The sequence below is a fragment of the Prosopis cineraria genome, unplaced genomic scaffold (genome assembly GCF_029017545.1).
Source record: "Prosopis cineraria cultivar Desert tree isolate PC_DT_omini unplaced genomic scaffold, ASM2901754v1 PC13, whole genome shotgun sequence".
Classification (NCBI taxonomy): domain Eukaryota; kingdom Viridiplantae; phylum Streptophyta; class Magnoliopsida; order Fabales; family Fabaceae; genus Prosopis; species Prosopis cineraria.
Window position 1 is genome coordinate 22,413,734 of NW_026555344.1, and position 144,179 is coordinate 22,557,912.

The 144,179-nt window shown below is 34.7% G+C and overlaps 2 protein-coding genes and 1 long non-coding RNA gene across 6 annotated transcripts; 2 read left to right on the plus strand and 1 right to left on the minus strand.

Moving 5' to 3' along the window:
- The first annotated feature begins 5,345 nt into the window (after window positions 1-5,345).
- LOC129289935 (uncharacterized) lies at window positions 5,346-7,839 on the plus strand. Its single transcript, XR_008588250.1, has 2 exons — window positions 5,346-5,784; window positions 7,431-7,839. It is a non-coding gene; the product is annotated as an uncharacterized LOC129289935 (long non-coding RNA).
- A 13,271-nt stretch (window positions 7,840-21,110) lies between these two features.
- On the plus strand, window positions 21,111-99,946 carry LOC129290321 (NAD-dependent malic enzyme 62 kDa isoform, mitochondrial). Of its 2 annotated transcripts, XM_054927060.1 has the most exons (20): window positions 21,111-21,515; window positions 22,453-22,549; window positions 26,375-26,493; window positions 28,644-28,811; window positions 29,397-29,525; window positions 30,121-30,181; window positions 34,783-34,887; window positions 45,502-45,605; window positions 45,780-45,863; window positions 46,407-46,513; window positions 57,914-58,025; window positions 71,424-71,537; window positions 72,693-72,758; window positions 86,148-86,220; window positions 86,761-86,847; window positions 97,959-98,013; window positions 98,113-98,184; window positions 99,166-99,228; window positions 99,316-99,430; window positions 99,672-99,946. In XM_054927060.1, the coding sequence occupies exons 1-20, from the start codon at window positions 21,333-21,335 to the stop codon at window positions 99,744-99,746; spliced, it is 1,989 nt and encodes a 662-aa protein (XP_054783035.1). In that variant the 5' UTR covers window positions 21,111-21,332; the 3' UTR covers window positions 99,747-99,946. The 2 variants fall into 2 exon arrangements, with proteins under 2 accessions (XP_054783035.1, XP_054783036.1); XM_054927061.1 differs by lacking the exon at window positions 34,783-34,887 and having other exon boundaries at window positions 21,114-21,515.
- A 2,079-nt stretch (window positions 99,947-102,025) lies between these two features.
- On the minus strand, window positions 102,026-106,081 carry LOC129290322 (putative pentatricopeptide repeat-containing protein At5g43820). 3 transcript variants are annotated; one of them, XM_054927064.1, is made up of 4 exons: window positions 105,624-106,080; window positions 104,820-104,864; window positions 104,338-104,587; window positions 102,026-104,252 (listed from the first exon to the last, which is right to left on the minus strand). In XM_054927064.1, the coding sequence occupies exon 4, from the start codon at window positions 104,085-104,087 to the stop codon at window positions 102,675-102,677; it is 1,413 nt and encodes a 470-aa protein (XP_054783039.1). In that variant the 5' UTR covers window positions 104,088-104,252; window positions 104,338-104,587; window positions 104,820-104,864; window positions 105,624-106,080; the 3' UTR covers window positions 102,026-102,674. The 3 variants fall into 3 exon arrangements, with proteins under 3 accessions (XP_054783039.1, XP_054783037.1, XP_054783038.1); XM_054927062.1 differs by having other exon boundaries at window positions 102,026-104,587; window positions 105,624-106,081; XM_054927063.1 differs by lacking the exon at window positions 104,820-104,864 and having other exon boundaries at window positions 102,026-104,587; window positions 105,624-106,081.
- Between the last annotated feature and the right edge of the window lie 38,098 nt (window positions 106,082-144,179).

Sequence of the window (144,179 nt, forward strand, 5' to 3'; positions counted from 1 at the left end):
GCAGGGTTTGACCGATACTGATCCGGGTCATAGCAGAACATGAAAGGTTCTCAGTCCTCTTTTATACTGAGATTAACAAGCCGACAATCTTAAAAGCCTGGCTATAAACCTTTCACAGAACCACTTCCCTCAGACCAGCACAACACAGCCTTCCTTCGTTTCCTACTGGAGGCGTAGTCATAACAACACATAACCAGTAATTTTCCTTACAGGATCATTACGAAAATTCAAAACTTTTGTTAAGTATTAGATAATAATCCCCCATTAACCCCTAAAAAAGAAATTACTCAGCCATACCTGTTAATCTTCAATACTTGCAAAGGAGGAAATAAATGAAGAGAATACTTTTATTGAAATTGAGAAGGTAAGGTTACAAGGAGGCAGAGAACTCAAGTGCTCAAAGAGGCTCTGAGGTTCTCAGCTCTTGTTGGATGTATCTTGCCTCAGAGATTACATGGCTTTATATAGAGTTGGCATTCCAACCCTGGTTACATAACCTTAGTTAATTTTAACTCTAATAATTACAACAAGACAAAACTACTTTTGACAAAATGGAAAAGCTAATCTTAGACCACCTAGACTTTTTGACAAAATGAAAGGCTAAAGTAATTATTACGAGAGACATAATTATTACAAGAGACATAATAGGCTTAGGCTTTTCTTTTTAGTTTTTAGTCTTTTTGACTTTCTCTTCTTCCATCTTCTTCTATCTTCTTCAGTCTTCTTTTTTCTTGTCGGCAGGCTAATCCAGAATATTCATATTGATAAAAGGGTCTTCATAGTCCTTGTCTGCTTCTCTTTTTTCATCACAATATTTGCATTTATGGATAGCATATTCTGATAATACTTGACATATTTTCTTCTTTGTCCCTTCATGATTATCCATTGAATTATTTCTTAGTCTTTGGTACCAATTATTGAAGCTCCTTGAATTCCTACTATTTTTTCCTACTGAGAAAATACATGTTGTTGGGCTAGTGAAGTATGTCCACTATTCTTCTGCTGCTGTAATTGTCCTATTGAGCTCCTGAAAAATTATATGTACTTCTTGGGCTCTGATAGTAGATATCTTATATCTCAGATCTTCATCATCCATATCTTCTTTTTCTTCTTGATCATATTCAAATGGTCTTCTTGTTGTCCCGAATTTAATTAAATTAATTGGAGGATAGAACTTGTCAAGAGTTATTTCTGCTATAGTAGAGTAACACCTGATAAATACTTGATATTGAGTTACTATTCCAAAATAATGTTTGGCAGCTTCCTTAATTGACTCTGGAAGTTTTGATATTTCTGACATATCATTAAATGAATATATAGAGTGGATAAGGCCATAACTATACAAGGTTTTTACAAGATCAGGGTTAGTGTTTGGATAAACAATGACTTTGTTGAAGGAATAATATGAAACATATTTAATATTACTGGTATTAGGAAGGGCAAAATGGTTGGTCTTATTAATGAGAAGTTTTAAATAATTATACTGATCTAAGGTCTTAAAGGATGGTGAAGTTACTGGGCTTGGACTTCTTCTCCTAGAAGAGGTAGAAGTGGATGCACTATTTTGAGGTGTTTTTGTCACCATTTGGGCTTTAGACTTTTGGGCTTCTTTCACTATTTCAGTAAAAGGAATTATTGGACCGGCTTTTTCTGGACTATGAGGCTGGAATAATGACTCAGGAGTTTGAGTAGATGACTCAATTACTTATTTTACTTGTCTTTCAGGGGATTGGAATAATGGACCCTTAGATTTCTCTAAGTCCTCCACTTTACATGTCAAAATATTCACCTCATCTCTGAGATAAGATACTGATTCAGATAATGATTGCATATTTGCATTTACTTGTCCAGCAAGAAGGGTCATATTCATCTCCAGAATATTTACCTTCATGATTACTTGGTTTAGTGGGGTCATTATTGGTCCTATAGGTGAACCACCACCACCACTACTTATCATCATATTTGTCTCCTTTCTATTTGGCTCCATCTGGATAGATAATCAGCAACAAGATTATTTTTTCCTTTAATATATTTAATCTCATAATCATAATAAGACATATCTGATTGCCATTTAATTAACATTTTATTACATAACTGAGTTGTCTTTATTCCTTTATTCAACCAATGCTTTACTTGAGTATTATCAGTTCTTATAATAAATCTGGTATTAACAATAAATAATTCAAACTTTTGTACAGCTTTTACTATTGCTAAAAATTCTTTCCAATTAGAATGATATTTAGTCTGAGAGTAATTAAATTTTCCACTTGCATATCTAGTAATTACTTCTTCTTCTTTTTCAATGATGTGATATAAAGCTGCTCCCCAATAATTTTCACTAGCATCTGTATATATTATCCATATTACATCATTATTTACTGGAATAGTTAATTTAGGTAGATTTTGACATAAAGCTTTTATCTGATTTACTATTTTTTCTTTTTCTTTATCCCATATCCATATTGTCTTTTCTCCAACTAATTTACTTACTTTTGCAGTTAGTTTTGATAAGTTTGGAATATAATTTCTAGCTTGATCTACTAATCCTAAAAATGATTGAAGTTCTTTTTTATTTTTAATTTCTCCAAATTCTAATATTTTCTTACTAATATGTTCTTGTAATTCTATTCCATTATTAGTTATGTATTGTCCTAAAAATCCTATTCTTTCTTTTCTTAATTCAGCTTTTTTAGGTGATATATTTAATCCTTTTTCTTCTATCAGAACTATAAATTGTTCTAAATGTTTTTCATGTTATTCTTTATCTTTTAAGAATATTAAAATATCATCTATATATATGATAGCAAAATCTTTTATTGGCAATAGTAATTTTGTTACATATTCTTGAAATATACCAGGACTATTATGGAATCCCATAGGTAATACATTCCATTCATATAATCCTTCAGATGTACTAAAAGCAATATATTTCTTACTTTCTTCTTCTAATTTTATTTGAAAAAATCCTGATTTACAATCAAATTTACTAAATATATTTTTTCCTCTTATTAATTTAAATAATAAATCTATTTTTGAAATTGGATATCTATTTCTTATTGCTAATTCATTTAATTTTTTATAGTTTATAACTAATCTTGATTTTCCTCTTTTTTCTTCAATAAGTTTTACTACAATCATTGCTGGTGATGAATATTTAGATCTATTTTGTCTTATTAAATCATATTGTTTCATCTCATTAATATGCATTATGAATTTCTTTTTATCATTTTCTATCCATTGATGAGGTTTATAGTTTATTTCTTTACTATAATCTCTTAATTCTATTTTTGCCAAAGGTTTAGATTTTTCCCAATGAATTAAAGGATTATCACTATAATTTTCTAATAATCATTGTTCAATTGTTTTAATTTCTTTTGCATTATTTAACATTTTTATTGAATTTATAACTTCATTATTATACAAAAGTTTTTTATTTGGCAGAAATTGTACTTCATAATCTTCTGTTTTCTTTTGAAATTTTTCATCTCTTCTACTGCAAGGTTTAGTTACTCTTACTCCCCATGCTTGATGTTTACAATGTGTTGTTAATATTATTGCTTTTTCAAATATATGTAAAGGATAATATTGTTCTATAAAATCTATTCTTAATATTACATCACATGAATTATCATTATATTGATTTAATTTTCTTATCTTCAATTCATATTCTCCTATTTGTATCATAATTTCTCTTGCTTCTAATTCAATACAATTAATTTCTTGTCCTACTCCTTGCATTCTTAATATTTTATTTTTCTTTTTCCATAATTCATCTCGTAATACATTTGCTTTTGCTACTGAAATATTTGCTCCTGTATCAACTAAAGCATGATATTTTCTAGATCTATATTTTTGATAATTAAATTTTACCAATATGTAATATAATTTTTCATATCAATTTTATCTTTTCAATAACTATTATTTGATGATTAATATTTATCATAATCCTATCTTGTATTCTCCATGGTTTTACTTGTTCTAAGAAATCTATTCCTAAAATTATTTGACATTGATTATTATTATCTTTTATTACCCAAAATTTTACAATTAACACATCTCTTCGATTTATTCTTATTATAGATATTGTTCTATCTCCTTCATTTGTTATTTCAAGATTATTATTTGTTAACCCTAATTGTATTGTACTTTTTGCTCTCTTGAATCTACTAAGGCCATTACATCTATCCAATTAGCATCTTGTTTTATTTGTATAGCTATAAAATTATTGTTTTGTATTGGTGTTGTAGGTCTTATTGATTCTAAATTTGAATTTATAGGTGTCTTAGTTCTAGATCTTAATAATAATCTCTCTTGTCTAGATATTCCTCTACTTGTACTGGGTCTTGGTTCTTCAAAACTAAAACTTCTTCTCATATTAGGTTGATTTATATTAATATTTAATGTTGGTGTACTTATTCTTAATGTTCTTTATCCTATATTGTCATTGGCTATCAATCTTCTTGAATTATTTTCATTTTCATAATATCTTATTTTATTATCTAATTCTAATCTTAATTGTTCAGGTATTGTTATTCTGGTTGGATCTAATTCTATCTCTTGTAATACAGGCATAAAATGTTTGTCAATTGTTAATTTACCTTTATTTCTTTTATAAATCTTATGTTCATTTGTAAATACTAATCCTATCATAGCAGTTATACTTACAGTTCTTGATCCTGGTAATAATTTTATTCCTCCTAGTTTATGATATATTCACAAGGTTTTATTCATATTTTCATCAGCTCTTGAAATACAAAAATTAGTATTTACTGTAAATTTTAATTTTTGATATATTAGATTTCCAGTTAATATTCCTAAAATACTATCTTCAACACTACTAATTATTCTTCCATCAGTTATTAATAATTCTATTGGTGAATTTCTTCTTTCTTGAAAATAAGCTTTTATTAATAATTGCACTTCAGTAATATATATTTCTGTTACTTCATCTTTAAATGATTATTTATTAATTTCAGTATCTATTAAGGCTTTACTTATTAATAAGGTTTAGCCTGCCGACAAGAAAAAAGAAGACTGAAGAAGATAGAAGAAGATGGAAGAAGAGAAAGTCAAAAAGACTAAAAGCTAAAAAGAAAAGCCTAAGCCTATTATGTCTCTTGTAATAATTATGTCTCTTGTAATAATTACTTTAACCTTTCATTTTGTCAAAAAGTCTAGGTGGTCTAAGATTAGCTTTTTCATTTTGTCAAAAGTAGTTTTGTCTTGTTATAATTATTAGAGTTAAAATTAACTAAGGTTATGTAATCAGGGTTGGAATGCCAACTCTATATAAAGCCATGTAATCTCTAAGGCAAGACACATCCAACAAGAGCTGAGAACCTCAGAGCCTCTTTGAGCACTTGAGTTCTCTGCCTCCTTGTAACCTTGCCTTCTCAATTTCAATAAAAGTATTCTGTTCATTTATTTCCTCCTTTGCAAGTATTGAAGATTAACAGGTATGGCTGAGTAATTTCTTGTTTAGGGGTTAAGGGGGGATTATTATCTAATACTTAACAAAAGTTTTGAATTTCCGTAATGATCCTGTAAGGGGAATTACTGGTTATGTGTTGTTATGACTACGCCTCCAGTAGGAAACGAAGGAAGGCTGTGTTGTGCTGGTCTGAAGGAAGTGGTTCTGTGAAAGGTTTATAGCCAGGCTTTTGAGACTGCCGGCTTGTTAATCTCAGCATGAAAGAGGACTGAGAACCTTTCATGTTCTGCTATGACCCGGATCAGTATCGATCAAACTCTGCAGCAACACATAGCCAGCTGGTTGTCGTTATGGTATATATATATATATATATATTGTTAACATGTTTAATTTTTCATCTTTCTTCTTCTTACTGAATCTAATCAATGTGTAGCTATATTTTTTAAATATAAGAATGGCACACAAAAAAGACATGAGAGATTCCGAAGGGGATGGAAGAGATAAGGAAAAATGGGATGATAAGAAAAATGAAATATTTTTAAAAATATGTGTCGAAGAGATACTTGCTGAAAATAAGCCAAATACATATTTTAATAAAGATGGATGGAAGAGCCTTATTGACAAATTTTATGGGAGAATAGGATGTGCTTATGATCGCACATAGTTAAAAAATAGATGGGATACTTTAAAAAAGGACTTTGGATCATTTATAAGGTTGGTTAGAAAGGAAACTAGTCTTGGATAGAATCATGAAAAACAAACCATAGAAGCTCTTGAAAAATGATGTGTTAATGAGAGCAAGGTATGATTTTGTTTTTATTTAATATATAATTTTTAACTTACATGGTTTATTTATTTATTATTTTAATTTTTATTACAAGAGAATCTAGAGATTTTGAAATGGAAGAACGAGCGGTCTAAATTGTTAGAGTTGCAAGATAAGGGTTTTGATGGCACGGTAGCTACTGAATTAACTCTTTTAATTCCATATCAAAATTCCCTATCATATGAAGGAACTAATATTCACAGTGAGGATTATCATGATGAGGGTGTTGAACATAATGAACAAAATTTGGCTAGTAAGGATGATGCAATAGTTGCGAAGCTAGTCATAAAGCTCAAGCAAATGCATTTCCAAATCTTTCAAACAAAAAAAGGAAGAGGACGAGCAAAGGAGACAAAAAATACTTCGAATAGCCAAGAAACTTCAAAATTCTTTAGATCATATTCTTGATGGAATGGATCAAGTGTCAAATGCTACTATTGGAAAATCAAAACTAAATGATCCATTTAGTTATGACAAGTGCTTATCAATGTTAAATGAGGTTCCAAACTTGGTAAAAGGAACAAATCAATATTTTTTGGCTGTGAGAATTCTAGCCAACAAAGAAAATAAGATAGCATTTTGTCACTTCATGGACAATGATCGAGAGATGACCATCAATTGGCTAAACACTTTCACACATGAGGACATCCTACATACTTGTTGAGTGGACCTATTTTATATGTCACTTTGCTCATATGTTGAATTTATAATAATGCACATGCTTTATATTTATTTGATTCATTTGACTTATGAAACATTTGGTACTATTTATTCAAAATTATATATATATTTGTTCAATTTGTATTGATTACATTTATATTTCCAAGATGACTTATAATTCAAATGTAAGTGATGATGATTTTATGATGGAAATTGAAGTCCAAAATATTTATAAATATGTACTTCAAAGAGCAACGAATTTGGCTACTTTTTTAGTTATAAATCATGTGTTGAAGTATGTTGTAAAAGAAAAGAAAACTACTTGAATACTTGTTGGTCACAGGTGGCTAGTAGAGTTGATAAGGGGAAATGGTAACAAGTTTTTTGAGCAATTTTGAATGAGAAAACATGTGTTTCAACGATTAGTTTAGGAGTTAACCAATAATTATGGACTAGCACCTACCAAACACATTAGAGTGGATGATAGTATTGCTTTATTCTTGTATATCATAGGTTGAGGAGCCACATAGAGACAAGTTCAAGAATAATTTAAGCACTCTGGCCAACCCATTCATAACCATTTCAAAAGAGTTTTAATAGTTATGTATAAGTTAGGCAATCGTGTAATTAGACCCATTGATCCAATGCACATTGCTAGTTCTCAACATATAAAAGATGATGATCAATATTGGCCTTATTTTAAGATTGCATAGGGGCAATAGATGGCACTCATATTGGTATACATGTCCTAGCAAAAAAGCATATACCTTTTTATAATAGGAAAGGATATACAAGCACAAATGTGATGGTTATATGTGATTTTAATGTGTTTTATATTTGTATTGTATGGCTGGAAAGGGTCTATTCATGATGCATGTATTTTTATAGACACCCTTCATAAATCACATTTACGATTCCCTTATCTTCCTAAAGGTTAGTATTATATAACTTAAGATATTTAAGTAATTTATAAATATTTATGTAATATTGTTTAATACATTTTCTATTTATGTATAAGTAAAAATTATCTCATTGACTCAAGATATCCATCATTCAAAAATTTTCTAGGACCATATAGGAATAAAAGGTATCATCATTCTAGTTTAAGAAGTGCTATTAAAAGAACTTTTGGTGTTTGCAAGGCCATGTAAAAAATATTGCAAAATATAACCACTTTCAAGCTTGCTACTCAAATTTCCATCATATGGGCATGCTTTGCTCTTCAAAGCTACATTAGAAGGATGGACTTATTTGACTTGGATATTTTTCAAAATTTGAAAAATCTAAATGAGATACTGGATAGAGAATGATATTTTAACGATGGGAATGATAATAATGCACTTGGTCATGATGAATGGTGAGATGCCACATAAGTAGATGTCAGATATATAATAGAAATAAGAAATTGTATTAGAGCTCGGTTGTTAAGATGAAAGTGCTGCCAGCTTTTTTTTTCTTTTTGTTTTTTGTTTTGTCTTTTCAATGTCCATAAAAACTTTGACGTTTACTTTGATGAATTAGAGTTTGGAATAATTTATTTTAAATAATATTATTAAAGTATCTATAAATTTATTAAAAGAACATTTTTATACAAATTAAAAGAACATTTTTATCCAAACATGTTTATAATTTAACCACAAAAAGTACTTTTACATTGTTTTATCCAAAGAATTAAAAATCACTTTTTAAGTAAAATGTGATTTTTTATGATTGTAATCAAACACAAAATATTTTTTAATTTTTTTAAATTTTTATAAAATAAATCACTTTTTATAAAATCTTTAAACTATTTAAAAATTATTTATTTTTTAATTTTACCAAAACGGGCTTCTAGTCATTAACGAGTCTAATTGATAATTTAACTGGTCTAACTATATGGATGAGTTTCAATAGTACACTCAAAACAATGCTTTTAGGTTTCATTGATCAACGTTAGTTTTGACTTTTGATCCCTCCAGCACGTCAGCATTTAATACAGGTCACTTGTACAATAAATGTTTCAGTCAAAAAAAATTTATGCAATAAAGGTTTGCGAAAATATTTAACTAAAAAACTTTTATTTTTAAAAATTTAAATTACATAATAATTATTATTCGCGATTTGAAAATAACATGGTTATTTTTTTGGATCTCCTTAATAGTTAGTGAAACTCTTTAACTTAAAAAATTGTAGTATTATTTTTTTAAGAAAACATATTTATTGAAAAATATTGTATTTTCTGGCAGAAAAAGAGAAAAATGTTGTATTTCTGATTATGAAAAGAAAACTCAGGCGCTGCTAAGAGCTTGTTTTGGTTTAGCAGTCAGCAATAAAAAAAAAAAATCATTTCGTTAAGAAAATATACGTTTTGGTTTTCATTCAACTTTTTTCTTCCAAAAATCACTTTTCACTAAAATAAAGATAAACTCTACTTTATTTATAAAAAAAAAAATCAGCCCTACTATTATGATGAAAAAAATCGTTGTAGATTCTCCATCAATTTACTTCTCTATTTTGCCAAAAAATTATTTACTCTATTTCATGAATGATTAAATGTTAAAAAGTGATTTGTGAAAATAAAAATGTAATCTTTAAATTTATTTTTCTTTTTTTATTAATATATTTTGGGCTAATATGCAATTTGGACATTAAATTATAGGTTTAAAAGTGATTTAAATCTTAAACTTGTATTTGATACATTATAAACCTTAAACAACTATACTTAGGACAATTTCACCTCATTATTAAATTAAAACAAATTTTCGTTGCTTTTGGAAAAAATTAGGACCTAATGTATAATGTTTCTTTAAGGAAGGTAGGAGGGAAAGGAAGAGTGGAAAAATTATACGTTAGTCTCCACTTTTTAAAAAGTAACGAACAGACGTTTTAATTTAACGATAAAGGTAAAATTGCTTTAAGTTTAATAATTTAGGATTCAAAATATATTAAATATAAATTGAAGGTTTAACTAGCCCTTTAACCTATAATTTAGGGTCTAAATTATATGTTAATCCCTTTATTTTTAAAAAAAAAGTTAGTTGATTATGTTTTTATTTAATACACACACTCTCTCCCCCTATTATCTATTGAATTAAAGTTTTTTGATAAAAAAAATATAAAATCGAACCAAATTATTCAGACTATGATGGCTATAACTCTGTAAGAACCCAGAGACTAAACGATAAAGTCTCTCTTACTAAATCACAATTGACTATAAATCATGACAACCTAAAGTTTAACCCTCAAGGATTATCAAATTATAGAGTTTTATAAAAGGAATTTCTCAAAATTCATTTAAAGGAATCCTAATTTCAATAATTCAAATCTCAAATATTATTTGATAAGTCCGTATCAAAGTTTTGAAAGTAAAGCAGAAGCTTAGAAATCAATTAGAATCCAAAATAATGAGTTTTAAAACTCAAAAAAAGTTTTTGTGTAGAAAATGACTCGTGTGCTGCAGCTTACAGCATATGCACCGCGACATGAGACGCTATGCACCGCGACGCATTGCACGAAATTTGACAGCATTAATGCTATCATTTGACAGCATAGGGAGCGAACTTTTGACGCATTCTAAATCTCCGTTCGACGTCTAATTGAGGTGGTTTTGGTGTCTACACAGAGCTTTCTCCTAACTTTAGCTAATGACACTGGTTTTACACTCAAGTTTATTTTCTATAAAAAGTTGAACATCAAAACCCATTTTGACCAGTTTTCACAAAATTTCACAAATGGAGTGTCCCAACTCAATCACATATGTCAATAGCTTACACCAACTATCCAACCACACTCAATGGACTCTTGCAGACTCGTGCAACGCACCACACACAATCAAAAACACTTATCCCATAAAATCACCACTCAACCCCGATTTTCACAAAAACATAAAGGGGGAGGAAATGTTGCACAAAATCAATAATTTCATTCTAAATTTCTCAAAATACATATGTTTCTACTTGCACAAGTATTTTGGCCCTATCCACAGGATCACAACCAAAACTCACTAATTTAGGGCACAAAGTACACTAGTATGCACAAAATCATGCAAATAGTGTATAAAGCATGTCAATTAATTCTAATTGGCAATTACATTAATAAATACACATGAAGGTAACAAAAGAGAGGCATATGGAGGATTACGCCATAATCTAGGCCTCTGTATATTTTTCCCAACTCGGATCGGATGAGTTAGGTCCTAAAAATATTGAGAATTGAGGGGTGAGTACAACCACTCAGTAACCAAATTTCACTTAGCCCATATAGTTGCATATCAATTGTAAATAGATGCAATTAGGTAAAAAAGCATAGATAACATATAGCATTCAGCCACGGTTCACAAAACTAACAACCATGTGACCGGGCTTGCCACAATACACTTATCATATTATTTTGTAAAACATGACACAGGGTTGCAAAAATAACAATCATGCACCCTCAATACATGCCGAATCACAAAACTAACAACCATGTGGCCAGACTTATATGTATGATTATATGTCAACCTTATATCCTCCTATTACCTATGACATGAAATTGGTGGCTATCACATGGTTACGTCCTTCATAGACTAACCCAGCCTTTTACTTGTAAAGAGCTACCAAGCCAGGGCGAACTCACTTACTTATGTAATTCGGTTTCCCCAGTACTAATAACCATAGGGTGTTTTACCCTTAATCTATCCTCCTCATGAACTGGTGGAGATTAGTTAGGTTCAAGTTCCTCTTAAAACAAGTGGGACAGTCCTAAATCAACAATAGGACAAGGGCTACCTCCCAATTCCAATAGTTAGTGCTAAGGCTAGTTCTCGATTCCAATGATTACTGCTAATACCACGTGGATTTAAATCAATATACTCCTTTCCCTAGGCGAACTCCCGCTAATGATCATGCTTTGCACATTTCTCACATATTATGCATTTTCAAGAATTAATTCAAGGCAAATATTCTTATATAACCATATTCAATTACTCCACAAAATCAACATAATACAACCCAATTCTCCACCCATAATAGCAAATTATAAACAATTTCACAAAACATAAGGGTGGCATAATAGAAGTTATCCTTTTAAAACCATTTCACAAATCACACACTTTGTTAATATGTATCATTAATCTAAAATATAATTCACATTTCACAGACACAATTAACATTTAACTATAAAGATTAAGTTTTCCCTGGTTATCTTAAATCTTTAAGAGGTCAAAGGTTTACTTCTCACTATACCAACTTCCCAAAGCTTCAACAAGCTCGAATGATGCTAAAAACGAACCTCACTACATCCATACCATAAAAATATCATCATTGTCCAAGCTTTATCAACATATAACTTTACACATACTATTTTTTTATTAACTCATAATCACACCCATTCATACCCAATAGGCTCATTAAATTCCATTAATGCACCTTATTATTAACAACACCTCAAACATCATTAATGCACATTAGCCTCTCCCAACTACCTTATTTATATCAATTTTTTTGGATATTAAATGCTTCCATGGACCAACCACTTCCAAAATCATCAATGTGGTATTCTAATACATTAAATAACTCCTATTACACTTATTTTAACTAATGAAATTAGACCCATACTCCTATGGACTAAAAATCCATCTCCCAAATACCATAAATCATCATAAATGAGGGAGAGAAAGGAAGAATGATGCTTAGGTTACCAACCTTAAGGGTTTGGGAGCTTTAAAACATCAATAATGGGAGCGAATGAACGTGCCCTAGCAAAGCTCCAATGTTCTCTTCATTTTCTTCCTCTTCTCTCTTTTGTTTTCTCACATAGACGCAATTTGATTTATCAAAAATTTTGCCCGTGCGCCGCGGTGCACGTTGCCCTTTGTTGCGGCGCATGGCACAAAGGAGCCCGTTGCAAGTGTGGCACAAAGAATAATTCTTCACTTTTTTCTTCCTCTTTACTTGCCCGAGTGGCTTGCCTTCGAATCGGGACCACTTTTGGGGCTAAAATTACAACAAATATACCAAGTTAAGTTCCTCTAGCCACACACCTTATTAACTCACTAATTACCCTCATTAAGTTAATAAATTAAGGTTAAATTTTCCTAGATGTTACAAACTCAACTTTAGTCTTTTAACTTTACACAATATTTGATTTTGATCCTTAAAATTAATAAAATGTCTTTTCAATTTGTTTGGACCAAAGGAAAGCACTGAGATGAGAAGTATATCCAATTGAGGCCTAACTCGAAGGAAACCATGTCGCCAAGCCCAATCCATGATGACATAAAAGCTTGACCTTAGATAATTAGTGAGATGTTGCATTTCGAGGAACAATGATCCGATCTTAAGGTCATAAACCTCACTTCCTATGAAACTCATAACACTCACCCTGCCACCCTCCCTCAACTAGGTGCACTAACAATTCTCAAGGTGGCACGACAAATTAAAAGGAGTGTGTTATTGCCTTTCTCTATAAAAGACAATAAGCGTGCAACTAAGAGCTCTATCTTCAACTCTTACAACACTCAACAAAAATCAAACTTGCCCTATGCAAACTCAACTGATTTAGCATTAACTTCAATCTCACACAGCATGACCCTAATTCTTCAACCTCACCTATTGTGATCCTAACTTCTTAGTCTAGACCTTCTAGGTTAGTTACTTATCTTAGCCCCAATCATCAGAGCATCTTCATTGTAATTACTACCTCGTAACACACCTCTACAGACACTAATTTTTGAATTTGTTTTGGCACTTTAAAGAAATTGTGGTAAAAGATTTTGGAAACTCACAATTTTTAGATAAACTACTCTTTTGAGGATTTTTTCCTCTAGCACACTTGGCAATTTCAAAAGGGTACAACGCTCTGTGCTCGAACCCTAAACCAATGCCAACACAATCTTTTAATCCTAATATCATTAGTTTTATTAACAAGAAATTCTTATATTAAATTTTTAAATATTAACAAACTCATTATAAAATATTAATATATTAATTTTAATTTTTTAAAATAACAATGATTTTCATAAAAAATCATTTAAAAATAATGGTATTAGGATTCATTGTTAGATGAATGAAAAAAATAATTTATAAAAGTAAGATATCAAACAGAAACTTTATACAAAGCTAGAAGATCAAAGGTATATTTTAGCCAAATATGATTAAAATCTAACTACTATAGTTTTTTGATATTTAAACATCCAAAAGTGATCATGATAAAGAATATTAAAAAATAAATTCTGTCAAAATCATAGAAAAATAACAGTTAATCAAACTCACTTTTAATCAAAATCAATTTTGAAAATCAAGCTCATTTGATATTGAGTTGGGTTATTCATGTTTTTTAAATTAAAAATCCTAGATCATCCTTTTTTAAATAAATAATTAGGTGAAGATGATTCATAAAAATTCATAGTTTAACATGTTATAAAAAATGATTATATTGAATGAGACACAGTCATTAAAAATAATGCTTAGTTGAAAAAAAAAAAATTCTTCACAAAAGTCAACCAGCATCATGCAAGACTAACTTTTAAGAAAAATAATGCAAGAAAAAACTATTCAAGAATAATTATTACATTGGATATTTTCTTAAAAGGAGGAAAAAAAAAGAAAGAAATAACTCCCTTTCCTAAAGGTTTCGAATTAAAAAACTTCTATAAAGCAGAAAGAGGCTTATAAAGTCAGCATCATATGATAAAACATGTTTCCAAAATAATGCAGTCCTAAAAGACCAAAACATGTTTTCGGAGACAAAAAGAACGCAATAATTCAGATACTTGGATCAACATAGATCTTGCATTATTTAAGTATAAAGAAAAAAGATTATGAACATTTTAAGGACATGTTTATTTTCTGTTTTTAAAAATTATTTTTTATTTTTAAAACTAAAAAAATTAAAAACTTGTTTGAATAAGTGTTTTTAATTTAATTGTTTTTAAAACTGTTTTCATTTTTTTTATAAGCTTCATTTTTTGTTTTTAAAAACAAAAAAAAAACAACTTCAAGTTATTGTTGTTTTATTTTTCTTATTTTTAAAATATACTATATTTAATTATTAAAAATTACAATTATCTTGATCAATTTTTATCATAAATCACCATCATTAATCGCCTATAACTATTACTATCCGTTTATTTTTTAATTCTAAAACTATTTTTAAAATTAATATAACCAAAAAGGATTTTCATTTTGATTGTTTTGAAAAACAATTTTAAAAACTGTATTGTAAAATAATTTTTAAAAATAAAAAATAGGAAAAGAAACCAACCATGTCCTAAATCACCAATATAGTGAGACTTTCTTTATTAAGCAATTTGTTTGACTCGAATTTAATTTAGCGAACTATTAAAATTCCATTATCTTTTTTGGTTCAACAAATAGATTGATATGAAATTCTAGCACTTATATTGTCCATTAGGTATTTAGATTTCTTAATAGCCATTCAAGGGATTTGCAGATTGCAAGGGAAAGCATTTGGGAGTTTCTTTGGAAATTACATATTCCATATAAAACTCTTCTTTTCCTTTGGAAATTAGTGTGTAAGGCAATTCCGACAGGTGATATCCATTCAGCCCTTCATGTTCCTGCCTCAATTATGTATCCTTTTGGTTGTGACTTTCAAGACTCTTTGCTTCATACTTTTTGTGAATGTCCTTTTGTTAAAGCTATTTGGTTTGGTTCTATGGGGATTTATTACAAAAGAAATTTCTCATCAGGGTTTGATTTTCTAGCTTCTAACAAAAGAAATTTCTCATCAGGGTTTGATTTTCTAGCTTCTAAGAGTTTTAGATAAATTATACAGGGCCGGTGATGTTTCTATGATTGATCAAATTTTGCTCTACTACACTTCATATGGATGACAAGCACTAAGCTTTATACAAGGGGAAACTTTTAATCCCGCATCAAGTAATTGGGGATTTTTAGGAACGGATGAAATTTCTCAGAAATACTTGTACATGGAATTCTTCCATAGATTTATCTAAGTGCAGGGAAAATAATAATTTGGATATTCCTTCTTCAAGGAAAATCATCAATGTTTGCTACTTATCAATTGGTATAGATTCTACAAATGGTTCTTCTTTTTGGATTATCAAAATTTCAAAATTCAAGAGAAGGAACCTCAATTGTTGTGCAGCAGCTCTCTATTTTGGAGGAGAAGAGCTGCAACAATTTTATATTACAAAATCCTTTGGTTCTTCTTCATGCCAATTTTTGCAAGCTTGCCTTTGTAGCATCTTGGAATCGGTGATGGGTATTGGCAATCAATATGTTATAGGAGAGGTTTGTGATTGGGAGGTTTGAAGATTATCATGTATAATGGAAAATTCTTGCTTTCACAGTCTTGCCATGAAGGGATCAGTATTCTACATGACATTCAACATATGCTATATGTTCTTTTAGATCAGTGTCAGTGGAACAATTTAATCAACATTGTACTCCTATGTTTTCTTCTTCTTTCCTTTATTTACCTTTACTAAATTATGAATTGTGACTTTACTAACTCCAATGAAATTGTAAAATGAGTTTTTCAATAAAGTAGTGGATTAGCAGAGTTACTACAAATGAAATTTTTTTAAGAGAGAAAAGCTTTACACAAGAGATTCATATTGATTCAGCCCAACTACTTGACCTACATTTAGTCCTCAAAATCATACTAGATTTTTTACTAAAGTCAAAAAGTTTAACTGGGTGTTAATAATCTCCGTATAGAATAAAAACTTACAACATTGAACTTTTACAAATTCCTAACAAAGCCTTTGTATGATAAAAACTCTCTTAAGGAAAACCTTTTATTGAGATAACTCGATAAGGATTGAGTAAAATAAGCTTAAAACTCTCAAAAGTATAGTTAGAATACAAATAAAAGCTTATAAACTAAAGCTAGAAGCTTTTCACAAATAATGAATGAAAAATAGGTAAATAATAGTTGATGAATAATAAATTCCTTACCCACTGACTTTATAAGTTTGTCTTATCAAACCACAATTAACTCTAAAATTCAAGATAATCATGAAAATAACCCAAAAATATCAAACTTTTAAAATTTATAGGAATGGGATCTCAAGATTTCAAAATTTTAATCCCAAATATAGTTTTATACTTTAAAAATTAGAATAAAAGATGTTCATGAAAGCATGGTATATTTATCTATAACAAAGCATATGCAATTAGAGAGAAAAATAATACTTCTCTACCAAAAGCATTGATGCGCCATGGCCTATTACAGTTGTGCCATGGCATAATTGCCTCTATGCCATACGTCGTGATGTATTGCACATTTGTGATAGCAAACCTATTATCAAATGACAACTCTTGAGACGAACTTTCAATGTGCCCTAATTCTCCATTCGATGTCCAATTGAGGTGATTTAGGTATCCACAGAAAACTTTTTCCAAGCTTTAGGTAATAGCACTGGCTTCATATTCAAATTATTTTTCATTCAAAAGTTAGATACATATTTCAAATCTCACTCCTTTATAACATTATCACACAACTTGTGTGTGTAATATTCAATTCAAAGGCCAAAAGCTCTTACAAACCTATAAATCACACTCAATCTATACAAGACTTGTGTAATACACCACAGCAAATCAATCATACATGCATAACATTTTCATCACTCAACCCCTTAGTTACAAAACATAAGGGAGATCCAAATTGTCATAAGTTATCGCAAAAATCATCATACCCATTCATTCTACATCTCCTTATCAGGGCACAAAATACATATTCAATTCAATCTCACAATTAGTGCAAGTGGTCAAAAATCACATGATATCCTAGTTGATAAATTATCAACAAATACACATAATTAAATTCTATGAGAGGCTTATAGTTAGGATTTCACAGAATCCTATGCCTTAGGTTGTTTTCTCCTATTATTAATTCAATGAGCTAGTCCTTGTAATATTGAAGAAAACATGTAATTAATTATAGAAGCAAACGTCAATTATACTGTTTTCACAAGATGATTTGCTTTTTAAGATGTTGCCATGTACACAATACTAACAACCAAGTGGTTGGGCGTAAACATAACTCAAATCTTATATCAATGTTGAACATTTAACACATATATGGTCATAATACTAGTAACCATGTGGCCCTATCAAATTATGCCAAACCATACCAATAACAATCATGTGGTTAGGATATGATGGGCATGATCAATGACCCTCATGATACCTCGACATGAAATTGATGACTATCTAGTAAGCCTTCTACTCATAAGGAGTTGCCTGGCCAATGCTACTACGCTCACTTGTAAGACGTAATTTTTCCCAATACTAATAACCATGGGGTGTTGTGCCCCTAAACTAACCTTCTCATAAATCGGTAGAGATTAGTTAGGATTAAATCTCTTAAAGAATAAGTGGGATAGTCCTTCAACAATAAGGGAACAATGACTATCTCCCTATTCCAACGGTTAGTAGTCTGGCTAGCTTTCGATTTTAATGATAAGCAGCTAATACCACGTGGATTGATAACATTTACTCCTCTCCTATAAGCGAACTCCCACCTCATTTAATCATACCATACACATATAATCAACATAGTATGTACATTCATACTCATCAATAATATGCAATTCACTAACATTATTTTAATTATAGCATGCTTAACACTTTTCCTCACACAATAATGTTCAACAATATCTTAATCTACAATTTCATCACTTTATGCTTAGTCAACAATGTAAATTGTTTATATATGTATATATATCTACCTTGATACACCATTTTTATCAATTCAACACATTCTTACATACGTTACATAAAATCATGACTTTGCCATGATTTGCATCAAAATTTGTTTACAAATCTTATATGATTAACAATCAAATCCTTTCAACAATAATCAATTGAACATGCAAATACACAAACTAAATTCCCCTCGATTATCTCAAACTTTTTTAAAGGTTAAAAGTTTACCTCTCAAAACAAACACTTCCAAAGATTTTCTCAAACTTGAATGGTACCAATGGTAATTAATTTACAGTTAACCACATTGATAGTCATTAATATCCTCATTAGGATAATTTTCAACACTTAAACTCAACACTTCACAATCACAACTCCCACTTTCAAAAATACCCATTAGGTTTACTAGCTTTCTTTAACTCACATTATTATTAATAAACTATTAAACCATCATTAATGACCATCAAGCAGCTCCAACAACCTCATTTAATACACATTTTTGAATAACTAATGCTCTCACCAACCTTTATTTAATACTATATTTACATAACCTAAATAAATCTCATTAACTCTATTTAAGTCAATGGGTTCAAACTCATAGCTTCTATGAACCAAAAATCTACTCCCAACTATAAACCCTAACTTAAACCTTCAAGAAAATGGAAGGGAAAGGAAGAGGAAAGCTTGATACACTTACCTTAGGTGTTATCTTGCTCCAATGTGCTTTCGAACCTTCTATGTAGTAAGCCATAGTAGAGAAAAATGTGTGTTCTTTATTTTCTCCCTCTCCCTCTTTTTGATTTTTAAATTGCCGCAGGTTTAGTTAAACTAAAAATTGACCATGTATGCGCTGTGGTGCATGCACCACATGCTATGACATATGGCATAGAGAGGCCCATTTTTCATAGCTTATCACGTATGAGTTGTGGCGAAGGTGGTACATGCTAAGATGTGTGGCACAAAACCTCTTTCATTTGAGTTTCTCACTTTTTGATGTTCAGGTAGCTTGATTTTGCTTTGAACCTGAATTTAAGGCTAAAATCATAATACAAACATTCCTTAGACCTCTTTGACCATACACCATATTAATTTATTTAATTATCCTAATTAGGCTTAAGTAATGAGGGTTAAATTTTTGGGATGTTATAGGCTTAAATAAGGTTCTATTTATAATGTTGAAAGTTTATGATCGTTAGAGTCCTCAAACTAGCTGTTTAGAGATGTTGCATTGCGTGTTAGAGGTAGCCACTGAGAAAAAGCATTTTATTTGTGAAGTTCGTTAAATGTACATTAGAACTCTACTTTACGCATGAAGGAGCTTGTTCTTGTATGAATGAGACTTATAAAAAGGCTTGTGTAAAGCTTAATCTACTTTTCATGTGCAAGTATTCTAGTTTTCATGTGTTTTAGCTAGGCATAAGCATAAGCTTCTCTGGACACTTACTTCATGCATGAGCTCTATTTGGTTGTCATGAGAATTGGATGACAAATTAAAGGTGAATGGCCTCTGAAAGTTTAATCTTGGGTAAGATCCTCTTTTGGTAAGGATGTTTAACTAGTTCTGAACGGAAGACATAGGATTTTTCATGAAGTGTTCAAGTCTTCTATGTAACATCCTAATTTTTATTTATAAATTTAATTGAAGAGATTGTGCATATATGAGGATTTAATTGAGAGAATTATGTATAATTGAGGTTTATATTAAATATTTATGCACATGATTATGATGAAAATTAGTTGATGGAATTGGGTGGCTATAGCTGATGAAGTGGTGTATAGGATTTTTTAGGCAAGGATATTCAAATATTTTCACATTATAGATGGACATATTAATTAAAATTTAAATCTCATTCTTATCGTCATACCAAATATATTTTTAAACTTAGTCATATTTTCAACTTTACTTTCAATTCCATTTCTTCTTTCTTTAAAAACTCTTCCACCATATTAAATGGGGTATAATTGTTATTTGTATATCTCATGAGTATTTTTCTATCAATTTTTCTAATTTTTAAATTATTATTATTATTATTATTATTATTATTAAATCTTCTTTTAAAAATTAATGTCCAACAAGTATTCAAGATTCATAGGTAAATGCCATTTTCACGGCAATTGAGTTGTAAATTAAAATAGTGCAATAAATTATAAATTTTCATCTAAATTTCATTTATAATTTAAGAGATTTAATTGATATTAATTTTTTCATAATATTCATTTATAATTTTTTTGGTTCATTTTCCATAATTTATGCGATATTTTTTGCAATTTTTTAAGTGTTTACGTAACTGTTAAAATTAACATTTATTAATGAAGAAAGAATATTGCACATTGAAGGGGAGATTCAAGATTGTACAAAAGAAATTTGAGATATGAGACACTCATGACAAAACCTTTAATTAACCCTACATTTTATTATTTACATCGATATCGTTCTGCAAAGGCGAAAATCTTTTGTTCGTTTTCAAGTTACTTTCCATTCTAGAGCCTCGAGATCAGTTTATTTTTCCAATACATGCTGGTCAACCAAATGCGTAGGCCACACAGGGAAATCATCGACCGTAAATTTCGGACGCTATCGGTCCCTTCTATAGCTTCTTCTTTCTATCATGAAATGATAAAACCAATCCCTTTCGGTTCCGTGTTGTTTCCTCAACTCTCCACATTTAATACGCTGCTTCAGTTGGATTGAGTCTTCTCTTCTCTTCTCTCCCACTTGTTCCTTCTGGCCGAGCAAGCTTCTCCTTCCATCCACTCTGCAATGGCGAACTTCTTCTCCAACAAGATCAGGCTCTCTTCCTCTCTACTCAAACGATTCCAACGGCACGCAACCAGTGCTACTCCCTCGCTGTTCATCGCCAGATCTTACACAACCGAAGGCAACCGTCCTACCATGATCCACAAGCGCAGCCTTGACATTCTCCATGACCCATTGTTCAATAAGGTATATCCCGCCATTTTTTTTTGAATCGTTAAATAGTTCTTTTTTTTTTTCTTTTCTCCCTTTTTGCGTCAATTAGTGAGTGTGTTGTCTTATATATGATTTGAAGGTCGCATTGCACTGGCTCCTGGGTTGTTGTTTGTGCATTACTGTTTGTAAAGTGAATTTTTTGAGATGCCAACTTAATTTCTTGTTTTGTTGATGTTATGTGATAGGGGTTTTAGTTTTAGAGTACAGTTTCGATTATTCTACTCTCTGGGAAATTGCTGTCTGATTACGTGAATTTTACTCGCGGGGAAATTGCTGTCTGATTACATGCAGTTTCGATATTTTTCTTATATTATAGACAATCAAGCCTATTAAATCATGATTTATTCTTCACTGGGTAGCTTCCTTCCAATTTTCTAATTCTTTTTTCATGTTGACTTTTTCTTGAATATCCTTCTTGACCAGGCTTCTGAAACTTTGATGCTCTCTAATTTTCATATAGTGGTCCTAACGCTTCTGTTGAAGCTGCTATCTATGCACAAGTGATTGCTGTCTTCAGCTAATCTGTTACATCATCTTAGAAAATGCACTTGATATTTGCTGCAAGTCCTTTTTTGTTCCTAAAGGCTTGATAAACGATAGAGCACAATGGCGTCTTGCAATCCATGTAGCCGACCCCACCTAGTGGGATAAAGGCTTGTTATTGTTGTTGTTGTATGATCGTTGTGCCTATTCTGACTTTCACTGGAGTTAATGAACCAAATAAATACTCCGCCCATTCACACATGTTTATGTTGAATGAGCAAATTAAGCTTTTTCATGAAGAACATGTTCTATTTACCAACTTTAATTTTGTTAAGAAAACATTTTTTTTAATTAAAATAATTTTGAATTTTACATTTTCTTATATCAATTTTAAATGATAAATTCCATTTTGGTGTTTTAATGTTAGGGAACAGCTTTTACCACGACAGAACGGGATCGTCTTGATCTACGAGGATTGCTCCCTCCAAATGTTATGTCTACTGAACTACAGATTGAGCGCTTCAGTATGTAGTTATATATATATTTTAACTTTTTTGTTCATTCAAAATTGTATTATTTATTTTTTTTTTAGTGGTCTTTGGTTGAGCTGACAATAGAGTTAATTTTGCTTTCAAAATTTGGGAATCAAGGCTTTCTAATATAAGCTGCTTCTAAGGTTCAATGGTTTGTTTTGTCTATGTTTGATACATGGGAATTAGGAATGTGAGGGTAGTTTGGGCATTTAGTATACTCTATAAATAAGCCTTTAGGTTGTAATGGGTTATTATGAATGGAATTTATCTCTCTCTTTCTCTCTGTTCTTCTTCTCCTCTCCTCTTTCTCCCTCTTTCTCTTCTGCCTCTATCAAAGGTATTAGAGCCTCCTCTCTGGCCATGGAGGAGCCGCCGGAGATTCGATCCTCCGATCGTAAAGGTGAACTAGAGCACTGCCTTGATTTTAAGCAATCTATGTCACACATGTCACAACAGATGAATGAAATCTCGACTAAGCTCACTCTACTTATCAACCAGCGCTTGTACCCTCCTTCGACAATGACGACATATGTGTCTACTACCACCATTCCTCCTCCACCTTTAGTCACCAGAAAAACGATCCTCATAGTAGTCATAGAGTTAGGACAGTTGAAGCACGTTTCATCTGTGACTGAGTACGCATAGCAATTCCGAGAAATCTTACCGAATGCACACCTTCTAGAGTCCACTGCCATTAAGGTCTTCATCAATGGACTTCAGCTTGAACTCTAGAGATTTGTCCGAGGCTTCAATCCAAATAGTTTAGCTAGCGCCATATATATGGCGGATTTTCATGAGAAGTATGGCCAGAAGGGGAAGCAAGACACGGAGAATGATGGTTCAACAAGTATAACTAACCTCGATAATGACTTTGACGAAGATGAAAAAGACGAACATGTAGAGAAGGAGTTCACGATTCTAGAAGCTACCGATCAAAAATTTAAACAACCAGAGTCGGCAAAGTCTACATGCATAGAGGATGCGACAATAATGGAAAACTCAGTGTTTGAGGAATGTGATTTTGCCAAGAAAGATGTGCATTCAACAACACTCATTAGCTCCCTAAATCAAGAATCAGGACAGTGTCTGGTATTAACGAGCCCATCTACACTCGTCAACTCAAAGCAGTTGGAGCAGCTGATGCCTCAGACCTACTTAACAAGGGATTTTTGCACTATGCTTCCTTCACCAATTTTTGGGCCTTCTCTTCTTAGTATTTCAGTCGATTTTTCAACACTTGCTATCATGCATCTTACACAAGGTAAGCAATCATCATCATCCAATTTCCGAAATAGAGCACAAAGATTCCTCAACGATTCCAATGGCAATGTTGGAGTCTCCCTTCCGCATCGGAAACTCGACACCTACTATAGAGTTCTCAGACAATTCAACATCAATGGCAAGATACTTCAGATTTCCTTCAGAAAATCTCATTAAACTCATGTCATTGGTCCTCTGATGTGTCTCCGTCATCGGTGGAGTTCTAACCATTACACTGCAAAAGAATTCTTGATCGGATGTCGAAGGCGATACAGAGCAGAATCGGGCAGAAATGCTGTTTTTGGTGTCGAGTCAAGCTCACTAGTAGTCACGCCTCTGAGATCTTCTCTTATTAGGTTCAATGGCGCCGCAATGTTCACCGTCCTGGGTACATGTCCAGAATCTTCCGCTCACTGTTGCCGCTCAATTGGGTTCACTACCTCTCCAAAACTTCTTGGGTCGGGTAGGCTGTTGAAGACATTGGGTCGAGTGGTGTTCGCAAAGAGATTACCAAATTCGAGTTTTTCAGATTTTCTCTTGGGTCTGAGATCTCTTTGCAGAGTGAAATGAACAGGTCAAATGTACAGGGTCATCAAAACGGTGTGGATGTTTGGGGAAATGGGTTTTGGATCTCTAATTTAGATACGCATACAAGCTTCGCGAGTTTGGATGTTGCGGGTCGCAGATTTTCTTTCAAGTTTCTGGAATCTTCTTTAGTGGGGAGGACGTGCATCTGCTTTGCGTTTCCACGATCATGTTGCTCCATGCTGCTATTGCCAGGTGTATTCCAGATTTCCTCCAATTGTTCCCCACGTGATAGCAAGGGTAATGACAAAGAATTTAATTTACTTTGGGTGGCTAAAGGCAACGAAATTGGGCCTTCCCAAAATGATCCAATAGTGCAAATATCTTTGACTAGTAATTGGAAGCTTGACGTGGGCCTCTAGACAAGCATGCTTCAGTGCTAATATATGGGACCCGTTGTTTCAAGTATGATTCAAATGCAATTATGGGCATTTTTACAACATTTTAGCTGCTCGAGTGCCTTCCATGAGTTATTTCCCAACAATTCTAAAGTGGGGTTAACCTACAATCAAGAGGAGCTTTGTGAAGTTCGGCTGAAAATGGGCTTATGGTGGGCGAAGTATGGACCTATTATACAATTATGGATCCTCTACTCATTGGTTTTTAGCATCAACAATTTTATATGGAGGGTGACAATGGACTTCTATATTAAAGAAAAACTGCAGAAAATCTGGGCTTTTGATGTTCATTAATTTTTTTTTTAATTTTTTTTCCTCCAGGCTATAGTAACTTCAGGCCTAGTTTACCAACCGAAAAAAGTCTTATTTTAAATATATGTTTAATTTTCTGTGTACTGATCCTTGAGGTCAAGGATCTCTTTTGGGGGGAGTATATTGATACATTGGAATTAGGAATGTGAGGGTAGTTTGGGTATTTAGTATACTCTCTATAAATAGGCCTTTAGGTTGTAATGGGTTATTATGAATGGAATTTATCTCTCTCTTTCTCTCTGTTCTTCTTCTACCTCTCCTCTTTCTCCCTCTTTCTCTTCTACCTCTATCAATGTTACTCAAGGGAATGAATCTGGCAGATCTGTTGCAGGAAATAAGGATGATTTGTCCCCTGATTCTGTGCGTGAGGTTAGGAAAGTTTGGATGCCAATAGTCTTCTTCTTGTTTTTTTTTTTTGGCACTGTTTGGTGGCTGTCTCCACTCACTGGAGATGCATGGTTAGTTTTCAAGAGTTTGGCAGGGAAAGGAAGCAAAACATTTCTGGATAAATGTGATTTGTTGTTTGTGGTCTGGTGTGTTTGGATGGATCTGAATATTAAGGGAAGATTGTAGACATTCCATAGGCTATAATTTTTAGATATGTTCATTTCAAAGAATGTGTTTTTTTATAATGTTTTATCTGATATTCATAGGAACTGGAGAGCTTACGTCTTTGGAGTTTTCTAACCGTTTCCTCTTTACCTTTGTTTATTAGGTTGCTTATCTTCTCGTATATAACTATATACTCCTCTTAGTTATTTCATTCTCTTCTTACTTTAAACAAAAAGGGAATTGATAGCAGGACATTAGCCCTTTTCCCCTCGACTCTATGAAAGCTTTTCTTTGTATATCTTCTATATACACATGTTCTCCTTGATGGTAAGTTCTCTATTGGGCTTTAGTTGTATGTGAAAAAAGAGCAGGAAAAGGGAAAAACTGAAAGGCAGCTTTTGGTAAAGATGTATAGAATGATGTTATGTTATTTATAAACCTTTGGTTTTTTGAAACTTTGGTGGTATAGAAACTCAAAGATTGAAGATTTATGGATTTCTGTTCTATTGTTTTTAAGTTTGACTCTATTGCATACATCTTTGCATGATCCTGCAATGTTGTTTGACAATAAACTACAACCCAAATGACAGGCAGCTGATTGAGTTCTTGCTAGTTGGTCTGTAGGTGATAAGAATGACAATTTTGTAAACTGGGTGTGTTTGTGTTCTTATTTGATAATTTATCTACTGGTATGTTTGTTTGCTGACAGTGGTTGATTTAAAGAGGCTTCAAGTGCAAGCAAGAGATGGACCCTCTGATCCAAATGCTTTGGCCAAGTGGCGGATACTCAACCGCTTGCATGACAGAAATGAGACCATGTACTATAAGGTCATTTCACAATATTTTCCTTTTCTTTGACGATGGAAGAAAAAAACTCAACTATTGTAATTCATGTTTATGTAACACCTCTGGTTACTTAAGAACGTGAGGGCTGGGGTTACAGTGTAAAAGTCTATTATCAGGTGAGATAGGGGAAGCTGTTCACTAATAGCTATTGAAAAATGATTACATGATGTAGCATTTAGGTATTAAAGGGAGAAGTGTACTTTAGCTGTTGTACGCTCTCTCTTTATGCTATTGAAAATAATGTGGTTTAACCATCACACTATCTTCTATATCTAAAGTTAACTTTTAACAGCTCCAGGAAACAAAACAATGAGATTAATAAAATAATTACTAGCTCGATCTTGCAGATTAATTAAATAGACTGCAACTCAGAATCATTTCTCTCTAACACTGCTCAAGTTGGAGCATATATATATATATATATATATGTAATGCTCCAAGCTAATTAGAAATATATTTAACCCAAAGACTTAGATTTAGTAAATGAATTAACTAAGTGATGTTCACACTTGATATAAACTATCTTGATCATGTTTTGCAAAAGATTCTCATTATCTGTGATGATTTGATGAAGAAACTGAATTGAATTCCTGCTCTGAATATTACATGGCAGCCTAGATAATTGTATACATCAAACTGACAGCTAATCAATTATAGGATTGTGCCTGATATTGCACAGCTGACCTATTCTAATAAATATACCATAATAAGGGGATTTGACCTTCCCTTAATCATAATTGCATTGTTCTAAATATTTTCCTAATCTGGCACCCTCATAGAAACTGAATTTCTCTCATAATTATCACATTTTCTACATTGCTGCTTAAGGTGGGGTGTAGATGTTCTGCATCCTCAGCTTGGAGTAATGACTTAGAATGATGAGTCCTTTACCAAGTAATTTGATTAGCTGGCCATCTGTTGATACATAAGAAGTGCAAATTAGATCACTCTCCAAATTTTCTCTTATGAAATCTTGTCAACTTCACTGTGCTTTAATTTTATCACATTGTTTTGGGATGTGAGCAACACTTTCTTTCTTTCTGTCCTTTTTTTTTGGGATTTATTGTCATAATACAGCCTCATTGATTCATTCCACTCAATTATCAGGTATTCCAAAATGATATTCAATGGTTCAACCATAGTAATTCCCAAATCCTAAGTGCTACAAATTTGCATTCGCAGATTCTACTGCACTTTATTTCTTACTCCATTACTTGATTGCTTTGGATAAGTGCAATTGTTTGCAGTGGATCTCTGCTCAACTAGAGAGCAGACATATTCTCATTTTTATTGGCTTCTAGAGATGATTATGTGATCCTTTTGAATAATGTTCCATTTCCTAGAGTGGCCTCCAAATAGTGTAGGATGAGCAGCCTTGTAAGTTTACTGTTTGGGGGTTGTGCATGAATTAACTTATCACACTTATTGCATAAGCCAAAGTCTTGTGTGGGTGAGCTAGATAAGTTTTCCCTCCAATCTGAGGTATATTTTTCTGTCAGCATCTTTGCTTTCCAAATTGGATCAGTTGCAGTGTCAGTTGGTCTAAATGATAGAGCACAATGGCGTCTTGCAATCCATGTAGCTGACTCCACCTAGTGGGATAAAGGCTTGTTGTTGTTGTTGTTGTTGTTGTTGCAGTGTCAGTTGGTCAGCATTTTGACTTTGGCAATGTTTTTTCTTAGAGACCAGTCACATTTTTCTGTGAAATATAGATAACTAGTTTCGAATATTTAAGTTCATTGGAAGCAACTAACTAATAACATGGTGTATTGGTAAGATACAATTAATTATAATATATCCTGAACATTGTAATGATACACAAAATAAAGCTTCAATAGGAAACTGGGTAGAAATTTTTGACTTATGGTTCCTAGAGCTGACCTTGGGACCAGTGCCCTAGCCATCTGGGTGATGGAAATCCCATGATGTATAATGAATAGGAACTTTATGGCCCGGCATGTGATTTTAGTTGTATAGGCTGTAACATATTTTCTGGGACTCATTCATAAGAAAATAGGAGTCTTGCTTATTGCATTTTGTAATCGATTAGACGTGTTCTAATTACAACCTAAGGACAAAAGAGACCAACATGATTATAATTTTATCTTTAATGATATGCACTTGTATGACAGGTTTTGATTGCGAACATTGAGGAATATGCCCCTGTAGTGTACACTCCAACTGTAGGTCTTGTTTGTCAGAACTACAGTGGTTTATTTAGAAGGCCAAGAGGAATGTATTTTAGTGCTGAAGATCGTGGAGAAATGATGTCTATGGTTTATAACTGGCCAGCTGATCAGGTACTTGCTGGTTAATATCACTGTTCCATAAATAATTTATATTTCTTTTACTTGGGCTTATGTATTGCTGTTATAAACATTGCTGCTTTTCCTTTTTTTTTTAAATGATCCCATAGGTTATAATCATAATGTTTGATAGACATGTAACAATGTGGTAATCGTCTTACTTAATTTCATTGTTTAGTTTTTTTCCGTTCCCTCTGGCATACTTGGAGTATTATCTATTTCTTCGGGGCTGTGGTGTTTAGGATTGGAAGAACTGTTAGGGCTCTAACTAGAGATTTCTTCCATGACTACATTTATGAAAAGAATTTACTGAGGGATTGGAGCTCTGTTAGGCTAAATGATTTTTCATTATCTTGTAATAGCTTGTTAGTGGTTCAGGAGTTCTTTAGCCTCTGCCTTTGCATTTCTCTTCTATCTGTTGATGAAATGTTCCTTGCCAAGATGTTTTCTTTGCTATTAGCTGTTGATGCATGTTTATTCCTCATGTGGTACATTTCTGAACTTTGATCTATCCTTCAATGTCTTGATATCATATCTGATGATCCAAAAAACTGAATCTCTCTGATTTTTTATTTCCAGGTTGATATGATTGTCGTTACTGATGGTAGCAGAATTCTGGGTCTTGGTGATCTTGGGGTTCAAGGAATTGCCATTGCAATTGGAAAGTTGGATTTGTATGTTGCGGCAGCAGGAATAAACCCTCAAAGGGTATATCAGTGTTCCTGGTTTCACTATTTTTTCCTTAGAATTAAAATCTTTCATTTTGATTGCTGACTTGCCATATTAAAGTTTTCTGTAGGAAATTAGGGCCTAACTGGGCTTGAGTTCATATTAGTTGGTCAATCAGTTTTCTCATGCGTATGTTTTATTCCTTAAACCAGAAAAACATATCTACAAGTCTCCTAGGGTTTATTTTCCTAAAATATAGAAAAATATAAACTACTGAAATAAAAGGAAAAAATATAAAAGAAAACAAAGAGAGCAGTAGACTAAAAACACAAATAGGCCAATTCCCAACAAGTGGTAGTGTTAGATATCGGATGGTTTAATACTAGAAAAGAATTGTTAGGAAAATGTTGTAATATGATAAACACGGTGACTAGCTGCACTTAAATTTGCCTATTACATTTTCTTTTATGCTTAAACTGTTTTTTGGGTATGCTTTGTTCTGTCGAAACCATTACTTCCCTGCTCACTTATTGATTGACACAGCTGACTATCAATTTAATAAATTTTACTTAAGTCTGCTATAGAGTTTTCAATTGGAATGATCTGATTAAGTTTCAGTATTTTCCACTCTCAGGTACTTCCTGTGATGATTGATGTTGGGACTAACAATGAGAAGCTACTTAAAGATCCATTATGTAAGAATTTCTGTATCTAGTTAGAGAACAATCTACATCAATTGCAAATATTTTGTAAGTAATGATGAGCTTAATTCTAGTGATTAGTTTTTATGAGAGAAATATTTTGTAATTAATCCTAGGGCAGTGTGGAATTTGAGTGAAAATATTCTCATTGATTCTGAATAGTGAAATACAACTAGGTATTTATGCAGTAGGATGAGGAAATAATAAGAATGACTAATAACTACTAATAAAGACTAATAAAGCCTAAGAATATTTACAACAGCAATAATATAATATTTACAATAAATGTCTATATTTGCAACAGCAATAATATAATATTTACAATAAATGTCTAATATTTCCACACTCCCCCTCAAGTTGGATCATAGATGTTAATCATGTCCAACTTGCTTATGCAATTCTTTGTAGGCAAATATGTCAAACACAGAATTCCTTCATCCACTTTTTCTTTGATGAAGTGTTAGTTGATCTCAACATGCTTTGACCTGTCATGTTATACTGGATTTAAAGCCATGTTTATGGTAGCCTTATTATCATAGTAGAGCTTCAATGGTGAGCTTGCTCCGACCTGTATCTCATTTAAGACTCATTTCAGCCACAACGCCTTAGCAATTTCTTGAGCTAAACCTCTGAATTCAGATTCAGCACTACTTTTGGAAACAACTCTTTGCTTCTGGTTTCTCCATGTCACTAAATTTCCCACACAAATGAGAAATAACCAAAGGTTGATCTTTGATCTTTATACATTCCACCCTAACTTGCGTTGGTGTGCACTTCGATGGATCTTTGCTCATCTTTTCTAAAGAACAAGCCTCTACTAGGAGTACCTTTCAGATATCTCAAGATTTTATATACTACCTCTATATGACTCTTCATTAAACAACTCATATTGATTAGCTGCATTGATAGTGAAGGCTATATTGGCCTTGTATGAGAGAGATATATCAGTTTTCCAGCGACCTTTGATATCTCTCTTTGTCAGCTGCTGCTTCTTTTTCTTTGACTTCATCCTCTTCATCACCTTCCTCATTTACCTTAAGCTTCTTCTTTGGTTTTTTGATCTCAATGGGTGTTTCAATAGTGCTACAGCCCATCATACCTATATCTATTAGGAGATCAAATATATATTTTCTCTGAGAAACATAGATTCCTTTTCTTGACTTGGCAACTTCCATTCCAAGAAAGTAGTTTAGCTTCCCAAGATCCTTGACTCCAAATTCCTTTCCAAGGGTAGCCTTCACTCTCTCTATCTCCTCAAGGTGATCTTCAGTGAGTATTATATCATCGACATAGACAATAAGGATACATTTCTTGCTTCCCTCGATTTTAACAAACATTGTATGATTCAACAGAGTTTCCTGTAATCTTTGGACCTTAGGACTTTTGAGAACTTATCAAACCAAGCTCTCGGTGACTGTTTCAAGCCATATATAGACTTTTTCAGTTTACAGACTTGAGTTTCTTTGCCTTTATTAAACCTAGGAAGCAGAGTCATATAGACTTCTTCCTTTAACTTGCCATTTATAAAGGCATTTTTGATGTCAAGTTGGTGAAGAGGCCACTCAAGATTACCTGCTACAGATAACAAGACTCTTGATAGTATTCAATTTTGCCACCAGAGTAAATGTTTCTTCATAGTCCTAGCCATATGTATATGTTTGGGTGAATCCCTTTGCAACTAAGCGTGCTTTCAACTTGTCAAGAGTTCCATTAGCCTTGTATTTTGGAGTGAACACCCACTTACAACTCACTGTTCTGTTACCTTTAGGTAGCTAAACAAGTGCCCATCCATTCTTTTTTAGGGCCCTCATTTCTTCCATGACAACGCTCCGCCATTCAGGGATGCTTAGACCTTCTTGTATAGTCTCAGGTATCTTCACTTTATTAAGATTTGCAACAAAGGCACGATATTGAGAAGAAAGTGCATTGTATGAAACAAATCTCTCTATTGGATGGAAAGTACATGAGCGAGTTTGCTTCCTCAAAGCAATAGGAAGATCAAGATTAGTAGATTCACTTACTGGTTCTGTATCATCCATCTTTGGGTTTTTAAAAGTTGCCCCAAATTCTAAGTCTTCATAAGCTTCTGCTTTAAGAGCTACCTTTGGTTCTAACTCTCTTGGCATTTTAGGTACAAGTTGTTCACTGTCTTTCGATTTCCTCCTTCGAGTGTAGACAAGCAATTCTCCCTTTTATGGTTTTTCTGCATCTCTTCCTCTCTGCCCGTGTTCCTCAACTTGTGGCATAAGAGGAGATGGTGGTGTAGGTAGAATAGGTGATAGTAATGGCTTAGTTGGTGTAAACCATAGTTCAAAGAGCACTAGTTCTTGGTTAGGTTTTTGATCCCAAGTTTGAGATTGATTCATGTTCTCCCCCTAAATTGAATGATTGGGATAGAATGGAGTATCTTCCTTGAAAGGTGGCATCAAGGTTGACAAATGTGCTTTGAGATAGGGTTAAATCACTTGTATCCTTTTTGCGTAGCAGAATAGCCAAGGAAAATATATTTGATAGTGCGAGGTTCAAGTTTGGTGCTTTAGTGGTTATGAGCAACTGTTGTGCAGCCAAACACATGAAGTAGAAGATTAGTTTCAATATGAGATGTTGAAAAAGCACTTTGCAATTTGTGGAAAGGAGTTTCAAAGGATGAGATTCAACTGGGCATACAGTTGATTAGGTAGGTTGCAGTCAAAATAGCATCCTCCAATAAAATTTTGGCACATTGCAAGTAAATATAAGTGCTCTAGCAACATCAAGTATATGGCAATTTTTTCTTTTGGCAACCCCATTTTGTTGCGATGTATGTGCACAAGAACTAATATGGATAATATCATGCATTTGGAAGAAAGTACTTAAAGATTGATTAAAATACTTAGTGCCATTATCGGTGTGTTAGACTTGGATGGTAGTGTTGAATTGGGTTTTGATCATGTTGAAGAAATTGATGAATGTGGATGCAGCTTCTGACTTGTTTCATGAAAGGTAGACCCAATATACATGAGTATGGTCATCAATGAAGGGAATAAACCATGTTGTTTTAATACGGTTAGAAGTACAAGAAGATCCCCACAAATTACTATGAATGGTTGTGAAAGGTTTGGTGTGTGTGTGTATGTGGCTTTAGGAGAGGAAGTTATGTGGTGTTTGGCAAGTTCATACACTTCAGAATGAATGTTATTAATATTCAAGTTTAGGCAAAGGGTTAGAAATGATCGTTTAAGGTATTGAAAATTAAGGTGACCCATCCTCTTATGCCACAACATAAAGGTATTCACTGTAGAGATAGACGTAGAGTTACCGACAATCAGTGAGTTACCTACTTAAGTGGAGACTTCAAAATAGTAGAGCCCCTCATACTCCTTAGCACTTTTGATTGTCCCTCCGGATGATAGATCTTGAAATACACAATGGGATGGAAGAAATTTAGCATAACAATTTGACTGCTTAGTTAGTTGACTAATGGAAAGTAAATTGCAATCAAGCTTAGGCACATGTAGTACAAATTCCAAAGTTGGAATCTATAATTCGAATACTCCCTTTTTCTGCTATAGGTGCTAATGAGCCATCTGCAATCTTGACTTTAATATTCCCAGCACACGGGGTGTAATTGGTAATAACTCATGACAATTAGTCATATGCTTAGAGGCTCTGGAGTAAATGATCTACACTGTTTTATTTCGTGACATTGTTAAAGCTTGAAGGAAAGTCTCCCATTTAGCCACTGTTGCCATGTGAACAGACTTGGATTGGGTAAGTTTGATATTGGAGAGTACTCGTAAGATTACTCTGATCAATATAAGAATTTTCGCATAGCAGAGGAAAAAGGAACACCACATCCCCATAAACAGTGAGTAGTCACATAGACAGAAGAAGAGGAATATGAAAAACATGTTGCCTAGACCTGGGACACATTGGAATCGAGTTGGAAATGTCACGCTGACGACAGAGGAAGGCATCGCGGCCACCCTAGTTCCCCCTACTATCCCATCTACCACCGAGCACTCTCTAAGGTAGAATCTTTAGTCGGCACGTGGGAGTGCCATGTGTTGCTGCCATCGAACTCTAGGGTTTTGTTGATCGGACCCTTGTGTACCTCCTTAGGTCGACGGTGAGATCTAGAATGCCCTCTACCACCATGAACAATGATGACCAGAGACACTTCAAAGGCCACATCTAATGAGACATCACCTAGAAAACCCTAGACGCCTTCAACCAAAGACCTTAGATGCACAAGCTTTGATACCATGTGGAATTTGAGTGAAAATATTTCTCATTGACTCTGAATAGTGAAATACTAGGTATTTATACACCGGGATGAGGAAATAATAATAATGACTCATAATGACTAATAACTACTAATAAAGAGTAATAAAGCCTAAGAATATTTACAATAGCAATAATATAATATTTACAATACAACAACAACAGTAGCAACAACAAGTCTTTATCCCACTAGGTGGGGTTGGTTACATGGATTGTAAGACGTCATTGTGCTCTATCATTTACCAAGCTTTTAGGAATATTATTAATTAAGAGATCGCATTTAACAATTTCTAAGAGTGTTCTCTTAGGCCTTCCTCTACCTCTCTTAACAGGGCTTAAAGTTATATGTTTCACTTTTCTCACTGGTGCTTCCTGTGGTCTTCTTTGTACATGGCTAAATCATCTGAAACGATTTTCTACCATTTTTTCCTCAATAGGTACTATCCTTATTTTTTTGCGTGTGTACTCATTTTGAATTTTATCTTTATGTATATGTCCGCACATCCATCGTAACATTGTCATCTCTGCTACTCCAACTTTATGCTCTTGCTGTCCTGTTAGAGCCTAGCATTCGCTGCTATATAACATAGCTAGTCTGATAGCAGTACGATAAAACTTTCTTTAAGTTTATCAGGCACTTTACGGTCGCAAATAACTCTTTTAGCTTTTTTCCAATTAAATCACTCAGCTTGAATCCTATGTGAAATATCCCTATTGATTTTGCCATCATTTTGAATAATCGCTTCCAAATATTTAAACTTTTTCACTTGAGGTATAATTTGATTTTCCAATTTCACTTTTAAATTACTGTCGACTAGTCTCTTACTAAATTTACAATATAAATATTCCTTCTTACTCTTGCGCGGACGGAAACCTTTTGACTCCAATGTCTCCTCCATAACTTAATTTTATAATTAATCTCTTCTCTTGTCTCTGCTATAAAAACTATATCATCTGTGAAGAGTATACATTTGAGAATTTTTCCTTGAATATGTTCTGTCAAAACATTTAAGATCACATTAAACAGATAAAGGACTCAAAGAGGATCCTTAATATAGTTCAATCTTTATAGGAAAGTTCTTTATTTGACCACTAGATGTTCTTATACTAGTTTTTAACCCCTCATACATATCTTGTATGATTGTAATATAAGCAATTCGTACTCCCTTCTTTTTCAAGGCTTTCGAAAGCACTTTTCTTGGTATACGGTCATAAGTTTTTTTTCAAATCAATAAAAATCATGTGTAAATTTTGATCTTTACAATGATATTTTTCCATTAATTTCTTAGTAAATAAATCACCTCTGGAGTTGATCTACTTGGCATAAAACCACACTGATTCTCAGAAATACTTGTTTCCAATCTCAACCTATGCTCAATTACTTTCTCTTACAATTTCATTGTGTGGCTCATGAGTTTAATTCTTCTATAGTTAGTGCAATTCTAAATATCCTTTTTATTTTTATAAATAAGAATTAATGTACTTCTTCTCTAGTCGTCAGGCATTTTCTTGGACTGTAAAATCACATTAAATAACTTAGTTAACTGTCTCATCCCTTCTTCACCTAAATATTTCCACACTTCAATAGATATACAATCAGATCCGTTGGCTGTACCATTTGTCATTTTCTTAAGAGCTTCCTTTACCTTGTTATCACGTATTATTTGATAGAATGACAAATTTTGTTCTTCTTCACGAGTTACTAAACCCTCCAAGCTACTAGACGAATCTTCTCTATCATTGAAAAATTTGGAAAATAAGTCTCTCATCTGTTTTTAATTTCATCATCTGTAACTAAAATTTTTCCCTCTACCTTATCTGTTTTAGATCTCTTGATTTTCTTTCCTTACTCTTAGCAATCTTATAAAATGTTTTGTTCTCCTTCCTTTATCTCAAGGCTCTTATAAAATTTTTCAAAAGCTTTAGAACGAGTTTCACTCACAGCTCTCTTAGTTTCCTTCTTAGCCATACGGCACCTTTCTCAATTTTCCTCATTGTTACACAAATGTATGGCTTTGAAACAGTTCTTCTTATGTTTGATTTTGTCCTATACACTATTATTTCACTACCAAAACTCCTTATCTCTTGGACCAAAAACCTTTTGATTCTCCCAAAACTACTTTTGCAATCTCTCTTATCTTTTTAGCCATATTCGGTCATCCCTTCTATCTCGGGTTCTTGAGAAAAACTAGCACTTTCTACATTCTCACTTTTAGGAACCTCTTTCAATTCAGAACTTCAGATTATGGTTGTGCTTCAGTCATAATAGTTTCCCTTTTTCTCCATTTCTTCCTCCAGTAGGTTATTGGTGTCTTTTCCAGTGTAATACCAGCATCTTTATTGTATTTTGAAGGACTTTCACTTCAGTTTCTGGCCTAGGAGATTGAGGATTTTCTGGTATAGGTAATAAAGGATCTGAGCTTGGAAAAAAGGGATCTTGGAGACCTTGGATTGTGTATTTCTCACTTCTCTCACTTTCCAAAGGCTGAAAGTCACTCCCCCTCCCCCCTGACTTGAAGCATTTGGATAAAAATGTTCATTTTCAGCAAAGGTAATATCCTAGCTGATGTAAAGTCTTTCACATGAGGGTCAAAACATTCATACCCGTTATGTGTGGAAGAATAACCAAGAAAGAGACATTTGACAGCTTTGGGTTCCAATTTGTGGGAATGATGAATGAACATAGGTGGTGCAGCCAAATATTTTAAGGGGAAGATTAGTGGCGGTGAGTGACAGAGTGAGATTCTTGTAATTTTTCTAGTAGTGAAATATAAGAGAGAACATGACTTGGCATGTGGTTGATTAAGTATGTAGCTGTAAGAATTGCATCACCCTAAAAATATTTAGGAACATTGTAGGTAAAGAGGAAAGCACGTGCAACTTTTAAGAGGTGTTTGTTTTTTCTTTCCACAATGCCGTTTTGTTGAGGAGTGTTAGGACAAGTGCTTTTATGAATAATTCCATGTTCTGTTAGAAACATATGCATGGTTTTATTGAATTTTCAGTTCCATTATCAGTATGAAGCACTTGGATTGTGGTGTCAAACTGGTTTTTTATCATTGTATAGAACTCAAAGAACATAGAGGGAACAGTGGATTTATCTTGTAATTAGTGAACCCAACACATTCTAGTGTGATCATCAATACATTTGATGAACAACTTTGTATTAGTTTGGTTAGTGACACGAGTAGGACACTATAAATCACTATGAATAATAGAAAAAAGACGAGTAGATTTGTACTCAACAGGTTTGAAAACGGATCTGCGATGTTTAGCGAGCTCACAATCAGTACAATGAAATGGAGACTTTTTATTGACTTGAAGTTTAGGAAACAAATGACATAAATACTAGAAATTTGGGTGACCTAGTCTCCTATGCCATAACATAAGATCTTTGAAGTCTTTATTTTCAGAAGTAGACGTGACATTGCACTAAATTTGAGACCAAAGGCTGCTCACAGTTGATTCATCAAGGTAGTAAAGACCATTATGCACCTTAGCACTCCCAATCATCTTCCCCAAGGAGAGGTCCTGAAAAATACAATGAGTGGAATAGAAATGAGCCTAACAATTTGCCTGTTTAGTTAATTTACTAATACACAACAAATTACAAGCCAAATATGGTATATGTAAAACTTGTTCTAATTTTATAGCTTCAGAAATAACAACACTGCCTGTTCTTGCTGTTGATGAAGATGACCCATTTGCTGTACTCATTGTTTCATTTCCAGCATGAGGGACATAGGTACTAAATAGCTTAGAATCTAAAGTCGTTTGATCAATTGCCCCTGTATCGACAATCCATTTGAAGTTACTAGTAGAGGTAAGTAAGACACAATTACCTTTATGAGCTATAGATGTAGTATGATTTGGTTTTTGATTTTTCTCATTTTTTTGAAGCATATTGAGCACCTTAAGTAACTTTCTAAGTTGTTCCTTATCAATCTCAGGTGCTAATGAGGTTGAATCTATTTTATTTGGTGGCACATCATGAGAAGTCTAGTATCCTCGTGATTTTCCTTTTCTTGGCTTCCAATTAACTGGCTTGCCATGGATATCCTGGCAAGTTTCACGAGTATGCCTAGTCTTTTTGCAATGTTCACAAGTAACCTTCCTTTTTTGATTCTTCTAATTTGCATCTCTACTCTTGCTTACAATGGCAGCAAAATCTAGAGCAGGTATTGGAGTAGGAGTAGTGCTAGTAAGCATTTCCTTGCATCTTGAAGCCTCATGACGTACCTCAGAGAGGACTTCCCTTGTTGATGGGAGTGGTGCACGACTCAAGACTCAGTCTTGTACATCATCTAGGGATTGATTTAATCCAGCTAGAAATTGTAATACGCGCTCACTTTCAACTTTCTCCTTATATTGAATTGCATCACTACCGCTAGACCATTCCATATCTATCATTAAGTCTAGTTCCTGCCATATAGCATTCAGTTCTAACCAGAAGGCAGTGACATCGTGATCTCCTTGTTGCAGCGTCTATGCCTTAGTTTTGAGCTCGTATATTTGAGCCAAATCCTTCCGTCAGAGTTTGAATCTCATATAGCCTTCTAGATTTCATGGGTTAGGGGAGAAACATAAAACTTTGTTGAACTTCTGGAATCATGGCATTTATTAACCATGATGATACTAGTGAATTTTCAGTGTGCCATTGTTGGAACTCTTGTGTCTTGGACTCTTTTGGGATTTTCGATGAACCATCAAAATAGTCCATTTTCCCTCGGCCTTCGGTTGTGAGTTTAATATCCCGTGCCCACATATAGTAATTTGTACTGTTTAGTTTCACGGATATAATGTGTACTGATGATCCTTTGTGGCTGGTAGTCGACCCGAAGGGACCACCCACCCTACTCGGATCAGTCTTCGAGGACCCATCACTGTTCGACATGGGAGAATTGTGGATTGGGTTCGACTCGTGCTCGTACTCTCTGTTTTAGAGTTTTAGGCGTTAGATAGCACTGGAGAATCATGTAGCTCTAATACCATGTAGTGAATGAGCTGAGAAACTCTTGTATATTCATCCTAGGTATGTACACGGATATATACAGGAGAGAAAGCAATCATATCTCTGAGAATAATGGAGACCGAATTAGAGGAGGAGAAATAGGGAATAAATTGCATAAAATGCTCCTTATCTTAACTACTCGGTATCCCTCCTAATAACAACAAATATTTACATGAAATATGATAAATACTAGGTCCAACCACACAACTACTCATGTGCGATAGAGAAAAAGGCTGCACTAACCATGGTCGAAGAGGTCGATGCGATTATAGACATGAAGGTCATTGAAATCAAGATGATGAACCATGCAATAGAGATGAGCATAGGTGTCCGACCCAGTTTACAAAGACGGAGCTTCCTAAGTTTTCTTGGTTAGATGTCGTGGGTTGGCTCATGCATTGTGAAAGATTTTTCAAAGATACCTTAGAAGATGAGAAGGTGCGAACGGTGAGAATCTACCTAGAAGAGAAAGCATGGTTATGGCATATCATAATAGAGAAAACCTGGGATGGTTTTGAACCCACTTGGGAACAATACACTGAATGGCTTTGAGAATGTTTCAGCCTAACTTGCACAATGTCCCTTGGGCAACTTGGTGCGTCTTCAACAACTTGGGTCCTTAGTAGACTTCAACGAAGCTTTTGACTCTATCGCATACAAGCTTCATCTCTCCTAAGATTATCTCGTTGATACTTACTTGGAAGGGTTGATGGAGGAATATGCAGGTCTGGTGTGCTCTTTAAACCTAGAACTCTTCAAGAGGCTTAATCTTTGGCTTGAATGCAAGAGATCTCAATTCAATGCATGGTAGAGAAAAAGGCGATTAGCAAGAATCCAACACGTGTCTATCTCTGTGAATGCCTTGTCTCAATCAGACCAAGCCACTGGGCACCTTACAAAAATGCCCTCCTAAGTAGTGGGACCTAGCAAAAAGGGAAGTCACCCTCTTCTCTCCCTAAAACTAATAATTCTTTACTAAAAATTAACAACAACACCATTAAATCTCTTTTTGTAGGGGAAGAAGCTGATCACAGAAGCAAGAATTTACACTTCTATTGCCATGGCAAATTTTCCAAAGACCATAAGTGTCCCTAAAGACAAAAAATGCAACTCCACTTCTTTGAGATTCAAGAAATCATAGAAGATGAAATTTCAACCGAAGACCCAAAAAGAATGACAATATGGAAGAAGAGATACCCTTGTTTTCGTTATATGCTATTGAAGGAGTTGAAGTTGCCTCATCAATGAGGGTTGTGGGTCATTATGGCAAGGGACAACTTTAAATCCTCATTGACAATGGAAGCACACATGATTTCCTAGATCTAGAATTAGCGAGGAAGTTGGGGTGGCAGCCTAATGGTACTTATGAATCATGGGTTGAAGTTGCTGGTGGAGGGACTAAAGGTATATGGGATGTGGAAGGGTTTTAGAAGGAGTATGCAAGGCTTGCAATTCATCTTTGACTTCAAAATCTTGGAGCTACATTCTTATGACATGATTTTAGGGTTACATTGGTTGAAAAGCATTAAAAATGCCTTTTGGAATTATGAAACCCCAATGATGTTTTTTGGGTATGAGGGAAAGTTGTGCAAACTTCAAGCCGACATTCCTAATTAGTTACTAATGGTTCGACCAAAGCACCTAGAGATTGGACACTTAAGAAAATCAGGTTTATTTGTTGTCACTTACCACAAATCACAAGACAACTTGCAATGCTTCTTAGTTTAAACTTTTGAAGAAATTCTAGAAGTAACTGCAGGCACTTTGGATGATTTTTTAAATCTTTTTGAGGAGACTAAAGGGTTACCACCTCTTTGGGAAGGTCATAACCATCCAATTGTTCTACAATGAGCACAGATCCAATTAATTTGAAGCCTTACTAATACCTAGCAAACACAGAAAGATGTGATTGAGAAGTTAGTTGATGATCTTCTTAAAACAGGGGTTATACAAGAGAGTTCTTTCCCCTTTTCAGCTCCTATAGTTTTGGTGAAAAAGAAGGATGGCACTTGGAGGCTGTGCATTAATGATGGGGAGTTGAATAAAAAGACTATTAAGAATCAATACCCCATTCCATTAGTAAGGGATTTATTTGATGAATTAAGTTAGGCATGATGGTTCACAAAGATGGATTTGTGGGTTAGGTATCATCAAATTAGAATGGTGCCCGAAGATGTGCATAAGACTGCTTTTAAGTCTCATAGTGGGCACTATTAGTGGTTAATTATATCTTTTGGCTTAACTAATGCCCCGATAACTTTTCAAGGGACTATAAACAACACTCTAGACCATTTTTAAGGAGGTTTGTTTTAGTATTTTTTGATGATATTTTAGTTTATAGTGCTACATTGTTGACCATGTGCAGCACTTTAAGCAAGTTTTCTCTATTTTAAGAGAACCATTATTTTGTACAGAAAAGCAAATGTTCCTTCACTGCCACTGAAATAGAATACTTGGGGCATTTAATTGCAAGAGGCAAAGTCAGAATCGATCTTGAGAAGATACATGCAGTAGTTGATTGGCCTGAACCACAATATTGAACAAGGGCATTCTTGGGTCTAGCAGGCTATTGCAGGTGCTTCATCAAAAGTTAAAGGGTTTGAATGGTCAATCAGCTATTGCTTTGATGATACCTAAGCAGCTATTGAAGCATTCAACAAACTCAAAGGAGTTCTGATTTCTGCACTTGTACTCACACTTCCAGATTTTTCAAAACAATTTATAGTAAGGGCATATACTTGTGGAGTGGGTTTGGGGCTGTTATAATGCAAGAAGGCCAACCATTCGCTTATTTTAGCAAGGAATTGGCTGAAAGGCATCAAAAGCTCTCAATCTATGAAAAGGAATTGATGACAATGGTGCTGGTAGTGATTCATTGGCATCGATACTTGGAAAGGCGGAGATTTATAATTAGTTCCGACTAGCAAAGTTTGCAGTATTTGCTTGGACAGAAGTTAAAGACATCTTTTCATATGTTTTGGATTGCTAAATTGGCAGGATTTGATTATGAAATTCAATACAAAAGGGGCATGGAAATTCTACAGCTGATGCTGTTTCTTGAATGCCAAAGCAACAATTGATGCAGATTGTTTTAGATACTTCTTCCCTAGAGATGCTTGAAAAAGTCAAAGGTAGTTGGCAAAGTGATGCCGTAATTGCAGAAATACAGAAGAAGGTTCAAGAGAATAATGGAGTTTGGGCCCATTTTTAATAGATGGAAGCTTATTAAAAAGGAAGGGGAAGTTGGTTATATGGAATAATTCTACTTTAAGGCAACAAATTTTGGAATGGCTCCATTCTAGTCCACAAGGGGGCCATTTAGGAACTCAAGCAACCTATCGCAGAATTAAAGCTTTATTTTGGTGGAAAAAGTTGATCATGATGTGACAGACTTTATGGAGCATTGTGACATGTGTGCCAGATGCAAGTATGAAGCTGTTGCCCCTCCTGGACTGTTAGTACCTCTTTCAATTCCAAACAGAATTTGGAAGAGTATTACTATGGATTTTATTGAAGGACTTACTAAATCTCATGGTAAGGACACGATTTGGGTTTTGGTAGATAGAATGAGTAAGTATGCACATTTTATCCGTCTTACTCATCCCTATTTAGCATCTTCGTTAGCACAAGTTTTTATGGATCGTGTTTATAAGTTACATGGTGCACCTGCTGAGATTATAAGTGACTGTGACCCAATTTTTGTGAGTGCTTTTAGAAGGAATTCTTGCAAATTTTAGGTGTTCAATAGCATCTTTCTATAGCCTATCATCTTCAAATGGATAGACAATCAGAAGTTCTTAACAGGTGCTTAGAAACCTATTTAAGGTGCATGTGTTGGGAGAAACCTAAGGAATGGAGTAAGTGGTTGTCACAAGCTAAGAGGTGGTACAACACCACCTTTCATACAACAACAAAGGCTACTTCATATGAAATTTTATATGGTTAGGCTCTTCCTATCCATTGTCCTTATTTACCTCACAATTTTGTTTTAGATGTGTTGGATAGATCCTTCACAGTAAGGGAAGAAATGTTGAAGGTTTTAAAGCATCGTCTGCATCAGGCTGCAAATATGATGAAGCAAAAAGCTGATGCTCATAGGACTGACCGTGAGTTCATGGTGGGACAATGGGTCTTTCTTAAGCTACAACCCTATAGACAACTATTTGCTGCAAGGAGTTCTCAAAAATTAGCACCTCTATTTTTTGGTTCCCTACAAGGTACTAGAAAATATAAGGGCGATTGCGTATAAGCTTGAACTACCACTAGAATTCAAAATACACCCTACATTTTATGTATCTTTGTTAAAGTTATGCCCTAATCCTAAAGTAAAACAAAGACACCCATCATTGGATTGGCCATAATTTCCATCAGTTACAGAACCTGAAAGCATTAAGTAGAAACGTGTTGGCAGGAAGAGAGGGAGAATTATAGCTGAAGTCTTGGTAAAATTGAAACTATTACTTGATGAAGAAGCATCATGGATGCCCTTACATCAACTTCAGTAGAAATTTCCAGTTTATTGTAAATGATCCTTGAGGGGAATGATGTTTTGAAGGGGGCTGTTGTTATGATTTTATAATTCTGACATTACTTAGTTATATTGTCAAGGGAATATAGCTGTTAGGTATTATTTCTTTGTATTAGTTCCCTACAAAAACCTTACAATTCAATTGTAACTCTATGTTGTGACAGATCAATAATACTCGTGCACTATTTAGTATCTCTTATCTTCTATTCTCTAATCTCTCTCAATTTCTTTGTTCCTCTATCTCTTTGTTCTTCTCTCTCAATCTTCTTCCTTCTCTATACTTCTCTATCTCCAAAAATTACAAACCTACATCAGCGAGTGTTTCATTGAGAGGGATTATGACAGATAATGGGTGTTAAGGAAATAATTTTATGATTTAATTCTGTCCATATTTAGTGTTCATATTGTAGCTATACTATGATCAATAGAATATACCAATTTTTGGCCATGGTTTGTTGCTCATGGGAAGTGTGGGAAAGTGCCTCCACCTTTGCAAATCCTTAGATGATTTGAAACAAAGTTCTCATGCTTGGTTTTGACAGATTCAGTGATATAGTTTTGAAGTTTGGGAAGAAAAAAAGTGTGATCATTTAGTGTTCTATAAACAACTAGGTGCTAACATAGTCCTACTTGTGTATGTTGATGATATTGTGATGAAAGGGAATGATACCTTGAGAATTTTATCAGTCAACATTTCCTCATTCTTAGTTTTAGATAAAAAGACTTGGCGCCATTGAAATGCTTCATGAGAGTTGAAGTAAGAATGCTATTATGTCAAAGGACGTATATTCTTGATGGGTAGATAGAAATGGAAAGTTGGGAGTTAAACTGTGTATACTATGATTTCATGTTTTTTTTAATAATCCCTATTACTTCTAATTTAAACCTTGCTAAGGGTGATGGTAAGCCATTTGAATAGTGTAGAGGACTAGTTGGGACTTGGGAAATAGAGGTACCTCATCATGACCGTATTGACATTGCATTCTCCATCCTTGCGTATTTGTTTGCCTCTATGGAGCATGTGCTTTGATCCTCTAGAATTCTTAATTTTAATGTTCTTGTGGGGTTTGGAAAGACAGGAGAGGAAAGATGAGTGGGGTAAAATGTAGGAGTGGGCCCCATACGTACTTCTACTCTGTCATTTTTTTCCATACTCCACAAATGCTTTACAATAAAAAAACTCTAGATGATAACATAAATACTTCAATTGGGGAACAGTGTCTGTCCTACAGGCATTGGGAATTTATGTTGAAAATCATGCAGCATTAAAAATGAAAAACATTTAGACATTTTAGAATTTCCTGGGTTGCCAATTTTAGTTCCATGTTCATGCTTATTCCTAGATACTCTGATAATTAATGAGTGAGTTTTGAGAAATTTAATGCTGATGTCCTTGGTATTTGACACCTTTAATTGTTGCATATGCATTCGGCCAATCATCATCTTTTCCTTGAGCCTTCTGATTGATTTGACTTCAGTCTGAAATATGATTAAATTATTCTTTGTTCTCAGATCTGGGATTGCCACAGCACCGTCTTGAAGGGGATGATTATCTTGCGGTTATAGATGAATTCATGCAAGCTGTCTTTACTCGTTGGCCACATGTTATTGTGCAGGTTTATTTTTGTTGCAATGCTGACATTCTAAGGAGAAAACAAGAGTAGCTTCTTGGAACGTCAGTTATATGTCCTGGGCACGTTTTTTGCATTTTTAAGTTTTTTTTTCTAAATTAGTCTTGACATCTTTTTAATTATAGCAATTTTAAATTTTAGTTTCTTGTACTAACACAGTTCGAAGATTTCCAAAGCAAGTGGGCATTTAAGTTATTGCAGAGGTATAGAAGTACCTACAGGATGTTCAATGATGATGTGCAGGTATAGATTTCTTTTATTTAATGACATATCATCTCCATCATTTTTTAGGGTACTATTATGACAACCTGGACCTTCAGATCAGAGCTCTTAGTATTGTGGTAGTTATCTATACCAATTTGTGTTTACGACTGTTTGGTGCCATGTTTCCAATTCGAGGTGATGTGTGGAAGTATTAAGAATTTATTTCTTATTGATGTAAACCAAAAGATGTAAATTTATGTTAGCTGTAGGGTCATTTTTGGATAATAGTTTTTTGCTCTTTGCCTATAAAAGTATACAAAAATAGGGGCCTCCTCACTTGTAAACATAAGAAAATTTATTTAAAAGAGAATACAAATTCTCTTAATCCATTCTGAGCAATTTACAATAATTGATTGTAGGTGAATTCATTGAATGCACTATGCTAGTATTTGTTCATTTGTGGAAGATCTTGTCACGTAAATTAGTATGGGATTAAACTCAGTTTAAAGTTGGAGATTTTTTTGAAACTTTTATCATAAATTACTTCCACCTGGCTTGATGTATATGGAATTCTCCTTACAGGGAACAGCTGGAGTTGCAATCGCTGGACTTCTTGGTGCTGTGAGAGCACAAGGAAGGCCTATGATTGACTTTCCAAAAATGAAGATTGTTGTTGCTGGTGCTGGAAGGTGAGTTTATCACATTAATATTTTATTATAAGCTAGAATTCTTGCATTTAATTCTGAAAACCTTCACATATTATAAGCTATAGGGTATCAGATGGTTTGTTTTAAAAATGAGAATATAGGAAGAGACAAGGTGGGAAGCACGGACATTGGCATGGAGATGGGACAAAAAGAAGAAGGTTAAGGGGCTGCATTATGTATTTTAAAGTGTTGTTGATGGAGGACAAAAAGATATTAAAGAAGATAAAAATTATTTGTAAATTAAAATTTACAAACAATTTAAAAAAATAGGATTTTAGAAAAAAGATTAGTAGTATTGTACTACTACTACAACAACAAGCTTTATCACTAGGTGGGGTCAGTAGGATTGTATGACACCATTGTACTCTATCAACTACCAAATTTTTGATATATTGTTATCTAAGAGGTATCGTTCAATAATTTCATTGAGTATTTTCTTTAGTTTTCTTCCATCTCTCTTCATAGGTTTCTAGATTACTTGCTCCACTCTTCTCACCGATGTCTCCCATGACCTTTATATAGGTGCTTTTCAATCACAAATAATTCTTGTATCCTTTCTCATCTTATATTTTATGTGTAACATCTCCATCAATTTCACCATCATTTTGAATAATTGCTGTCGAGTATTTGAACTTTGTCTCTTGTGGTATGATTTGATCTTCCAATCTAACTTCCAAATCACTACTCACTAGCCTCTTATTTGGAAGTTTGACCAACTCCCAAGTACCATTCTTGCCAAGTGCATCCATCTCCTCCTTGAGTGCCGATCTCCATTCAAGATATTTCATGGCCTCTTGGACATTCTTTGGAACTTCTTTGGCAGATACACATGCTGTGCAGGCTCTCAAGGTAGGAGATAATTTATCATAAGACACAAAATTGCTAATAGGATGCTTTGTAGTGCAAGATTTTGCACCTTTTCTCAAGGTTATAGGCCAACCTAGATCATTATTGTGAGGATTTGAGGGTAAGGACGATGATTGGCGTGATGTATAGGAATTTTGATGGGAAAGTTGTGCAATAAGAACTGATATAATCATATCTGATCCTAATCTGAAAACAGAATCAAATCAAAGATACACATAAAAGAAATAAAATAAAGAGTTAACGGGCAAAAACACCTTGGAAGTTTTCTCAAAGAAGCAATCAATATTCTTACTTTTTAAAAGGAGCAACGTGACCCCAGAAGTATTAGAAGCAGGGCAATGTTGCCCTTTTCAACCTCTCACTAACATTTGACTAACGGATATATAGCTAACAAATCTTTTGCATTGAATGAGACTCCACATGGCAACCTCACCCTTCACCATTTACTCTCTATCGCTCACCTTCCAAGTCTTCACCGCTCTCTTTTTGTTTCTTTTCTCCATTGCCATTCTTTCACTAGCATTGTCATCTTCTTGCTCCCTATACCCTTCCTTCTTTCACCTCACTACCGTTACTCTTCCTCCTTGTTTCTATCTGACCTCCTCCTTAAAGCCGTCTATGCATCCTCCTCCTAGATTAATTTGCCCTTTTGGTGATAGACCCTCCTAGAAAGTTCATTCCATTCATTTTCTTTCATTGAGGAAGAAACATCATTGAGAAACATGGGGAGACCTCAATGACAATGGTTTGCATGATTCTTGAGAAGGAATCCTTGGATTTGTCCGGATCTGAACAAACTAGGGAAAATTTAGAACCTTCCTGTCTTCTTCTTGAATAATGAACTTGTTCTGCCAAGGAATCGACGACAATCAACAATAGAATGAGTTCTGGATTTCTTTTGTTTATTCCTTCTATCTTGTCAAACCTGAATTGGAAGCGATTGTGAAGCATTTGTCTCGTTGGAGAAGATAGAAGAGAATGTGAGAAGTGTGTTTGCTGCCATGTGGTTTGCCACATCAGAGTTTTCATCCCTCTTTTGGTCAACCGTTAGTTAATCGTTCGTCAAAGGTTGGAAAAGGGCTACATTGTTCTACTTTTAACAAGCTCTTTTTAAAAGATAAGGGTATTGAGTGTTCTTTTGAGAAAACTTCCTTTTGCCCCTTAACCCTAAAATAAAATCTGATAAGACAAAATCAGAATCAGATAGGGTCTGATTCTGATTCTAAATTTTCAATAGGGACTAAGGATTTTATTTTGCATTTCAAAATGTAATCTTTTCATCTCTATGCAAGGGATAATCAATTTTAAATTTATTATTATTTTTAAAATTCTCTTTAGTTTTTCTTTCTTTCTTCCACACCTCCATTGTCGTCCTCAGTTTCCTTATTCTTTATGTGGATCTTTGTAGAGGATAATGTTTCTTATATATTCATGTATATGTACAAACAGATCCTATATATACATCAAGAGAGATAAAGTCTAATAAATAATAATAAAGCCTAATGAATGATATTAATAACTGCTAATTATTGACAATAATAACATAATATTCCCACACCTTCCTTCAAGTTAGTTCATAGATGCTAATCATGTCCAACTTGCTTATACAACTCTTAAAGGCAAGCTTAGGTAGCCCCTTGGTTAGCACATCCGTAGCTTATAACTTTGTAGGTAGGTATGTCAAGCATATACTACCTTCCTCTACTTTCTCTCTGATAAAATGTGTATTCACTTCAACATGTTTAGATCTCTCATGCTGTACAGATTCAATGCCATGCTTATGGCAGCCTTATTATCACAATACAACTTCATTGGTGGATCTACTCTGACTTGTATTTCTTCCGTAACCCTTCTTATCCAGAGTTCTTCTTTAATTCCTTGAGCTAATGCTCTCAATTCTGATTCAGCACTGCTTCTAGATACAACTCTTGCTTTTGACTTTTCCAAGTCACTTAGTTTCCCTACACTAACGAGCAATAGCCAAAGGTGGATCTCCTGTCTCCATAGGTCCTCCCCAATCTGCATCTATATAGATCTCAATTGTCCTTTGATCATGCTTCTTAAACAGCAATCCCTTACCAGGTGTACCTTTAAGGTATCTAAGAATCTTGTATACAGCTTCCAGGTGTTTCTTCCTTGGATCACACGTGTATTGACTCGTTACATTGACTGCAAAAGCAATATTTGGCCTTGTATGAGATAGATAAATCAATTTCCCAACCAGTCTTTGATATCTGTCTTTATCAATAGTTTCTTCTTTTTCCTTGCCCTCTTCTTCTTCAACCTCATCATGGAGTTGTCTTCTCCTTCTGACTCCTCCTCACTATTTTTCTTAGACTTCTTTCTCGGGACCGCAATAGGAATTTCCTCAGGTTTACAACCTAACATGCCAGTTTCCTTAAAAGATCAAGTACATACTTCTTTTGAGACACATATATGCCTTGTTTTGACTTTGCAACTTCCATCCCGAAAAATATTTCAAGTTTCCAAGATCCTTGACTTCAAATTCTTTACTTAGGACAATCTTTTATCCTTGCTATTTCCTCAACATGATCTCTTGTAAGAATTATATCATCTACATATACAATGAGGATGCACTTCTTGGCTTTCTCAGTCTTAACAAACATCGTATGATCTGATAATCGTTATTTATAGTCTTTTGACTTCAAAACCTTTGAGAATCTATCAAACCATGCTCTAGGTGACTGTTTCAAGCCATATAGGGATTTCTTTTGCTGGCATACTTTGTCACTTTTGCCTTTATCAAACCTCGAAGGTAGAGTCATGTAGACTTCTTTTTTTAATTCTCCATTTAGAAAGGCATTCTTGATATCTAGTTGATGGAGTGACCATTCAAGATTAGCTGCTACTGATAATAGAATTCTAATAGTGTTTAGTTTTGCAATTGACGCAAACGTCTCTTTGTAGCCTATACTATATGTTTGGGTAAAACCTCTTGCTACTAACTGTGCCTTTAACTTGTCAAGTATGCTACCAGCCTCATACTTCGGGGTGAAGATCCACTTGCAACTAACCAATTTCTTACCTTTAGGTCTTTCAACAATCTCCCATGTTCCATTTTTCTCCAAAGCTCTCATTTCCTCCATAACTACATTTCTCCATTTTGGCATTCCCAGTGCCTCTTGGATGTTGTTAGGAATAACAACTTTATCCAAATTAGTGATGAAGGCCTAGTGACCCGGAGAGAGAGCCTTGTAGGATACATGCTTTTGAATCGGATGTAAAGTGCAAGAGCGAGGTGGTTTTCGGAGAGCAATAGGTAGATCAAGATCAACAGGTTCACTTCCTTGTTCTGAATCATTTGGCTCACTGGATGGATCTGTCTTTGGTACATCAACTCCAAGAACAATCTCTGGTTTTGACTCTCTTGGTGCCTCAGGTATGAATTGCTCACTATCTTTGGATTTCTTTTTTCGAGTGTAAACTAATAACGCTCCCTTTTGTGGTCTTTCTACATCTTCCTCTGCTTTATTGTTTTTCTCAAATTTTGGCATAAGAGAAGAGGTTGGTGTTGATGAGGGTGATGGCTGTGTTATAGGAGGTAGTGGCTCAAGAAATACATATTCTATGTTCGGTTTTAGTTTCCAAGTCTGAGATTCACCTATGTTCTCCCTCTGAAATGAAGAATTGGGATAGAATGGAGTAGTTTCACGAAAGGTGACATCAAGACTAACAAATGTGTGTTTTGTGATAGGGTCAAAACATTTGTACCCTTTCTGGGTAGGAGAATAGCCAAGGAATATGCACTTGGTGGCTTGAGATCTAAGTTTGGTACTTTGGTGGTTATGAACAATAGTTGTACAACCAAACACACGAAATGGAAGATTGGTTTCAATATGGGAGGTGGAAAAAAACTTTGCAACTTGTGGAGAGGGGTTTCAAAAGATAAGACCCGACTGGGCATGTGGTTGATAAAGTAAGTTGCGGTCAAAATGGCATTCCCCCAATAAAACTTAAGCACATTATAGGTCAACATGAGTGCTCTAGCAACGTCAAGAATATGGCAATTTTTCCTTTCTGCAACCCTATTTTGCTGGGATGTATGAGCACAAGAACTAGTATGCGCGATATTGTGCAATTGGATAAAGGTATTCAAAGATTGGTTAATGTACTCAGTGCCATTGTCGGTGTGTAAAACTTGGATGGTGGTATTAAACTGGGTTTTGATCATATTGAAGAAATTTATGAACATAGATGCAGCCTCAGATTTGTTTTGTAAAAGGTAAACCCAACAGACGCGAGTGTGGTCATCAATAAAGGAAATGAACCATGTCGCTTTAGTACGATTGGGTGTATGAGATGGTCCCCACAATTATTGTGAATGGTTGTGAAAGGTTTGGTAGGTATGTATTTTTGCTTTGGGAAAGGACGTTCTGTGGTGTTTGGCAAGATCACACACTTCACAATGAATGTCATTAATATTCAAGTTGGGACATAAAGTTGGGAACAATCGTTGAAGATAATGAAAATTAGGATGACCCATCCTCTTATGCCACAATATAAAATCATTAACTTTAGAGGAGGATGCAAAATTACCAACAATCGAGCAGTTACTAGCTCAGGCGGAGACTTCAAAATAGTAGAGCCCCTCATACTCCTTAGCATTTCCAATTGTCGCCCCAGATGATAGATCCTGAAACACACAACGAGATGGGAGAAATTTAGCATAACAATTTGATTGCTTGGTCAATTGGCAAACTTAAAGTAAATTGCAACCAAACTTAGGCACATGAAGTACAAATTCCAGCACTATAGAATCTGAAATCTGAATACTCCCTTTTCCCGCTATAGGTGCTAATGAGCCATTTGCAATCTTGATTTAATATTCCCAGCACATGGGGCATAAGCGGTAAACAACTCATGGCAATTTGTCATGTGATCGGAGGCTCCAGAGTCAACAATCCACAGTGTTCTATTACGTGATGTTGTTAAAGCTTGAAGGGAGGAACCTTTTTTCACCACTAATGCAACAGGTATAGCTTTGGCAACATTTGATATGAAACATAGGAATATTATTATTCCTATAATGTCAGACATAAATCAATTCCCATATCTGAGACAAATTAGACACCCAGACCCATTACAATGCGAAAGTAGTATAGAACATGCTGGGATAAAGCAAGAGTCCATGAATGAAGGTTGCCCAGACGGAGTACATACTGGGATCTGGTCGGAATCTTCAAGTTGATGGCGGAGGAAATCATCGAACTTGCATTGGACCATGCACGCTCCCCTACGCACTGGTGAAGCGTCCCTGGCACCGAAGACTGTTGAGGCGTGTGTGACTAACACTTGCCACCGTTGGCCGTGATGTTTCTAGGTTTGACCGATCAGAGCCTCCTTTTCCTCATGGGGTTGGCGATGAAGGTCAACAAAGCCTCAGCAGCACTCATATGAACACCCCACAATACTATACAAGCTGCAATATGCGATCCATAACATGAAACCCTAAAAAATTATTTCCAGAATTTTTCTGGCATGGCTTTGATACCATGTGGATCTTTGGAGAGGATAATATTTCATATATATTCATGTATATGTACAAATAGATACTATATATATACATCAGAGAGATAAAGCCTAATAAATAATAATAAAGCCTAACAAATGATTCTAATAACTGCTAATTATTGACAATAATAACATAAACTTTATTTTTGTTATTTGTTTGATATCATTAGCTTTGGTGTCAAAGCAAAGTTATACTACAAACACTTGACTGTTTTCTCCATTAAAAAGAAAATTATCACTATTGGAGTTCTCTAAATCATACTGTTTGTACAAGATCACTACTTAAGACCACAAGTGACCATGCTATGAGGATTGCAATGTCAAGATCAGCTTGTCCCCAAAGTCTATTCACCAATGTTGTTGTCATGTTTTAAAGTCCTGAGTATGGCAATTGGCCTGTGATCCATTGGATGCGCTTGCACATTTTAAGGACCTTGTCTTTATAAATTGTGGGAATATTTGGTATTTATTGTAAATAAATATTGTGTAGTCTTTATTGGGTTTTATTGGTCATTATTAGTAATTATTTCCCCTTGTATATATATAGTCAGCTTGTACTTAGTATTCGTACGAATAAGAAATATTATTTCTCTCTCAAATTTTACATGGCATCAGAGCAAATGGTTTGAAATCTTCATTAGGATTTTCTGGGTTATTGTTCATGCAAGAGATCATGTAAGGTAGTCTGCACAACACCTTAGGGCTGTGATGCAGGTACTCTTCGAGAATGTTGTGTGGCTCTCACTACCCCTTAGGTGTGTCTTGACAGATCCGATCGGCACAACCCCCGGAGGACACGACAATCGCTAGCGCATGTGAGCTACACACACCACTCGAATGTTTGACGCTAGAACTACTTCAGCAGCGTATGGAAACGCATACAGCCCCTGTTTTGGCCGTGACTTTGTTTTTCGGCAACAAAGAGCCTTTTTCGGTGAGATCTAGGCCTCATAAACGTCTGGGTACTCTCCCTTGACATTTGTTATCCCTCCTGTGCATTTAGGGTTTGTTTGAAGGAGTCTGGAGTTCTCTTGGGATGTGGCTACTAATTCTTTTCTGCTATATGGGTTTTGTCTCATAGGGAGCCTTAGGAGTGGTTATTTGGACTCTCCTAGGTGACCAGATATGGGACCATAATGTCATTGGCAAATTATGGGCCTACAACAATAATTGCCAAAAGAGGAACATTTCTTCAGGCTTTAAAAACATCTCGCAATGCCATAGTCTGGATTGTTGACTTAGGATCCTTCGACCATATGACTTGTTGTCATGAGTTGTTCACCATTTACACTCCATATGTTGGAAATGTTAAAGTCAAGATTATAGATGGCTCCTTGACACTGGTAGCAAAAAAGGGAAGTATTTGAATTTCTAACTTACACTGTTGGCATCTGTCCTTCACGTGCCCAAGTTTGATTGTAACTTACTTTCAATTAGTCAATTGACTATCCAGTCAAATTGTTATGCTAAATTCTTCCCATCCCATTGTATGTTTCAGGATCTGTCATTTAGAGTGACAATCAGAAGTGCTAAGGAGTTTGAAGGGCTCTACTATTTTGAAGCCACTACTCGAGTGGGTAACTCCTCGATTGTGGGTAACTCCGCATCTATTTCTAAAGTTAATGATTTTCTATTATGGCATAAGAGGATGGGTCATCCTAATTTTTATTACCTTCAACGATTGTTCCCAATTCTTTGTCCAAACCTGAATATTAATGACCTTCATTGTGAGGTGTGTGAATTGGTCAAACATCATAGAACATCCTTTCCTAGAGCAAAATACATGCCTACTAAACCTTTCACAATCATTCATAGTGACTTGTGGGGACTATCCCGTACACCTACTTGTATTAAAGCCATGTGGTTCATTTCCTTCATTAATGACCATACTCGTGTCAGTTGGGTTTCTCTTTTACGAAACAAGTCTAAGACTGCATCCACGTTCATTCCTTTCTTTAACATGATCAAAACCCAGTTTAATACCACCATCCAAGTCTTACACACCAACAGTGGCATATAATTCTTTAATCAATCTTTGAGCACTTCTCTCCACATGCGCAATATAGTCCATACTAGTTCTTGTGCTCATACACCTCAATAGCAGGGGTTGCGGAAAGGAAAAATCGTCACATACTTAATGTTGATAGGGTCCTCATGTTCGCCTGTAATGTGCTTTAGGGGGATGCCATTTTGGACGCGACCTACCACATCAATCGTATGCCTAGTCGAATCTTATCCTTAGAAACTCCTCCATGAATTGAAAATTATTTTCTCCACATCCCATATTGAAATCAATCTTCCCCTTCGTGTGTTTAGTTGCATAACCTTTGTCCATAACCACCAGCACCAAACTTGAACCTCAAGCCATCAAATGCATATCCCTTAGCTATTCTCCTACTTAAAAAAGATACAAATGCTTTGACCCTGTCACAAAACACACATTTGTCAGCCTTGATGTAACCTTACATGAAGCTACTCTATTCTATCCCAATTCTTCAAATCAGGGGGAGAGCACAGGTGAATTTTAGACTTGAGAACAAGAATCTAACAAAGAATTAGTGCTTCTTGAGCCTCCAACTGAACCTGAGCCATCTACCCTTCCAACATCCCTTCCAGTGCCATCTCCTCTTATGCCACAATATGAGGAACATAGGCAAACAGGAGGAGAGGCAGAAAGACCACAACAAGGAGAACTTTATGTTTACACTCGAAAAAAGAAATCAAAAGATAATGAGCAACTTGTACCTGAAGTACCAAGAGAGTTGACTCTAGAGGTCTCGTGGTGACTCAGAATTTGTGGTGACTTCTAAAACCCCAAAACTCGATAGTGCAAAACAAGTAAGTGAATCTACTGACCTTGATCTTCCTATTGCTTTGAGAAAGCAACCTCGCTCATATACCTTTCATCCAATAGAGGGTTTGTTTCGTACAATGCGCTTTCTCCTCAATATCAGGCTTTTGTTACTAATCTTGATAAAGTGAAGGTACCTAAGACTATACAAGAAGCTCTAAGCATTCCTGGATGGAGAAGTGCATGGAGGAAATGAGGACTTAGAAAAGAATGAGACATGAGAACTTGTTCAGCTACTAAAAGGAAAGAGAACAGTGAGTTGTAAGTTCATGTTCACCCCAAAATACAAGGCAGATGGAGCTCTTGACTAGTTGAAAGCTCGCTTGGTTGCAAGGGGTTTTACCCAAACATATGGCTTAGATTATGAAGAAACTTTTGCTCTGGTTGCAAAGTTAAACACTATCAGAGTCTTATTGTCTGTAGCAGCTAATCTTGAGTGGCCTCTTCACCAACTTGACATCAAAAATGCCTTTTAAATGGAGAGTTGAAGGAAGAAGTCTACATGACTCTACCACCCGGTTTGATAAAGGTAGGGCAAATTAAGTTTGTAAATTGAAAAAGTCTATATATGGCTTGAAACAGTCACTAAGAGCTTGGTTTGACAGGTTCTCAAAAGTCCAAAAGTTTGAAGGTTAAGCAAGCCCTGTCAGATCATACAATGTTTGTCAAAGTCAAAGGAAGCAGGAAATGTATCCTTATTGTCTATGTTGATGGCATAATACTCATCAGAGATCACCTTGAGGAGATAGAAAAGGTAAAGGCTGCCCTTGGCAAGGAATTTGAAGTCAAAGATCTCAAAAAGCTAAAATACTTTCTTGGGATGGAAGTTGCCAAGTCAAGGAGAGGGATCTATGTTTTTCAGAGAAAGTGTATACTTGACCTTCTTATTGAGACAGGTATGTTGGGTTGCAGACTTGTTGACACTCCTAATGAGGTCAAGAAACTGAAGAAGAAACCTAAAGACAAGCATGGGAAAGAGAAAGACTCCAAGGGGAAAGAAAATTCAGATGAGGAACATGTGGAAGAAAAGGAAGAAGCTACTGACAAAGAGATATATCAGAAACTTGTTGGAAAACTAATATCTTTCCCATACAAGGCCAGATATAGCATTCGTTGTTAGTATAGCCAGTCAATATATGAGCTACCCAATGAAGAGTCATATGGAAGCAGTTTACAAGATTTTGAGACATCTGAAAGGTACTCCTATAAAGGATTATTCGTTAGAAAATGTGAGCAAAGATCTATAGAAGTTTACACTGATGCAAGTTGGGGTGGAACTTATAGAGATCGAAGGTCAACCTTTGGTTATTGTTCATTTGTGTGGGGAAATCTAGTGACATGGAGAAGCTAGAAGCAAAGAATTGTTTCAAGAAGTAGTGCTGAATCAGAGTTGAAAGCTTTCGCTCAAGAAATATCAGAGGAGTTGTGGTTGGTATGAGTCTTGAATGAAATACAGGTTGAAGCAAGTTCACCATTGAAGCTCTATTATGATAATAAAGCTGCCATAATCATGACTTTAAATCTAGTACAACATGACCGGTCGAAACATGTAGAGATAGACTGACACTTCATCAGAGAAAAGGTGGAAGAAGGAATTATATGTTTGACATATTTGCCTACAAAGTTGCAAGCAGCTAATGTTTTGACTAAAAGGTTACTTGGCCCTGCTTTTGAGAATTATATAAGCAAGTTGGACATGATTAGCATCTATGATCCAACTTGAGGGGGAGTGTGGGAATACTTGGTATTTATTGTAAATATTGTATAGTCTTTATTAGGTTTTATTAGTCTTTATTAGTAATTATTTTCCCTTATGTCTATATAGTCAGCTTGTACTCAGTATTTATATGAATAAGAAATATTATTTCTCTCTCAAATTCTACAGAAATAACAATAAGACAATCAACAATGTCTTTATGCTCTGCTTCACCTTCACAAATAACATTTCATCCAATAGTTTTTTGTGCAAATGAAAATGTACAACTGCCTTTGCTTGAGAAACATGGATTCTTACAAGGCTTTTTAGTGGTTTGTTTCAAATGAGAATCTATGCTTAGTTTTCTATCATTGAGGAGATTCATTTTCATGGGATGATGTCATGGCTTCATATGGTTATATTTGTGTTGCTGCAGTGCAGGAATTGGTGTTCTTAATGCTGTAAGGAAAACAATGGCAAGGATGTTGGGTAATACTGAAGTAGCTTTTGAGAGTGCAAAGAGTCAATTCTGGGTTGTTGACGCTGAGGTATTGGATAACATCATATCCTTAATGCATAGAACATTGTTCATTTGTTTAATCAAATTAATTATGTGATATATATGACAGCATTAGTTTATTTTAGTGGATATTCATGTACCAATGGCATTTGTCTTTCATAACCTTGTCTTGTGTTTTGAAATCTGGTGTTAGTCCTAGAAAAGAAAAGGGAGTATAAATTCTAAGGGATTAGGATTCTATTATTAACTTAGAGTCTTGGAGTTTGTTATTGCCTAATGATGTAAAAGGCGCTCGCCTCAGCGCCTAAGGTGCCTGGGCGAGGCGCTGAACTTGGCCATCGCCTCTCAAGTGAAGAGAGGCGATGGGTTTCATCAGGCGCTTGCCTTTGAGCGCTTGTGCGCCTCGCATATCCTAAAGGCGCACGACTGACAGCACTTGGAAGCAGTGAAGATGAGAAGATCAAGAGAAGACAAAGACGGAAGATTTCAGAAGAGAAGACGATAAAGGAAGATGAAGGAGTGAAGAATGCTGACTGGGTGTGAAAGAACCGAAAAGAAGAGTAGAAGTTGGTTCTTGTTCGGACCGCCGGTGTCGACTGGGTATGCAAGAATCAGAGATGAGAACTCGTCTGCACTCCACCGACTGGGTACGACCGTACCGTGCGAGTATGCTAGCTGGCCATAAGTTCAGCATCGTGGACTGAATATCATCCATTAAAATATAATTTTTTTAAACCAAAATCCATTAAAATATGATAAAAAATATAGTAAATAATTATAAAAAATTTAACAAATCCTATCTTATCTTGTGAGAGAAACGTATAACATATAATAAATTAGGGAAGATTTAAATTTTAAATAAAAGATAATGAAAAATATTATATATAGAAAAAGATTTTAATTAATTATAAGAAATTCTCTTTGATTTAAATTTTAAATATGAGACAATTATAAAAGATTTAACAAATCCTATCCTATCTTGTGGGAGAAACGTATAACATAATAAATTAGGGAAGATTTGAATTTTAAATAAAAGATAATGAAAAATATTATATATAGAAAAAGATTTTAATTAATTATAAGAAATTATCTTTGATTTAAATTTTAAATATGATTGAGAAAATTTTGCTATCTGAAGGAAAATTTTTAGGAAAGTTTAAGACTTTAAAATCCCTCCCAATGTATATTTTTTAAGATATAAAAAGAAAACCTATTACTGTTATTTGGTATTGGCATCAGTGTGTCTCGTGGCTTAGAGCAAGAGAGCAATATCTCCAAGGATCACGTCTTGCACGTCTTGCATATCTTGCACTCTAACAATCAGGTTCCAACTTCTAAGTTTCAAACATCATATTATTTTCTGTTTTTCTTATTTGATTTGTTTGATTTTAGGCCTTTAGCACTACAACACACGGAACAATTATTCAAAAAACAAACCTTTAATTTTTCATTCTCTTTTTTGGTTTTTCCTGGTATTTTTCCCCAGTTTTTAGTGCTTCCATGGCTGAAAGTAGTGGTCAAGGTCAAAACAAACAACAAGAACAGAATAAGAGAAAAGACCCTGGATGGAAATATAATTTCTTGAGTGACCTAAATGACACCAATACTGTAACTTGTTCCTTTTGTAACAAATCTACAAAAGGAGGGATTCATAGAGCTAAGTTGCATCAAGTTGGAGGTAATAGGAATGCTGCTAAATGTTTGAAGTGTCCTGATAATGTGAGGAAGGAGTTGCAAGATTACATGGACAAAAAAAAGGTAGAAAAAGAGATATGATAATCCAATTATAAATGCTGTGGATATAAGTATGCATGGTGAAGAAGAGGAGGAGGAGGAGGAGTTGTATGGAAAGAAAGGAAAAAATGTTATGCTTACATCAAAGAAGCCTAGACAAAAAGGTCCCATGGATTCTTTTATGAGGAAACCAGAGCAAGTTATTCAATTATGAAAACAAGGAAAGTTGCGAGATGGAAATATAACTGATAAATTTGATACGGAGAGAAGAGCTATGGTTTGTCAATACATTGGTCGATTTTTCTACCAAGCTGGCATTCCATTTAATGTTGCTAACATGGATTCCTTTAAAATTATGATTGAAGCTATTAGACAATATGGTCCAAATCTAAAACCCCCAAGTTATTATGAGTTGAGGGTGCCAATTTTGAAGAAAGAAGTTGAACTTACAAATGATATGATGAAAAATCATAGAGATATGTGGAAAAGAAAAGGTTGTTCCATTATGCTTGATGGGTGGACTAGCCGAACAAATAGAAGCTTGATAAATTTTTTAATGAATTGCCCAGTTGGCACAATGTTTATAAAATCTGTTGATGCATCATCATATGTTAAAACAGCAGAAAGATTGTTCAATTTGATTGATGATTTTGTTGACCATGTTGGGGAAGAGAATATTGTTCAAATAGTGACGGATAATGGGTCTAACTTTAAAGCTGCTGGTAAATTATTAGAAATGAAAAGGTTGAATATTTTTTGGACACCATGTACAGCACATTGTGTAGATCTTATATTAGAAGATATTGGAAAAATTTCTAGGGTATCAAAGACTTTGGCAAGAGCAATCAATTTGACAGGGTATATATATAACCACGTAGGACTTCTAAATATGATGAGAGAGTTCACTAAGCAAAAAGAGTTGGTGAGGCCTGGCAAAACTAGATTCTGCACTTCATATCTTACTCTTAAAAGCATTCATCAACAGAAAACTGCATTGAGGACTATGTTTACTTCAGAGAAGTGGGAATCAAGTAAGTGGTCAAGAGAGCCTAAAGGAAAGCGTGTGGTTGAAAGTGTGCTTATGCCTTCTTTTTGGAATACTGTTTCTTATATATTAAAAGTTATGGACCTCTTGTTTGAGTGCTAAGACTTGTAGATAATGAAAAAAACCAGCCATGGGTTATATATATGAAGCAATGGATAGAGCCAAGGAGGCAATTCAAAAGGCATTTGATAATAATGAAGATAAGTATAGAGAGATTTTTCATATTATTGATGAAAGGTGGAATTGCCAACTTCATCAACCTTACATGCTACAGCTCATCTCCTAAATCCAAAATATTATTATGACAACCCAGATATAGAGTTTGATGAAGAAATCACTAGGGGCTTAATATCTTTCATAGGGAGACTTGTGAAAGACCCAACCGCCCAAGAGAAGATCATGAATGAATTGACAATATATAAAAGAGCAGAGGGACTTTTTAGGGTTGATTTGGCCATTAGAACAAGGAAAACAAGAGCTCCAGGTAGATTATAATCACACATTAGTTATTTAATAGCCCTAGTTTTACTAATTTAGTTAAATAATTATGTATTATTTTTATGACTTTGTAGCGGAATGGTGGGCTTCTTATGGAAGCTCTAGCCCTAATTTGCAACATTTGGCAATCAGAATACTAAGCCTTACTTGTAGTGCATCAGGCTGTGAACGTAATTGGAGTGTGTTTGAGCAGGTTAAATTTAAATATTTCAATTTTTTAAAATAGGTCAATGCTATGTTTTATCATATCTTCACTTCATATTAAGATAATTAATTATTATATATGATTTTTCCACTTAGATTCATACAAAAAAGCGGAACAAGTTTGCTCAAGATAGACTCAATGATTTGGTCTTTGTGAAATACAATCAAGAACTGAAAAATAGATATGATAGGCAAGATGTAGATCCCATTTCCTTGGCACATATTGATGAAAGTAATGAATGGCTACTTGGTAGTATGATGGATGTCGATGAGGACGCAGCAGATGAGCGTGTTTTTGGTGATGATGAGAATGAAGAGTTAACATGGGGGGCTGTTGCATCAGCAGCAAGTGTTGGAGAACCAATTAAACAAACAAGAAGCCAAAGCCAAGCTAAAGGAAAAAAAGCTAGCTCATCTAGAGCTAAAGGAAAACAACCAATTACCAACATTGAGGAACTTGCAAATTTTGATTCAGATGAGTTAGAGGAAGACGATGAAGGATATAAATCCAACAATGAAGGAGGAGAAAGTCTTGAGCTTGCCCATCTGAATCTGATTCAGATTTCTAGTTTGATTTTTTTATAAGCCTCAATATTGTTTTTTCATATTTTAAAGATGATTTATGCACTTGATTGATTATTGGAATAGTTTATATTATTATGTTGTAGTTTTGTAGAAGTTTATGATTGAAGTAGATTTATATTTATCACTTTATCTATGGTTTGTTGTCTATAATCTATGTATTATGCATTTTATCTATAGTAGCGCCTTGCTTCACTCAGGCGTGCGCCTTTGTAGCGCCTTGCGCCTAAGGCGTTTTACCAGCTTTGCGCCTTGAGTACGCCTTTCGCCTTTAACAACACTGTTATTGCCTTGATGCGTGCTATGCTAGAAAGGCTTCACCTTAGTGGTTCATGCTTGAAAGATGCTGAAAAATCTTATGATTAAGTACTGAGATATGGAAAGCTTCGAAAAAGAAAGATGTTAGCATTGCATATATTAAAGTTATAAAGGAAATGTATGAAGGTGTTATAATTAGTGTGGGAACCCTAGAGGTGAGATAAAGGGCTTCTCTATGAGATTTGTCCTACATTATGAATCATCTTTGAGTTCTTATTTGACTTGGTTTTAGTTGTTTTGATTGAGCTTATCCAAGAGAAAATCTCTAAATGCATTTTCATTGCAAATGATGTAATCCTAATTGTAGTGTCAAGAGAAGAGGTTAACTTTAAACTTGAGTAATGGAGATAGGCTTTGTAATTGATGTGTTTCTTCTTGAGTAGGAGTGAAATGGAATATGTGCACTACAAGTATAACAAGAGGTAAGTTCGAGATGATACTAGAGGTAAAAATTGGAGACATAGTTGTACAATAATTGTTAAAGCTTAGGATGTGATCAATAATATGAAGGGACAGTGAACAAGGTTGTCACCTACCTCTCAAATCAATGCTAAACTAACCCCAATGTAATACTAGGGTCAATCTAAATCATCTCCTTGGGAAGTGGCCAAATTCAAAGTGAGGTTATCTAAGGCTACAAATTATCCAACAGTGTGAGAGATTGTGTAAGCCAATCTACTCATAATGCAAGTGAAAGCCTAAGCTAGAGAGTGTGTGTGAATCCCTTTTAATGATGTGGAACCCTAGAGTTTAGATAGTGGAAAAATCGTTATCTTTCTCATTAATTATGGCTTTTGTGTTGAATTTCCCCTCTTGGCCAAATTAAGCTCCTTATGAAAACTATGCTTTAAAACTTAACATAGCTAGTTCAATTTCCTAAGTCATCAACTATGCCTTTAGGTTATCTTCCTAGTTTGGTTTTAGAGTTGACTAAGTGTCTTAGCTAACCCATCCTTATGAGACCGTGGCTAATGTGAGGTTAAAGTGAACCGCAAGACCATGTAAGGTTCTCTCTAATGTCTTAACCTTGCCCACAAGACTATGTGAGAGCAAAGTAAGATAATCATAAATAGAAAACAAAAAACTATGCATTTAACTAGAGATGGCCGAATCAGACCACAAGAGTCACAAGAATAAAGTTAACCAAATAAATATTCCTCATTACAACAAGATGAATTGAACTAGAATTCCAAGCTCATGATGAATCAACCCTAGACTAAGGAATTAATCATCAATTCAAATGAGAACAATTAAGAGAATAAAAAGTCTTAGCCAAGTGTAGACCCTTAATTCATCTTCCATCCATCATTCCTCTATGATCCCTTGAAATATTTAGCCTCTCGTCATCATCTTCAAAGCATCAAGGAAGAACACCATGAGGCTGTGACCTTGCATCTTCTTCAATGCAGATTTGAGAACTTGAATCCTTGCAAAACTCTAAGGGAAGGGAGGAAATTGGAGGAAGAGAATGAGAGTGGTTTTGTGTGATTTGGTAAAAGAATGCGAGAGATATGAGTGATTGGTTGGGTAAGAAAGTGGATGAACAAGTGAGAAAATGAGAGAAAATGTTTGAATGAGAGAAAATGAGAGAGAATCTAAAATGGAAGGCTTGTGCACGAATTTTCTAAGTTGGAAAATGGGAAAAAGTGTGGGAAACTTGTCAAGTGGTTGTGGTTTTCTAGCTAGAAGGCAAGTGGCCAAAACTACCATCCAATTTTGGAGGGAAATGATGACAATTCCAATGTGATCTTCTAATCCAATGTGAATCACCATTCCTTGCTTAATTTGCATCCTCATGAGTCCTCTTTCACGCCACCTTTTGTCCCTTGAAGCCTCTTTGGTTTGTCTTGAACTATGTTTTTTCATCTCACATTAATTCATTTATGTCACAATTAATTAAATGATCAATTCATTATAGTGTAACATTTATTTAATTGGATTAAAGTACAAATATTTAATTCAATCTAGGTATTAAAATAACTAAAGGAATATGAATGCAAAGATCTCACAAGACACAAGAGTAAAGATATAGACATTTAAACACAAACCTAAGCCTAAGGAAAAACCTTTTAGAGAAACAACCTTAAAGTATGTCTTTTCTTAATAACTTCCAACCTATAATGAATCAATAAAAACTAATTTGACTAATTATCTTAGCCCATCAAAAGATATAACTCTAATGCATAACCTCACATCTGTAAAAAAGTGCATTTTATGACCAAAATACTACTAACGTATATAATTCAATGCTTGGGCAATTTTGCACTAAGAATGCAATATGAATGCTATAGGAAAGCTATTAGGTGTGTAAAATGGTCTCAATAAGCTAATAAATGTGTGTAAATAGTGAGTCTTATTAGAGAGTGAAATGTTGAATAAGGAGGTGCAGCGAAAGATTAAAATTTTAAATTCCCTATCCTGATGTAAAACAAACGAAATCGTTTAAATCAAGGTGGGAAGAAGAGTTACTTTTTTTTTTGTGCTTCACATGTGTTCTCTTCAAGGGTTTGGATCTCAGGAGCTGACAACATAGATCTACCGGTATCCACACGAATAATTTTCTAACTCGCACAGTGTGCTAGCGCTCCTAATGTCAATTCGTCTTTAAACGTTAGTTTACTTTTTGTCTAGGATGTTTTGTGACTCTCTAAGTATTTTCCGTTAGAACTTTTGTAACTCTCTTAAACTCATAGAGCACGTCCCTTTTCTATCATATTTATAGACTAGGGTTTTGCTTTTTTTTAATGAGTCAACGAAAATATTAGGTTAAATTTATTTCATAAATAAAATATATAATATCATATTTAATTTAAATTTATTTTATAAATTCAAACTATAGAACTAATATGATATTCTCTTATATCATGTTAGTTATTAAATTTAATCTATCATATGAAATTAAATTTAAAACTAGCATAACATAACATAAGAAAACATAACACAATATATATACATATATATATATATATTATATTATATATATACAAATATATATTTTGAAAATATATATATATATATATTGAATTTTATATTTCATATATATATATATACACATATATAATTCATTCACCCTATATTATATTCATTGAATCTAGACATATTTCAGATTTATTGAATTTGGACATTATAGTTTTAGTTGGACTGTTCTTTTGTGCGACCTTGTAGGTCCATATGAAGTTGGCAATAGGCTAATTATGCTATTAGCCCACAAATTACAAGTGGCCTCTAGCAAAACATTGTAACTACCCAATTCATATGAGGATTGATGATCTGATGTAACTTATTATGTAATCGCTTCGCAACCCTTTTGTCACGCAATATTTCGGTTAAGTATGAGACATGGAATTGTCATTTTCCTTTACCTGACCATTACTTTCTTGATCTCTGAGTAGACTAACTGTAGCGATGGAAAAACCCTTTCCATTGTAGTATGACTATATGTTTTCTCAGTCTTACTTATCGAAGGACCCAGTTATATTTCTCACTTAATGTGAGGGATAAATTTCATCTTAATCACTTATATTCCTCTGCATGAATATCACTAAACTCAATCATTGCCTTTATAATCACCTGGTCAAAGCTGACTTTTGACTAGGTCAAAGTTCAGTGGTTATTATGTAGAAATCCATGATAATCTTAGGTCAAGAGCTTAGTGATATGATTACATATGAGATAAGCTTATGACTTGTACCATGCAGCTTTCTCATAGCGGGTTGATCCAACATCTTGTACTCTTTCAAATTCCTATGATTTTGATTTATATCTCTATATATTAGTCTTGTTTCATATATGATCCCTCATAGAGGATTGACCAGGGATATTTAGGACAATCACTATAATTTGTTCAAGGATAGAGTTATTATAGTGAACATGTAATTGATATGATAATAAAAGAGAAATTCATTAAATAACAATGTGCATAGTAAAATGATTGGGTCTAGGGCACAATTTCCAACACGAAATTGATGTGAATATTATGAATAGGATATACAATGGGTGGTTGAAATGGAGAAAGTCATTAGGAGTTTATTTGTGATCACATAGTACCTATTAAGTTTGAAGTGAAATTTTATCAAAGTGTTATAAGACCTATTATGTTATATAATAATGAATGTTGGCGTTGAAGGGGTTACAAAAGCAAAAACTTGGTGTAGCGCAAATGATGATGTTCAAATGGACCTGTAGCAATACATGAAAAGATAAGATCCGTAATGATTTTATATGAGAAAAAAGTTGTTTTGGCATCAGTTAAGAAGAGAATGGTTGGATATTGTTTAAGGTGCTTAAGACATGCAAAAAAGACCAATGGTAACACCAATGAAGAGGGTTGGTAGATAGTCTTTATCTTTATGAATAGAGATAGAGAAAGCGAAGAAGGATGCTTAAGAAAGTTATTGAATGGAATCTATTAATGAATGATATATTTAAGAGTTGGTTGTTGTTAGAGCATACTGGTATTGTGTTATGGACATGGCTCACCTCAATTAGTGAGGTAAGTCTTATTGTTGCTGCTACTGCTATTTTTGTGCATAAAAGGTGGGATTGAAAGGGGATATTCTTTGATATATATATATATATATATATTTGGTAAGGAAATCTTTTATGGCGATTAAAGTTCTTGATAAGATATAGTGAATTGTGAGGAGGGGATTGTTAGAGCAGAATTTTATTCAGTTAGAAGTTCTCTTTAGTTATATCATAGTTATTATTATTATTATTATTGTTATTATTTTTTAAGTTTGTCTTAAGGAATTAACTTTTAACATTCTGTAGAAATTTCGACAGAATCTTCCCTATAATTAGGACCTTCCAAAATTTCTACAGCAATAAAACCTGTTAGTCAAACTAGAAAGGAGCTTAGCTCCACACCATTATATTTCACAACAACAAAATAAAACTAAGACCTAACTACGATATATGTGGAGTGCTGAATTTATAATTTTAATATAATATATAGTTACATCAAAATGAATTGTCGAAGATTGCTCCTACTATCCAAAAAGCAATACTACCTCAATTATTAGCAAAAGGTGCAGGGTTAGCTACAATATTTGAGACCAAAGAAATTTTCGATGAGTAGCGTTCCAATCAAGTTTATAAATTATAAATAAATAAATAAAAATGTGAAAATAGTAACTAATAATTTAATTTAAACAAATCAAGGAAATAATGAAACACTTGCCTTAATTAACAATAAATGATGAGTTTTCTTAATGGTATAATCATGGGACCACCAACAATATTAGAACCAAATAAATTTGTTAAAAAAAATTTATAATATATATAAAATTTTGAGCAATGGTGCAGTTTAAAAAAAAATGCCTTCAAAGAAATTAGTATAGAAACAATAACTTTTAAGTACGATCTCGGAGGATTTTATCATAACGAATAACAGGCGTGGACACAGTCCACGAGGGTAAGTAACATATCCGATGTGACAAGAAGCCAGGAAAAACAGGCGCAAGCATAAAACTCATGAATCACGGGCATGAATTATATCCACGAAATTACATCCTCCATTCCAGATATATTGGTCGGCACACGGGGCTAGCATTTACAATGCATCCTACTAGTTAAGTGTATCATGGCACGTCAAGGGCTAACAAAACTGTCGTTAGCATCCAGCGTTTTGAATTCAATTTCCCTAATTAAAAATCAACCGTGCATGGAGCAAGAATAAAAATTTCAAAACTTTCTATTTTCAAATAAGCTGTTCAATAATCACTTTCCATTTCTTATGTTCATCTTCTTTTCCCTCCATGCATGAATTATCATATTAAAAATTTTCATATCAAACATAGAATTTATTAAGAGAGTTATTTTTGAGACATAATATTATTTGCCATATATCAACTTCAATCATTACTGTGGCAATAACATAAATCATGGGCAAAATCAAGAAATCATCATTTATAGGTCAATTATTGTAAAAATAGAATTTGCAAGAATATTTATACCGCCTATAAAAGAATATTATTAAGATTTAAATAAAGAAATTTTATAAACATTTTGCTAAAAATTTATTTGGAATGCTACCTACTCACCTGAGGGTTTTCAATAATCTTATAGTTAGACTCCTTCAATTTCATGCTTACATTATGATTTTCCTTAATATAAGCAAGTGAACTAATATTCAAACTCTTCAATAATTCTTTAAAGTTCTCATTAACCCCTTAAACTCTTACTAAATCCTCCAATAAATTCTATCAAGCAATCAACAACACTTGGAAGCATTCAACCTTAATCATTAACACAGCTCTTAATCCAGGCTCAGCAAAATCTTGATTATTATTTAGTTTAACAATTTCCCTTTAAGTGATGTACAATTCCAATAGGTAGATTAACTTCACAATTCATATGAAGACATATACTTCCTCAAATAGCGTATATAATTCCTTTAGGCTCTAGTATGAAGATTAGAAATCTTATTCCCATCAATTTCCTCCTTTAAGCATTCCTACGAGCATTATAAGAACATTCACAATTAACTAAATTATGAACCCAGCATCCAAGCTTCCAACTTCTTCAAATGTTTAATTTTACAACCAAGATTTAGCTCAACACTAAAATGAAGTAACATCCAGCATAAATCAAACAACACCTCAATTTCCTCAAAATCATGACAGCAACAATGAAGAGCAAGGACACATCTTTCGGCTAGGAGAGGAAGAGAAAATGATTTGGTGCAACTGTTGAAATCAAAGAAGGAGAAGGAAGTATCGACAACTTACCTTAACCCAAAGTGCAGTAGTGACAGTTATAATCAGCATATGGTTGGCGCCAAGAAGGAGAGGAAAAGCTTCAATGTGCCACACAAACGAGAGGGAAGAACATCAGAAATCATTGGCTAGCAAAAGAAAGAAACTAAGCTTATCATACACACATAGGCGCGTCTTATGGCTGAAGAGGAAAGGAAATTAAAGTGTGCGCACACTAACGATACAGCAGAGAAGATTAGGACGAATTAGGGGTGGTGGCAAGGAGAGGATCTGGCGACAGTAACACTCCCAGCGACAGCGAGATGTGATGGTGAGGAAAAGACATAGTTGACGGTGAGCAAAGAAGATCAACCCTAAGGAACAGAAAGGTGGTGTGACAGGGAAGAGGAGAAGGAAACAGAAGAACGACGCTCTCTCTCGCTATCTCTCTACTCTGTGTCTGAATGAAAAATGAGGAAGAAAGAGAATAAAATATAAAACTTCTTAGAAGAATTACAAGTAATGACCCCATCAGATTTTTATTGTTATTATAATATTTTATTTATTTATTTTTTTATAAAAAGAAACAAGGGAACTTTAGTAATCTCCCCATATAAAACAAAATAAAATTAATCTTTGGATTAAGTAAAATTTCAACTTTGAACCTTCAGGTCTAGTATAGAGTCTACTAGGCTAATACTCCTATTAGTCATAAAACTAAAATAAATTAATAAAATATCAATTAGGAGAAAGTTATTTAATTTAAAATTTAGGGTCATTACAATGTGAATGTTTTGAATGGTTTCAGAGTCCTCAACTAATGGAGTTAACGGGCCATAAACTAGCAATGGTTAATATTTTGTCCCTAAACAAGCAAGAGATTGATTGTCATGTTGGTGAAAACTTTTGCAGAACTTGATCAAGAGATTGCTGTGTATAGCATTATTAGATATTTGAAAATGACCCTTGACAAGGGTATCTAATTGGCCAATAATTTTTGGGCCAAGGCTTGCACTAGGCAACCATCACATGGGACCTGAGGTGGAGAGGCTAGGCTAGGGTGGGGAAAATATGAGTTAGTGGATTGGAATTAGGGTTTAAGGAAGGTTTTGGTTTCTGGTGAGGATAGTGCTTGGTTTCTTGAACGCTATGTTTCATGATGTACATTATGAGGGGTCCTATATGGATATGCTCTGCTGTACGCACCTTGATGAGTCAGTGAAGAGTAGTTTTCCATTTTGCTTTATCTATTTCTTCCTCTTTTCTCTTTCTTCATGTCACTCTTCGCTATTCTTATTTTCTGTGTTTTCTTTAACTGTTTTCATGGCTGCAATACGCTGTTTCTATGTGAAAGCTCAAAAAATTTATCATGACAAGAGTCTCATTTCTAGCATAGGGAAACCTGGTTCCGAATCTTGAAGTTTGATTCTCAGCAGTATCTATTTCAGGAAGGGAACAAAAAACGGTCCTGAGGCTTGCCCATATGCAGATTGGGTCAGTTCAGTTACAAAGAAGCAATCTACCTCAGGTTATAGCTTATTTGTGTGGGTAAATCTTGTAATTTAGAGAAGTATTAAAACAATATGTTGTCGCCAGGAGCGATGCTAAAGTGGCATGGAGCCTTTCAACAAAGTGTTATTGGAGGAATCTGATCGAAAAGACTTCCTGGAGAACTTAGAGTCACTATAGAAGGACCTACGAAATTTTTTGTGGCAATGTAGCCACCATTAATATTGCAAAACATTTTGTGCATCTTATCAGGACAGAGTAGATGGCATCTTAACTAAATTTCACGGCTTGAATACATTCTGGCTTTGTTGAATATTTACAGTCTAGCTTGGGGGCAAGTGTTGGAATCCTGTGTTTATTCCCATTATATCTTGATTTTCTGCTTTTATTATCTTATTGTATTTCTCCATTTTTTTAGGTTATAGTTGGTATTGTTGCTGTTGATTTGGGGAGATTCGATGCCAAATACCTGTTTAGTCAAGGAATAATCTCCTTGCATGAAATAAGAATTCAGAATCTAACTAATATGAAATTTTGCACCGCTTTACAATAAGTTCAATATACTAATTATGAAATCCAATGCTAGGCCATACTTATCATATAAATAAATTAGTACTTATTTTTAACAAATATTAATCACAGTGATTGTGATTTTTCATTTCCATAATTTTGTTTATGACATGGCCTTTTGCTTCAGCCTAATTGTTTAACAAGTCAGATTTACTGTTTATACTATAATATGATTGTCTGAGATACTTCATTTATATTATCTTACATTCTTTTGAGCGTGATCCATCAAGCACTCATATAAAACTATTGCCTGTTTTCGTAAATGTAGGGTTTAATTACAGAAGAACGTGAAAATATTGATCCAGAGGCCCTCCCTTTTGCAAGAAATGTGAGAGAAGCTGGTCGTCAAGGACTGAGGGAAGGTGCAAGCCTTGTGGAAGTGGTTTGTAAAATAAAACCTCATTTTAGCATGCCTGATGAAATATCAAAATACAATTTACATTTGAAGTTTTGTAAAAAGTATGTATATGTAGAAGTAGTTATAAAACTTAATTAAAAATATGGGTTCAGTTTGAAACCAGAAAAAAAAAACAAAAGAAAAATTCAATCAATATTACATGAATTTCTGTCATGATATTTTGTGGATGTTAACAGATAAGCTAGATGTATTATATTATATGTGTTTTATCATTAATGAGCGAAGATTCAACAACCTGCAAAGAATCTATTATATTCACATTGTACCTAGAAGAAGAGTAACTAAGAAGCCTAGTAATTCATTAAAAGAAGATAGCATATGAGGAATGATTATGGCAAAAATTTACATGAAACAGAACTGGTTACTTTTTTCTCTTCCTGTCATAACGTGATTTTCTTCATTGACCATATTTTTGTCATCATTTCTTGTTCATTAATGGTGACAATGAATGGGTTTATTGACATGATTTAGAAAACATCCTGTGTCTATTTACAATGATAAATATAAATTAAGTCAAATATAAGAGCTGTATAATTAGTACAGCTGAAGATCATTGTACATAAGTATACTTATTTTATACAAAAACTGTATAATTAGTACAGGTGAAGATCATTATACATGAATATACTTCTTTTAACGTAACTGTCATGTACCAACGCTCCTCCTTTTGAAGAAAGTTAGAACAAGTTCTGCTTGTAATAAACAGCACCCCTTTTTTCCTTTTTGGCCAACAACAGAACCCAATTGAATATGCAAGTTCCTCGTATCTCTTTGTAATTATAAATTGGATCATGTATGAGGCTGTTACAATGAGGACAAGCCCAACCCATGAGTTCGTAGCACTTTTTTTTTTCCCCCTAAAACTTGTCTGTCTCACACTTGTTAATCAGATGGAACTTTTTATTGCATCTGTGAAATATCACATTTTAATGAAAACATTGGACAGCTACTGCCTTGGGTTATCTTGTGGCGTCTGTTTCTTAAAAATATAAGAACCAATGTTTTGTTGCTTCCATGCGCTGGATTGTATGGTTATGCCATTATATTTTAATTTATATTTTATTGTTTAATCATGTAACTGCTTTTTTGCATGCACTGTGGCTAAATTTTGGTATCCAGGTAAAGCAAGTGAAGCCTGATGTTCTTTTAGGATTATCTGCTGTTGGAGGATTGTTCTCAAAAGAGGTATAGAACTAATGCTGAGCTTGGAGCATTCATTTAATATTCAACACTTTGTCTGATTGGCAACTTTTGATTACCGTGAATATTCTCTATTCACTGTTGGGTTAATTTTCAAATGTTCAATGTTCTTATGTGGTATTAATGTGTTGTGCTAAGAAAATTCAAATATCTGAAATTTGAAATTTTCCTTAGAGCATAATTTTAAGCTTTGTTTGGCACACTAAGACTCTGAATGACGTAAGCTTGTTATGTAGATGGGTAGTTCAAGGAGTAGAGGGCCAGGGAAACAGTTAAAACCTCTAGGAAAGGAGGGTTACATTACCTTAATCTACTTTTTGGAGGTGCATCAAATCGCAACAACTAAAATGTTGGAGATTCTCGATAGTTAAGGATGGTGGCCATTCCCAAGATTTAAGAATGGGTTTCTCCGAAGTGATAGTGTGGTTGAGGGCCAGAGAGATTGAAAGAGTCTCTGAGTACTCCTTGTTCTGAGTCTTAGGAGTTAGTTATACCAATATCTATAACAGCCTAAGGTGGACATGTGATAGGTGAAGATTGAGAAGGAAGATCTCCTCAAAAGTTTTGGTACAGTAACTTTTAAATTCATTGTTTAATTGTAACAAGACATTGTAGGGTTGTTCCAGAACACTAGCAGTACATGATATGATGAAACCCTAAAACAGATAAAGTAACCTCAAAAAATAGGATCCCATAAAAGATACAACTTAAAACCCTTCCTTGCTCTGACATATGGAGGTTCTTACACTTTAATCCTCCCAGGCCAATCCCAAAATTAGTTCCCTGTGTAAAGGAGGGCCTTCGTAGAGCTTCTAACTTTGTCAATGCTGGGTGTTATTGGGAACAAAGGTGTGTGTAAAACTCACCTTGAGGGTATTATTTCTTGTCAAAGTTGAGACTTACTTGGGTGGCTTTTCTCATGTCAACACTAGTCAACCTCTAGGGGGGTTTGACCCCATCAAACTCTTTGAGCTCAAGAACTTATAGGAAGTGCAAGGAAACTGTTGTCTAGGCGTCTGATTCACTGTTTTCTTTACAGCAATGGGCTTGTGTTATTGATTGCTTGAGTGCGCTTAACTTCTAAGTTTTGGTGCAGAGACTCACAAGGGTATAATTCGTGAATCATTTTACAAAGCACCTGGCTGGCTAGTAGAGTCCAATTACTACTTGGCATTGGGTGCTCTGTCCTTAAGGTTACACTCTAGGTTGATTTGATCATTAGCTGGTCTTAGAATTGTTACTTCAATCAATTGCATAGATGGGCACTGGTGATACTAGACTAAGTGTTGGTTGCTTTAGGACCCTATGTGGAATGAAGTCAGATGTACCTTGCATGAAAGAGTTGTGCATCTGTGACAGACTAGGTGAACCATGTTTGGATGAGAAAAAGTGGTAGAAACCTAACAAATGAACAATGATTCCTTCAAGTTTGAAAGGTACTCTTCTTTTTTATCTTATTCTATTTTTCTCTATTTCACTTTTTGCCCTTACTGGCCTATGACTTTTGCATCTTATGCACTTTCTGTGATGATACCTCATACCTTGGTGAATGGCCCAATATACTCGTGTAAAATTAACAAACTCAAGGAGATAGAAAATTGCAACTATACAAGATTGTTTCTTTCCAATGATGCCATGGATTTGCAGAAGGGGAAAGTCGAAATTTAGTACCTATAGTTTTTATCATTCGAAGAAATTTTATTATTTTTACAAGGGGTTAAAGGGCAATTTTGCCCTTAAACTCTAGACCCATGAATGTTTGTTTGGGACCTAAAACTTGTTTGTGATGCAATATTCCCCTCGACATTTGAGAACAGTACAACATTGGCCGTACCAAAGGTTAATTTCGATAGTTAGTTGACTAAAAAAAAAAATAGACTAAAAAAATTATAGAAGATAACTCTAAAAATTACAAGTAATTGTTGGATAAAAAAAATTAATATTGATTAAGTTCTTTGAATTTTAAACAAATACCAAGAGACAAATGTTATTTCATTTACATGTAAAAGACTAAAATTTAATTTTGACCAAGTACTTTAACTAGTTCCTAGGTGATCATCGGATCACCATTTTGATATCAATACCGGTAAGCAATTAAAAATAATATATTTGCTTTAATAATATTTTATTAGAATATTAATACTTTAATATTTAGTAGTTTAAATATTAATACCAACACTTGTACTTATTTGCAATTTTGTTTTTGCCAACTAATGATCAAAGTTAACATTGGCTAACGATAGAGGCAACATTACACCGTTTTCAAATGTTGAAGGGGAACATTGCATCAAAAAGAAGTTTAAGATTCTAGACTCTCCTAAACCTAAAGTTTAAGGTAAAATTGTTATTAAGCTTGTTATGTTTATGCATAAGTTTTAGTTTCACAAGTTCTAGCCTTCTATCAAGATATTCCATCCCTTTTATATGGGGTGCTCAATAATGTGGCAAAGAAGATGTACGAAGCCAATGTTTGGGAATTGGGATTCTCTATTGCCAATTTAAGCCTAGACTAATGTTTAAATATGCAATAGAAGTTTATTGTTCAATGGTTTGGCTCAAAAAATAAGGAAGGAAAAGGTTGGGGAGAAGGAATGGAGACCAAAGAAAATAGTGTTATTTAATGATTGAGTTACTGTACACACACGCACACATATATATGACACTGACTTCTTGATTTTTATTCATGTTGTACTATAGTAACACAAGGACACTCATGCCTTTTTTACTTTGGGTGTTCTATAGGCAACTGTTTTGACATTCAACTTCACATGGCTAAAGCCATAGAATAGCTCAGTATTTGACCTTCATACCAAATCTTGCAACCTTGTGTCAATTCTTACTCTTGAAGATAGACATACAATGTACTATACTTAAATAAAGACTATGCATCCTATTATACTTAGTGTGGGAATATTTGATATTTATGTAAATATTGTATAGTCTTTATTGGATTTTATTAGCCGTTATTAGTAATTATTAGGTTTTATTTCCCTTTGTGTATATATAGTTATCTTGTACTTAGTATTCAAATTAATGAGAAATATTATTTTCTCTCAAATTTCACATGGTATCAAAGCAAATGATCTAAAATTGTCATTAGGGTTATGAACCGTGTAAGGTATTTTGTACAGCATCTTAGGGCTGTGATGTAAGTGTTGTTCAAGACTGTTGTGGCTCTCACCGCCCCCTAGGTGTGTTTGCACAGTTCCGATTGGTGCAACCCTCGAAGGACATGGTGATCGTCGGTGCATGTGGCCTACAGGTGCTACCCGAAGGTTTCACATCAATGCTTGCCTAGCAACATGTGGGAGTGAGTGCAACCACTATCCTGGCTGCGACTCCCCTTTCTAGCAACGCAGACCCTTTTTTGGCAAGATTTAGGCCTCATCCACGACTAGGTGCTCTTTCCTTGACATCTTTTTATCCCTACAGTGTGTTTAGGGGTCTATTTGAAGGAGTTTGGAGTGCTTTTAGGATGTGACTACTGATTCTTCTTTGCTATATAGGTTTCATCTCAGGGGAAGCCTTAGGAGTATTAGGAGTAGTTGTTTGGACTCTCCTAAGTATTCTAATGAAGGTGACTAGGTATGGGATTGTTGGGCCCATTAACATATAGGGTCAAGTTTATACAAGGAAGCCCAAAGGAAAGACCCAAGAGTAGAGTGAGAAAGGGCAGAATGGGAAAGACACAACAAGCAACAATACCTGACATTGTTAGGTCGTGGAAGGATGTAAAAGAAAGGGGGCGGGGAAAGAGAGGCAGGTAGGCAATAGTATCAATGTAGTGGAGAGGTCCTAGTCTCTCGAAAACCAAGGGGAGTGTGATTTCTTTCATGTTGCATGTTTTACAAGTTTCCTGTTCTTGTTGATGAGTAGCTGATTTATAGCTATATTCTCTACATTTTCCGTTAGTGATAGAGGATACCGTTGAATTTCCTCCTTTATATCTACCAGTAATCTCTTTCTTTGATTATATTGGAGTTAGTCCTATCAAGGACCATAGTGTCAGTGGCAAAATATGGGCTTAAAGCAACAATTGCCAAAAGAGAAACGTTTCTTTAGGCCTTAAAGACATCTCGCAATGCTATAATTTATATTGTTAATTTTGGAGCCTCCGACCATATGACTTATTGTCATGAGTTGTTTACTACTTACACTCCATGTGTTGGAGATGTTAAAGTCAAGTTTGCAAATGGCTTCTTAGCACCTGTAGCAGAAAAAGGGAATATTTGAATTTTTGATTCTATACTGTTGGCATCTGTCCTTCATTTGCCTAAACTTGATTGCAACTTATTTTCAATCAATCAGTTGACTACCCAGTCAAATTGTTATGCTAAGTTCCTCCCATCTCATTGTTTGTTTCAAGATCTATCATCTAGAGTGACAATCGAAAGTGCTAAGAAGTATGAGGGGCTCTACTATTTCGAAGCCATCACTAGAGTGGTTAACTTCTCAATTGTTGGTAACTCTGCATCTATATTTAAAGTTAATGATTTTATATTATGGCATAAGAGGATAGGTCATCTTAATTTTCATCACCTTCAACGATTGTTCCTAACTCTAATTTTCATCATTGTAATTTTCATAATGAGAATGTTGATATGGATGTGTGGATATACATGTAAAGACAAAATTCAAAATAAGTGAATACGAGAAATATTAGGTGTGGCACCCATTGAAGAAAAAATGGTATAAAATTATTTGAAGTGGTTCGGACATGTACAAAGAAGACCATGGGAGGCACTTGTGAGGAGAGTGGAACAGATGACTTTGAACTTTGTTAAGAAGGATAGAGGAAGACCAAAAAAAACATTTTTGGAGGTTGTTGTGTGAAATGTTTTAATTAACAATATTTTTAAAAGCTTAATAAATAATAGAGTACAATGGCATTATATAATCCATGTAGTCGATCCCACCAAGTGGGATAAGACTTGTTGTAATTTTCACAATGACCTTCATTGTGAGGTGTGTGAACCGGCCAAACACCATAAGGCATCCTTTCCAAGAGCCAAATACATGCTCACTAAACCTTTCACAACCATTTATAGCGACTTGTGGGGACCATCCCGTACAACTAATCGTGCTAAAGCCACACTCATGTCAGTTGGGTTTATCTTCTATGAAACAAGTATGAGACTGCATCCACATTCATGACTTTCTTCAACATGATCAATACTCATTTTAATACCATCATCCAAATCTTACACTCGAACAAAGGCACCAAATACTTTAACCAATCTTTGAGTACTTTTCTCCACATGCATGATATTGTTCATACTAGTTCTTGTGCCCATACACTCCAACATAAAGGAGTTGTAGAAAGGAAAAATCATCATATACTTTATGTTGCTAGAGCACTCATGTTTACCTACAATGTGCCTAAATTTTATTGGGGAGATATCATTTTGACTGCAATTTCATCAATTGTATGCCTAATCGAATCTTATCCTTTGAAACTCCTCTCCACAAATTGCAAATCATTTTTTCCACACCCCATAGTGAAACCAATCTTCCATTTTGTGTGTTTGGTTGCATAGCCTTTGTCCGTAACTACCAAAGCACCAAACTTAAACCTTGAGCCATCAAGTACATATTCCTTGGTTATTATCCTACTCAAAAATGATACAAATGCTTTGACCTTGTCACAAAACACACATTTGTCAGCCTTGATGTCACCTTTCATAAAACTACTCGATTCTATCCCCCTTCTTCAATTCAATGGGAGAGCACAAGTGAATTTTAGACTTGGAAACAAGAATCTAACAGAGAACTAGTGCTTCTTGAGCTATGGTTTGTACCAACTGAACCTGAGCCATTGCCTTCATCTACCCTTCCAACATCCTTTCCAATACCATCTCCTCTTATACCACAATCTAAGGAGCATAGGAAAATAGGAGGAGATGCAAAAAGACCACAAAAGGGAGAACTTTTAGTTGACAATCGAAAAAAGAAATCAAAAGATAGTGAGAAACTTGTACCTACAGCACAAAGAGAGTCGACACTAAAAGTAGCTCTTGAAGCAAAAACTCATGGTGACTTAGAATTTGGGGTAACTCCTGAAACCCTAATGCTCGATGGTACAAAACAAGTAGGTGAATCTACTGATCTTCATCTTCCTATATTGTTTTAAGGAAGCAACCTTGCTCATGTACTTTCCATCTGATAGAGAGGTTTGTTTCATATAATGCACTCCCTCCTTAATATTGGGTTTTTGTTACTAATGTTGATAAAGTGAAGGTACCTAAGACTATACAAGAAGCTCTAAGTATCCTTGAATGGTGAAGTATTGTCATGGAGGAAATGAGGGCTTTAAAAAGAATGAGACATGGAACTTGTTCAGCTACCAAAAAGAAAGAGAACAGTGAGTTGAAGTGGATGGTCACCCTAAAAAACAAGGCAGATGGAGCCCTTGACAAGTTGAAAGGTTTACCAGACATTTGGCTTAGACTATCAAGAAACATTTGCTCCGGTGGCAAAATTAAACACTATTAGAGTCTTATTGTCTATAGCAACTAATCTTGAGTGGTCTCTTTACCAACTTGACATTAAAAATGCCTTTCTGAATGGAGAGTTGAAGGAAGAAGACTATATGATTCTACCTCCTGCGTTTGGTAAAGGCAGGGTAAATTAAGTTTGTAAATTGAAAAAGTCTATATATGGCTTAAAACAGTCACCAAGAGATTGGTTTGATAGGTTCTCAAAAGTCTTAAAGTTTGAAGGTTACAAGCAAGCCCTGTCGAAACATACAATGTTTGTTAAGGTCGCGAGAAGCAAGGAATGTATCCTTGTTGTCTATGTTGATGACATAATATTCACCAGGGATCACCTTTAAGAGACAAAAAGAGTAAAGGCTGCTCTTGGCAAGGAATTTGAAGTCAAAGATCTTGGGGAGCTAAAATACTTTCTTGGGATGGAAGTTGCTAGGTCAAGGAGAGCAATCTATGTTTCTCAGGAAAATATATACTTGATCTTCTTATTGAGATAGGTATGTTGGGTTGTAGACTTGTTAAAACTCCTATTAAGGTTGAGAAACTGAAGAAAAAAAAACCTAAGGACAAGAATGGAGAAGGGTAAGAGTCCAAGGACAAAGAAAACTCAGATGAGGAGTATGAAGAACAGAAGGAAAAAGCTACTGACAAGGAAAGATATAAGGAACTTGTTAGAAAACTAATATATATTTCCCATACAAGACCAAATATAGCATTCGTTGTCAATGTAGCCAGTCAATATATGAGCTACCTAATTAAGAGTCATGAAGTTATTGAGCCGAATTACTCTTGTATATTCATCAGAAGGTATGTACAGCAATATATACATAAGCAAGACTGATCATATCTCCGAGAATGATGGAGACAGAATCAGAGGAGTATATCGGGAAGTGAATCGCGTAAATCACTCTGTTATAACTACCCAATATCTCTCCCAATAATAACATATATTTACATTAAATAATTACTATTTCTAACCACACTCCCCCTCAAGTTGGATCATAGATGCTAATCATATCCAACTTGCTAATACAATTATCAAACGCTGGTTTGTGTAATCCCTTGGTGAGTACATCTGCAGCTTGGAGTCTAGTTGGTAGGTAGATGAGGCACACGACTCCTTCCTCAACTTTTTCCCTAATGAAGTGTCTGTCAATTTCCACATGCTTGGACCTTTCATGTTGGACAGGATTTAGCGCCATACTGATTGCAGCTTTGTTGTCACAGTAGAGCTTTAATGGAGGAGCAACTCTGACATGTATCTCGTCCATGACTCGTTTTACCCACAATACCTCTGAAATGCCTTGAGCCAACGCCCTCAATTCTGATTCAGCGCTACTCCTAGAAACTACTCTCTGTTTTTGGCTTTTCCATGAGACTAGATTTCCCCATACAAAGGAACAATATCCTGATGTTGACCTCTTATCCTTGTATGTTCCTCCCCAGTCTGCATCTGTATAAATTTCTATGGATTGTAGGTTTTGTTTTTTGAATAACAACCTTTTCCAGGTGTTCCTTTCAAGTATCTCAAGATTCTATACACTGCTTCCATGTGCCTCTCCCTAGGGTCGCACATCTATTGGCTGGCAACACTTACCGCAAACGCTATATCGGGCCGAGTGTGAGAGAGATAGATTAGTTTCCCAACTAACCTTTGGTATCTCTCTTTGTCCACTGACTCATTCTTCTCTTCTTCCTCTTCACAGTTATCTTTTTCAGATTCAATCTCATCTTCCTTCTCTTTTCTCGGTTTCGCCCCCTTTTCTTGACCATGACAGGTGTGTCTGTAGGTCTGCATCCTAACATACCTGTCTCAGTAAGCAAATCAATGATGTATTTCCTTTGGGACACATGGATCCCTTTCTTTGACCTTGCAACCTCCATACCCAGAAAGTACTTCAAATTCCCAAGGTCCTTCACTTCAAATTCTTTTCTAAGAGCCATCTTTATTCTTTTTACTTCCTCCTCATGATCGCGAGTGACAACTATGTCATCAACGTATACTATGAGAATACACCTTTTTCCTCCTTCCATTTTTACAAACATAGTATGGTCAGACAACCCCTGTGTGTACCCTTCTGCCCTCAAAACTTTGGAAAATCTGTCAAACCAAGCCCGAGGTGATTGCTTTAAACCATACAATGATTTTTTCAGCTTACACACCTGATTTTTTCTCCCTGCCTCAAAGCCTGGGGGTAACGTCATAAAGACTTCTTCCTTAAGATCCCCATTCAAGAAAGCATTTTTAATATCTAGTTGGTGCAAGGGCCAGTCCAGATTTACAGCTACAGAAATCAAAATTCTGATTGTATTTAGTTTGGCCACGGGAGCAAATGTCTCCTTGTAGTCCAACCATACGTTTGAGTAAACCCCCTTGCCACCAATCGTGCCTTTAGCCTGTCTAAATTACCAGCAGCATCATATTTAGGGTTAAATACCCATTTACACCCCACAACTCTCTTTCCTTTCGGAAGTTCTACTATCTCCCACGTGCCATTCTTTTCCAATGCATTCATTTCCTCAAGTACCGCATTTTTCCATTCTGGAATGCTCAATGCTTCATACACATTATTAGGAATCTTCACTTTGTCAAGATTAGTCACAAATGCATGAAATGGTGAAGACAAGGTACGGTAACTTACAAACCTTTGAATAGGATGCTGTGTACACATTCTAGGTTGCTTTCTGAGAGCTATAGGTAGATCTAACTTTTCACTTCCTCCATCTCAACTACCTCTTCTGCCTCAGATTCTTGAGAGAGATTTTTACTCTCTATGTTCTCAATCTCAGGAGCCCCTCTTAGTTCAGATTCTGGCTGTACTTCAGGCATAACAGTCTCCCTTTCTCGCCATTTCTTCCTTGAGTAAGTGATTGGTGTCTTTTCCAGTGCATTTTCTGCATTCTTATGATGCTTTGAAGGACTTTTCACCTTAGTTTCTGGCCTAGGAGACTGGATTCTGAGTTCGGTGGTATGAGGGACAAGAGAATGGGACAAGAGATTCAGAATCAGTATGGTACTGAGATTGAGGATTTTTTGGGTTTGGTTTTTTTGGAATAACAGGACCTGAAACATCTTCCAAATGCTGATTTGGTTTTTCTGGAATAACAGGACCTGAAACATCTTCCAAATGCTGAAAGTCACTCCCTCTCTCCCCCTGAATTGAAGCATTTGGGTAAAAGGGTTCATGCTCAACAAAGGTAACATCTCGACTTACGTAGAGTTTTTTAGTATGAGGGTCAAAACACTTATACCCCTTCGTGTTGAGGAATAACCAAGGAAGAGACACTTGACAGCTTTAGGATCCAATTTTTGAGAATGGTAAGAGTGAACATAGGTGGTGCAACCAAATATTTTAAGAGGTAGGTCGGTGGCAAGATGAGTGATGGAGTGAGATTCTTTGAGTTTCTCAATTGGTGAAATATAAAAAAGAACGCGACTAGGCATGCGGTTGATTAAGTATGTTGCTGTAAGAATGGCATCCCCCCAAAAATATTTGGGAACGTTATATGTGAATAATAAAGCACGAGCAACTTCTAAAAGATGTTTGTTTTTTCTTTCCGCAATGCCATTTTGTTGAGGGGTGTTAGGACAGGTGCTTTCATGAACAATTCCATGGTCTGCTAGAAACAAATCCATGGTTTTATTGAAGTACTCAGTCCCATTATCGGTATGAAGCACTTGGATTGTGGCATCAAATTGGTTTTTTATCATAGTATAGAATTTGGAGAAAACAGAGGGTACAGAAGACTTATCTTGTAATAAGTAAACCCAACACATTCTGGTGTGGTCGTCAATAAATGTAATGAACCATTTTGTATTAGTACGATTAGTAACACGAGTAGGACCCCACAAATCACTATGGATTATGGAAAAAGGATGGGTAGACTTATATTCCACAGGCTTGAAAACAGATCTGTGATGTTTAGCAAGTTCACAGTCAGTACAATGAAATGAAGAATTTTTATTGGCTAGAAATTCTGGAAACAGACGACATAAATACTGGAAATTTGGATGACCCATTCTCCTATGCCATAACATAAGATCTTTAAAGTCTTTATTTTCTGAGGTAGATGCAATATTGCACTGGATTCGAGACCAAAGACTACTCACGATAGATTCATCAAGATAGTAGAGACCATTATGCTCCTTAGCACTGCCAATCATCTTCCCAGATGAGAGGTCCTGAAATATACAATGAGTAGAACAGAAATGAGCCCAACAATTACTTGTTTAGTCAACTTACTAATGGACAGTAAACTATAAGCCAAGTTCGGCACATGTAAGACATGTTCTAATTTCAAAATTTCAGAAATAGCGACACTTCCTGTCCCTGCTATTGATGAGGACGTCCCATTTGCTGTGCTTACTGTTTCATTTCCAGCATTAGGAGCATAGGTGCTGAATAGTGTAGAGTCTGATGTCATATGGTCCTGTTGCCCCAGTATCAACAATCCATTTGAAGTTATTAGTAGAAGTAAGTAAGGCATGATTACCTTTATGGGCCACAGATGCAGTATGATTTTGTTTTTGCCTTTTTTCATTCTGCTGGAGCATACTGAGCATCTCAAGCAACTTACTGAGTTGTTCCTTATCAATCTCAGGCACCGGTGGGGTTGATTCTGATTTATCTGGTGGTACATCATGAGAAGTCTGATATCCTCGTGTCTTTCCTTTCCTCGGCTTCCAATCAACTGGTTTGCCATGTATATCCCAACATGTCTCACGAGTATGTCCAGTCTTCTTACAATGGTCACAGGTCACCTTTCCTTTTTGGGTCTTCTGACTCGTGTCATTGCTCTTGCTCACAAGTGCAGCCGAGTCCAATGCTGGTTGCGCGGAAGTGGGCCCCGGAAGCATAACTTTGCGTCTTGAAGCTTCACGACGCACCTCAGAGAATACTTCTCTGGTTGATGGAAGCGGTGTACGACTCAACTCGTCCTCGTACATCATCCAAAGATTGGTTCAAACCGGCAAGAAACTGAAATACTCGTTCATTTTCCATCTGCTCCCTATACCGTGTTGCATCTTGGCTACTTGACCACTCTAAGTCTGTCATCAGGTCCAGTTCCTGCCAAATAGCATTAAGTTCCAACCAGAAGGTCGTGACATCACGCTCCCCCTGTTGCAGTGTCCATGCCTTCGTTTTAAGCTCATATATGCGAGCCAAATCCTTCCCATCAGAGTAGGAGTCTCGCACAGCCTTCCAAATTTCATGGGCTGAGGGAAGAAACATAAAGCTTTGCTGGATTTCTGAAGCCATGGCATTTATCAGCCACGATGATACCAGCGCGTTTTCCGTGTGCCACTGCTGAAACTCTTGCGTCTTGGATTCTATTGGAGTTTTCGATGAGTCGTCAAGATAGCCCATCTTCCCCCGACCTCCAATCGCGAGCTTCATGGCCTGCGCCCACATACGGTAGTTCGCACCGTTAAGCTTCACAGAGACGAGATGCACCGAGGACCCTTCGTGGTTGGTAGTCGATCCTATGAGACCACCCACCTTGCTCGGATCGATCTTAGAGGACCCATCATCATTCGACATCAGAACAGTGTCAGTTGGGTTCGCCTCACTCTCGGTACTATCTGCTTCGAAGCTCTCAGTGCCGGATTCCACTGGAAAGTGTCGCGGCTCTGATACCATGAAGTTATTGAGCCGAATTACTCTTGTATATTCATCAGAAGGTATGTACAGCAATATATACATAAGCAAGACTGATCATATCTCCGAGAATGATGGAGACAGAATCAGAGGAGTATATCGGGAAGTGAATCGCGTAAATCACTCTGTTATAACTACCCAATATCTCTCCCAATAATAACATATATTTACATTAAATAATTACTATTTCTAACCACAAGTCATATGGAAGCAATTTATAGGATTTTGAGATATGAAAGGTACTCTTAGGGCTATTCTTTAGAAAACATGAGCAAAGATCTATAAGAATTTACACTAATGCAAGTTGGAGTGAAACTTATAGAGATCAAAGGTCAACCTCTAGCTATTGTTCATTTGTGGGGTAATCTAGTCACGTGGAGAAGCCAAAAGCAAAGACTTGTTTCAAGAAGCAGTGTTAAATCTGAGTTGAGAGCTTTAGCTCAAGGAATAATAGAGGAGTTGTGGCTTGTATGAGTCTTGAATGAAATATAGGTTGAAGCAAGTTCACCATTAAAGCTTTATTATGATAATAAAGCTGCCATAAGCATGGCTTTAAATCCAGTACAACATGATAGGTCGAAACATGTGGAGATATTCAACACTTCATCGGAGAAAAGGTGGAATAACGAATTATATGTTTGACATATTTGCCTACAAAGTTGCAAGCAACTAATGTTTTGATTAAAGGGTTGCTTGGCCCTACTTTTGAGAATTGTATAAGCAAGTTGGACATGATTAGCATCTATGATCTAACTTGAGAAAGTGTGGGAATATTTAGTATTTATTGTAAATATTGTATAATCTTTATTAGGTTTTATTAGACATTATTATACATTATTAGGTTTTATTTTCCCTTGTGTATATATAGTCAGCTTGTACTCGGTATTGAAATCAATGACAACTCTCAAATTCCACACCTAGCATTTCAGGCAGCTGAGGAATATTGAAGAAAGAAAGTAATCCTACAAGCGTAATGTGTATTTAGATCCAATGGTTCATCTGCTGTACTTATTAGTTAATAATGTTTATAATGTTTGTGAATTCTTTAGCATTTCTTGGGTAACTATATTTACTCCTATGGGCTACCAACTAAGTATGTGCTTGTCTTGTATATAAAATAGGATAAAGGGGAAAATAATTGCATGATAACTATTTCTTCCATGGATAGACTTTTAATGTTAGCTTAGTTTATGTCAATATACTGATAATGTTGTCCTGTTTTCTAGGTGCTAGAAGCCCTCAAGGATTCAACATCTACAAGACCAGCTGTATTTGCCATGTCAAACCCGACAAATAATGGTAATGATTTTTCCCCATATTGCTTTGTATTTAATTGATACATGGGAATTAGAAATAAATGGGGGTAAATAGGAGAATTAGGAATATAACGGTAGTTTGGGTATTTAGATATCAGAGCCTCGTTTTTGGCTATGGAGGAACTTCTGGAAATTTAATCCTCATTAGAGCACCACTTTGAGCTTAGGCAATCCATGTTTCAACTTTCCTGACAGATGAATGAAATCTCGGCTATGCTCTCTATGCTTATCAACCAAGCTCTAATACTTTTGATAGAGGTAGAAGAGAAAGAGGGAGAGAGAGGAGGTAGAAAGGAAATAAAGAGGAAGAGAAAGACTAATTTCATTTATAATGACTCATTACAACTCAATAACTATTTATAGAGAATATATCTAAATACCCAAACTACTCTTATATTCCTAATTTCCTAATTACCCCTATTATTCTTAATCCCCAGTGTATCACTAATGGTAAAACTTATTGCCATAATCTATCTATGCATGGATACATAACTGTATAACTGATCCCATCATTTCTTGACAGCTGAATGCACCCCTGAGGAGGCATTCTCCATTTTGGGTTATAACATTATATTTGCAAGTGGGAGTCCATTCAATGACGTTGATCTTGGTATGTAAACCTTCCTAAAGGAAAATTTTCAAAGCAATCAAATCATTTATTTCTTATTTATGATGTGCAGAACTATGATTGTATATGTGACATTCTAGATCAAGATTTCCTCAATGACTTTATTCATAAGAGGCTGCATACTTATATACAAATTATAGGGATTTCTTATATAGGAAATAAAATAAAATATTAACATTCATGTTCTCATCTAATCATATCCCAATCTCTAAAGAGTAAATCTCTCTAAATTAAATACATTTAATATTAGTTTGACAATTTTGCACTCCTCCTCAAGTTGGATCATAGATACTAATTATGTCCAACTTGCTCATACAACTTTCAAAAGCAGGTTTATATAACCTTTTAGTCAACACATCTACTGCGTGAAGATTTGTTGGTAGATAGGTTAGGCATATGATTCCATCTTCTACCTTCTCTATGATAAAGTACCAATCTATTTCCACATGCTTAGACTTCTCATGTTAGATGGGATTGAAGGCCATGCTTATGGCAATCTTATTATCATAATACAATTTTAGTGGTAAATCAAGTTGGAACTATATCTCTTCCAACAAGACCTTCTTCAACCATCCCTGAACAAGCGCCTTTAACTTCGATTCAGCACTGCTTTTTGAGACCACCCTTTGCTTCTGACTCTTCCAAGTAACAAGGTCTCCTCATACAAATGAGCAATAGGCAAAAGTCAAACTCCTATATGAGTTATGTGCACTCCAATTTGCATCTGTATATACTTTTATAGTTCTTTGTTCATGCTTTTGGAACAACAAACCTCTTTTAAGGGTATCCTTAGATACCTTAGAATCTTGTATGCTGCTTCCATGTGTTTTTCTTTTGGTTCACACATATACTGACTAGTTACACTCACAACAAATGTTATGTCAGGTCGTGTGTGAAAGGTGAATGAGTTTTTCAACAAGGCTCTAGTGTCTCTCTTCATCAGCTGGTTTCTCTTTCTTCTTATCCTTCTCTTCCTCAACAGTGTCATCCTCTTCCTTAGAATTTCCCTCTTCTTTCTTTGACTTTTGCTTCTTTGGAACAATAATAATAGTTTCAACACATTTACACGCCAACATACTTGTCTCTTTTAAGAGATCAAGTAAATACTTTCTTTGGGATATATAAATGCCCCACTTTGATCTTGCAACTTCCATTCCCAAGAAATACTTCTAGTGTCCAAGGTCCTTGACCTTCAACTCTCTTCTTAAAGTAGCTTTTACTCTTGTTATTTCTTCACTATGATAACTAGAGATAATTATATCATCAACATATACAAATAATATACAGCTCTTAGACTTAAGAAAGTCACCCAAAGATTTGTTAACATATTCAATGCCATTCTCAGTTTGGAGGATTTTGATGGACGTGTGAAATTGATTTAATATCATGATGTAGAATTCGATAAGAATATATATCACATCAAACTTATCTTTCATTAAATATACTCAGCACACACGAATTTGTTCATTGATGAAAGTAACAAACTATGAACGATAGAAAAAGGTTGAGGGTTTGTATTCATTGCACAAAAAAGAGAGCAATAGTGTTTGGCCAATTCACAAATATCACAATGAAAACTAGAAATTTTATTAGATGAAGATTTAAGAAACAAACGACTCAAGTATTAGACATTGGGATGACCCATTCTTTTATGCCATAAAAAAAAAGATCAACATTTTCAAAAAGTAGACGCAAGGTTGCAATGGAAACGAGATCAGAGATTACTCATGGTTGATTCATCTAGGTAGTAGAGCTCATCACACTCCTCAGCACTGCCAATCATCTTTCCCATTGGAAAATACAATGAGTGAAAAAGAAGTGAGCACTATACTAAGCTTGTTTAGTCAACTTTCTTATAGACAACAAATTACAAGTTAAATAGGGAATATAAAGAACAAAATCCAAACACAGGAATTTTGAAATAGTAATACTGCCTTTCCAACAATTGATGAAAAGGTGCCATTGGCTGTATCAATTTTCTCACGCCCATTACATGGGAAGTATGATGTAAATAATGTAGAATCTGCAATCATGTGATCCGGGCCCTAGAGTCAACAATCCATCTAGACTTAGTGGAACAATCATTGAATGCATAATGAGAATTACCTTGCTTAGATACTAAAGCCTTATGAGACGGGGAAGGTGACTGTCTAAATTGTAAGGATTGAAGCATGTCCATAAGCTTATTCAATTGGTCTTTATCAATAGCAGGCGATGGACTAGATTTGTCTGGCGAATCAGAGGTAACTTGGTAGCCACGGGATTTACCTTTATGAGGTTTCCAATCAGGAGGCTTCTCATGAAGATCCCAATACTTGTCTTTCGAGTGGCCCGTCTTTTTACAATGGTCACACATAATCTTCCCCTTTGTATCTTTATGTCCTTGATCAGAGTGCTTGCTTACTAAAGCAGAAGATTCAGATTGAGGAGGAATAGTGGAAGGGGCAGATAACAGCACCTTGCAACGAGAGGCCTCTCAGTGAACCTCAGCAAATGCATCACGAGATGGTAGTAGGGAATGAGCCAATATACAGCTACAGACATCATCTAAGTGGCCCGTCTTTTCACAATGATCAGACATAATCTTCCCCTTTGTATCTTTGTGTCCTTAATCAAAGTGCTTGCTCACTAAAGCAGAAGATTCAGATTGAGGAGGAACAGTAGAAGGGGTAAATAACAACACCTTGCGACGAGAGGCTTCTCGGCAAACCTCAGCAAATGCATCGCGAGACGATAGTAGGGAGCGAGCCAATATACAACTACAGACATCATCCAAGGATTGATGAAGACCAGTCAAGAACTGAAAGACTTGCTAGTCTTCAATTCAGTGCTTGTACCTTACTACATTGGTGGCATACAACCACTCCTCTTCTATGTTAAGATCAATTTCCTGCCAAATTGCAACTAACTGTAACCAGAATTCAGTTAATTCCCAATCTCCTTGTTTAATCCATCAACTTCATGTCTTAAGATCAGAGTTGGGCACTGTCTTCACCATCTGAATATGACTCCTTAACCACTTTCCATATATCACGCTATCGGAAGAAATATAAAGGGGCACTGAATTTGTGGTGTCATAACATTGACTAGCCATGAAGCTACTAGAGTTTTCGGTCTCCCACTTCACCATAGCCTTCAAGTCTAATGTCTTTAGAGCTTAGGAGTGGCCAATGATAAAACCCAGCTTGCCTCGTCCTCCCATAGGAAGCTGGACTGCTTGTGCCCATTCATAATAGTTATAACCTTTAAACTTTTCTAAGACAAGGAGAAAAGAGGACCTTTGGTAGAACTCAATCCTTAGGGAGCTCTGCCATGTGATTGTAGAAGCAAGACACTCTTTGTGCCAGAACCAAAACCCATGGTCAAAAGCTAAGGCAGGCGTGAGTGCAACTCTAAAGGCAGGCGCGACTATGACTCTAGACAACTAGAAGTGTTGCCTTCATGCGACTCTAAATTGTGGTTGAGAATGTGAGACTTGCCTTTGTGTGACTCTAGAATGCGCGACCTCGACTTTGTGTTGCTGAGAAGAGATGAGCAGAGGTCATGTGGGTTCAATGTGGATGAGGTGCTGATCAGAGAAGAAGAACAGGAGTCGTGTGAGTCGTTCAAGTTTGACTCTGATGTTGGGTCACTAAAGGAATTTCCAATTTAGATGTGCGAGTCTCTAATACCATGTGACATTTTGGATCAAGAATTCCTTAGTGACTTTACTCACAAGAGGTTGTATACTTATATACAAATTACAAGGATTTCCTATATAATAAATAAAATAAAATAAAATGAAATATTTATTAAGTCTCATGATATCATCGAATCATATCTCAATATCTAAGGAGTAAATCTTTCTAACTTAAATACATTTAATATTAGTTTGACTATTTTCACAGTATATGTGGGCAATCATCGCATAAATAAAGTAGTTTTGTGTGAATACATGTGGACATGTGGATAAGCACTGATAATGTTCTCTGTCATTTATTTTTCTGTTACATTTTATTCTATGTTCCTACTTTTGTGGGCTTTGAAATTCCTAATATCTTGGGATCTCAAGCCTATCTCGTTTCAAAGTTAATGTACACTTTCCTTCAGCTTTAATAATAGAAACCAAAGAAGAGTCAGACAGACTCTCTAGATTAGTTCTAGTCACTAAATTCTTCAGTAAGGAATCTCTTATGCCAGACAGGATATGTTAAACCTTCTTTTAACGATAGATGTTAGAGTTATTAATCATAAAACCTATGCAGTATGTAGTTCTTTGAATTGGTAAGAGAGCTCCTTATCCAAGTGATTAAAAGTTAGTCTATGTTTGGAAATTGTAGAAATAGTAAATAGTAAAATGTGGTAAAATATTGTAGAATGGAAAATGCAAGGGATGGAATGGGGTAAATTCACCTTCCTATATTGGTAGTGTGATAATAAGGGTTCCAATACAAGTAGAATAACAATACAACAAGTGCAAGTATGTCCATTAGTCATCAACATTTGTTCTTTTTGAGCTTATTATAAATAAATTAGCTCTTAAGGACACTATTGTACATGCTCCTTAGCTCCACGGATACCATAGTAAATTCTTCTTAGCTAGAGCCCATAAATAGGTGTCTATCACCTGTAAAGTTGAAGAATTTATTCGAAGGCAAAGTATATTATGTCTTTTCTCTTATCATTCCTCATGGAATTAGAGTGTTAGGCTCTTAAACTCACATTTTGTGGCTTTCACTCTAAGGCTTGTCTTTGCTTCATTTGTGGGCTCTACATCCCAACACCATAGGAGTTCCCACCAACATCACTGACTGATCCATTCTGGGACAACGGGCCTTCAGGTCTACTGCACACACTGCCAATTTTTTCCTAGACATTCTCTCATATGTTGGAGCTTGAGAGCATGTAAAGCCCCTTCTCCAAATATCTTTTGCCTATATTTTATCATTGGATGCTGTACCTTCAAGTCTAGTACTTCACCACATGGAAGGCTGCATGATAAGCTTCCATTTTTAGGAATGAGTTCACAGGGTTTAATCATATGCCATTGGTTATGACACTAGAGGTAGCCTGAGGAAGCCTCAAACAATAGGGAAACAAACCCAATCTAATGAAAGGAAACAAAGTAAAATTCAACCAATTGTGGTCTCTCGGCCTAAATAATAGGAAACAAACACGGAAGAATAAAGCGTGCAAAGCAAAATTTGTTCTTGAAAATGAAACCAGTTGTTGATCACCAAAGAAGCACATAGCCAGGCTACGTGCCTTTGTTCAGTCACGCAGCCAATGTGACTCTGTCCTGACTGACACCTGAAATCCACACAGGGTCGTGCAGTCTTCTTCCTTGTGTACTAAACATTCTCAATAAGATATACCCTTAAAGCCTGAGGCATGTTGCACTATACGTGCATCTTTCCATAGCCTACAAAGCATTGAAATACCCTCAATACACCTTGAATCTATCATTTTTGCCCCAGTGCTTTATATTCTGAACAAGTCATTGTTTCCACTGAGCATGAAGCCTGCCTAATGTATCACATACACTCACACAGATCTGAATAGAGGGAGAGAGTAGAGAGAAACTAGAAACAGGGAGGGAGAAATGAAGAACAGAACAATGGGGGAGCAAGGGAGAGGGAGACAGAACGCAGAGAGGGGGGGAGAGCTTCTGAATATGCAATCACAATATTTCATTCATCAAGTCTATCTATTACAAGTGCAATCAGGTCTATTTAACAAAATTCTCATGCTTAAATAAGGAAACCTTAATCACATCTACATATAAAGCTAACTTTCAGATTTCCTCTTACAAAAGAACACAAAAGGAAACCTTAACACCTTGTCCATATAAAGTTAGGCTTTATATTTTCCTTCTTACAAAATATTAAAATAACATAAAGAGAATTTATTTTTTTCTTGAATAATGTCTCCCATATTTCCTATCAATTCCCCCCTGCTGCAAAGAACTCTTCTCCGAAGAGATAGAAAGTTGATAGGCTCCCAACAGGACAGGATCAAGTTGTCTAAACTCAGCTTCTGAGATCTAAGTGGCATTTTCATTTGAATGACCCTTCTAGCGAACCAAGTAACGATGGAGGGGCCCCTCAGAAGTTAACATAATTTGGTCATCCATAATGGTTTCGATCTCTTCCATTGATGGTGAGATAGATGGCAATGGTAGGATTAGCACTTGCGAGGGCTGAGTACCTGCAGAATCATTAGAAAGCAATTGGGGGGGGCTCAAAAGTTCCCCAATAAGGCGAAAGATCCACCACATTAAAAAGCGAACTTATGGCCATATCAAGAGGTAATTCTAAAAAATTTGCATTAGATCCTAACTTCTTTGCTATGCGAAAAGGTCTAGAAGCTCGAGCATGCAACTTTTTAAAAGTGTATTTAGGATAACGTTCTAGATGAATTCGAGCCATAATATAGTCGCCTATATTGATGCTTCGAAATCGACGATGAGTATTAGCAGATAATTTATATTGATCATTACTTCTTGTTAATGTTCGCCTAATTTCAGCATGTAATTCATGAAGGCGATGGGCAAAGGATTTTGCAGATTCAGAAGTACGAAATGTCAACGGGATTGGCATAAGATCAATAGGCTGTTTAGGATTAAAACCTTGAACAATCTAGAAGGGACTCATGTCTATGAACCTATTCATCGAATTATTATATGCAAACTCGGCAGTGGGTAGAACCAAATCCCAATGCTTCAGCTTGTCTTCGACTAAACTTCTAAACAAATTACCTAGACTTCAATTAGTAACTTTGGTTTGGCCATCTGTCTAGGGGTGGAAAGCAAAAGAAAACTTCAACTGGGTACCAAAAAGTTTCCATAGGGTTTTCCAAAAGTAGCTAACAAACTTAAGATCCCTATAGGATACAATGGTAGTAGGTAACCCATGCAAACGCACAATCTCCTTAAAGAATAATTTTGCAAGATGAAAAGCATCTGTGGTCTTGCTACAGGGAATAAAATGGGCCATCTTGTAGAATTTGTCTACAACCACTAACACAGAATCGTGACCTTTAGCTGTTCGAGGCATCCTAAGACAAAGTCCATGCTCAAGTCTTTCCAAGGGTGCCTTGGGGATTGGCAAAGGAGTGTGCCAACCGGTATTCTATCTTCTAGCTTTAGAAGTTTGACAATTTCGACATTGAGACACTGCGAGCCACATCATGCTTGAGCGAAGGCCAATAGAACTTGTCTTCAACTAATGCAACAATTTTATTGATCCCAAAATGACCAGCTAAACCTCCAGCATGTAATTCCCAAACAAGAAAATCTCGCATAGAAGTTCGTGGGATGCACAATTTGCTTCCGCGAAAGAAATGACCGTCTTTAAGGAGGAAATCAACATGATCATGACGGTTATTACTGTTAACTTCATGGTATATTAACCTAAAATTTGGACATGAAGCATAGTCTTGCTTCAAGTTTTCAAAACCAACAACACTAATGCTCATAGTATGCAACAAGTTGATCTGTTGACTAAGAGCATCAGCTATTTTGTTTTCTGTTCCTGAACGATGCTTGACCACAAAAGTGAGTCCTTGAATATGCTCAACCCATTTAGCATGTTTAGCATTTAAGTGTCACTGAGAGTTGATAAACCTAAGCGCTTGATGATCAGAGCAAAGAACAAATTGTTGAGGAAGGAGATAGTATTTCCAATGCTCAAGACATCTCACAATCGCATAAAACTCCTTGTCACTAGAACAAACTATTTCTCTGTTAGAAGGTGCAAACTTTGGTTTTTGGGCTTCATAACTTTTGAATTACTCGGATGTCTAACTTCAGTGTCAGGCTTAGCAGGGTGTAGCAAGATTGTCTTGACATTATGCTTAAATGTATATGTATTCTCCCAACTATGGTTGATGACATTGTGATCATAAAGCCACGATCGACCTAGCAGAATGTGAGCAACATCCATCGGGAGAACATCACAAAGAACCTCTTCTTTATAGTCACCTAGTTGCAGAGGAACGCGACATTGTTGAGTGACTGGTAAAGAAGTTTTGTCAACCCACGCAACTCGAATTGTTTTGGATGAGGTTCTATCTTGAGACCAAGCCGGACTACTCCTTGACTAGAAATCACATTTCTAGAGCTCCCACCATCAATGACTAACTTGCAAGATTTGCCTCCACACTTCACAAAGGTATGGAAGATACTAGTTCGCTTCCATGAATCACTAGGTAGAGGGACCGACAAAATGCATCGCATAACTACAACTCGACGTGTCTCACACCCATGTTCATCAATGATGATGTCCTCATCAACATTTAAAGGACACTCAACTGGTTCGACAACTATGTCGGCATTGACATCATTCTCCTCTTCCTTAAAAGGTGAGTCAATAATTAAAGCTCGTTGTGGGCACTTTGGAGCAATATGACCCTTTTAGTAACAACGGAAACACTCAACAAGAGAGTTACTAGGGCGAGAAGCCTCAATAGGCTTAGAGGTATTACTCTTGAACCTATTTTGGGTAGGCCTAGATGTAAGTGCTCCAGAAGATTGCTCCATCAGGTTTGAACTTCATGCCTGTCGAAATTGATTCCTCTGCAAGTTGGTACGCCTAATAGAAGTGTACTGCAACAGAGACTCTACTTCCAAGGTCTTATGGTACACTTCCTTAAGAGACTCAGGGAAGTTCAGCTTGAGCTCCTTTTGTATATATGGCTTGAGTCCATTAACATACCTAGTGATTGTGCACCATTCTTCTTCATCCACGTCACTTCTAATCATAGGGTTGTCGAAATGAGATATATACTCTGAAGCAGTGGAAACTTGCTTCAGGTTGAGGTACTTGTCGTATAACTGACTCTTGTAATGAATCGGCACATATTTCTCTTTCAACTTTGCCTTCATTTTCATCCCACAGCTCAATCGGAGGATATCCCTGTCGCTCATTGTTCTTCTGAACATTTTGCCAGTATTTTCTTGCAGAACCCACAAACTTCATCTTTGCAAATCGAACTCGTTAGGTATCGCTCATGTCATACTATTCAAAGTAGTCTTCTATACTGGCTAACCAATCTAAGAAAGCACTAGCATTCAATCTTCCATCAAATTCAAGGGCCTCAACCTTAACTTTTTTAGTGATGTCATCAATATGCACCCTTCTAAAGTTTTCTCTACCGTCCTGCTAGATTGGTTGAAGTGATCCATGATGTTGTTCTTCGTGGTCACAACCTTCCCAAGTATCATCTAGATCTTCTGATTGATGATTGATAAGTTCATGAGGAGAGGGTCTACCATGTCCACCCTTCCAAAAGAATGACCAATCCTACAAGGAGTTTCCTTAGGTTGATTGAAGACAGGGGATCTCTCATTCCTAAAACTGGATTATCCCAATTGGTCTCTCTAACAACCCTTCAGTTACCTTTTCTGTATCTTGTCTGTATTGCAACTGAATAGCACCCATGATCTCTTCAAATTTCCTATTCATGACTTCCTTGGGTTCATCAAATCGCTAGTCCACATATGCCCTTTGAGCCCTCTCAGATTCCTCAAGGTGATTTTGGGTGATTTGGTAGTTATTAGCCATGGCAGATTTAAGGGTAGTAATTTCTTGATCTAACAAGGCTTGCTTGTCATATAAATCATGAATGGTCATACAATGAACAAGGGCAATATTAAAGTGTAGGGTTTAGGGTGGTTCTAGAAACCTTAAGGAAAAGATTCCCAAGTTGCCCTCACCTAAAAAGGTAAAGTCCTTTTCTAACAAAACCAATCCTTTGGAAACTCAAAGTTTCTCAAGGATTGTATGTTAAGAGGTAACAACCTGAGTGAAGTTTCACAATAACCTCCGAATGTCTATAACCTTACAGGGAAACCATTAAACTTCAACTAACCTAGGCTAATTTCTTGACCCAAGTATAGGGCCGAATTGTGTGAGGTAAGTGTGTTCTAGGTTGGGAATAATGCTGTCAAGAGGTACAAATTAACAATAATAATGATCAATTTTTTTTTTAAGAATATTAAACTAAACAAACTTTAAAAATTAAATTGCATGCTCAAAGATCAAACAAAAGATATCAAACCAAGCATGAGAGGAAAAACTACCTCCTCCTAAAAACCATATAAGTCAAATAAATGAGAGGTCAATAGCCTTACCAACAAAGCTTTAAAAGCCTAAAAGTTGAAGATTTACCCAAATAAAGCTTTGAAAGATGATTTGGATCCTCAAGCTTGCTCAAAACTGTAGAAATCTCCTTGAAAGCACGCAAAACGCAAAAAAAAAAAAAAAAAATCAGATTCTAGGCACTGTGCACGTCAGCGCATGAAGTCACACACAGGATTGTCACCAGCGCGTGGGTGCATGACGGCCACGTGCAGATCACTCCACTGGCTCGTGGAAGCGCGTGTGTCAGAGGACGGAGGTGAAATTTTTGGTTCTGACCGGATTCTTCCTGTTGAACACGATGGCAGTGGTGTTTTAGCGATCTGACATCAGGAAGTGGGCGTTTCTAGGTAGGCAGCGTGAAACAGGGTCTGTGAGTTTTTCAGGCAAGATTTTTGTGATTTCAAGTGACGGAAATGGCCAAGGAACATAGGAACACAAGCTCTAATACCAAACTGATGTAACACACTCACACAGATCTGAATAGAGGGAGAGAGTAGAGAGAAACTAGAAATAGGGAGGGAGAAATGAAGAACAGAACAATGGGGGAGCAAGGGAGAGGGAGACAGAATGCAGAGAGAGGGGGAGAGCTTCTGAATATGCAGTCACAATATTTCATTCATCAAGTCTGTCCATTACAAGTGCAATCAAGTCTATTTAACAAAACTCTCATGCCTAAATAAGGAAGCCTTAATCACATCTACATATAAAGCTAACTTCCAGATTTTCTCTTACAAAAGAACACAAAAGGAAACCTTAACACCTTGTTCATATAAAGTTAGGCTTTATATTTTTCTTCTTACAAAATATTAAAATAACATAAAGAGAATTTATTTTTTTTCTAAAATAATGTCTCCCATGTTTCCTATCACTGCCCTTCTATATCTCTCTTGTAAAGCACACAAGTTTGTGACGAACAATCTTCTAATCTCTTCCTCATGTAAGAAGCTGACAAATGTAACTCTATTTTTGCAGGAAATGGTCATGTTGGTCACTGCAACCAGGGAAACAACATGTACCTCTTTCCAGGGTAGGTTGGCTTTTTTTTTTTTTTTTAATGAAGTTGGTTATTTCAAAATAGAATCTGAAGTAGATGATTTATTTCTTATTGACATTTTTACTGTTTCAGCATTGGTCTTGGAACTCTTTTATCTGGGGCTAGGATAATCTCTGATGGTATGCTGCAGGCTGCTGCTGAGTGGTATGTTTGGTTATGCGTTATGATTCCGGAGAATACTGCGGTTCTAATATATTGAGAGTAAACTTTATGCGATGAGCAGAATTGACTAATTGAGTTTTGTCTATTCTAACGTACTCAGATGAGGCATAGTATAAGGGTTTATTTAGAGTAAACTTTATTTAAATATGAACAAGAAGCATATGTTGTTTTTCCCTTACTTCTGTATTTGATTTGAAACTTTAATAAGTTCAAAATTTTGATTTGTGGACATCTTTAACCGGTTTAAAATTAACTTATCAATGTTGTAGAAATTCAATTTGAAAGAGCATACGTTGGAAAGTGAAAGTAGATAAGCTTACACTGGTGTGTTTATAGATTATAAGGAGGACACTGAAATAAACGATGTGATACTAGAGCATATATTGTCTAGCAGAATACGTACACCTAATTTGGACGCTTTCACTCATGGTATATATAAATCGTACGTATCAATCTTGTTAATATAGTTGATATAAATAACTCCTAGGGATTTGATGGGGATATTTGCTGGGTAGTCATGAGTTGACAAATCATGTTCTGGTGCAACCAGACAAAATGTTCTCTTGGATGAATTGACAATCAATCTCCATATCTCCAAATGCTTAGTCCTTTCGTGGAAACACCATAATTGGAGAACATGTGTAAGGGAACTTGATTGTTGCAGATTGACTGCATCTAAGTGAGTCTTCCGAACGTTAACTCCAAACTATATACAAAAATCATTAGAGACTGGTGAGATATGATCAAATGATTCGGATGATCTAAATCTTAGTCGCTTTAAAGACTATTTAAACTCAAAAGTGGATGATTAATTCAAGGCCCATACATAGTTCTATTATAGTCTATTCAACAAATAAATAGACTTGTGCCGTCTTTTGGGAGTATTATAAACAATATAGGACTAGCCTACCTTATGCATTTAATTCTAACAGATTTTTCTTCTCTGGTGACTTGAAATTACAGTCTCGCTGCATACATGAGTGAAGAAGAGGTTGTCCATGGAATTATATACCCGCCAATACCTAGGTATAGTAGTATCTTTCCTTTTCAGTATGTAGGCTGATAGAGAATGTTTGAGCTGGACTTTTCTTGAAAATAACGCAAAAATTTCAGAATTCGAGATATAACAAAGGAGATTGCCACAGCTGTTATAATGGAAGCTGTAGAGGAGGAACTAGCAGAGGGATACCGCAATATGGATGCTCGAGATCTTGCCAAACTTAGTAAGGTAATTTTGATTACATAGGAATATTAAGACAGGTCAACTATCTCAGTATAAGGATCTCTAATTGCTTCTTGTGATCACAAAAGATTTCATGAATCTATCAGTAACTATCTTGTCCAATATAAGCATTGATGGTGCTGGTGCTGGAAATGTGATCCAAGTTCATTCTTTCGTTACTTGACTCAAACATTAGTGTATCATAACTTTTTAAGTGTTATGCATGCTTTTCTTGTGTGATTTGCAGGAACAACTTTTGGAATATGTGAACAAGAACATGTGGACTCCAGACTACCCAAAATTGGTTTACAAGGACGATTAAATAAACCATGAGAGCCAGAGCATAGCTACGATTTACTGACTTTAACCAATTTCTCATGCACTGTTCGACCTGCGCTCTTGGATCATTCAATTGATGCAAAAAATTTGCATCGCTTGTGTGAATTCCCAGGAATTATGTGTGTGTGCATGTATATATATGTATTTTTCATTACCTTAGCAATAATAAAAGATTTGAAGTTATGTTGGTGTTTTTGTTTTTTTGACAAAGAAAAAAAAGTTGTTTTGTAGTTTGAATCAGACATAATGAATTTCTATATAATTTTTGTTGATAAATTTAAATCAATACTTTTTCCCCATTTCGAATCAATAGTTATGAATTTTCAGTTTGATTATTTTGTGAGTTTGTTTTTATTAATACCAATTTTTATTTTGAAAAGTGAATGTAAATCTAGTTGTAATTTTTAAAAACTAAACCAAACACAATAGACAAGACAACCACACCAAAAATGAGTGATTTAAGTGTTTATAAAAATTTAGGTAATTAAGAAAAATAGTCAAAGTTCTTGTTACCAAATTCACTTGGAAAATTAATGAGCGAGTAAATAAATGCAAATCAATTAGATCTTTATATGAATATTTTAAATAAGATAAATACAATTTATCCTTCTAAAGGGGGGGAAAGAAAGAAAACACACTAGTATATGAATGATCTTGAAGCAAAAATTGTTTCCTTGTAAACAAGAACAATTTCACAACCTCTTCAACATAAAGCGATTCTTAAAATGTATGTGTGAGAATGTATTTAGCAGGAAAGTTCTTCAAGCAAAATATCAACACAAAAAACATAGTATTAACCATTCATATTCAAATGCATAAAGAGAAGGAAAATAAATTGAGAAATTGCAAACTTAAGTGTGACTTAGTTCACCTCAAATACATGCCCATAATAACGTTTGTAATGTGGGCCCAACTTGTATTGTCAACTCTATCAATTCTAAGTATTTACGAGCCTTTATAACATTCAACAATAATCTTACTCTAAAATAGAGTATTTTCCAAAGGCTATCCCACTCACTTTCCCTCAGAGACTACTATTCAAAATGATTTTTCCAACAACACTCAAAGAAACTAGGAAAAATTGCTAGCAAGTTCCTCCTTGGATTCAAAATTGTGCTAGTGGAGGACGAAAATACCAGGGTGTTAGCAAGCAATTAGACTTAGGGTGCAAGCAAATAGACTTGGAACTTTATGGCTATCTGCTTGCACCCTTATCCTGTATGCTTGCACATCAAATGATAGAGATTTTGCAAGTTTTGGTTCAACAATTAAGTTTTCTATTTTTAAAACAATTTTTTTATGTCATATTTATAACCTATTGATATATATATATTAGCATTTTGGGATCAAAATTAACTATTATTTGTTTTAATAAAGTCGCCCATCAAATATATCAGTAAAGCACTACAACAGTTAAAATGGGCTTACTGGCCCTGAAGGACTGAAGCCTACAAGCTCAACCCCAAATTCCTCTTTGTTTTCCAATCCCAACCCTTGATTTCAAATGAACCAAAAAAAAAAAAAACAGGTTTAAAAGATCAAAATGATGCAAATACAAAATAAAATTTAGATGATACAAGTCAAAATTAGTGTTATTCAAAATTGTATTCTTTAGTCCATAATATTATAATCCACAAATAACTACATTAAAACAAGGATAAAATGAAACAATACAACATTTTTAACTAAACAGTCAGACATGATGACAACAATATCACAATTAGACAGAGCAATTATATCCCCAATTCAAAAAAAATTCAATTTTGTTCCGAAGACATAAATCTCACAAGAAACATAGCAACCATAAAAAAAAAAAAAAAACTAGCCTGAGTTCGTTTTTTACAAGCTTAATCAAAATCAGGTCCAAAAGCCCTTTTGCACTAAAATTTCATATCTTTCAAAGTCTGGCTCTAAATGGACAACCCAGCAGATCCCACTCTTATTAAGGGCTCTCTACACATCCAATGAGCAACCAATAACTTGAATTACTTGCAAGCGAGAGTTGATCGCATCCCATTCATCATCTTTCTTCCGATTGCCACATATTTCTCATTTTAACTCGAAATTTTGCAAATGACGTACCATTAAAAATCAGATTCATCAAATTCTTTTCTTTCTTTTCTGGCATACATAACGGAAGAAGTTTTACTATAGAGGCAAAAATAAGTAGAAGGTTCTCATTTAACAGAATATTATTTAAATTTCTTCAGTAACTTAAAGTGAGGAACAACTTGATAAAAGGGAAGTTAAACAGGTTGAACGTTCAAAACTGTAGGTTCTCCGATTATGTAATTTACTGGATCAGAAAGACCATTTACAAAACAATCATCTAGTATTCCCTCAACTTTCTATTATGAATTCACAAACTGCAAATACAATTTAATCCTGAATTTAGCATAATGTTACATAAATGAAAGAAATTCCTAAACACGTGTATAAGAGTAACAGCATAAAAAGCTTTATCAGCCAGCTACATAAATTACGCCATATCATTTAAATATATCACTTTTTAAATATATCACTCACCAAGATGCTAAATTTGATAACTTCTTTGAATATCCTTTTTGATTTCTATATCTTTTTATAGGGCTCGAACCATTTACTCAGCTTTTCTTCTTGGGACCTCTAACAGCCTTGTTTGCACATGTCTAAACCACATTAATCAATTTTCTAACATTTTAACATCAGTAGATGTTTCCACGCCAAATTTTTCTTCTGCAAAATCAATATGGATGTTATCTTTTGTTGTATGATCATGGGACATGTATAGGAATTAATCTTCAAAATCGTTGAACTCAATGCAAAGGCATGCTAGAATAATCATGTTTCCAAGAAGGCAACCAAAGACCAGTTGTGAGAAGAAAATAAGAAACTGCAAGATATCCAAATGATGCCAACGAAAATACCAGCTTCAAAAGTGCCAACCATTTGCACGCCAATATCTTCTTGCATTTTCTTTGGCACGAGCACTCTTGATCTTCTTAAAAAGCTTGTAAGCTCTATCAACCTTATTTAAAGCAAGCAGTTTATTACTTAATTTACTATATACAAGCCTGCTTGGACAGAATCCTTTGCCTATACACTCCTCCATAACAAGAACAGCATTTTCAAGCTGTCCTACGCTGCAAAGACCACTTACCAGATACTCATAAACCTCCGCATCTGAAGAATGACCACAATTTTGCATTTCCTCCCATATATTTAACATCATTCCACACTTACCAAACTCAGAAAGGCGCATGAGAAGTAGCTTATACGCATCCATCGATATCACACACCCTACTTTTCTTGCCTTCCTGTAAATCATCAAAGCAGCATAAGGTGGACCATAGCTGCATAAATACTTCATGAAGGAGGTTATAGTTCCAGTAGAAGGAACAATCCCTTGACTCAGCATCTCATCAAACATCAGAAGTGCATCAGCCACTTTTCGTGCTTTAAGAAAAGCAGTAATTAGTCTGTAATATGAATCAACATTAGGTTTACAGCTATCACTCAGAAGCATTTTATAATATTTCATGCATTCGTCAAAATCTCGGATTGATAGAAAATTGGAGATCATTGCATTATAGGTGCTTGTGTTTGGTTTGCAATTTATCTTTTCCATGTCATGGAAAATCTTAACAGCATCATCCATTCGACCAGCTCTTCCCAAACCCTCAAGAAGGCAAGTGAAAGTTGTGCAACTAGGAGTAAACCCATCAGCTACCATTTCTCTCAGAACTCTTTCAATCTCATTTAATTTACCAATTTTAGACCAACCACCAATGATAACATTGTATGTTGTAATATTGAAAGGTATTTTCCCTTTCATTGAATTGAAAGCAGAATTTGCAGCACCAACATGAGATCGCCTGCAAAGACACTGCAAAAGCACATTAGCGGCCTCTGTATCAGGTTCCAACCCAATATCCTCCATGTTTCCAAATATTTGAATTGCTCTAGAAACACGGCCAGACCTGACAAAGCTATCAATTACAATGGACAGCATAGGTAAATCCGGTCTTATGCCTTCCATCTTCATGTTATACAACAATTCCATCATAAACTTAAAAAGTTTCCTTCTACCCAATGCTTTGATAAGAACCCGGTAGCTATCAATGTCCTTGGGCACCATGGGCTGTTTTACCGCCCAATTGAAAAAAGTAACCATGGCCTCACCACCCAGATTCCCAGAGTTCACCACCTTGCCAAGAACTTCAACGTTCATATCAACACCAGTATTCAATAAAGCGCTCTCAATTGCAGTTTGACCCCTTAACTTCTGAAGAAAAACCCCTCGCAATTTCTCTTCAGGCAACAAAAACCCATCAACAGATTTCATTTCTTTTTGTGCTTTACAAACATTCAACTCAGTTTCCTCTGATTTAGGGTGATCCAATAGGGTCAAACTCACATTGCGAGTAATTGGTAAGAGATCAGAAAGTTTTTCAAGAATGAAACGTTCCTTGAGATTGAGGTGATTATTTGTTTGATTAGGCAACAATTCCTGGTCCGGATGACACAAAGGAGGAGGATGTGCAGATGAGAAAGGAAAAGAAGGAAAGGAGGCAAGCTTATACAGAAATGGATACCTGGCTTTGTTGGAGTATGCAAAAATTCCTGGAAATCGCAGAGATCGAAATGCCATGACATGCCTGACAACTCCTCAGGTCGCAACTAGCAATTATCACTCTTCTTCTCTGTTCTTTTTTTTTTTTTTTGGGGGGGTGTTGTTGGGGATGAAGCTCCTCTTTGGCCTTCGTTAGCCTGACGACAAACAAATTACTTTGAGGCCAGCCTACTCGAAGTCTTCAATATGATGTCTTCTTGTTTCCACAGCTCCTACACAATGAAAGAATGAATTCAAAATAAATATATGGATTTATATAACAAAAATACCAACATATTTTCATGAATTCACATTCCCTCAGATGGCACCATAAAGAAATGATGAGCAACTGATTTATAAACAATGAAACTGATTTATCAGCAAGGACAACGAGTACAAAAATATATAAATGATTGGTCAAAAACAGCCACTAAGGGGAAAAAGGAATGAATTTAAAGTTCCTACCTTTTCTTTTCTCTTCAAGCAAATCTTGTTCCATTAGATGATTGGCTAAAAAAAAAAAAAAAAAAGCGTGTGTGATGAAAGCGATGGGGAGAGCTGGAACTGGAGGGGAAAGCATACAAACCCATAGCTGAGTTTTTGAGTCTTAAATAAGTGTCTGCTGTTCTCCCCAATCAAATAATATATATACCAAATAACTATACATCAAGCATAAAAGAAAATAACATCATCCTCCCTTTCTTTTACGAGATTTAAGATTCATTTTAGTAACCTAAGTTTTCCACAATGCAATATATATATATATATATATTCAGCAACAGCTATACCTTTAAAAGTTTCAACCTAAGGATTGAACAAATGGAATTCAAATTTTTGTTATTTGTACAATAAATATACTTGATTGCACATTCCAATCAAATTCCTCTTGTACACATTTTAACAAACACTTTAGATGCGTCAATTACCAATCCATTCGATCAAGGCTCTCAATCCTTCAGTCTCAAGCCCAACAATTTCCAATATCAATATTTAAATTTACAAAATTTCCCAAAGTTCATTCCAAATCAAAAAATTTAAATATAACAAAGAACAACATCTAAATCCATTCTCCTTCTACAATAACCAAAATATTGAAGGCATAATTATTTAGCTAGGTGAGCTTGCTAGTTTGATTTAAGCATGTTCAAACACAATCCACTCCCTTCCTCCCGCTTAGCAGCTCACACAACAGGGGGAATCAAAATTGCAGCCACTAAAAACACAATACACACACAAATCAAGGCCAGAAGGGAGATTGACAACAATCACCAACAGAGCAGAAGAAACCGAAGCTCCCTCAATCACACCAGCGGTGCACAGGGTGGGACAGGGCATAAGAAGAGAAGAAGAGTCTGATGCGAACAGAGGAGGAAGAAGAGTTCGCATTCTGGTCGGCTTCCTCCCGCAGCTGTGGATCTCGCTCCTCACACACCCACCAGCGACGAGAAGAGGAAGAACGACGGGAAAGAACAGAAGCAACACGAGCTTTCTCCCCCCTCACTCTCTCGGTAGCAGACGCATCGGTGGAAATCGGGGAGGAGAGGAAAAATCTCGTGACCCAACGTCCAGCAGCGGCGAGGACGCACCCACTGTCACCGGCGGTTGACCGAATGGACAAAGGAGGAGGAAGAAGAGAAGACGAGGTCGAGCTCTCCCTTACTCGGAGTAGACGCAACTCGGAATGGGGGCAGGGAAGGGCAGAGAAGGTTCTCTTCTCTGTCACATGCACATGCGATCCAAATTACTCGGAATGGGGGCAAAGGGCTGAACCGGTCGACCCGCCACTCTCTAAACAAAACATTTTGATTCAATCAGTTAAATTAATTTGATACTTGAATTAGGTTGATTTAGATTGATACGGCTGGTTTTGAAAAAACCAACTTTAACTTAAAAAACCGGAGCCAATTCAACCCGAGTTAACTCAATTTAAAGACAAAAAAATACAAAAAGAAAAAAAAATTAGGACAAATTGGATTTGTTATTTTTCTTCTCTAATAACTAATTTTTTTTTGTCTTTTCTTATCTAATCTCTAATCTCTCCTCTATGGCTCAAGCTTAATTTTTAACTTCTCCTCCAACTCTAACAATCCAACCTTTGGCATTGAAATCAAAAGTTTGTGAGTCAAAACATGACAATGTGCTTCTAGCTCTAGTATTTTTCTTCAAGATCACGAGCTTATGTTGACATGCCTCTATCTTTATCTTCAACAATTTAGGCATCTAGCCTTTGAAATCGAGATTCCAAGCATCATCGATAAATTAATGTTTTATTTATATATTTTGCATATAAATATTATTTTTTATTTAATTTTTATGTCACCAATTCGACCACCGATCTAACTAGTTAAATCATAAAAACTGCAACCCATTGCTCTTTTTCGGTTCGATATCCGGCTCGAATTTTAAAACACTGCTCATATCTAATTTCCAAAATTTAAGAGTGTATTTAAATTTTCTACTTTTATCAAATCTAATAAATAATTAAATTTTTGTGAGATGTGAACTGAAAATTAAACATATACCCAATCACATTATATGTATTGTGATTTATAAAAATAAAATATTTTAGTAAATTTGCTAATTGATTTAAACCATTCATATTCACTAGAATGGATGATTTAAATTTAATACTAAAATTTTAATAATTTTTAAACTTATTATTTAGATTAAAAAATTTTATTTTTTATTTTTATTTTTAATTTATTTTTGAAAAGTGTGAGTTAGAATATTATGATTATTTTTAATATTGTATTTAACAAAATAAAAATTCAAAATTTAATAGGACTACTAAAATTATGTTTGCATAGTTAATTTATAAAAAATATAATATTAATATTAAATTAAATCATTTAAATTAAATGTGTATTGTCCAAGTTAATAATGAATAGATTTATACTCCTTCCATTTGAAAATGTAAGATTTTAATCAAATCTCACCTCAATAAAGTAGTTATTTATTTTTAAAATAATCTATCTTTTCATATTTACAATTATTTAATAGGGTGTTTCACCCTAAAATAAATATAATGCTATATTTGGATACACATGAATTTAAATTTAGATTTGAATTTGAGCCAAATTTATTATTTGGGTAATTAAAAATGTATGAACTTGGATTTGACCAAATTCAAATTCAAGTTTTACCTCAATCTCTTTATAATTTGAAATTATTTCTAAACCCTTATTATGTCAAATCCTAACTCACTCTCTTTTATAATTTGACAAAAATACATGAAGACTTGATCGACTTACCAACAATAATTAGACCGAACTGCCAAAGTTGACAGAAATAAGTTGCCACCATTGACCAAGATTGAATAGCCAACTTCCACCGAGATTGAACAAATGGCGATGACTGAGATGGGACAGTTGACTTCCACAAGGACCAACCAAAGGTGATAATCGAGATCTGACTGACGACAACTACCTAAATGGGACTACGGACTTCCACCAGGATAGGATTCACAGTGATGACAGGGACCAAATGGCCAACTTCCATCGGGACCAAATCGATAAGAGTGACCGAGATGAGATGGCCAAATTTCATTGGGATCGACCCAACAACAAAGATTAGGACGGGATGCCCAATTTCCACCAGAACCAAATTAACTGCGACTATCAAGACGGGATTGGGGACTTCTACTAGGACCAAATCGATAGCGATGATAGGGGCAGGTGGAAGTCAGCCGTCTAATTCCCATCATAGTCGTCAATTCGATCCCGATAGAAGTTGGCCGTTTGATCCCTATCATTACAACAGTCTAGTCCTCGTGGAAGTCAAGTGTCCTGTCCCAATTGTTACTAGTGCTACAGTCCCAATTGACTTTGACTATATGATATTGGTGCTATAGTCAACAGGATCGGACCAATACGACAATGACTGGGACTGAACTGACGGTGACTATTGAGATGGGACTATAGGATTCCACCGGGACAATACCAATAATGATGATGGGGACCGAACGACTAAATTCCACTGGGGCTTGATGACGATGATTGGGCCAGGAAGGTTGAATTCCATCGAGACCAGACCGACGAAGGCGACCAAGATGGGAGGTCGACTTCCACTGAGGCTACATTGATGGAGACTATAGGAACCAAACAGCCGACTCTCACCAAGAGCAGAACGACCACAATGTCAACAAGTAAGTACAAATATCCAACTTAATATTTAATTATTATCTTTTTAATCTCTCATCAATCTTAGCCCATACTACGATCAATGATCAGCCTATTATTAGTGCCAACCAGATTATGAAAATTAAAGTAAAAGTTTTAAATTCAACTCTCCATTTGGATGAGAAAAAGTGAAGGCTTTTCTTCTGTTAACTTTGAGCAAAGAAGAATCTTCTGTAGTCTCTGACGAACCAATGGGTTCTTTAACAAGTAACTATAATCATCCAATTTTAATATTTAATTATTATATTTTTACTATGATCTCTCAATTTTGGCACGTGTATAATATACTGCCACATGGTTTAATTAATCAAAAGTATATCAATCTTCTTTATATGCGTAGAGAAAGAAAACTGTATGATTCTCTGATAAACACTAACCAACATACAGTTAGTTGTAATTCAGAGGTTTTTCATTTGGAATTTGATCATCTCCTATCAAAGTTTCAATTTTTGCAGCTAATTTTCCATTCTGATCACCTTATAAGTATAAATATATAAGTATTGAGATGCAAAAAATTAAGTAAAAATTAAGTAAATATATAAATATTTTTAATGATAATAAAATCATGAGACATGCTTAAACTGTTTTTAGGGGCTAGAGGTTCTAGTATGCCTTTTTCTAATACATTTTGTAATGTCCCAACTTTCAAAATAAATCTGTTATGTAAACCAACATACACACACATGCATGTTACGTAATTCAAACTATAATCTCTATTTTCTTATTATCATTTCCCCCATTAACATCACTACATCTGTTTTAGGAAGGGAGGGAAATTGATGATAAGGAAATGGAGAGGTCACATGTCCCCATAAATACTTCCTTCGATCTTATTTATAAGACTTTCTAGAAGTAATTTTTGATATAAAATATAAGATACTTTATTATAATTAAACTACCTTTTTCAATTTTATTTTTTATTGATTGACGTGAAAGTATTTAATGTAGTTGTATTATCATTTAAAGTCAAGAGTAAAAATGAAAATACATTTCACTTTTTTATAATATAAAAAACTAATTTTTTTAATATGCATAAAACGGTTCTTCACGAAGGGAGTAATCAATTGATACAATTAATTATAATAATCACAATAACAAATAATTCGATGCGTTTTTCTTTTCTCCTGTTTCTGCTTTTATTTCCTCAATTTGATAGTCTCCCGTCAAAATTTCTATTTTTATCACCAAATTTCCATCCTCAATTTAATTATAAATATGTATATTGGTAAACTGAACAAGTGAATATATAAATAATTTAATTCATTATAATGTGTTGCGTGAAGATTGGATGGTAGAGATTTCGTAACTAAATTAACTGTAAATATGATAATATCTCACTTTATTGATAATAATGAATTTAAATTAGCTATCAACGTCCAACTTGCTATAATGTGTTAATTCTACATAGATATTATATTATTAATAATGCAGTTGAATCATAATTCACAAGATTCATATAAAATTACTAATAAAAATATTTTATTGCGCGTACAATAGGTTCTTTTAAATATTTAATAAATTTTTCAGTAACTAATTTATTATCTAATTGTTAATTATATTTTAGTGCTGAATTTAAAATGAAGATTATCAATTTTTTTAATGAGATGATTATGATTATCCTACTAATGTATCAATAGTCTGCGAGTTATTAGAGAAAACTGCACCATTCAATAACAAGATATTCTTTCATGCTCTTTAGATTCTGCTGGGCTTAGCTCATTGATTCTTTATTCTGATGTGAGCTCCATGAGCAAAGAAAGTTCTTCTATATAGTCTCTGTACCAGTGGATTCTTCAACCAGTAAGTACAATTATCCAATTTAACATTTAATTATTATATTTTTAATCTCTCAATTTTGGCGGTTTAGTAAAAAATAATATTGAGGAATCCAATTAAATTTTAAGAAAAATCCCATATATCTTCCTTTGTTTTAAAATTTATTTTAATTTGCAGTATCAGGCTTCATTGTGATTCTCTAATAAGTGCTAATCAATATACGGTTACAATATAGGAAAACCAAAAATTAAGTAAATATATAACTATTTTAATCATAATATATAAATATTTTAGGTAAGTAAATAATCCCTCCATTCCTTAATGTAAGGAAAATTTTGGAAATTTTTTTATCCTTAATATAAGACAAAGTTAGAGAAAATAATTATTTTTAAAATTTTACCCTTTGTTTATTTATTATATTTTGAATTCCAAGATAACAATTTAATATGGTTATTAATTGCAAAGAAAGGAAAAATTAAAAATTTACTCCTTTTTTAATAATTTCAAGGCTCTAACTATTATTTCTTAATAAGCATAAAATTGGGTAACTTTGTTATATATTACGAACTGGATAGGGTAAATATGTATATATCTTTCTTCTTCCACAAATAAATATGTAAATATTTTAATTACATCTGAATTATTTGGTAGAATCATCACTTAAGGTTAATCCATGGAGAAAGATACAGGATTTTCTTAAAAAAATTATAATTAAACTTTTATATATAAGTGATAGAAATAAAATAGCTATTGAACAATTACGTTAGTTTAAATTACTAGAGACATCAACATATTCTTTTAGCTCGATGAATTATTATTATTATTATTATTATTATTATTATTATTTTGTTTTCAAGTAATGACTAACATAACCGTGGTTGATTTTGTGGTAATTAAGTAGGAAAATTGAAGAGAAAACAAAAGGAGTCTCCAGAACTTCCTTCAGATGTGCTTAGAATCATAATTAGTAAAAAAGTATTGGCTATTGATGACCTAATTTCTTTTGGTCAAGTTTGCAAGAGTTGGAGAACAGTCTATTCTGATTTATGGTGTAATTTCATGGCGTCTCAAGTTCCATTGATTTTTCAAAAAAAACACCACAAGCCAAGAGATGTTGTTCTCTCTATAGCATATCTGATCAAAGATCCTACAACATTTGGTTACCTTACTTCTCAGGCTTCTCTTTCATTGGGTTTTCTAGTGGATGTTTGATATTGACAAACCCTCACACAATCATGCTCATAAACCCTTTTAGCAGAAAAACAATCACAATTCCATGGCCAAAAGATTCATACCCCGTTATAGATCGAGCTACACTCGTTTTTGAATTAGAGTCGAACGTGAAAGATGAGTTCATTCTTGTGACCTTGTTTTCAGGGTAGGTACTTCCACATGCATGTCTATATATCTGAAAATTCCAAGTGGTATCCTTTGTTGTCATCAAGAGATAATGAAACTCCATTGAAGATCATGGACATCGTTTTTAATGATTCAATTTTGTTTGCTATTACCGACAAAGCTGAAATTGGGTTTGTGAGGCTAGATAAGAACTCTCAGAGTTTGGGATTTGTGTGGTTTTGCAAGAAACGTTCTTTTATTAATGCCACTTCTGTAAATTTAAAGTTGGTCAGCTCAAATAATAAATAATAATAATAATAATAATAATAATGAGCTTCTAGTGGTTGATTTTAAACCCTTTCAACATTTGGCAATTTACAAGATAGGGTTCTTAAAACATAAACAGTGGAGGAGACTCGAAACATTGAGAGATTGTGTATTATTTTTGGGTTCGAAGACTTGTGCTTTTCATTGAGTAACCCAAGTAAATGGGGATTATTGGAAAGTAATTGTGTGTATTATATTGATCATACTTCTTCAACATGCAAAGTTATCTCCATGGATAATCAAGTTATTAGAACAATCTTGCTTCCTCAAAGCCAAGGTCCTCAGAGAGCTAAGCTTTGCAACATCGATTGGTATTTTCGACATCCACATGAGGTATGATGGTCACACATGATGTCGCTGATGGAGCTCGAGTTGATGGGTCGCAATATTTATGACTTATGACTAGTATGACTTATTATATATGATAAAAATATTAAAGACTGGTTTGTGATTCATGATGGTAACAATTTATTTGGTCCCTTGTTCTTTGTTCTTGGAATTTTCATTTCTCTGAATTCAATTATTTCACTAGATTTTAGAACATAAATTAATGATCAAGATTTATCAGGCTAGTATATATAAGTTTTCTCCAATTGTTTATATTTTAAGTTCATTATCCTTTAATTAATCATTATTTTTTTTAAAAGGCTTATACAAAACTCCCCTGATATATATTTAGATCATGTACTAATAATCCCTTTAACCTTTAAAACTTATAGGTAAAATTGTATTTTTGCCTTTAAATTTTTTTTTCATATGAACACTCAGATATCTTGAAGTATTTTACATAGTATCTTTGCTCTTTATACAATTAAATCAAAACATCTGATATCATGAATATCACAAATGTTCATTTGGTGGGCTCCATTTTTTGTGACATGTGGTGGGCCCCATTATTAATTTATTGTTATTATTTTTTAATAACAAAGTAACTCCTATTTTTTAATAACAAACTAACCCATAGTTATTAAAATGGTGGGCCCGATTTTCTGTGATATTAACTCCTTATTTTTAATATTATTTAAGCACAGCACCCTTCAATACTTCCAAGCAACACTTCCAGCACATGCTTGGAATAACACTTTCGCTACCACAGCGTCGCTTGCAATACTACTTCGAGTCTTCGACCATTGGTGCAACCATTCCCAGCAACACTTCGACCTATCCATGCCCATGCAACCACTGTGTCGCCTACGCCAAGTCTAGCAGTCTTAAGTTCAAGCTCGGGCAACCAGGGTAAGGTGTGGCAAATGGGGACGAACTTGGCGGGATAGAGTTTATTATTCATGGTGGCAAGTGGCTTTCATTTCAACCACCGTTATCAGTTTATCATTGACCTCCATGATTACGGCTTCTCACAAAGCTTTCTTCCTCTTCATCTTCCTCCTCCTCCCTTTGAAGAAATATAAGAGTAATATATTTTGAAAAAACCAAAGTTAGTACATTATTACTATTCTAGGAAGAAATAGGTCTTCTTTTGTTATTTTAATATGTTATTTCTTTTTTGTTGTTTTAATATTTTGTAAGAGGAAATATGAAAATTGGCTTTATATGGAGATGTTATTAAGGTTTCTCTTTTCTCCCTCCCTATTTTTTCTTTTCTCCCTCCCTATTTTAGTTTTCTCCCTAATCTCCCCTTCTGTTTAGATCTGTGCAAGTGTGTGTGAGTATGTGTTACATGACCTTTGCTTCCTTTGTTTTTGAAGCACAAACTACTTTTTCCAGTGCATATTTGGGATATGCTACCACCGGTGATCTCACAAACTTCATCATCGTCTTCTACTTCTTCATGAACTGAAGCTATTCGATGCTTGTGCTAGTTCTCTCTCTCTCTCTCTTTCTCTCTCTCTCTCATATATCATTCCCTGAAATTAATTCTTGTCAAAGGAAAATTGAGAAAGAAAGTGATGGACGACATACAAGAAAGTTGGGAAGCTAGCATAGCTGGCTTCAAACTGGAAGAATTGAGTGAAGAAAGGAAGAGTTTCATCGTTTCCCATTGTGTCAGTGGCACCGAGAGCAACAATTATGGCCAGGAAACATACCAATGTTAAGGTTTATAGGGGCAATTACCCCCACTAGGATTAAAAAAATTAGACATAATATAATGACCCAAGATATTTCAGTTGTCCCTTTCCTTAAAAAACTCTTGGTTTAATTTTCTCCTCAAATGGTCTCCCTTATCCCGTTTATAAATATTGATATATTAACTATTATTATTCATACTATATAAAATTATGAACACAGAAACTCAGCAATAGTAATTTCAATTTTTAAAAATTATTACTTTAAAATCTGGTTCAAGTTATTATATGAATGGAACAAAAGACTATTGATAGAGTTGAAAATTGAAAAACTGCGTATAAGTTGTCACAAGAATTAGATTCACGGGGATGTGCAGATACAATTATTAATTATGCTGCGCATTTTTGCCAATTTATTTGTTTGAAAATTAACTTTGTGTTGTCTTCGTTAACATATGTCCCTTCCATATTGTTCAATAATTGAGGAAGGTGAATTATATTCGGCGTAAAATTATTAATATTGCCACTAAATTATCACCCATAAATTTAAATTTGACAAAATATGCTATATATATATATATATATATTGCCAAAAGCAAGCATGCTATATAATGCCTAAATTACCCCCCCTTTTTTTTTGGTAATGTCAATCGGCTTCTGGCAAGTCCGGTTTCAGCCGGAATCAAATCCTCTCACATATATCCTATAATGTTACAATCGTATGATCGATCTAACAGTTTAGAAAACTCATGCAAATGGCCACAAAAAAAATAATAATAATGCATTTAAAAGAATAAATATTTGTCCTTAGAACGTTGCATCTACTACAAAATCAAAATATTAAAAACTGGACCTGTCATTCAATCATTGGACTCTAACTTGAAGGTTAATGGTTCAACTGACTACTTGGAATTTGACAAGTATTAATTAAAATAATATAATCTAATTCATATACACTAAAATATTCATATTTGATTGTTTAAAGGGAATATTTAAATAAAAGCCATTCATTTCCAAATAAATGGGACAATTATCCATAAAATATCATACATATCTTAGACGAATATCAGTTATAATTAAAAGTTTCTAATAATAATAAAATATAAAAAGTTTGAAAATATTTATCCTTAAAGAAAAATATCACAGTTACAAACTTTTATTTTTGAAAAATTGTAAAACAAAATACAAAAACTCACTATTTTGAGACTTTAAGGTATCAAAATTTTTATTTTCTTTTTTTATTAAAAGCCAATAATCCAAAAAAACAAAACACAAAATTGGCAGGTTGGAACATTACAAAAAGCATTAAAAAAATACACGTCAGAAACCCCATGTTCAAAAGTTTGCTTAGTAAAAGAGAAGACATATCTGTTTTGTCGCACTCTACGGTCTCTATACGAACGGGTTACCTTTAGAATTTGTTTTAAGTATACAGCAAATATCAGCAAAGAAGACAAAAGAAGAGAGAGCACTCAAAGATGGATACACACTAAACTAAAAGTTTCAGCAGTGAGAAAAATGGTTCTGACAACTCTCTAAGCAGCGTTCACGCATGACGGAAAAACTTGGCACCGTGTGCTTGTGGTTATATTAACTGTTCACAAACATTTTCAAATAGTATGAGAAAATTGCATTCAAGTGCCCAAGTATATTACTCATAAATATAAGAAAATGACAATAAAATCTCTCTAAATTATATAAATAAAAATTTAATCTTTTAAAATGTCATAATTTTACTAAAATCTTTAAAAATTTTTTTATCATTAATAAATTTATATAAATGACTAAATTACTATTGTTGAAAATAAAACAATTTACAAGTTTTGTTTAAGGGTTGGAAAGGATACTTTGCAAAGCAAAACACTCAAGAGAGGAAGCAGAGTGCTAACTCAGATGAAGAAACATGTGACAATGAATCTGGAAGGAAGAGATGCCCAGAACTCAAGGTATCAAGTGAAACAACAAATGGCATGGCGTCGACCTTGGTTGAATTCATTAATTGTGAAAATTCTGGGAAAAAATATCCCACTGAGAGTCTTAAAGTCGAGATTGGAGAGAATGTGGAGAATCATGGAACCTATGAGAATTACTCCATTAAACAATAGATATTTCATTGTCTCCTTCTCGAAACAGGAAGACCTAGATTTCGCTTACCAAGAGGGACCGTGGATGATTGATGACCACTATTTACTAGTCGGGAGATGGTGGCCAAATTTTAATCCTTGGAAAGTTGAAACTCAAAGGTGGATCGCTACTTGGATTCATATTCTTGACTTGCCGGTGGAACTCTACAGCATGGAATCACTCAGACGGATTGGTATCATGGTGGGAACAATTCTAAAGATTGATAGGAAAACTTTTATATCAGATAAGGGTAGTTTTGCTCGAGTATGTATTGAGATTGATCTGAGCCAACCATCACTCACTTCGTTCACCAACTTTGGGGAAGAATATAAATTTCAGTATGAAGGGCTGCACTTGGTTTGCTTCTAGTACGAAAAATGTCACACCCCAAAAATCAGGTGTGACTGGCATGGGATATGGGCACAAAACTCATATCCCTTAAGCCGTAATCGAAGAAACTCTAAAATTAATACGTTAAACACTTTAATAGAATAATTAGAAATTATTACAATATTAAATCAGATATTTAATTTTAAAAGAAATGTAAGGATCCTACCTGTAGAGTACCTAATGTTAGACGCCAACGTAGGTATAAAGTTCTAATTCTCCATTAATTTAGGATTTGACAAAAATAGTTCTTCTGCTTCAATTCAGCAATAAAACTCTTCAGTGGATATCTCGAGTCACAAGTTCAACTATACCATCTGTGACCAAAATATCTTTTCCAGTGATTAACGTCCCAACAATAAATAATTGAACATGAATAAAGGAAAAGTTTAAAACAATTATGCAATTCAAAGAGGCAATGATTTTCATAAAAATTTAATAAACTTCAAAAATAAAAGAATTTTATAAAGCTTAAATAAAATCTTGAACTATTAAAATATCATATCAAGTATTATTATCACTTGATTGCAAGAAAGTAAATAAATAAATAATTATAAATAATTCACTAATTAAAAACCCATGGAATGTAAAATCATCAAATAATCAAATTCATATTACAGGGACTTATCAGAACAATTAACAAATGTGGATACAAAATTCACGAAGGTAAATAACCAAATGCAGGTCTTGCCACGAAGACAAATGTGAACACACAATCCACGAGAGTAAGTAATCAAACGTAGCTGAAGCCACGAAACAAACGTGAACACCTAGTCCACGAGGATAATGCTAACCAAACGTGAGTAACCATCCCTCCATTTCACGTGCGTTGGCCATCGCATGGAGCTAACACCTCCTATACACACCCTGCTAGCTAGGTGTACCATGGCGCGCCAATGGCTAACAGAACTGCCATTAGCAACCAGTGTTCTATATAAAATCCCTTTCAAATTTGATTTCAAACATGCGAGAAATTGATTACTATTCAATAAACTTTTTCTTTTTAATGTCGAACTCGCATGAATCGTTTTTCCGTAGCAATCCAATAATTTCCAAATTGAAATCCCACAATTAGAATTCAAACTTATATTTACTGATTAACTAAAATGATCAAATTCTGATAAAATAATTTCACGAAATAAAGTAATTTAATCAACAAAATGTCTCATAATCACATTGTTGTCGTAAAAAGAATTTGCATAAAAGTATAATATTTAAATAAAGGAGATTTTAATGAAATATCAGTTGGGACACTATCCGCTTACTTGAAAATTTTTCAAATAAGTAACTTACTTCTAACTGGTCCTCTTCCAGTAATGCTTGCTCTTTAAATCCTAGTGCCCAAGAAATACCATTGTTATTTTCTTTTGTATATCTTATTATTATCATCATCATCAGTCTAAAATAATTCAAAAAGTAACACAGACAGCTCTTAAACATTTTTCAAACATTTCATAGACATTCTAATGACTAATATCTTAATAACAAATTAGCTCTTGAATTACTAATTCATAATGTTATTTCCAAACTATTCTTATTTCTAGTTTCAACTTTTTTGTATATAGAATAATTCTCTTCCATAACAATTTAATTATCAATAATACAATCATCACATCTATTCCCTATCATCCACCAATATTCATCCTTTCAAGCATTTTGTCAAACATCTTATAAGCACTAATTTTTAAATTTTAATAGTAATTTCTTCCTTCAAATACCATCCCATAATTTATTTAACAATTCTACAGCATCAATATAAAATTTAATCTGGCATCCCAAGTTTATTTCTTCAACAAAATCAATATAAATTTAGTTATACTCCAAGCACAAACAACATCTTTAATAGACAGATTTTTGCTTGGTTCAGAAACCTACTCCCTTTCTATAATCAAGCACAGCAGTAACCTCACATACTAAATAATATTATCTCAACTAAATAGACACATACCCATACAACCAGCAAAAAGAAAACTCGACGCTCCTCACTTGGAACCAGCATGACCCAGCAGAGAAAGAAATGATCCTAAGCAAACGAACAAGGAGGAGGAAGGAAGAAGAATCTGCAACAGCATGAACGAGAGAGGAGCGAAGATGTCTACAATGAGAAACAAGGGAGGATGAACAAAGAACAAAGGGAAATGAACAGCTCCTGCTTCTTCGAACGCATGCGCAGATGAACGGAAGAAATGGAGAGTTTGTACCTCACTCACCAATACATACGTGTGCACAGAATCAAACTAGAGAGAGGACAAAAATCAAGCTTCCATGGCTACCCATGAGCACTGCCACAACACACACAAACAGAGGAGGAAGGGGAGCACAGTCATCAATGATAACGCAGTGGTGGAGGAAGGAGAAGATGCTATTGCACAAAGGAAGAGGGAGAGGAACGAACTCTACTCATAGCATCCAGACGATGCCAATGAGAAAGAGAAAACAAGGAATCAATAGTGAAGCTTGAACAGAGATGGAGTAGGTAGATCTTGAGCGAAATCTTTACAGCGATAAACTCACGGTGAACTCGATACCCATGACGATGATCAATTGAAATGGAGGAGGCGAGAAGGCGGTGGAGGTTTGATTAGAAGGTTCCCTCTCTCACTAGATTCTTGAAGATTCAAAAATGGAAAAATGAAAAAAAAAGTTGGGTGTGCATGTGATTTATGTCCGACTCTGTTTCTATTTCTGTTTCTCTTTTTTTTAAAGGGCATAATGGTAATATCATGTAAATCAGACAAAATAAACAAAAGCAAGAGAAAAAAAAATAAGACTCCTTTTATTCACCATAAGGATTCAAACATGGGACCTAAAAATAAACATAAATAGTAGTTACCACTGAACTATTAGAATATTTTGATAAATTTATACCAAAAATAATACAAATACCTTAACTTATCTAATTTTATTTTTTTATTTACATTATTTTCCTGAATCATTACAAAAAATATGGCCATCACAAAGAAGTTTGTCTAGAGATCTTTGAGATGAATAGGAAGGAAAACACCATACCTTCAAACAAACTTGCAAGGGGTTCAGAAAGGGGTGCAGACTAGTACAATGATGGAGTCTCAAAACTCAGAACAGGGACAGGTGGAAAAACATGGTGAGTCTCCGGTGATCGGAATTACTTTTGGACTAGAAAATCTAGTCAAACGACAAATCCATGGAAGAGAATCAAGCTCAAATTTTTGAAGGACTAATGATTGGGGAATTAAGATTAAAGACGGAGAAAATCTAGGGGTAGCAAATATGGGAGGATCACAAAGTCAAGGGGATTTACAGTTATGAAAATAAAAGAATATTCTCTCAAGAAGTCAAATCACAGATAAATCTCGTGCTTTTGGGAAGGATGAACAAAATGGTCAAAAGCTGAGTGGTCCCAGTTGGGGCTAAAATTGGAGTCAAAATGAAAAGTAATGCTTATCTTGGTATACATGGCAAAGAAAATAGACCTCCTACATTTGGAAGATTGGGATAAAGGGGAAAAGTCTTCGAGAACAAATAGGCCAAACTTAAAAGTCTTTAATCAATTTAAGGTCTTAAACAATAAAGAAGGTGAAAAGGTAGTATTGGACCTTGGACCATCTCTTCACCTGGACAAACAATAGCAATTAGACGACCCAAAACCTCTTAGTATGAACGTGGATAATTATCATGTAATGGGCCTTAACTATGTTGGAGAAAACGCTAAATGGATAGTATATAATATGGATATCCTTGAAGTGGATATAGAGGGGAAATCAAACCCTTAAAACTATAATTGGAAGAAAGCTAATTAGGCAGTATTCGAGTAAACAATACAATGAGCGTGGAGGAGCCAAAGGAGAGAGGAGTGCTTGATGGTAGAGGTGGTGTCGAAGGACGGCACCCAGATGGTGGGGGTGAGGGGAAGAATATAGGCAAGGAGGGACCGGGGAAAGAAAACTTTATTTTCCAAGCTGAAAGGAGGCAAAAGTCTGACGTGGGTCAGAGCAAGCCACCAACAAGAGGATGTTTATCATATAAGGAGTCTCTTATGAGTGTAAACTCTTCAGGCTTTTTATCTCAGAATTATGCAAATGAAGACATCATGCATAGATGGAAGAACTACTTTGAGATGATGAACGCTAGATCGGTTGATAGCGGGAAAGAAAACTCAGAGGATGAAGAGATAGGTGGGGGGATGAAGGAATCAAAATGGCTTGTCTTACAGTTCACACCCGAGGAATATGAAGCATGGTGCAGACCATGGATGAACTCGCTTATTGTGAAACTTCTAAGCCATGAGGTTTCGACGGCCAGACTGCAGGGATGGCTACCTAGGATGTAGAGGATACAGTAGCCCATCAAAGTAATGGGGCTAAGCAACAGGTACTACATAATCTCATTCATAAGTTGAGAAGATCTTGATTTTGCTTATTAGGAAGGGCTGTGGATGATAGATGATCACTACTTACTGGTTCAAAGATGGAGACCCAACTTTAACCCCCAGAAGGCTGACAAAATATGCAAAATTGCAGCCTGGATATGCATTCTAGACCTGCCAGTAGAATTCTATAGTGTTGTATCACTTCGACGCATTGGGAACATGATCGGCAGAACCTTAAAGATTGACAGGTCTACATCTATTTATGACAAAGGAGGCTTTGCTCGTATATGCGTGGAACTTGACCTTGGGGAACAACTTCTTCTATTCTTCATGGCTTTCGAAGAGGATCTCAAATTGTTTATAAAGGGTTACATCTAGTGTGTTTTTGCTGTGGAATGTATGGTCATACATCTGAAACGTGCCAGTTGCATAAGAAAGAAAGACAACTTGATCAGGATATGATGAGGAATGACAAAAACACTAGGAATGGTGAATACATAGATATCACCGAACCTAACACGGGCAAGCAGGAGGTGGCTAAGGAGAGTTCGACGGTGAAGAAGGAGGTTTCGATGGTGGAGAAGGATATTCCAATTGTTAAGACAGAGTTGCCAATGATGGCTAATGGTTACAGGCCTGAGATGTTGGTTAAGCACCAATTTCGAGGACACAGATATGGTAGAGATTCTAGGCGCAATATCATCACTAATGGAAAAATTATGGGAGGAAAATCTGGGTTATTGAAGGATATTGATGGTGGGATAGAAGAGAAAAAGAAGAAGGCTATAATTGAGGAGTTCAAGGAAAGCCAACGTCAGATCTTTGCCCAAAAAAGGAATCATGGGAATTTGAGTATAAATAATAATAATGAGGAGTGGGCCTGTGTAGGAGATAAAAGGAAGGGAAAGACTAAAAGCAAATCACGTGAGAAAGAGAATATGCCTCCATTTATGGGTAAAAGAGGAAGAAATAACAATCTAGATAATTCTGCTAGATTGAACACATTAAAGATTGCTACAAGGAATTCCTTTGCTATTTTTGAGAGTGGGCCTGGCCCGTTAATAACATATGAGCGAAATACTCCTGGCCTAATAGAAAATGATCGAGGCCAAGATGCTAATATCGTATAAGGAGCTGAGGAAGTAAACATGGGGGTTGACCAAGTTGAGCATCTATTTGACAATTGTGTTAAGGCATTGGAAATTTAAAATGATGAAGGAACTAGCTATCAGAATGAGGATATGGATGCTAATATGGAGTCACATGACTCCAACAATCAATAATTTTCTCATGAATTATGTCGTCTAGAATTCACGAGGGACGTGCTCAAAAACATTTCCTAATCTTATCCGTGAAATGGAGTGAAATTATTAGATTAATCTCTTAGCTTTGCTTGAAACTCGATGCAGTGGTGATAAGGCTGCAAGGATTGCAAAGAAGCTAGGCTTTAATGAGTTTGACTGGATTGAAGCGATTGGGTACAATGGAGGAATCTGGGTGCTCTGGGACGCAAATGCAGTTCAGATTTATATCATTGAGAAAAGGACTCAATTTATTCATTTGACTATTGAGAATTATAAGAAGGAGAAGTGGTGGCTTACGATAGTATATGCTAGTCCAAACATAAATATGAGACGCTGCTTATGGCATGAGTTACGTCAAATTTGTGCGACTATCAGAGGAGCATGGAGTATGGTTGGAGATTTTAATGTCACTTTATTTCATGATGAGAGACAAACAATGGCTAGGCATGGAACTGGAGTGGATTGAGAATTTCAAACATGGTTTGAACAAGCTGGACTCAATGATGTAGGCTTCTTTGGACCCATGTTCACCTAGAAATGAAATAATATTGAGAGTCATATTGATCGTGCTCTTACTAATGATAGCTGGCTAGAAATTTTTTTCAAATGCCACAGTTACACACCTCCCTTAGTTTAAGTCTGATCACAAGCCACTCCTAATCCAATTAGATCGTAAAGAAGAAACTAGCCGTCATAGACCATTTCAGTCCATTACTGCTTGGGTCCTCCATGATGGTTTTGAAGATTTCATTACAAATGCATGGAAGAATAATTGTGATTGGGAAACTCAAGTCAAATCATTCAGTGCTGACTGTATAAAGTGGAACAGAGAAGTGTTTGGCCATATCGAGACCCACAAATAAAAGCTAATTCACTGCTTGGATGGTATCACACAAGCCCTTGCTAATGATAAAAAATCAGAGCATCTTGACAAACTCCAATGTCAACTTTGGTCTGAGTTAGAAGAGGTGATGCTTCAAGAATTCATTATTTAGGCTCAAAAAGCCAAAGTCAACTGGATTCTTCATGGTGACAAGAATACCCACTATTTTCATAGTGTTGCTAATGGGAGATGTAAGCCCAATCGAGTGCATGCTATCTGTGACAATGAAGGAGAATGGGTTTATGATAAAGACCAAATCAAAGTGATGGCTACGAAATTCCTATCTAAACTCTTCACAGAAGAAGATGATAGGAGACCAAGGCTCGAATGTTGTAGAAAGTTCCCCTCTATTAGTAATGATTTCCTAGCCGACCTTGGCAAGGAGGTAAATGATCTTGAAGTCAAAGCTACTATTGATAGTGTGGGAGCATTGAAGGCTCCAAGATCAAATGGTTTAGGAGCAATCTTCTTTCAGAGTCAGTGGAAGCATATGGGTACCTATGTGATGCAGTTTGTGAAATTATTGTTCCTTAACCTGCAAGCTATCAGCACAATCAATTTTACTTTGATTGTTCTTATTCCTAAGAAACATCCACCAGAAAGCCTGAAAGATCTTAGGCCTATTAGTCTATGCAATGTGGTGTTTAAGGTTATTACGAAGATTATCACAATGCGGCTGAAGCCTCTTCTCCCTAATATCATTTCTCCTTATCAATGTAGTTTTGTTCTAGGGCAACATAGTTCTAAGAACATTATTGTGGGCCAAGAAGTTATACATTCTATGAGGAATATGCGAGGGAAGCACGGGTTTATGCAATCAAAATTGATCTTGAAAAAGCATATGATCGAGTAAATTGGGGTTTCTTAGACCAATGTCTGGATGAACTTCAGTTTCCAGAGCATATAAAGGCTGTCGTTATGAATTGTGTTACATCGGCATCCATGCAGCTGATCTGGAATGGAAACAAAGCGAACATCTTTAAGCTTACAAGGGGGGTCTGTCAAGGGACCCACTATCACCATACCTGTTTGTGATCTGCCTTGAGAAATTAGGCCACTTGATTCAAGAAAAAATGGAGGATTGAATATGGAAGCTTATCAGATTAGGCAAAACTGGACCTTCATTGTTGCATCTGTGTTTCGCTGATGATATCATTATTTTTACAGAAGCTTCAACCCAACAAGCTGATGTTATACACGAGTGTTTGGGGAAGTTTTGTGCCAGCTCTGGAATGAAAATTAATGCCATGAAAACTAAGATGTTTTTCTCTGAAAATGTACATCATGTTCGATGTGAAGAAATCAACATTAAACTCAATTTTAGTAGGACTAGTGACCTTGGTCGCTATCTGGGTGTGCCTCTTCTGCATAAAAGGGTGGATAAAAACACATTCAAAGACACTGTGGATAAAGTGAATAAGCGTCTATCTAACTGGAAAGCATCTACTCTCTCCTTAGCTAGGCGTGCGACACTGATAGCCTCAGTCATGAATGCTATCCCTGGATATGTTATGCAAACATGTAATCTTCCCACTAGCACTCTTAAAACGCTTGACCAGTCCAACCGTGACTTTTTATGGGGCCACACAAGAGCACAAGGAAAACACATTTAGTGGTGTGGAATGACGTTTGTAGATCGAAACAAGAAGGAGGGCTAGGTCTTTGATGAGCATCTATCCAGAACCAAGCTTATGCTATGAAGATCGGTTGGGGCTTGATTAAGAAGCATGAAGACTTATTGGTGCGAGTTATCCGTGAAAAGTACAAGTGTGGGAGTGATATTATCCCAAGATTAAGATGAAGAAACCTGGATCTAAACTTTAGAAGGGTATTAAAGATACCTGGGATCACATCAAAGATGGGCTACAATGATTCAACAATAACGCCTCTGTGCATTGGAAATGGGATCGAAGTGGCTCCTTTACTATAAAATCAGCCTACAATCTTCTTTCTGGGTCCAGGGGAGGCAAGAATGATAAATGGAAGAAGCTATGAAAGGTCATGACACCTCATAGATGTAATACTTTCATGTGGTTAGCTTCCCAAAATAGATTACTCACAAACGAGGAGAGATTCAAGAGAAGTATGAGTGCGGATAATATTTGCTCGTGGTGCAATGACGCAGTTGAAAGTAGTTTGCATGTCCTTCAAGATTGCACAAACACAGGACGGTTATGGGGGTCTGTGATTAATACTAGGTATCAACATGACTTCTTTAATCTGTGAACAATTGATGATTGGATTAGCTGGAACTTGAAACAGGGTAAAAAAACTAGAGTTTCAAATGAACAAAGGATTATTCATGGTTCTATGCTGGAATATCTAGAAAAGAAGGAATGAACGAATATTTAAGGGGAAAAGTTGCTTCAACGAATGTATTATTACCCAGGCGAAGGGCATGATGAGCTGTTTAGAGAGGGTTCAAACTAGGATAAGTTCCATTAACTGGCACAGAAATGGGATTCAGAACTGTGACCTGCAATGGAAACCTCCAGAGACAAGTTAGGTCTTACTCTGTGTTGATAGTGCTTTCTCAACAATGCAACAAACTCGTGGGTGTGGTGGTTTGTTGAGGAACTTGGCTGGGGAATTTATCACAGGGTTTAGCTTACATTTAGATGAAGGTAACCACTTATAACAGAGCTATGGGCTATTTTAACAGGCTTAAAGATTGCTTAGGATGCTGGAGTTAGGAAAATCGTGGTGGAATCTGATTCAGCAGAAGCCATATCATTGACAGAGGTTACCAACTATTCTATACATCCTGACAGTCATATAATTATGGAAATTCAAAGCATGATCCGACGAGTATGGGAGATTAGAATCTGTCAAAATTCTAGTGATGCAAATGTTGCTGCAAATCATCTAGCGAAACAAGCTCTTGATGCGTGGCCTGGGTTGCACATTCTTAGCTTTCCCATGGAGAGTCTTAGACGTTGCATGGATAGTACTTGTACTGTAACTAAGTTTAGAGTTTAGGCTCGTCTATTTCTTATCAAAAAAAAAGAAATCAAACCCCTTTCCTTAACAAAAGAATGTTTTATGAATTCCATAATTTGGAATTCGAGAGGAACAGGAAATAAACTATTCCCAAATATTATTAAGAAGCTGAGGAAATTACATGATCTTGACTTTGTGGCTATTCTTGAAACTAGAAGTAGTGGGATAAAAGCTAAGAAGATTGCGGCTAGTTTGGCTTATAAAAACTCGATTATTATTGATGCAGATGGCTATAGTGGTAGACTTTGGTGTCTTTGGGATGAAGATAAAATACATATTACTATTATTGAAATGAAATTTTAGTTCATCCACCTAAGAATTGAGACTGTATGAAAAGAAGCTTGGTGGATGATCATCGTATAAGCCAGCCCCAATATCAACATTAGATTTAACCTTTGGAGAGATTTATGCAGAACTAAGGATTCCTCCCCTTGAGCTTAGTGCTTAGCAGGTGACTTTAATGCCAGTCTCTTCTATAGTGAATGAAAAACTAATGCCAAAAATGGACTAGGGGTTGATGCCGACTTTGAAAGATGGGTGATAAATTCCTCCTTAAATGATATTAGATTCCATGGGCCTTAGTTTACGTGGCAAAGAGGCACAGTGGAGAGTAGAATTAATAGAGTTCTATGCAACTTTGACTGTCTAGAACAATTTTAGTCAGCAACTGTGACTCAGCTCCACTGGTACATATTGTTAAGGCATTAGTTCAGCCCAACCAAAAACCATGAGTAAAGCCCAACCTTGGCCCAATCAATAGTCCAAGTTGAAGCAGTGTATCTAGAATCTACCACTAGGGCTACGTGTCATCTTTACTCTCATCTAATCACATGTATATCACGTGATCCTCTTCTCTGCACTGTGTATATATTGACGTCTACAGCACTACTGTAACTTGACAATGGAAGTTTAATATAATATTTTGTGATTTAAATCTATTCTGCTCTCATACATATCAGACTATAGGCCTCTCCTTCTTCGCATGCAGAATAGTGATGTCACTAGACAGGCAATTAAACCATTTAGATTCATTATAGGATGGGTATTGCATGACCAATTTGACAAGTTTGTTCAAAGTAAGTAAGGGGATTCAATACCTTGGAGCGATAATATAGAGCACTTTGCTACTGAATGCTCTTGATGAAACAAGGAAGTTTTTGGCCATACTAATGGAAGAAAGAAAACTCTAATTCAATGCTTGGAGGGAATTACAAGAGCTTTAGGGAATGGTGGCAATAAACTAAAGCTTGAAGAATTACAAACCAAGCTCTAGACAGAGTTGGAGGAGGACCTTCTTCAAGAAAATATCATTTAGGCTCAGAAAGCAAAAAGTAATTGGTCTCTAATGGGGGACAAAAGCACTGAAGACTTCCACAGCTGTGCTAATGGTAGAAGGAGAATAAATAAAATTGGGGCCCTAAAAGGAGACAGTAAAGAGTGGGTGATTGATGAGATGGCTCTGAAGGGCATGGTTACCAAGCATTTCAAAACTCTCTTTACCGAAAAGACGATCCTACGACCTTGCATAACTTCCTGAATTAGCTATCCACCTATTGATCATGAAAGCTTGACTTTAATTGGGCATACAATTAAAGAAGAAATTTGGGTTGCCATTAAAAGCATGGGTGGACTTAAATTCCCAAGCTCTAATGGCATTAGTGCCATATTTTATCAGAGTCAATGGAAGATAGTAGGAAAATCTGTGATTTCTACAATCAAACGTTACTTTAACAACCCTATGGAAATTCATGAGGTAAACAATACTTTTCTTGTTCTTATCCTGAAGAAAACCCTCTTGAGACGGTACATGACTTAGCTCTATTAGTCTTTGTAATGTTATTTTCAAGACTATTACTAAAGTGATTACAAATAGTATGAAAGATTTACTCTCAGAGATTATCGCTCCTAACCAATGCAGTTTTGTTTCGGGATGACATAGCTCGGATAATATTATTATCGCTTAAGAAGTGATTCACTCCATGAGAAATATGCAAGGCAAGAAAGGATTTATAACAATCAAGATTGATCTTGAAAAGGCTTATGATCAGTTTAATTGGAATTTCTTAACAAATTGTCTCAATAAGCTATGCTTCCCTTCTCATCTCATTGACATCATCTATCACTGTGTCTCTTCTACTTCAATGCAGATTTTGCGAAATGGGAATAACTCTGATTCATTCACTCCATCAAGAGGAGTTGGAAAAGGGGATCTTATATCCCCATACTTGTTTGTCATTTGCATCGAAAGATTGGCACATTTGATCCAACAAGGAGTTGATGACAAGGCTTGGAAACCCATTTGTTTTGGGAAAACTCCCCCCCCCCCAATTTCTCATTTATTCTTTGCTGATGATAAAATTTTATTTGTAGAAGCTTATAGCGATCAAGCTGGAGTTATTAAGAATTTCCTAAAGATTTTTTATGACAGCTCTGGCATGAAGATTAATGCTGCCAAGACAAGATTGTTCTTCGCGAAGAATGTTCATAATGTTCGTAGGGAGGAATTAGGGTTGACCTTAGGATTTTCTAGAACAACTGATCTTGGCCGATATCTTGGAGTGCAACTTCACTCAAATCCTGTAAACAAAAATACTTTTGCAGATCTTGTGGATAAGGTTAAATCTTGCTTGTCCTCGTGCAAAGCTTCCTCCCTCTCTCTGGCGGGGCAAACGACTCTTGTCTCTGTTGTCACGGATATACCATGCAAACATCCCTTTTACCTGTACAGACTTGTGATGCCCTTGACAAAGCAAATCGAGGATTTATCTGGGGTTCCACTGAGGAGAAATAAAGGATACACCTGGTTTCCTAGAATGCTATTGGGAAGAGCAAGAGGAATAGCGGATTAGGTATCAAACATGCAAAATCTCAGAACCAAGATTTTATCATGAAACTCGGATGGAAATTAATCAAGCAAAAGGATGATTTTTGGGTTCGAGTTGTCAGAGAAAAATACAAGTGTGGTAATGATCTAATCCCTGTGATAAAGAAGTTGCGACCTGGCTCTAATACCTGGTTAGGAATTAAAACAACTTGGGATAAAGTGAAGGAAGGATTTGAAATTATTAACGCAAGCAGGGATGTGCTATGGCGCTTGGAAAAGCATGGAGAGTTTTCAGTTAAATCTGCTTATACTCATCTTTGTAAGGAAGAGGAAGGTAGAGATGCAAGTGGACAAAGCTATAGAAGTTAAATGTTCCTCAGCGGTGTAAATCCTTCATGTGGCTTCTTCTCCATAAGAGACTTCTTACGAACGAGGCTTGTAAAATTTGAAAGATTTCTACTGATGATAACTGCCCCTGGTGTCCCAACTATACTGAGGATATGCTTCATGTGATGCGTGATTGTCCCCAAACCTTTCAATATTGGTGTAGACTCATCCCTCCTGATTACAAGGTGCTTTCTTTGGCGCTACTTTTGATCAATGGATCCGATGGAACTTATACGGGGAAGCAAAGAGAATAAGACAAGACTGGGCAAATACGTTCGCTGTGAGCTGCTGGCAACTTTGGCAAAGACGGAACTATTGACTTTTTGAAAACCATAACAGGAGTAATGAAGACATTTAGGCACGAGTGGCTTCCATAAACTCTGCTATGGTGAAGAATAGATTGAAAATGGCCAATGTCAATATAAGGGGTCAAATACAGGGACGTAGCTGTGACACTTGGAGTGCCCCTCCACCTGGATGGATCCTTCTTAATGTTATTCATGGGACTTTTTCAAATCTCCCAGCAAAAGGGGGATGTGGGGGAGCCATAAGGAACCACACTGGAGAATTTATCTCTGGTTTCATTCATGGGGGTACAGGCGATGATAGCCTTGAAACTGAATTATGGGCAATTCTCCTTTGTTTGAAGGAAACATGGGACATGGGATGTTGTAAAGTCATCGTTGAAACTTGAAAGCGATTCTCTGGAAGCCGTTCAATTGATTCAAGAACACTGTGCGTCTCTCCACCATCACTTTGGGATTATCGAGAAAATCCGTCAGATATGGTGAAGGGTCTGGGAGATTTCAATTTTTCACATTTTCAAGGAAGGCAATAAAGTCACAGATCATTTAGCCAAACTTGCTTTACAACGTTGGCCTGGATTCAACAGAGTCACCACTCCACCGCAGGATGTTCAAACCCTTAATTTAGCTGATTGTAATAATCCACACCTGATGTAACTTGGGTGTGCCTTTGCTCATTAAAAAGGAAAAAAAAAAAAAAAAAAGGAGTTGCAAAATGATTATAATGAATGACATATATAATGAATGCTTGAGTTTAGCTAAAAACTATAATTTCAACTAAAAAAATTTGTCTCTGTTAAAAAAGAATTTTCAAAATTATAGAAAAAAAAATGAAGATTTGAAAAGAAGCTTTCTGTTTTTGAAACAGTTAATGCCAGTTGTGAAAATTGTAAAAAGGATATTTTCTGGAAAGAATGATTTACGAATCATATTAGAAAAGTTTGTAAAGGGAGAATAATGCATGAACAATATCTTAGATTCAACAAAGTTGAACTTGGTTATAAACCTCACATTAAACAGAATTATATCTCAAAGAATTTTAAAAAAAATTGTACCAATCATTATTATTTTAAAAATTTAAACTTAACATGTTAACATTTAAAAATATTTTGTTCAGATTTAAAAATTTAATATCAACATTTTTTATGAAACTAATGTTGTTTGGATTAGATGACTAAAAAATACTATATAAAATTAAATAATTAAAATAATATTTTATTTAAAATTAAAGGATTAAAAGTATATATTTTTATATTTTTTCCTAAAAATTATCGCACTGAAAAATTCTGCTGCCGGTCATTTATAGTTATGCCGCTGGTTTGTAATATGTAAAATTCTCACTGTTTTGAACTATATAATTTAAAATAAAAATTAATTTTTTCTCCATTCATTATGAACCAAAATGATTTGTGTATATTTCCATATTACTTCATCACAATGTTGTTTGAGGAACTACGCAAGTCCCAATAAATTAAAATATTAAAAATTAAACTAATCATTAAACATATTAAGATCAAGAGTTACGAGCAATGATTCAAACGGAGATCAATCTGGAGTTAAACTAATCATAATTAAAAATTAAAATAACATAATTTAATTAAAACATATAAAAACTATTCTTATTTCACTAAAAAAAAGTAAGATATAAATAAGAAAATATTAATTCTAAAAAATTGTATAAAAATGCTATTTCATAAACCATAACATTTTAAGATATGGGCCAAAAAATGTAAGATGAAATGTATAAAATATATAAGACTAAATAAAAATAGTAACAACAAAAATTTAATAATAATAAAAGAAATAAGAAATTGAAGAATTAAAAGACAAGAAAAAATAAAATATAATTAAAAATAAAAAAAACATTAGGATTAAATGGATGAATACATTGGATGGAAAAAGTGTATAGTGATCAAAGTTTGTCGCCGACAAATGAGAATCAAAAAGCAAGCTGAAAAATTGCGTTAATAATAATATTATTTGATTATAAAAAAAATACTATTTTAAATATTATTGAATTTAATTGAATGACGTTTTAGGTTCTTTAAAAGCATAGACTAGTGAGCCAATGACTGCTTATTCTTCTTGGAATATCAATCGATATTAAAAAAATCATATAGTCCAGAGAAAAGGAGAAGAAACGTGCATAAGTGGAGATATTTTGGCTACTGAAACATCAATTACTTCGTTGTTTCAAAAACTGGGAGTTTGAAAAAGTTTGCTTATCATTCTTTTCTTTGTTGGACTCTGCATCCATCTTCCTCTTAGTTAAACTCCATTTAAGCAACAACATCAACAACAACAGCAAGAATATGAGCCAAAAGCAGAGCAAACCGTTAAAAACCAAGATAATAGAGCCGAGTATGAGGAAGATGAAGTGGAAGAAGAAGCTGCTGAAGTACGAACTCAGAGAACGAGTTACAAAAGGGATAGGGAAGCGAAGACAAAGAGGAAAGATTGACTATCAGGCACGTAGTATTGTTTAGGTTCAGGGATTACATTTAAATGTCTAATTCTGATATGTTTTTTTAATTTTTTATATTTGTTTAAACCTTAAAACACCATCATTGGAGGGAGATTTAGAAAGCAAAAAAAAAAAAAAAAGACCCGTTCAGCCCACCCAACTTGTGGGGTTGAATGGGTCAATCCAGTTTTTTTTTTTTTAAGTCGAGTGAGTTGACTTTTTGTTCAAAAAAAATAGCAAACTAAAGTGGACACACAGCCAATTCATTGGTCCGACAGCCTAACCTGATCTAGTTTTTCAAACCATGCAATAAACACATTGCCACTTATTGAACTATAAGGCTGATTTAGCAACCTGCTCTAAAAAAAAGATTTATGTTCTGTAGAACGAAAAGCATTTCTTTGATAGTGTATTTTTAAAAAATATTTTAAAAATAAAAATATCTTTTAGATATTTTAGGATTATTGTTCTGAAAAATAAGAGAGAATGCAAAAAAACATATTTCTTGTTTTTATTTTGTATTCTCAAAATATATTCTATAAAATATCAATTCTTATAATAATAAAATAAAAATAATTTTAAAAAAGCCCATAAATTTGAATCGGTCAAGTTGTTTGGTAAAATATTGGATGCAGAAATTATTGCATGACGAGACAATAGTGGTGGACTATTTTAGAGAGAACAATTTAAATAATCAAATTATTCTTTTGGGAGAATTTCATCCAAGACCTTGGATGTGATATATTTTAAAGGAAAAATAATAATAATAAAATTATTTTAAAATATATGAATAATAACTTGATCCCTCAAAATGTTATAATTTTTTTAAAATCTTTAAAAACTTTTCTTTCATTAATAAATTTATTTAAATTATCAAATTGCCCTTATTGAAAATAAATAATTCACAACTTTCTTTCTTATATTCGCAACTTTCTTTTTTATATTCACAACAATGTAATAATAAATAAAAAAACTAATATACGAAGTTGTGATTTGCTGTTGTATTGTTATAAATTTAAGAAAAAAAGTTGCGAATATAAGAAGAAAAGTTGTGAATCATTTATTTTCAATAAGGATAATTTGACAATTTATATGAATTCATTAATAACAGAAAAGTATCTAGAAACTTCAAGAGAATTATGACATTTTGAGGGACTAAATTATTATTTATATATTTTAAAGGAATTTTATTGTCATTTTTCCTATTTTAAAATCAAGCCTAATATAATATGAAATTTTACAAAAGGATGTTAGGCCTAAATTGAAATAAAAATATAAGACAAAATAACCAAAATATCCTTACTCTATTATGTTGCAGTGAAACAAGTAATACAAGCAAAATAACAATAAAAGTGAAGCATTTAACAAGTAATGTGATTGATTTTATAAGTTATGTTAACAACATAACAAGTAATAATTTAACTTGCTACATAGACTTTACAAGGTAAAGTTAGCAACAATTAACTAAATGTAACAAGTAATACAAAAGAATTAACAAGTATTCTTAAGGATTAATAATCAAGTTAGCTGCAACGTACAACATGTAACAAGTAATGCAAAAAAATTAACAAGTAATACAATAGATTTTATAGGGATAATGATTTAACAAGCTATAGATATAAATAGTCACATGAACCTTTATGGTTAATTAATTACATTACTAGATATAAATCGTCACATGGACCTTTATGGTTAATTAATTACATTACTTGTTAAATGCTTTACTTTACTCATTAATTCCTTTGTGTTACTTGTTAATTTGCAACATACTAAAAAAAATGATATTTTGATCATTTTGTCTTATAATTTTATTTTAATTTAGGCCCAACATCTTGTAGTAAAATTTCAGAATGTTTTGGGCTTATTGATTTAAAAACATGTGACATCCATAGTCCTTAAATGAAATTCTCTCTATTTTTTTTTATAATATACTAGTCAAGTTAATGTCAGATCGCATGTGTGTAAAGTATTGAAAGAGAATAACTAAGATTTAAAATAGGGACAATTTTACTACATGGGATGTGATATTATTATAAATGAGAACCAATGAGATATGAAATCTCACTAGCAAAAGCCAAAGAGGACTTAAATGAGATAAAATTTCTTGCTTAAATGACCAAAATGCTCTAAGTTTAACCATTAAAAAATAGCAGTCAATAGCAATTGACAATGAAAGAAGCCATTTTCTTAGATTTTCCATGATCCATACGAAGACAAGAAAGAAAGGGTCATTTCCATACTCAAGCATCAAGTTAGCTCCCCACTAATTGCCAAGTTATTGGCATCTTAATTCAGCATATGGCCTCCTTCTTTTAATATCCAAGGCCCAGTTGATTCTCTATCTTAAAAGGTAGCATTGCACCTCTCCAAAAGTTCCACAAAATTGTCCAAGTCCATATAACTGGATTGACCACAGTTTTTCCTTCTCTCAAATCTTAAAGGTGTTGTATGCTTAATCTATTTCAAAGATATACTGCAATTTTCAAACAAAAAAAATGAGCACTAAGGCCTCTAAGGTGGCAGTGTGTACTATATGGATTTCAAACAATACTACATCCCTTGGGTGCACTCCCACCCTCTCACAATGATCACGCACATACAACTCAATCTGACATACCACATGTACATGCTGTTCAATAAACAATCTTTCAAACATACACATATATAAACATATTTTTACATTACACTTCACTTAAATTTCCAAATTGTTATAAACATTTACATTGATATGTTATTAACTTAGGACACTAACATATACTGTTATAATCTCACAACCATCCAAACACACAAGTAAAAGGATTAGACTATCTGGTTACATTAACTCTTTTATCACAAAAAGGATTATTGCGGTAATTAGGAACTCTTTTAGACTCTACTATCTCAATGAGGTCCGAACAATATTTAATCTACAAAATTAAACTTTTATCATCAATTTATAACCCTAATGATCACTCTTTTAACCTACATTTAGGTACCTACACTATCTAAAAGTCTTTTTTAATATAATTAACACTTCCAACATATTTTATTAACCTTAACTTGCATCTATAAACTTAGATAATACTAAATTTCTATCCACATTACTCTCAAAACTAACTTAATCAATTGAACTAAGGATTTTAATCTAGGACTTAGAGAGGTTGTTGGGAAAATTAAGAGGCGAGACATAATTTTCCTAGTTTTCTTCATTTTAGGCCAAGAGAGTAAAGTAAACTAAAGCCAAATTAATTAATTTTTAAGCTAATGACTCACTCGTTACTCCAACTCTAAAATCCTACCATTCCATAAGAAATCACCAAAGATACTTTAATTTAGTTTTAAAGCTTTCTATTTAATTTTTAGAAAATCAAATCAAAATCAATCAACCCTTTGAATAGTTTAATTAATCTAAGACTTAGGGAGATTGTTGGGAAGGTTAAGATGCTAGAGATAATTTTTCTAGTTTTCTATTTAATTTTCAAAAATATCAAAAGCTTTCTATTTAAGTAGCTTGGTTAATGTTGCATTAGAAAGCTAGTCTTTGATACAAATTGTATGCTTATAGACGCAAATTATGATGTAGAAGCAAAAGTGGAATTGGGAATATCATAAAGCATAGATTTTAGAGGACAGTGTTAGGTACAACATTAGAGATTGCCATTGAATCTTTGGCCCCACATGCTTCCTAACTCAGTAGTTTTGTTATGCTTTGGACACAAGGACCATTGACTTCTATATTCTCAACTTATTAATGGATGGAAGGATATTACACAAATTGTCACAGGAGGTAGTAAAACAAAAGAGTAAGGACAAAAAGTTGCATACAGGCATGCTACTGGTAAGGAAAAAAATTAGAAGATATGAAAATGAAGGAAAAATTTACTATAATTGTATGAGATTGCTTCCACCAATTGTTACATGCAATAAAGCTCCAACTATTTGAGAATGAGGAAAAATTTGATAAAGATGTTAAATAGGAACAAGTTAATCTCCAAACAAATATGTGTGTTACATTAATATGTGACTTTCCATTATTAAAGCTTATTTCTATTTTTTAAGCAATTTGACTTTGCCCATGAAAGAGATCTTGTGGGGTTCACTTTATTAAGTGACTAAAATCATGGGACAACTCTCCCTATGATGAACATGGGTATATAAGTCCATCCTAATCTGATGAGGACATCTATAACATTAAAGTTGAATTACTGTGGTGGCTTGTGAGCCACGAGAAGAACTCCAAGCATGAAGCCATGCTACAACTCCTTGCAAGTAACAATGCCAAGAAGAGGCAAAGTTGAATTACTTGATCCAATTATTAACAATGTTAATGTTAGAAATTTTAACACGTTATTGTTGTAATGGAACTGCTTGGAATTGATCTTTTTTGTTGATATCATTCAATTATAATGCAAATGAAGAAGAGGTAAACAGAATCACTAGTCATTTATGTTCTTTTGCAACTGTCTTTAGAATTATAAAGATGTACTCCTCTACTAACTTAGGTGGTGTAATGAATAAGTTATGTAACAAAAGTAACAACATTCTATATTTTAATTAACTATGCATAATACTATAATGAACAAGTCATCATAACTTGAAACTTGTCATTATGAACATTTGGAATTTGTTTATGTCAGTGTTGTCAAGAACAAGTAAATGAACCACACAAAGTAAAATAACAAACAAGTCATCCAAATATGAAACTAACCTACACTTAGAATTTTTACATCTACCTAGTGTAAAATTGAATAAGTTAGGTGAGTAAATTAACAATCTGCATAAAGTAAAGAAACCCAAATAGTAGGATGACGAACAAGTCACCACGAAGACTTATAAGTCACCACGAGACATTATACGAGAGGAAGTATAGATTACTCTTGTGTTAGGTTGAATTGAGTGAAAGAACTATGATTGGTTTAGATATTGTAGATCAAACCACCAAGAAGTTTAGAGTTATCTAACAGAAGCTTCTTACTACCTAAAGCCATCAGAAGAGTTATGCTGATAAGCCACATCAGCCGTTAGAGTTTGAGATGGGAGATCATGTATTTCTCAAGGTTTTTCCATTAATTGGTATTGGGAGATCTATACGAGCTAAGAGGTTATCACCTTATTATATGAGATCGTACCAGATTCTAAGTAGAGGAGGTCCTGTAGCGTGTAACATCGCTTGAACTTCACCTTTATCTGGAATATATGACGTATTTCATGTGTCATAATTGAAGAAGTATCAACCGAATCCGTCACATGTGATTGAGCCATAGGAAGTAGAGCTTTAAGAGAATTTCACTTATCGAGCATAACCAAAATGGATAGTAGATGTTAAAGAGAAATAATTACGAAACAAGACTATCCGATTGGTTAAAGTGTTTTGACAAGGAATGGCTCCAGGAGATGCAACGTGGGAGATGGAGGAAAGTATGAGGAAGCAGTACCCTCACTTGTTCTCGTGAGATGAGTTTATGCTTGTGTTTGTATTTTGAGGGCAAAATTCTTTTAAAGGAGGGAAGAATTATAACATCTTGAATTTCAATCCCAGGAACTAATTGTTAATTAGGGATAAATTGGTAATTAGTGGATTAATTAGGGTTTAGATGTTGAGTTGGTGTTTTGTGTTGTCTAGATGTTGTATTGATAGGATTGAAGGGTAAAATGACAATCCAAATAATAATGCGTAAGCACAAGTAAGATTGGATTCACTATGCCATGTGCCACAGTAGAAGCTGCGTGTGCCGCAACACATTGTGCAAGAATAACTTAAAACTAACATGAATAACTCGTGAAATTAGAAGAGGAAGTACAAAAAATGTATTTGGAGGGGTGAAGAAGCTCAATTTTCTTAGGGCAAGCCATTTCTAGAGGTTTAGAGTCTGCTTTGATTAGTAACTTGTTAGGTAAGTATCGCGCAATCCTAAGCTTCACTTCTACCCTGTTTCTATTGAATTTCATCAGGTGAGAAATTGAATCATGAGGTTTTGAGGTGTTGGAATCTAAAAGAAAAGTTTAAAATAGGCTATCAAATATAGAACTAAGGTTTTGTGACTAATATGGAGTTGAATGATTAAAATTTGAGGGTTTAGGCTCAAAATAGCTAAAAAGTTAGGTTAAATGACAAAATTGTGATTGACTAATGAGTTAGGAGATTGTTTGTAACACTTGCCCTGAGTATTATCTAAAAATTACACAATTCAAACAAACTAAGTGTGGTTAAGAAGTTGATCCTAAAATCAACTTAGGAAACAAATCATTTAAATCAATAAACAAATACACCATCTCAAAATAAACATTTAAAGCCTTTAAAAAAATTTATAGGTTCTACCTATAGTGCATGGAAGTAAGGCAGGCAAAAGTAGGATAAAAAGATGCTATCATGACAGCCCTCCCGAGCCAACTTTCAGGAGCTGCCATTCTGTCATTCGGCTTCTGATCAAAGTAATTTTAAAGCTCACACGTCATTCTTAATGATTACTAGTATTATATTAAATTTTAAAAATATTTAATGGTCGGATTAAAAATTAAACATGTTACAAGTTTAGATATTTTTGCTGTCATGACAGCTTTGACAACACTTCCGGTCTAACTTTCGAAGTGCACTATTTCATCATCCAACCTCCAATCAGAGTGATTTTAAAGCCCACTTGTCACTATCAAAGAGTACTAGTAGTGTACTAAATTTTGAAAAGATTTAACAAACGGATTAAAATTTGTGCATGTCCCAACATTAATACTATTGATGTCATGACAACAATTTAATGTTGTCATGACAGCACCTCCGGACTAAATTCTAGAGTGTGCCATTTCTCCGTCTGGTGTCCGATTGACATGATTCTAAAGCCCACATGAAGATTATAAAAATTTTTAATTGTGATCAAAATTTCAGAAAAATCCAACAATCGGATTGAAATTTGGACACTAAAATGTAAAAGTACAACTTTTTAGTAAAAACCATTTTTCAAATTATCCAAATCTCATCCTAATGATCACGGACCTATGAGAACACTTTGGACATGTCAAATAGAACTAAGAGTACCTGATTGAATATTTAAATGATGGAAAAATCTCTTATATCAAAATTTGACCACCCGGTTGACATTTTCTAAAATGGACGCTATGCCCACAAAATTTACGAATTACACAAGAGTGGCCAAAAATCATTCCAAATATCATATACAATACACATGATAAATATTTTCACTTGACTCATAGATCTCTGTAGGGCCCACACACCCACTCTCTCTATCTAAGGTGTATGTTTGCCCATAGCACATCATTTACAATGCAACCACTTTGCATTTACTTGTAGAATCATATATATACCAAAATAAATATTTTCTTGTAGGGAAAACTTAGTCTACTAAATAAATCTATCAAAACCACACATCATAAACAAGTTTCCTATCCATAAGTTTACAAGTAGATAAAAATTCATACATAAGCCATACAATCCACACATCACACACATATATACATAATCACATCCTACTGGCACCTTAATCCTAGATACATTACAATAAATTTGCTTAAAAAAAAGGGATTGCAGTTCTTTACAATCCACAAACAACCCCTCACTCTGCTCCTTTTCCCGTCCACCACTAGTTCTTTCGTCTGGATCTATAAATATTGTAAAGAAAAGGGTGAGACAACCACAGTCTCAGTAATAGAGAAATCGATATTCCTTATTACAAGGAAAGCCATAGTCAAGTAAATAAATAATAGATTTAAAATAATATATAATTAATCAATTAAAATGCTTGAATGCAAGAGATAAGCCGATATAGTCGTTCCTGACCAACAGAATGCCCCCCGGCACTCTTTAGCTTGTAGGTAAACATTATACCCACTATACCTCTATAGGTACAAAACATAAACCAAGGCATAAGCTAATCCACCGAACTGTCTATGCCCCTTTAACGTGAATCCTAAATAGTAAAAGTTAACTCCCTTCCAGAGCCAGCCCGACTTACTCTCCATGTGAGGGCTACCTTAGTCTAGGCACTCAACCTCTCATTTTATATGTCAGATTCCTTGTGAGAGGTGACGAACACTCAATCAACTAACCACTTTAGTGTAATAAGCCCACAATATGAAAGGCAACACTGAGTACTGATAGTAAGCTATAGAATATCACAAGACCACATCTCCCCATTCATGAACTCCCACCGAAATCATGCCTCCTACCCTTTTCTATCTTTCTTGAGTATTGACCACTTTAATACTCTAGGGTAGTATAACACTCATAATTTATCCCTTAAGCGGTTCCTTAATCTTTCTAAAGTACCAAACCTAGTTGCACTCCTTAAGTGCAACTCCTCATTTTTATGATCACAATGCATGCTAATAATCTTATTTTCATAAATAACATCATTATTAAATATGTAGTTAACACAGATGCCTTATTATTAAAATAACACCCCATAAACCCTTATAAAACACATTTTATTTGCATTCAAGTATTTAAAATATGTAATGTATGCTAAATAATATTATCTACTCAGAAATAGCTAAACAAAGCAATAAAAAATATAGATTCTCCTATTACCTCAACCCCTTTGTACCAAAAGGGTTCTCTTTGTACAAAAATATGACTCGACTTGTCCTTTAACTTCCAAACAAATTTCACCAACAATTCTTACAACATATAAGTGATCAACATCACTTATCATAGAAAATAGCATAAAAGAAGACTATAACTCATATCGCACAACTATGGTCAATGAGCCATAATTCATCCCAATAGTTCATATATTAAACCAACCATTCACATAATACCACTTAACCACCAAAACCATTTATTAGCTACCACTAAGCCAATTTTCAATTCATATAATTTTTAATCAATTAAAAACCTTCACTTAGTGTCACTAACTTTTACCATTAACCCTTATAATGAAAACCAAAGCTTAATTTAAATCTTATTGAATTCAAATAGTATAACTGTAACTAAATCAATAGGCTTAAACCATTAAGGAGCAAAACCCAACCTCTTGGGTTTGACTATTGCCTTAAAACTCTATTTTTCATCCAATTGCCTGCTCAAAACATTAGGGCACTATATAAAAATTCAAAACAACCTTCCAAGGACCCAAAGAAATCAAAGCTTACAAGAATAAAACCTTTGGGATCAAAATTCAAAAATTTTCTCTTCCAAAAATTGAAGAAAATCAAGAGGGAGAGAAGAGGATTGAAGTAGGGAGTTTACCTACCACATAGTCGAGCTCACAATGGCCGCAAAGCTTTCTAGATCTGAGCCTACGTTCCTCTCTTCCTCCTCTCTTCTTCCTCTCACTCTCTCATACGTGCGTTTCTTTTCCTTTGTTTTTATTTTCTACTTTCGCGTGCTGTTTCTCTTTAAAAAACTGATTTTAAAACATTTTGGGAAAAATTAGAAGAAAGGGCCCAACATTTTTTATTATAGCACAAAAGCTTGAGTCAACTTTAGTAATTTTCTATAGGTAGAAATAAAATAAAACTAAACTTTTGTTGAGCAAAATTCAAACTCTAGATCTCTATCAAATTATTCTTAATTTTAATTTAATTATAGATATTTTATTTTTTTAAAATAAATTTGAGTCTTAAAATTTTTAGGATATTACATTATTATGGTTGTTTGAGTATCCTATAGGCTAATGACTATAAATAATGGATAATGGATTCAAAGGAATTTTAATTGAATCGTTTTGTGTGTTGAGGGATTTAGTTTGGCTGAGTTAATGCACATATTAAGTGTTGAGAATTGATTAAATGGTACTGTGTTGTGTAGATTGAGCACCTGTGACATTGGTCATGAGAATTTACACCCTTGAGAGCTTACTATGATTGGTAACCCTTAATAGTAAGGGTTAAAGGTAATTAGAGCAACCCTTTTACTTGTTTGTTTGTGAAATTGTTTACAAGTATGTTGATATAATTATGTGCATTATGTTGTGAATTGATAGAGTAGCAACATTGTGAAAGAATATATGTGGGTGTGTGAGTATTGATTGAAATAAATTTGAGATGGTATGTGCATTGCCATGCATTGCATTTACAAGAATAGCTTGGATTATGGTAGGAGGATTCAGCCCTACCGTGAGGAGGTCCAAGAATTCCTAATGATCCAAAGTGTAGAGCTTGACTCTTTCACAATAAACCTAGGATATGAAATGATCCACGAGGTTACGTAGACTAGGGTAGAGGGTCATGGTCCTACTCTATATAAGGTTAAGAAATCCTGATGATCTAGTAGAGTTTAACTTTGCCATGACAGACTAAGGAGACCACCCATATGGAAGAGGATTACCTAGTATGAGCAATGATATGATGGGCCCTGTTCCATATGATTGGAAGTCTTGATTCATGTGTAGAGATTACTTTGCTAGGTGGAACTAGGAATGCATTGCATGAGCATAATGAGATTGATAAGAATAAATTTCTGTATATGTATATGATATTATTTTCATTGAATGACATGCTACTTTATCTTTTATTTATGATTTTGGTTACTAACTGGTAATTGGGGTTACCTCAGAGTTAATGGGATGTATATCTCACTCTATTACTTTTGAACACAAGTATAGAGAGCACAAGAAAGCTAAAAAAGGAAGCAAGGAAAGAATAGCTTTATTTGGTAGTGGTATGACTAATATTGAATGAAATGAATGTATAATGTTGTTAAAGTTTAAGTTGTCAACTAGGATACATAAGTGATTATGTATATGAATTGTGTTGTGAAACCTTGCTTGTATGTATATATGATATTATATCTCATCAATGGTGCCCTAATAATGGGTACGTGGGTAGACCTAAATGCCATTCAAGTAAGTGAATGTCACTATGTAACTTGTTCTACTTGTTTATATGTGAATCGAATGTGAATTGATTGTGAATTGTGTATATATGTGAGAACTTGACATAAATGGTGAGACAGAGCCCTATTTGAAAGAGTTGAGTACCTTTGTGATTACTAACCCTATAATGAGGCGGAGCCCCATATGTAAGAGTCGGAGGGTTAAAAGTGAAATAAGTCTAATTGTATATATGTGAATATGTGTTGTATGTATATTTCTTGTATAAGTCTATAATTGTTAATATGGCATTGAGAGGCCAAAAGAGGCAATTAGTGTGATATATGTGTATGAGGTGTCAATTAGGTATATATGATCCTTTTAGACTTGATTCAAGGCCTGAAGTGGTCTAATGGGACAAGGAATAAGAATTGAGCATTTATGGTGTAAGTTTTTGAAAGAAAGAGTGACTTTTTGCACTTGGGTGTCTAATTTTAGAATGGACTGTCAAATTAAGAGCAAACTTACTCCATTAACTAGTGTATGTTGTAAGATTCATATGGTGCTTGAATCACTCATGTTAGATGTGAAAATGGCATGTGATAGAAGTTCATCTTTTGAGCTATCAGATGACAGCAAAAATTATTGTCACATGTACTGCAAACAAAAACAAAGCCTATTGCTCTATACCACATACTATGGTGTATGTGGTACATGCCACAGCACATAGTCCTTTTTCAGGGTTGAAAGCTTGTCTTATGTTGAGTCTTTTAAATGTGTTTGTGCTTCTGCTAGCTCTCTTATTTGATTTTATATTTTAAGAAGTTAGGATCCCGCGATTTGAAAACAAAAATGGGCTATTACTCTGATATATTATTCTTCTTGTGTTGTTGATTGTGTAATTGGGAATGGTAAAGTTTAGATTGAGTTGGGACTTTACAACATCTCAAGAATCAAAGTATCTATTCAAGAGATAAGTCATTAAGTAACTTTAAACAAAACAAAACAAAGCACAAAATTTTTTATAATTTTTGAAAAAAATTTCAAAAACTAAAATAAAGAAAACAAAATGTTTATGCTTCTCCCCCACACTTAAACCATGTATTGTCCTAATTTATATATAGACTAATAATAAAATAACGTAAGGTGAGATCAATAATGAATGCATAATAAAAGTGTGGTACAGAATTTTTTTTAACAAAACAAATAACCAAAAAATAACAAATAAAACAAAGCAAATAAATTCTAATCTTTCTTTCTAGGGTCATCTCCCCTGAATTTGAACTATACCCAGTCATCAAATATATTAAATAAAGCAAGGTAAAAGTTAAAGGTTAGTGAGATACAACCTTACTTTAAATTTCCACAAGCTCTTGAAGTTAAAATTTTCATCTTTGAAGAGTAGTATAAAGCT

Bases quoted from the DNA above. Each gene is read 5' to 3' on its own strand.
- LOC129290321 (XM_054927060.1), top strand. From the start codon at position 21,333: ATGGCGAACTTCTTCTCCAACAAGATCAGGCTCTCTTCCTCTCTACTC. The intron at 72,759-86,147 runs GTATAGAACTAA...CCTGTTTTCTAG, and splicing joins GAGGATTGTTCTCAAAAGAG to GTGCTAGAAGCCCTCAAGGA. The intron at 86,848-97,958 runs GTATGTAAACCT...CTATTTTTGCAG, and splicing joins ATTCAATGACGTTGATCTTG to GAAATGGTCATGTTGGTCAC.
- LOC129290322 (XM_054927063.1), bottom strand. From the start codon at position 104,393: ATGGCATTTCGATCTCTGCGATTTCCAGGAATTTTTGCATACTCCAAC.